The 121,896-nt window shown below is 38.0% G+C and overlaps 1 protein-coding gene across 4 annotated transcripts; it reads right to left on the bottom strand.

The window, feature by feature from the left end:
• Nucleotides 1–4,574: 4,574 nt before the first annotated feature.
• On the bottom strand, nt 4,575–79,417 carry ARHGAP29 (Rho GTPase activating protein 29). 4 transcript variants are annotated; one of them, XM_054475779.2, is made up of 23 exons: nt 79,197–79,417; nt 63,134–63,370; nt 51,549–51,683; nt 40,546–40,642; nt 40,124–40,196; nt 36,918–36,978; nt 36,350–36,487; nt 35,223–35,287; nt 34,394–34,504; nt 34,212–34,292; nt 33,838–34,026; nt 33,015–33,152; nt 21,594–21,751; nt 20,871–21,007; nt 20,492–20,596; nt 18,161–18,259; nt 17,015–17,154; nt 16,551–16,739; nt 15,831–15,968; nt 11,417–11,649; nt 9,551–9,878; nt 9,310–9,418; nt 4,575–6,716 (listed from the first exon to the last, which is right to left on the bottom strand). In XM_054475779.2, exons 2-23 carry the CDS (start codon nt 63,336–63,338, stop codon nt 5,836–5,838), a joined length of 3,810 nt encoding a protein of 1,269 aa, XP_054331754.1. In that variant the 5' UTR covers nt 63,339–63,370; nt 79,197–79,417; the 3' UTR covers nt 4,575–5,835. The 4 variants fall into 4 exon arrangements, with proteins under 4 accessions (XP_054331754.1, XP_054331782.1, XP_054331763.1 ...); XM_054475807.2 differs by having other exon boundaries at nt 36,930–36,978; XM_054475788.2 differs by lacking the exon at nt 79,197–79,417 and adding an exon at nt 69,153–69,374.
• Nucleotides 79,418–121,896: the final 42,479 nt, after the last annotated feature.

Here is a 121,896-nt window from a genome sequence, read left to right as displayed (position 1 = left end):
ACAAAAAAATCATTTAAAACTCTCATTGAATCTTAACCATGAGACTTATGTATCTATACTTGGAGATGGAGAATATGTAGACCTTGGTTCACCGTCCTAGTCTCCTGTGTTGAATCACAACACATTCTACTGATCTTTTTGGCAACTACTAGATGAACTCTTACAACTTTGATTAAAATAACTGATACAGAAAATTTTTGATTTTGCTGGCAGTAGATCTCAAAAAGCAAATTTCTGGTATAAAATGATCTACAGAGAATTTGGCAGATGGCAACTATTGTATGTCAGGTCTGTGTCTACAACTGTAAATAAGATCTTGCCATTCTTATAGTCAGGCCGTGTTACAGTCATCCTGATTTTTAATTTTTTTTTTTTTTTTTTTTGAGAGAGTCTCACTCTGTCACCCAGGCTGGAGTGCAGTGGCGTGATCACGGCTCACTGCAACCTCCGCCTCCCAAGTTCAAGCAATTCTCCTGCCTCAGCCTCCTGAGTAGCTGGGATTACAGGCATGCACCACTACGCCTGGCTAATTTTTGTATTTTTAATTGAGACGGGGTTTCACCATGTTGGTCAGGCTGGTCTCGAACTCCAGACCTCGTGATCCACTTGCCTTGGCCTCCCAAAGTGCTGGGATTACAGGCATAAACCACTACGCTCGGCCTGATTTTTAAATTTCAGTGCTGTATTCACTTATCAAGGAGCAATGCCTCATTGGTAACAGTCACTATTCATCTCGTTTCCAATTCTGTCGACACTATAAAAGGAAGACTTACGATATCCTGTAACGAATGGGCATGACCGCATCCAGAAATCTGAGACAGGTTTTCATATCATGTACAGCTTTTTCTTAATTGTTTAAAGCTGAACTCAATAAAACTTGTAACTCAGAAGCATAGTCAATTAGTCATTTAATCTATTTTCTGAACTGCATGCTTATTTTATGTATGCAGAGTAGACTGGTTGAGTGTGAGGACACTTAAAAATAGCATGATACAGTTATTGTAGGAAGTATTAATATTTAAAAATTGTGTTACAGCCAATACCAAAAAGTGAGAACCATAATTCAATATTTTCTATAAATTTCATAAATGTCTATGTTTAAACATTCCTGGTAAATATGTATAATCGTACATTTTTAAACTTTCTCTGATGAATTAAGTATTCAATAATTGCTCATTATCAAAAGGTTGTGAATTTCTCTCTCTTCCAGCCAGATGACAGGAGCCTAGGATTCCAATGGTGTGCTCAGGACTGACATCACTGGGGTCAAACATTCAGCTGCATGGTCCAGGCTCCAGGCTGGGGAGGATGTTAGGGACTGGTGTGGTCAGGACCAATGCTGCTATGACTGGGAATTTATTTGGCATATTTGGGACTAGGTGTGATGAGACAGCAGCTGGCCTTGTCAAGAGGTTGAGGGAGGGAGGAAGAATGAACAAATTATTTAGGATTATGGGAGTCAGGTTTCTATGAGAGAAGGAAGTTACAAAGATGGAAAGGGAGACTAGATTAACCCCAAAGGGTTGAATTGAAGGTGTCAATGTGAACTCAAAGTTTTCAATACGTATGTATATAAATACATATAGAAGTAGGTGACTATTCTTGAATGTGTGTAGACACACGTTTTTCTTTGAGCTGTTCACCAATAGGGCAGTGAGCCTTTCTCAGGTCTTCATTTCCATATACCATTCCCCATTTAAAGAAACTAGGGCTCCTTGGAAAAAAATGGCTAATTCTAGAGTTGGGGTAGGGAGTAGGAAAAAGTGTAAGATGAGCTCGTAAAAAAAATAAGAGGCGAAAAAGCAATGAGGCATCTCTAAGGAAAACAAGTCAGCTTGAAGAGACTCCCAAAAACCAAATCGGGGAAAATTTCAGCATGAAAATAAGTGACAGTAATACACTGTCACTGAATAAAGTAGGCATTCATGAGTCTGTATTGATTTAAGTGAATAAAGGAATAGAGAAGGAAGAGTTCCTCCTTACAGTAGTAGAATGCCAACCAAGGCAGAAGCCACGGACTCACCATTTGACAACCAAAATAGTAATTGGTTCAGTCAAGAATTGTCAATAGACTCAAACTAGCCCACGACAATTCGATGAGAAACAGTACATTTACAATCTTTAAGAATCTCTCCTCACAAAGTACTTCCTAATTATAATTTTACAATGGAGAAACCTGGTATATGCTATTTGAACCAAGTGACCAAAATTAATACCATCAGGTATAAGACAAATTGACATTGTGTGCATCCTGGCATGACACATTTGAGTATAGAGCATCACTTCTGTAGTATTGGACAAAAATGTCTGTCCTAAACCTTATGGGTCTTATCTAATGATAAACCAAAACTGAGGAAGTTTCTACAAACTGGCCAATCCTCCTCAAGTGTCAAGGTCAAAGACAAGTCTGAAAAGCTGTTCTGGACTGAATGAAACAAGAGATAGGACAACTAAATACACCATGTGGTCCTGGATTGGGATGCTGAAACACAGGAACATTACTGAGGCAATCAGAATCAGCAGATTGAATGTGGTCTATGGATTAGATATCATGATATCAATGTCAATCTCCTAAGTTTGACGGTTGTACTATGGTTATGTAGGAATGCCCTTGTCTTAATGAAATACACAGTAGATAGAGGTAATAATGGGATTACATTGAATCTACAAATGTAAATGAACATCTCTACATGACTGAGTCTTCTAATTCGTGTACATTACGGAGTGCTACATTTATTTAAGATCTCCTCAAATGCTTCCTGACATGGTCTAACATTTTCTCCATGAAGATCTTGTACATCTTTTGTTAGACTTATTCTTAGATACAGTATTTTGTATTTTTTAATGGTATTGAAGAGATCTTTCTAAAAACTTCCATTTCTGTTAGTTGCTGATATCCAGGAATACAACTGATTTAAATACTGATTGTGAATGTAGCCACTTTGCTAACTCCTAGATGTTAACTGAATAGTCTACATATATAATCATATCAACACATCACCATAATTTCCTGCCTGTAGGAAAGAAAAACCCACAGAATTCCACTGACTATAAGTTACTTAACAATATACAATGGTTGTCATTTAGAGAGATGTTTCCAGTTGTATAAACACTGTAAGTAACACAACGATAGCTGGGAATAGTGTAGCCATAGTACCATCTTTAAATCACCCAAATAACTGAGGTACAATTCTACCTGCTTATGAGTTCACTAGGCAACAAGTCTCAGGGATCATATAGTCTTTGTCTCTGTATCAAAACAAATATACTGCCTAAGGTACACTAAAAGTAATTTAACATACTGTACTCATAAATTCTAATTAAGCTCTCTGTAGGTAAAACATGGCTAGGGAAGTTATGATCAACCCTTCAGAAACAACTTCTTCTGAGTCGTTCGGACAATACGCATCGTCTTGGACAATACACCTCCCACGAGGCTTCCTGGTGTTCTGGCAGCACTAACAGGGCTCCCGCTGTTGCCCTTTCCTTTTGCTCACGTATCTTTCCATGTCGCAAAAAACAACTTCTGGATAAATGATTTCCACCCCATTATCAGATAGCACAACACAGTGCACACTGGGATACTCTAGAAATAGAAACCTCTTCTCAAGAGATACTTGCCTCAGGGCCCCAGGAAACTAGAAAGCATCTAGAGGCTTAAGGCTCTAAGCTGGACAAAGTGCCAGGGAGCCCTAAAGGCAGAAAGGACCCAAAAGTGAAATTCTCATTTTTGAGCTGTGAGGGAAAACAGGGAAATGAGTTTATTACACAATATAACCTTTGGGTGGGCTCCATATATTAAAAGAAAACTGAAGAAGTTTAAAAGTACATTTTCTAAGTTTTAGTATAGGATGATGATAATGTTCTGGAGATGAATAGGTGCTCATGGTTGCAAAACAATGTGAATATACTTAATGCCACTGAACTATATGCTTAAAAACGGTTCAAACAATATACTCAGAAATGGTAAATGTTATGTGTATTTTACCACAATAAAAATTTTTTAAAGTTGCATTTTCTATTGTTAAAAACTACCAGATATTATTTAGTAATCACAGTCATTAAGAGCACTAACCATCAAAATCTGACAGCCCTATGTTTGAGATTTGACTCCACCTGTTACACCTGTGGAACATTGAAGCAAGTCATTTAACTAAGCCTTAGTTTCCTTATCTGTAACACAGAAATAATAACATGCTTACCCACCCATTATAGGTTGCTGTGAACTTGAAATAAAATAATCTATGTAGCAACTTGGCAAAGTTCCTGGCACACAGAGAAGGCTCAATACACATGGGCTCTAATTTTCTTTTTAGGTATTCATAGCAATATGATTATTTTATATTTTGTACAATGAGGAGTAAAAACAAGGCTTCAGAAAAAAAAGGACTGGTTATTGCTCCCTAGACTTTTACGTCACATAGAACTATAAAACAGGTTTCCATAAAATTCATTCCACATTGTAGTCAACGGATGTATGATCCTAGATGTTGACTTCTAAGCCAATGGTTAATAACCTTAAACTCTCGTACTGTAATAGGCAACAATTGAAAAGAAGCCATGAGAACGTGAAATAATTTAACAAGTTGATATATATATATATTATCAAGTATAACACAGTCATACAAAAACATTTAGTAGAAATATAATTCACACATAAAAACAGCCTACTTATTTTTTGTCCCTTTTATATCCTATTTTAGACAAAATGATAAAACTCAGAAAATAACAGGAATGTACTAGTCCTAAAAACTGGACATTTTATAAATGAAACAGATCCGATCACCTATACCTTGTCTCAAATTCCAAATAATGAGGCTTACTGACCTGTACTCTCAGAATCAACTTAAATAAATTTTAGCTTGATTTGGATGGAATATATACTTTCAGTTGTTGATAATCCAGGTAGAACAAGTACATAAAATGATTCACAAGTCAAAACATTTCATACAAAAGGAATGGTTTTAACTCGGACAAATCAAGAGGAAATGCACTGAATTTAAAAACGTCTGAAACAGGCATTTTTTGGACCATTTATAAAATACTAAAAAGTTCAGAGCTGCTGAAAAACAAAAGTTTATATAAAATAAAGCCAAGGGGTGAAAAACTACCAAATGTATTAAAACCATCTAAAGCCAAATATAATATAACTGAATATATAATTTAGAAACAGGTTTAAGTGCATTTTCTTTGTACAATTGACTATCACATGTAAAAACTGGCAATTAATTAAAATGCAATTAAATACAGATTTGCAAGCCTTCCGGCCACTATGTAAACATTTGAAAATTAAGTGAATTGCCAATTGAAAAATAAGAGCTTACATATGTATCTTAAAAAAGCACAAATGGTAAAAGATGCACTATAAAATTGTGTGAAAAAACATATTCACACCAACAAAGATCTTTTTAGGCACTTGCATTCAGAAACATTCCTTTTATAAATAAGCACTTATAATAGTTTCACTCCAAAAAATAAACCTGATTTTCCCAAATTGCACCTATTAGTTGAGAACTATATCATATATTAGGGATGCATTCAAATGGACCATTTGGTGGGGAAAGTCAACTGAACTTTAAAAAATATGAATCCACTATCTTATTCACAACTTCAAAAATACAGAATTTAAAGATAATTCCAGTGAGGCACAAACGTGACCCTATCAAAACATTCTACCATTCAGTATTACCGACAGAGGATAATACAACAAAAGGCAAAACCCATGATTTGGCAGTCCTATACAAAAGGGGCCCTGTCAAAACATTCTTTCACAAAACAAGCACAATACCACAAAGTAACACAACAACAACAACAAAACCCTGAAATTTGACAACCCTACACAAACTGTGGAATTTCATCTTCGAGGTCTTCAAACTGTTGCATTCGTTTTAGCCTCGGTCTCTGACACGTTGGATTCACATCAGGCAAGCCAAGCTCCTCAGAGTCTTCTTTAGGTTGACCAGTTGCTTGCCCAGGACAAGCTGATGCTTTGTCTGGGTCTGGCATTGACTTCACCATGAGACTCTGGGGATCGTGAGCTGTGCCAGGAGGCACTGCTGCTGAGGGTGAAGCTGGCTTCTCCTCATTCCCCCTGATACTGATGGTGGGAGCATGTGGTTTATAAAATGTTGTCCAATGTTGAGGCTGCAGTGTTCTGGGTGCTCTGACAGGAGCGAGAGGGTAGGAATCCGAAGACCGTCTCTCACATGCCTCTCTCACTGACCTGACTGGCTCTGCATATGGCTTACTGGGTTGAGTGGCATTGACAGAATGGTCCCCACTAATCTGGAGGCTTGTTGTCACTCCTTTTTCCTGGAGTGCACTGGGCATGATCATTGTAGTCTTGGCAGTTAGGCTGTTTTGTTCATACTGTTTGTCCTGAATTTTCTGTAGAGTTTGCTGGTCAAAGCCATTAAATTTGGAACAAACAGTAGTAGCAGTGTCTTTTCTATTAACTCCTTCAAAGGCAGGATTCTTGCAAAACTTGTCTAAATTTACATTTCCCATATTTCTGCCATTTCTCTCATTAGGAGGACTTGCAAGAAGTAGTCTATCTACAGGCAAACTTACAGGTCTAATCTTGGTCCTTGGAGTATGCCTCTCCACATTGTTTGTTGACCTATCAGATTTCAGAGAAAGTGGCTTAGGGGTTTTACCATCTTCTGTCTTTTGGGATGCTGATTCAACCTCTTGGTCTAGAAGCAACTGTGCTTTGTCTGAAAATGAAAGAAATCTATTTAAGTTCGTGGCACATGGTTAATAAAGGAGTCTGAATGAGTCAGAGATGAACACTCTATCAAGACAATATGAGTCTTACATATTTTTTCCAAAATAATATTCTCAGTTATCTATATGGAGGAGTTAAACATCTGCACAGTATTAAAGGCGTATATTGAATTTAAAAGTTCAAATTTTTCACTCATTTAAATCAATATGAACAGCTACAAAATACAAAAAAAAAACACTTGCTGAGTAACTTCCTTTTAAGTGCTGTGCATGAACAAGTACTTTCTGGGTCAAAAGACTATCACAATTTCAATAGGCAGACATTGGAAAATTAACCTCAGAAAAGTGACACTAATTTACACACCAACCAGATATAAGTGTGCCCTGAATCCCAAGGATTTTGCCAACTCACTCAATCTGCTTTTCAGTTACACTCAACTCATGAGAGCATATCATATTAGATGCCTTAGATGCTCTCCATATCTGATCAACTAATAAAGCATAACGTTCATTCTGTCAAATGAAGGCTGAATGCTTTTAAGTTAAAAACTGCCATTTTCCCCATCTGCTCCCAGATTTTCTTTCTTCTATAGTCTGAACCCACAGTCCATGTTTTCTCACTTAGAAGCCTCAGTTCCTGCATCTATCCTAAAAAATTCCAATTCCAGGAATGTTCCAGCCCTCCATTCTCCTGCTTTTCTGTTCACTGCCGAAACACATCCACCAACTCCGTGCGTTGACACCATCTTGACTCTGAGCTACAGCCGGCCTCAAGCACAACATGCAATCCTTTCTCTGCCACCCAGTCCTTCACCCACATCTCTTAGGCAGTGGTTTGCAGACAGGTGCCCACCAGAGTCACTTTTTGGTCGTCGTCTCATCTGACCTTCTTCCACACCTGGGACTGCTGGCCTCTCTTCCCTGGGTTTCAAGGCTTTTGTTTTGTTTTGTTTTTGTTTTTGTTTATTGAGACAGAGTCTCACTCTGTCACCCAGGCTGGAGTGCAGTGGCATTATCTTGGCTCACTGCAACCTCTGCCTCCTGGGTTGAGGTGATTCTCTTGCCTCACTCTCCTGAGTAGCTGAGATTACAGATGCCTGCCACCATGCCCAGATAATTTTTGTATTTTTAATACAGACAGGGTTTCACCATGTTGGCCAGGCTGGTCCTGAACTCCTGGCTTCAAGATCCGCACACCTTGGACTCCCAAAGTGCCAGGAGTACAGGTGTGAGCCACCACACCTGGCCCAAGGCTCTTTTGATTTGCTTTCCCGGGTCCTCCACACATTTATAGAGCATTCTAAGGGAACTGGTTCCTTGCAGTTGGACTCTAAGCACCAACATATATTCTTAAATTTCTGAGGGAAAAACTTAGAGCATAATGGAGAAGAGCACAGACTCTGAAGCACAGTTGCCTGGGTCCTGGCTCAGCCCTGCCTGCCACTTCTGCACTGGGGTAGGCAATCTCACTGTCCTATGTGTCTTCATCTGTGAAATAAGACTCCTGTGTGTATCTATGTTGCTGTGTGATCTAAATGATCTACTAGGAAAAGCGCTTAAAATTATCTTGTATGTAATAAACACTGGGAAGTGACATTTATTATTATTACTGTTCCTAAGAGCTTCATGGGATAGTGAAAAAGGTTAGGTTTAGTAATCAGAACTGGGTTCAAATGTATTAACAACTTTTGGCATTACTTAGTCTCTTTCAGACGGTTAGTTATGGGTTGAATGAGAATAATGCTATTTACTTTATAGCACAGAACTATTATGAAGATCAAATAGAATCAAACAAATAAGCACAGTGCTTAGCACAGAACAGGCAGGTACCTGGTGAATGTTAGTTCCTTTCCTTTTTTTTTTTTTGAGATGGAGTTTCACTTGTCACCCTGGCTGGAGTGCAATGGCACATTCTCGGCTCACTGCAACCTCTGCCTCTCGGGTTCAAGTGATTCTCCTGCCTCAGCCTCCCGAGTAGCTGGGATTACAGGCGCCCACCACCACGCCTGGCTAATTTTTTGTACTTTTAGTAGACGGGGTTTCACCATGTTGGCCAAGCTGGTCTCAAACTCCTGACCTCAGGTGATCCGCCCGCCTTGGCCTCCCAAAGTGCTGGGATTACAGGCGTGAGCCACCATGCCCGGCCTTCCTTTCCTTTTTAGACCCTATGATCACTGATACTTGATTACACATTAAATTTAACATATATGGCTGCAATGTAAAAAACTGGAATATAGCTTATAACAATGTAGAAATGACAATACAAATGGAAGCTTTTCCACCAGCTTAACAACTAGCAATGACAGCAACTAATATTATAAAGAGAAAATAAGTGAACAAAATGACCGTAGTCAAGGAAATAAAAAAGACATACACATCTCTGTGTTTAATGGGTTAAATGTAGGCCACAGGTAAAAAGCATGTCAAAAAAAAAAGTAGGACTCTAAAGTTTTTGAATTTCAGGAGTATAGTTTGACTCCGTATGAGCAGTTAGTTCAATACACTGAACTGTGGAACTGGAAGCTGCTAACAAATATCACATTGCTCAACACATTTCTACCTTTTTTTTACATGGCTACTCACCACTGAGACATGCATCACATTTTTCTAACGCATTTTGCTTGCGTTCTGATTCCTCAAATGATGTAGCTCGTTCAAAAATTTTGCTTTCACTCTCTGAAGTATGGATATCCTGTTGATGCAAGATAATTTTTTTAAATGGAAGAAGTAAAACATAATCTCAAAATAAACAGTTCAAAGATCTTTAACTTATTAACATAAATATTACAAAGTTCTAATATAATTCCATAAAGGTCAAACTCACTTCCTTTGAAGAAAAAAATAGTGACTTCATGGAACGTTCAATGTCTCTTTCTTCTGGTGATAACAGAGGCTTTGGAAAACCGCCTTGATCAACCTGAGGTGAAACACCACCTATGCTACACATAACATCTTGTGGTTGTAGGGACCCATCAAAGATCTTCTGTGAATAAGTAATGAGGAACTCTACCAAGCGTGCTTGATTTGAATACTCTGCAAGGGAGGAGATGGTGATAGGAGCAGTTGTGGGCCTTGGCCTAATGAGACTTGGTCCAAATATCACCCCCAAGTTTTTGGAGTTCATCTTGTTTTCTTCTGCATGATCTACTACCCTGCAAAGTAGAACACAGAAAGTTGTATGAGATTTGCCTATTAGAGTTCCTTGACTGTAGTTTACTATGGAATAGAGAGGGTGGAGGGAAAACGAGCTGCACAAAAATACTAGGGGGAAAAAGTCTAGGAAAAGGTTATATTTATTTGATTAAAATATTGACCACATGCCAAATAGAGTTTCACAGTTTCACAGTATTGGAATAAATTTCAAGTAAGTAGAAGGAACTACTACAGTTTTACCAGCAGAAAGAAAAAATACCCCTAAAACTGCTCCCATCTCAGTATATGGTATATCCTCCCAAGTCCTTACACTGGGAACCTAAACATCATTGTCAGTTCTCTCACTACCCATCTCCAGTCTTCAAGTCTAGATGATTCTCCCTTCTGAAGATCTCAGTTTCAACACCATCCTCACTCCTCTGGCCTCACTTCAAGCTCTTACCACCTTTTATTTCTATGATTATTCAAGGAGATCTGAATTGTAATAAAGGCCTCCTCTCTAACCTAGTTTCCATATTGCTGCCAGAAATATCTAAAAGGCAAATCTGAGCCTGTTAAATTCCTAGCTCAAAATTCTTTACTGGGTACCAAAGGAAGATGGTCAGCGCACCTGCCAGGCATGCAAGACTTTATCAGGCCTCTACCTGGCTCAGTTTCTGCTACTGCTTGCTGTATTGCAGCCTAACCAATTCACTTATATTTCTCAGATGCACAATGCGCTCGTGTCTCCATGTCTGTGACTTTGTGCCTGGAATGCTCTTCTGTGTAATTTTTCCCACCAAGATACTACTTGGTTCTGTAAGTCTGACTCAAGGGCTATCTCCTCTGATTTATGCCTCCACCACACAATCTTCCTCTGCATGCTGTGCATAGCTGTTAGAACAATGATGCTGTACTCTGTTTGTCTGCAGATCTGTCCCCGCAGTTGATGAGACCAACAGATGGTTGAAACCCTGTTTTCATCCTTGTTTAGCCAGCCAGAGCCTGGCACACAGGAGGCATCTGAGGGAACTATGTTAGCTGCATGTACATATATCTTCAATGTCTCCCTTTCCCTTACACAGATTAGAAATGAAATGTTCATTTTAAAAGTAACATTGCAACAATATGAACACACTTAACACTTAAGAATGGCTAAGAAGTGCCAGGCGCAGTGGCTCACGCCTGTAATCTCAGCACTTTGTGAGGCTGAGGCGGGTGGATCATGAGGTCAGGAGTTCGAGACCAGTCTGGCCAATATGTTGAAAACATCTCTACTAAAAATACAAAAATTAGCTGGGCATGGTGGCGTGCACCTGTACCCCCAGCTACTCAGGAGGCTGAGGCAGAAGAATAGCTTGAACCCAGGAGGCGAGGTTGCAGTGAGCCGAGATAGTGCCACTGCACTCCAGCCTGGGTGACAGAGTGAGACTCTGTCTCAAAAAAAAGAAAGAATGGCTAAGAAAGTAAATTTTGTTATGTGGATTTTACCACAATGAAAAACAAAAAACAAATCAATTGCCCATTAATAAATGTTCTAGTTATATAAAATTCTTACCGCTTTAGATGTACTATAAGGAAATGAAGACTGTTAAAATTTGATGCTGGCAATTGTCTTAGAAGGTCTTTGCTTTTTATAAGAATTCGGTTTATTTCTATACACATATTTGGCCATTTTTTGTCTTCAAGACTATCCTTTTTTGTCTCTTGTTCTTCATTTACATGTTGGATCTCTTTTGCAAGGTCTATAAATTCCTTGTACAATCGAAATAAAATAAATGGTTCTGGGAGCTAAAGAAATAAAATTACATTGGGGTGAGCATTCTATTTTTTTCTGTTAATAATCAACTATTACTAACAGTTACAGAGTGATTTAGCAAGTCCCTTTACATTAAGAAGATTTAAAGTCAATCCACATTTAGTAATGTAAATGTTTGCTACAGATGTGGTCTATAAAGTAAACCTGGAATCATCATCATAAATTGCATCTGTATTAAAAACAACTTAACTGATAATCAGTAAAACTAAAGCTAAAGCTGCATGATGGAATTTTACAAGTCTGATATATATCCTATAGCAATTGCATTCACGACTCCCCCAAAGTTAGTATGATCTTCAACTCTTTTATTGAAATAAAACCCAGGATAATGCACAAAATAAGTAAAATTAGCTAAAAAGGTGAATAAACTGAATTTTCTTGATATGAGAGAAACAGCAAGAAGACACTGTCAACATTTTATTTATCTAATTTTTTAATACACCTTGAATTGCCACAAATAGGTCAAAAGAAAAAGTACCTTCTCAAACTAACAAAGGGCATGCCATTTTGATCTGCCCAGTGTCATAACGAATTTCAATGTTTCCACTTGCTCTGTGATGAAACACAGGGTACCTCTGACTACTACCTGATGTCCTATTTTATCTGTGGTGAGTCAGGAGGTAGGTGCCCCTTTCTCTGGTTTCCTCTGCTGATCCTAGAGAGGGGCAGCTTTGAGATCAATTTCTACCTACACCACTCTGGGATCTGAAGGAAGTCACTTAACCTCTTGGAGCTGCAGATTTCCTGCACAATAAATGAGTAGCATGAAGGCTACTCTCTAACATTGTTTTAAGAATGGAACATGGTTTCCCACATGAAAGTCTCGGTCACATAATATTCCTGAGACAGAATGAGAGCTGATAGTATTAGACCCTATTCATTTCCTCTCCTTGCCTGGCTAGAAGAGATAAAGGATGATTCATTATGAGATTTATAGTCATTCAAAGGTATTTGGCCTCCATTTTTCAGCTGAGAGTCCTGTAAAATGTGATTAAAGATATACCAGTAGTTTCCTGGGCTAACGTGGTAAATCCAACAATTATACCCAATTTCTTTTCCTGTAATCCCACTAAAATACAGTAAGCCCACAGGACTGCGAGAATAGGAGAGGAGACAAAAGCATTACTTCGTAAGCTGAAGAGTTGAAGAGCAAATGAACAAGTACTAACTTAGCAGCTCTGAGAAAGCTGAAATCTCAAACTGTGAACCAACATGACTGACAGAATCCTAAGGAGACTCAGGGACTGTCAGCACTAGGTCTTCTGATTCTCCTGGAGCATGGGCTATCTGACAAGGCTTAGATCTGTAGATCCCTGTTGCCACTTCACGCTTCTGAGCAGCCTCTTCCCGAGAAGTCTCAAGGTTTCTTCTCCGGACAGTATAAAACCGAGTCTCTGGATGGGCAATGTCAAACACAAAGGACAGATGGGCAACTATCTGAAAATGGGGATTTAGTGACTACACATGCTATTCTAAATGTAGAGATCCTGAGGCCTTCTTAGCCTGCTTGGCTCTTACAGGACTGGTACCACACTCTAGGCAAGGAAAGACCTTTCTCTGGAGTATCAGACTACCCCAAGAACAGAAACCTACAGAGATAGAGGCATCAAGTGTTTCCCAAACAGCCCACCTAGATCACCCTACAATAAAGCTCAAAGTCTTCGAAGACTTCAGGTGTTCAAGAGCTTCGAAAGAGATTCAGTTTTCAACTCTTTCATTTTAAGCAGACAATCATGGAGACAGAAATCAAAATGAGTAGAAAAAAAAAACACAACATAAAGGTCTAGGACTGTGCTATTAATATGGTGGCCACAAGCCACATGTGGCTACTGAGCACTGGAAATGTGGCTGGTCTAAACTGAGATGTACTTTAAATGAACAAAACATAGCAGATTTTAAAGACTCAGTAACAAAAAAAGGTAAAATTATTTCATTAATAATTTTAAAATACTGATTAAATGTTCAAATGATATTTTCAGTTTAAGTAAAATATTAAACTAATTTCACCTGTTTATATTTATTTATGTGGCTACTAGAAAATTTAATATTGTACATTTGGCTCACATTAGATTTCTATTGGACAAGGCTAGAGAATATGCCAAGAAAAGAATCCTTAAAAAAAAAACAACTATAAATATCCTCAGATACGGCAGTCATTAAGAAAGGAAGAAAGCTGCAAAAAGAACAAAAACTACAATTCTGGGAAATTGAAACATGATACCAGGAATGAAATAGTTAATAGCAAGGAAGAAAGATAAAGCTGAGGAAATCTCTTAGAAAGTGTTGTAAGAAAACAAAAAAAAAGAAATGAATGATAGAGAAAAGATAAGGGAACTAGAGAACCTGTCCAGGTTGTCAAGTATCCAAATAAGAGTTCCAGATGGAAAGCAAAGAGAAAATAAAGGGGAGGAAATGAGCAGCAAAATGGGAAGTTCCAAAAACTAAAGGACTAACCAGGATTGGCAGCGCTCATGGAGTGCCCTGAATAGTGGATAAAACATACCCACATCAAAACACATACTTATAAAATTTTAGGATAACGGGAAAAAAAGAAGATTCCACAAGCTTTCAGAGACAAAATCATAGGCCACATACAAGGAGTTAGAAATGAGAAGGATTTCAGGCTTCAAAGAGAACAAAAAAATACCTTTGAATTTCTGAAGAAAAATAATTTTCAGCCCAAAATATTAGAACCATACACACTATCAACACTATGACATTTCCATTCAAGAGGGTAGAATATAAAGACATTCATGGATAAATAAGGTTTTAAATATTTACTCCTATTCTACCTTGCTCAAGTATGGGCATGACCAAAACAGGAGAATAAAACAAAACAAAACAAAACAAAAAAAAAAAGGGAAGACATGACAGGCATTTCCTCATAAAAGAGGAGAAGGTGGAAAAGAGATATCCCAGGATGGCAGCTAGTTACCATATTTTTAAAAATCCAGTACAAAATTATAGCTAGATAAGGAGGAGTAAGTTTTGGTGTTTTATACCACTGTAAGATGACTGTAGTTAACAATAATATATTACATACTTTCAAATAACTAAAAGGAGGGTATTGAACGTTCCCAACACAAAGAAATGATGTTTGAGATGATGGATGGGCTAATTACCCTGATCTGATCATTATGCATTATATGTATCAAAACATCACTGTGTACTCTATAAATATGTACAATTATTATATGTCAGTTTAAAATATATATATATATTTTAAAAAGGATCCAGCTAGAAGCAACAGAACTGCAGAGATTGATATGTTGAGGACTATCATTGCTATTCTCTCTGACATTACCTCTTCATTTTCACCCGAGGACAGAATAGCAGCTAAGCTTGGCTCAGGTCTTTTTTTGTACTTGTCTCATGACAATGTGCTCATTAAGTTCTTGCAATCCCTCCATGAGCTGCTGCTTGATGCTACTAGAGCCATTTACTTCATCCCACCGAGTAGGTCTTTGGACCTACTCCTGCAAATTACAGGTTTAACAGTGAGAAAAAAAAAAAAGAGAGAGCAGTCTACTGCCTGACCATATTCCTGCTAGAATGTGCAGTACCCAGCTTATAGGACAGTCCTTCCAGATGTTCCAAATGTAGTACATTACGTGTTCCCAGGACACATTCATAATCTTGGCCACTAACCTATCACAATGGCTATTTTAAAATATCAATGAAGGCAAAGCCAGCCTATGATCCAGACACTGTTTTACTTACTTCATATAACTGTGTGGATACTGGGATTTCCTTACACAGCTAGATTTATGCTTTCAAGTCAATTTTCCAAAGCTTAACAATACATTGTTTAGGAATAAATAGCAAGTATTAAGAGAGGAGAGAGTTATGATTATTAAAGACCTCCTTGGTGGAGTTAGGGGGATGTCACTTGGAAGAGGAACATAGGGGTTTTTTATAAGGTACAGTAATATTCTATTTTCTTAAGGTGGGTGATGGGAGATGAATTTGTTTTTATTTTTCTTTAAACTGTACATGTATTTCATATACTCTTTGACCTATGCACTAATAATCAGCAAGATACCCATACAGTCTATGCCAATGAAAAAACGTGTAGCAAATGTTATCAGCAAAATACAAATCATATTTTTGCTGTTTTTAATTTAATGGTGGGTTTCAAGGGTAAAAATTTTACCTGCCGAAGGTATAATTTCAAGACGTCACAGATATCATGTGAACTAAATTCTGAAATGTCTACCAAGTGCATTCCATTTTCCAAAGCTTGACACAGTTTTTCAGTTTTTATTTTGTTTCCACACACACGATAAATTCCCTTCAATAGAAAAGAAAAAAATTTTGCAAAATTCTTCTTTAGTACAAATGGCTAAATGCAGATATCTACATATATTTGATTTTCAATCTTTTCACTCTATTTCAAATTTTATTATTATTTTAGAAAAAAACTATTCAAGGCCAAATGAGGTAACAATTCCTACAGAAATCTGAAAAAATTTAGTTATTAAAGATTGTTCATTGGCCAGGTGCCTGGGAGGTGGAGGCGGGAAGATCACCTGAGCCTAGAGTTCAAGACCAGCCTGGGCAACGTAAGGAGACCACATCTCCACAGAAAAAAAATTTTTTTTTTTAATTAGCCAGGCGTGGTAGCACGTGCCTGTGGTCCCAGCTACTCAGGAGGCTGAAGTGGGAGGGTTGCTTGAGCCTGGGAGGTCAAGGCTGCAGTGAGCAGTGATTATGCCACTGTACTCCAGCCTGGGCAACAGAGTGAGACCGTGTCTCAGAAACAAAAGAAAACAAAAAAAACCCCTGAGCATTATTTTCCTTTAAAGTCTCCTTTTCATTAGAATAGGTTACACAGGCATTTATGCTTTTTAAAATTTTAAGAGTTATAATATACCTGTAGACACAAAGCTCTATTTTCAATCTCTGAGGCACATATTTTGAGTATAAAAGGGATACCATCTGGTTCCTTTTTTGCAACTTGTGTGAATTCTGCTCCAAATAAATGTATTTTTCCTGTAAGTTTCTGATGACCACAAATAATGACTAAATTTTCCAAACACTTTCGATGACAAACAAGGAGACACTACAAGAAAATGATAGTTTGAAACTGGTTAACCTTAAAACTATTCACAACTGGGCAAACTGCAGGTGGAAGGTAACACAACAAAAATGAGTTTAAGAGGTATTACTTGCGCTATTTGAAATAGATTTAACAACAAAACAAAATATAAAATTATAGAAGGCATACTGTAGTACAATTTATTAAACATATATTTGCAAAAGATCCTAAAAAATAAAAACAAAAAAGTATAAAACAAAAAGCATAAAAGGGTCAACACAATTCCACAGAGATCTTACCTCTTCACATTCAACACCTTGGAACACTACAATGCCTTCACAATCCCTACATTTCGTGGGGGATCTCAATTTGCGAAACTTGTGTGTGAGAGCTGCCTTTGACATCAATGTTTTCTTAAATGTTCCAAGGGAGTTGGGTCCTTGCAAGAGAAATAGTTTATAAAAATTGTAAAATGATAGAAAAATTATACCATGTGATATCATATTTTGAATAATCTTTAAACCCTGTAATCATTCATATGTTATAAAAAGCTTTGAATCTCTAACATCAAAATAGGTGCTTAGCATCCAATTTATAGGTCTAATTTATAGATCTCTTAAAAGGCACATTTATCAAGCATTTTAGCTATGAGTAAAAATCGTCACCAAGTCACTGCTATGAATAATAACATGACATAACGTTTTCAGAATCAGCATATTTACACTGTTATTAATATGCTCTTTCATAGAGCTGGGAAGTGTGTTCATAGGTGGCATTAGAAAAAGCCCCTCTAAACAAAGAAAAATAGCTGTATGAGGTTAGATTGTGAGCATTATCTGCATTACAGATAAAGCTATTCTTAATTCACTATAAAATTATAGTTAATATTAGCTAGTTACATATTAATATTATACTGGAGGTCACATATTCCATTAATTTAGGAAATGATGCCAAACTAGGTATCTGTAGGCATTAAACACAAAACGAATTTATATGAATCTAATTCAAGTCGTTAAGGTAACTGATTTAACTTTATCCTTCAACATCCACAACTTCCTTGTCCTCAAGAAGTACACTTACTTAGTTTTCTTGCATTGTTTCTTTTGAAGGAGCTTTTTAGAATTTCTTAAGCACCACAACCCTTTTAACACTAAGTCACCGTATTAGGTTTATGAAAATGCACAATATCTAGCCTGTTATTTTAGCACCATGCCAATACATTTTACATCTAGTAGTTTTGCTGCCTATTCTTATATTTGTATTTGTAACATTTGATTAATACATTATCAACCCATACTTACACATAATTGTTGGGATATAGTTAAGTCATGGTGAATTTTTTTTGTTTAATACACAACAAAGTATTGATTCTTCAAAATTATACTATTTATCTAATATCATGCAGTGCTACTGATTGAGCTGGTTTAGTCAGGTAAATACAATACCAGTTTCTGAAGGGGAAGGTGGCTCTCTTTCATCTAGATCATCTGCAGAGGACATAGTTCCACTGGATGGTGTTCGTGGAAGTTTTCGATGAAAGTCTCCTAGAAGAAAATTGTGGATACAATTACCTGACCATTCATTGTAGAATCTTTGAAACAGGAAATGACAACACTTTTGAAATAACACATGTCATACTATTTTATTGGCTTCAATGTAAAAATTTGCTTCTATTCTCATACTCTGGGTAACAGGGAATTTTGATACTCATTCCTGGGAACAAAAAGAAATTTAACCACATCTGACTTTCCAAAACAAATTTAAAACTGAGGCTCATGTAGTCCAATAACACTTTACTGCCAACTTCTGATGGTAAGAATTAGAGACTGTAAACTCTGCAAGTATAGCTGATATTTTCCATTCATATCTAATACCTAATATGTGACCGAGTAGCTGGCACAACAGTAAAGTTGTCATTAAATGTTTGCTGAATTAAGTTATAAATGTATACAATTAAACCAAAAGCTTTCTACAATATACAAAAATCTTTGAATATAACAACCCAACAGTAACATCACATTTGTTACTGGCAAGACTGCCGACTGGGAACCAGTAACAACAGCCCAGTGATACTGGCAGGGAGCTGAGACCACAGGATACAAGCTATGTCAGCAAAGGACACTGCCATATGTATCAAAGCATGTTTGGAAGCAGCTCAACTGGGAATGAGTTTTACTTCCTCCCTCTGCGTAGGCCTATATCTAAGTGGAAGAATTCACCTTAACGTAAGGCCTTAAAAGTTTCAAATTCAGAGTTAGAAAAGCCTTTACAAATGATTTTAAAGAACATCCTCTTCACCAAAGGATTTTTCTTCACAATATGCTTAAAAGTAGCTATCTAGTTTTCACTTTGAATGTGCCCCCAATGACTGATAAATCACAAGGTTGTATTACTCCATTTTATAACTATTCTAATTGTAAAATGTATTTCTTATATTACTGAACAGAAATCTGCCTCCCTATAAATCCCAGCCTTGGTCATATTTTTCCCAAATGGAGGAAACAAGCACTCTAACTTTAATCCCTTTTCACTTCCAGTATTTGAGGACAGCTGACAGGTCTCCAATTTTCCTTTTACCCAGGCAAAGCATTCCCAGGTTTTCACCCATTTATCAGGTGATGTGGTTTCTAAAATTTTGCCTTTACCACATGAAGTCTTATGGGATCCTAAATAATTTGGGGCTTGCTCTAGATTGGGTCATAATTTCTGGAGCTACCTAGAACCAGTTTGTTGTTACAAAGCTAATTACAAATATTCAGCTCAATATTAGGCTCACACTACCAGAATGTTCCTTGAACAGTGCTAGTTCTAAAGAAGGCAGCAAAGTGGCAGGTGATAATCAGCCTACAAACCCACTACTGAGTGAAAACAGTTTCCTAAATTTAAATATAAGAGATTTATCTAAATGAGTAAAACTTCTGCAATATGTAAAAGAAGAAAAAGGCCTTGGAATCTGAGATGGCTTAAATCCTATCGTCTATTAAGATCCTAGAAGAAAGAAACGTTGCCAGAAAGAATGGGCCTGAAGCAGTCTTTGGTAGAGGTGTAAAGAAAGAATGTTGGATGTAAGAATCTCATGGGTTCAATTGCTACCTTCTTCTCCCGCTAGCTGTATAATCTAGGCAAGTTACTCTCTTAGAAGCCACTAAGGGAGAATTCAAATTGCTTACTCAATTTCTCTCTGGGGATCATGAGATAATCTATATTAAAGTATCTTAAAGCACATTTGTAAAAAATTAACAAGAATAAGTAATTGCAGGCACAGAAATAGCAAAATGACATTGTTTACTATAGCAATTAAGTACCAAACAATCCAAAAGATGATAGTTATATTCACAGAATATACAGCAGTGAAAATAAAGGTGGCTACCTACATTCACATAGATCTTAAAAAAAAATACATGAAGTCACAATAGCGTAATTCAATTTGTATAACATTCAGAAGAGAGCAAAACGTCAGATATAGGTACTAGAAACATTTAAAATAGCTAGGGAATGTTTTTAAAACATTTCAGGATAATGGTTTATTCTGGTGGCAGATAGGGCAATGTTACCAAGAAGGTGTACACAGGGGGCTTCTAATATACTGATAATCATCTATTTCTTAGGCTGGGTGGCAAATATATGAGGGGTTTTTAAAAACTATTTTTTAAACTGTACACTTTCCTCTCTATTATGTGTGAAAGTTCACTGTAAAAACAAGGTAGTTAAAAAATACCTAAAAAAGGACTGATCTTTCAATGCGTTTTCACTGCTAGACTTAAATATAGATGTACCTGGACTTATAGATTCTGAATCCAGAGATCTAGATTCGCTGCTCCCTCCAGTACTCTCAGAGTCACTAAACATCCCAAATGTCCATGATCTTATAAAGGAAGGACCTTTAATAAAAAGAATAAAGTCAAAACTTGGCTATAGGTGGATTTCATAAGGTAAAATACTGACATTCTATCAAGTGAGACAATTCAAATTTCTTTAACAATAACCAGTTATCAATGTTAAGACAGGCACCATGGTAACAACTGTGAATAAGACCTCATAAACTTACAATCTAAGGCCTGATTTTTAAATTCCAGAGCACCAATTAATTTAACAATCACATGTGAACAATCTTACCTTTTATAAATTAGCACTCTCTTTAGTATGGAAAACTACCTGTTATATCTGCACTGTTAGAGCATCTGTCCTCTTCAATTTTATTAGAACTGTCAGGAAGGCGTACAACATCCTCTAAAGAGTTGGCAGGTCCAAATCCTGAAGGTTGGGAACTATTTAAATGTTTATTTACATTTCTGAAACAACAACAATGACAAAAAACAAAACTCAACACTTCAAAGAATAACTAATAATCAGTCTATTTCATTCTATGTTTAGAAAAATCTATTAATTTAACAATCATAGAAGAATTCAACTAACTAAATATTAAAAACAAACCATACTACATGGTTCAGCTTCTTATAGGAGATGTAAATACTTTTTAATTATTTGTGCTTATTACAGTGAAAACATGGGAAGTGAAGAGCAAAAGTATAGTTAATTCATGTCATGGTTAAACTTTTCTAGCATGACCTCTGTGAAAAACATAGGTTAAATTTTGTGGACCTTCAAAACATGTATGGCCATCATATGCCATTCCCAAAGGATTTTTAAGTCTTAAATAAAGGAAGTCTGTGTCAAAATGGAAAGGCTTACTGTTAGTGAACTACATCTATTCTTTAAATATATCTACTTCGATACCATAAAATCATATTTAAAGAACTCAGAAAATTTTTAAGTTAATTTTGTCAGTTAGAAAAGACACCTCCTTGTACTAGATAGAAACTTAACAATTAAGTGTTTTATATTTTGAAATAATTTTGTCTGTAGATTAATTCTCACCCATCAACTTTTTCTTCTTCAGTTGAATTTGTGGCCTTGACAAATTCACTGTACTCTTGGCCTGGGTCATAGAGTTTGGCACTATCACAGAGAGACTGTAAACTGTCTGCAAGGGAAGCAGCCTGCAGATGCTGCATGTGGAAGAGGTTAACTGTTACCTATAGACACAGAGACAAAAGGCAGAGTAACTCATGGTATACAGAATGCTATACAAACATACATTTATTTCAATGACTGTACCAATAAAAATGCCATACAGTGAAGCATACAACACTGAATATCACTCTGAACATACTATGATGCCTGATTTTGCATAATGTCTAGATTAGGGAGAAAAGTAGTTTGAATCTAATATTTAGGAGAAATCATTTCCAGCAAAAGGGGCTTTTAGCCGAAAAATTCAACAGTAACTTCAAAAACTCCATGCCCCAACTGGTTCATAATTTTAGGAGATGGATATGTTTCTGAGGATCCTCATTTCTATATCCTGATGGTCTGATCACAACTGCCTAAACTCTTCAGAGAAAAACATGGGGAAAACACTTCCAATCAAAGAACTATTATTGAGACTGTTTTCACTTTTTCAATCCTATAAAAATAGAAATGCTTAACTACAGTACTCAGTTCTTATAATTAGATATTACCTTGAATCTATTCAAAATAACATTATTCCACTGAGTTTCACAAATGCCTAAATATATTATCACTATCATCACTTGTACTAACAACAATAGCAGCAGCTGACAAGTGTGTACAATATGCCTGACCAATTCTCAGAGTCTTATATGAATACACTAATTTGATGTTCACAAAAACCTAGGTTTTGGGTATATTACAGCAAACCGATGAGATACTGACCCTCATGGACCTTTACGTTCTCCTGAGGGTGGTATGCGAGAGAAGTAACAAATTACATAAATAAAATACTTTCTGGTACTGAAAAATGCTATGAATACTATATAAGAATGTCAAATTATGCAGTATGACCAGGTACGTGTTTGTGAAAGGGTATTTCCAACATGGTAAATTAGGGAAGGCCTCTCTGAGGAGGTAACATTTGAACTGCAGGCCGATGTAAGAAAAGCTTCATGGAGATCAATCCAAACGAAAGGAGGAGGTAGTGCAAATGTGAATGGGAAAGAGCTTGTCATGCTCAAGAAACAGATGAAAGGTCAATATGGTTGAAGTATATGGAAAGAGCTGGAGCTCTGGTTTAAGATAAAGCTAAAAAAAGAAGTAGTCATCTAAACTATGGCAAGGTGTCTGAATTTAAGTGCAACAGGAAGCTGGTGGAGCATTTTACACAAAGCTATAACACGATCTGATTTATTCTTTAAAATGACACTCTGGCTTCTTTGTGGGGAAGGTATTTAAGGGAAGCAATCTGAATAAATGCTAAATTTCGATTAGCTTAATGTTATTTCAAAGACTGCCATGTTTCCTCTTCATCTCTCTTGATATACCAGATGATAGGATAATTAGCCTCTAAGTCCTTTTCAGTGTAGACAGGCATTTCCCTAAGGATACTTGACTCTGCATAAATAGTATTTGAAAAGTACAGATAACAGAATAAATAGCTTATTTGTGCCCTAACTTCTTCAAGAAACAAAGAAAATTCAAACTGCATAAGGTACAGTTTAATTCTAGCAACTGGCTACGTTAGAGCATTCTCCAGCTGAAGGTAAACTGCTTACTCTCTTGATCCTAAAGGTAACTTGCACGCTAGGTGACCTTCATCAAATTATTTATAATTTATTTAAACCAGTGCATTGAAAAAGTTAATGTGCAAATGAATCACCTTGGGGATCTTGTCCAAATGTAGATTATGGTTCTAAGGATCTGTGTTGAAACCCAAGATTCTGCATTCCTCATAGGCTCTCAAAGTAATGGCAATATGACTGGTCCAAGGACCACATCTTGAGAAGGCTTTCTAAACTTTAGTTTTCTCATCAGTAAAATGGAGCTAAAAACTTGATAGGATTTTTGTGAGAATTAAATGAATTAATGTAGACCATGAGCTTAATACACTGGCAGGTACGTAGTCAATCTTAGCTATTATTAGCTATTGTTTGAGGTGAAGAGAATTCGTCAAAAGTAAATGGCTTAAATGACTTCTAAGGTAATTTCAAATCCTGGATTCTATAATTCTTTTAAATCCTTTCGTGATTCTTTAAGTAAATAATATATTAATTAATCAAAATTTGGAAAATAAATGAGATACAATTTTAAACACTCAAAAACATTTTAAGGAAGTTTTCTGGTTCAGATGCAGTAAGCTAACTCCCCCGTCTCCCACTGAATTCATCTAAAAATCTGAACAGAATGCACAAATCAAGACTCTGAAAAGTAAATGGAAATAAACTACAATTCAAGGTATGACCAATCCAGTGATAGGTCTACTCCTGCCCTCTTTTCCAGCCCATGCTCAGCTCCTACCCAATTCTTCAATTCCCAAAGTACAAACTGAGTGCAGACAGAAGGAGCTCCAAGAGAGGTCCTTTCTGGCCCAAGGAACAAAAGCAGGGAGGGGTGATAGGAGATGAAACTAAAACAGTAGAAGAAAACTCCCTGGTTTCTTTTGTATATTTATTTTCTCTCCTGCCCTAGACCCCAAGCAAGTCCAAATCCCTAAGACACAATCCTATGGGTGCAGCAATGATGGCAGTAGCAGCTGAAGAGATGCCAAAACTCTGATGGAAATCCTCGTTTATGACCAGATGAACTGTAGTCTAGAGTGAGAGGGGTCTGAAATTTCTGTTACTTTTTTCTCTTTATCCTCCCCACACTTGGCCCTGGAGAAGAGCAGAATAGGCAGACCTAAGCCCCCAGACAGAAGATTAGGAAGGGACTCACGCAGAAGCTGGAAAATGAACCTAACTGTATCAAATGGCTGCTAAAATTGAAAAAAAAAATTAATGTTCAATATAGGTTATAAACAGGACCCAGAGTCAATAAAGTAATAGTGAAAATATCTAGGATATCATTCAAAATTACTTGTCATACAAAGAACCAGGAAAATCTTAACAACTCGCAAGACAAAAGACAATAAAAAGGCACCAACACTGATACAGCTCAGATTTGGGATGATCAGATGAAAACTCTAAAACAACTATTACAAAGGTTTCAAAAAAGTAGAGCAAACAATCTTGAAACATGGAAAAACAGAAGAAGTCTCAGCAAAGAAACGTAAGATATAAAGAAACGAAAGGAAAATTTATTGCTGAAAAATAAAATATCCAGAACAAAAAATTTACTGGACGAACTGTATGGGAGAATGGGGATAACCAAAGGAAAAGAGACTGTGAACTTGAAGACAGATCAACAGAATACTATAAACAACCAAGAGGAAAAAGCTTTGGGGAAAAAACAGAGGACCTCCAGAACTGCGGAAGATTAACAAAAGCTCTAGTGTTTGAGTCACTGCATGTCAGAGAAAGAGGAAAAAGAATACTACAAAAAAAAAAATTGAAGAAACACTAGTTGAAAACTTCTCAAATTTTTCAAGAGTCAGACTTGTAGATTCAAGAAGTTCAACCAATCCAAAACACGAAAAACAGCAAAAACCAGGTCTAGATACGTCTTAAACAGATAAAATCCAAAGACAAAAAATATCCCACAAAAACAGCCAAAGAAAAACACACGCCACAATTGGGGAATGATAATTCAAATGATTACTGGTATCTCATGAGAAACTATGGATGCCATAAGGCAGCGGAACAATATTTTTAAAGCAGTGAAAGAACTGATTTCTGTATTTAAAATTCTATATCCAGTGAAGGTGTCCTTCAGAAATGAAGACGAAATAAAGACATTCTCATATGAAACACAACCAAGTGAATCCATTAGCAGCAGACCTGCTATAAAATAGTGGTAAAGGAAGTTCTGTAGACAAAGTGTTACCAGAGGAAAGATGGAACCACTAGAATGCAAGAAGAATGAATAGAAATAGTAAATAATAGACTACTTTTTTCCTCTTAACCTCTTTATAATATGTATGACTTTTAAAAGCAAAAATTATGAGAGTCTGGAGAGGTTTTCAACGTATATGGATGTAATTTACATATATCAAATACAACCCAGATTAGGTAAAGGAACTTCTACGGTGGTGATGCTTCTGTGTTCCACTTGAAGTGGTAAAAAACTAGTTCTAAGTAGACTGTAAAAAAATTAAGTGTATGTATAAATATGGATAAGTGTGCAACCATTTTTTTTAAACTTGGCTATTTATAGAATAATCTATTTTAGGCTGAATTGTCCTAGTACATGTTTTAATGCATCTAGCATTTTCATATAACTCTGGAAGCCACATTAAATGCTCGGCTTCTTCAACAGTTTTTCACAGTTCATTACTACATTTTCAGGTAACTAGTAATCTTAGAACTTCTATTTCTGTTCCATGAAAGAGATAATTTTTTTACCAGAATGCTTATTTTGTATCTTAATGACACAATATCCATTTTCATATATGACAGAATCCATATATGTACTACTACATCTGTATGTTCTTAGTCACATCAGGCTGCTACAACAAAAATACCATAGACAGAGTGACTTGACAGATTTATTTCTCACAATTGTAGAGATTGAGAGATCAAGATCAAGGCACTATCACATTCAGGGTCTGGTGTGGGCCTCAATTCCTGATGCGTAGACTGTTCTTTTCTCGCTGTGTCCTCACATGATAGAAGGGGAAGGGTCATGAGGGCTCCACCTAGTCACCTCCCAAAGGCCCCACCCTCCAAATATCATCACATCATCACACTGGGGATTAGGAACTCAACATGCTAATTTTGCAGGGGGTCATGAACAGTCCATAGCAACTCAGTTCAACCAAGTCTTAAACAGATAAAAACCAAAGATTCAACCAAGATTGTGAGGTTCTAATGATAATTTACAATGTTAAATGATCTCAAAAACCATTATGTCTTGATATATACTGCTTAACTGGTTGACTCTATATAACATAAACAATCAAACACATTTTTTCATTGGTCAAGCGATGTAGTTTTATATTTAGCTTCACTGAAAGTAAATGTAGACAAAAGTAAAAAGTAATAATAGAAGTCTACATGCAACCATTGTGGTTATCAAGGCAATGTAAGTTTCTAAATGATAATTAGAGGGAGATTTTCTCAGGTTATATAAAAAGATAAAAATTGAATTTCCTAACTGGAAGCTGGCCAGGAGTAGTTTGTAACTGCTATATTCTCTTGAAAAAGACACTGTAGTCATTAGAACAAGAGAAGGGAAGGGAAAGAGTTCTACCAAACAAAATCTCAGTTTTGGTTCATTTATTAAACTTCTTTCTCATTTTATAAGAACAAAGGTGAAAAAAACCATTCTGGTGATTGGACCCATGGGCCAGGCAACCCAATATTCAATTGACACTGAATCCAAGACACTGCAAGCAATATTCAATTTATGACAGTGGTGCCAGGGGAGGTGTTATGAGCATCCACACTATTTTTTCCTTCACAATGTTTTCTTCAGAAAACATTTAGAAATTAGGAATATAACTTGAGCTACTATAGCTTCTTAATAACACAGACATGTGCAACCAATTTTTTAAAAAAGGTATATGAAGATACATAATAAAAAACCCAGTAGACAAATTAAAATATATGTCTAGAAAATTATCAATTCATCCAAAAGAAGGCAGCAAAAGGGAAATAGATTAAGGAAAATATCATAAGGCATAAACAAAAAAGAAATAAAATGATAAAACTAAATCTGAACATATATTTACCTTAAATATAAACGGTCTAAACACTCCAGTTGTAAGATAGTGCCAAAATAGATTTAAAAAAAAAAAATCAAGATAGAAGTATATGCTCTCTATATGCTATATAAGAAACTCACTCTAAATATGATAAAATTAAAAGAATGATAAAAGATATGCTACACTCAAAATAATCAAAAGAAAACTGGAATAACATATCAATATTAAATAAAGTAGAATAAAAAGCAAGGGAATTTATCAGTACAAAAAGAGACACATTTCTAGGGATAAAAGGATCAATATACCAAGATCATATAATAATTGTTACTGTGTAAGCAATGGAGCTTCAAAATACATAAAACAAAAACTGACAGAACTAAAAACACACAATATGTTAGAGACTTCAAAACTCCTTTCTCAGTAACTGATAAAAGTAGCAAAAGGTAAATCATCAGGAATACAGAAGAAATAAATTACGTCTTAAAACAACAGGAACCAATTGATATTTATAAAACACTCCAGTCAACAACAGAACACACATACTTTTCAAGTGTACACATGGAAAATTCATCACTGATCTTTTCAAAGAAACAGCTTTTAGTTTCGATTTTTCCCTGTTTTTCTAATTTTACTGATTTCTTTTTATTGATTTCTGCTTGTTTATGACTCACATCCTGGGTCATAAAATAAACTACGTAACAAATTTAAGAGAAATGTAATCATAACCAGTATTTCTCCCACCATAATAGAATTAAACTAAAAATCAGTATCAGGAAGATATCCAGAAAATCCTCAAATACCTGGAAATTAAACAATAGACTTCTACATTATCCACAGATCAAAGATGAAGTCTCAAGGGAAATTAGAAGATATTTTGAACTGAATATAAATGAAAATACAAAATTCAAAATTTGTGGGCTATACATAAGCAATGCTTAGAGCGGAAAATTTAAAGAATTAAATGTATCAGAAAAGCACAGGGAGGTCTCAATAAACAACATAAGCTTGTGCTTTAAGAAACTTTTTTAAAAAAGCAAAAGAAGCCCAAAGAAAGTAGAAATAAAGAATAAAATGCAGAAATCAGTAAAACTAAGAAAAAGAAAAACTGATGAAACTAAATGCTATTTCTTTTTTAAACAGATAATAACACTTATAAACCTCTTGCCAGATTGACCAATGAGAGAGAAAGAGAAAAAAGATGCAAATTACCAGTATCGGGAATGAAAGAGAGGTTATTACTACAGCCCACTGAGACATTAAAAGGTAAGAGAATACTACAAGACACACTGTGCACATAAATTCAACAACCTAGATAGAAAGGACCAATTCCATGAAAGCCACAAGCTACCAAAAATCACCCAAGAAGAAATAACTAACTTGAATAGGTCTATATCAAAATACACTGAATATGTAGTAAAAAAAAAAAATCTTCCAAAAGAGAAAATCCCAAGCCTAGATACTTTCACCGGAGGAATGTTATCAAACTTTTAAAGAAGAAATAACACAAATTTGAAACAATCTTTTCCAGAAAACAAAATAGGAGGAAGCACTTCCCAATTCATTTTATGAAGCCAGAATCACCCTGACACTTTCAAAACCAGACAAAAACATTTTTTTTAGACATATCAATCTTTCACTGAGAGAAAAAGAAAAAATACTCAACAAAGTAGCAAATTGAATCCAGCAATATATAAAAGAAAACAATTCCTCATGACCAAGAGGGGCTTATTCCAGGGATGCAAAGCTAGGTCTACACTCATATATTAACGTAATCCACTATATTTACAGGCTGAAGACAAAACTACACGTATCAAATAATGCAGAAAAACATTAGATAAAATCTAACCTTTATTCATGATAAAACTCTCAGCAAACTAGAAAAAAGAAATTTCTTAACCAGATAAAAGGCATCTTCAAAGAACCTACAGCTATCACCATATTTTATGATGAAAGACTGAGTGCTTTTCCCCTAAGATGGACAATTAGGCCAGGATGTCTTCTCTCACCACACCTATTTAACAGTGTACTAGAAGCCATAGTTAGGACAATAAGAAAAAGAAATAATACAGATTGGAAAGGAAGATATAAAACTGTCCCGATTTGCAGGTAACATAATTTTCTATGTAGAGAATCCCAAAGGATCTACAAAAAGCTCCCAAAACAAGTAAATGAGTTTAGCAAGGCTGCAAAATATAAAACCAACACACAAAATATCAAGTATATTTCTAAATATTAACAAAACAGCAAGCCACGGTGGCTCACGCCTGTAATCCCAGCACTCTGTGGGGCCAAAGTGGGTGGATTCCTTGAGCCCAGGAATTCAACACCAGGTTGGGCAAACATGACAAAACCCAGTCTCCACAAAAAATACAAAAATTAGCTGGGCATGGTGGCATGCACGTGTAGTCTTAGCTACCTGGGAGGCTGAGCATTGCTTGAGCCCAGGAGGGTGAGGCTGCAGTGAGCTATGATCACACCACTGCACTCCAGCCTGAGTGACAGAGTAAAACCCTGTCTCAAAAAACAAAAACAAACAAAAAATCCCCTAAACCAATTAATGATGGGAATTTTAAATAAAGGAAATCTATACATATGCACTTATGTGTACATATAGACCATTCACAATAGCCCCCCCAAATAAACACATACATATATAGGATTAAATCTAACACAACTTATTAAAGGTATGTTGAAAACTACAAATTGCTGATTTTTTTTTTCTTAATCAAAGACCTAAGTAGTTGGAGAGACATAATATGTTCATGTGTTGGCAACTTTATATTGCTGAGATGCTACATATACAGTCAATGCTCCCCAGTCTGATCTAAAATTTAATATCAATTCCAACCAAAATGTTGGCAAGAGTTTTTTGGAGATATGGACAAGCTGATTCTAACATTTTTATGGAAGGTCACAGGACCTTAAATACTCAAACAATTCTATAAAAGAATAAAGCTGAAAGACCCACACTGTGCACCTGATTTTAAGACTTGCTGTAAAGCAAAAATAATCAAGACACTGGGGCTTTATAAAAAGGACAGCGAGAACCAAACACCGCATGTTCTCAATCATAGGTGGGAATTGAACAATGAGATCACTTGGACACAGGGCAGGGAACATCGGGGCCTGTCGTGGGGCTGGGCACTGGGGTAGGGATAGCATTAGGAGAAATACCTAATGTAAATGATGAGTTGATGGGTGCAGCAAACCAACATGGCACATGTATACATATGTAACAAACCTGCACGTTGTGCACATGTATCCTAGAACTTAAAGTTTTTTTTAAAAAAAGACAGCAAGTACTTCAGTGCAACAAAACAGAAAATACAGAAGTAGACACCTACAAATATGGTCAACTGATTTTTACCAAGATGCAGAGGCAATTTAATGGAAATGGCATAGTGTTTTCAACAAATGGTATCAAAACAAGTGGATATCTGCATTTACCATGTTTTTTATTTTCTCTATTTTATGCAGTTTTGACATCTTAAAAAGCATGCTGGCCAGTGAGAGACTGACTCTCCCTGGGCTAGCTAATTCCTCGAGATAGCCAAGGGCACAGCTAGGATCACAGCTTTCATGTGCAAAGCAACAAGTCTCAAGTCTATAGATCCAGCCACCTCCTTCTCTAACTCTTACACACAAAGCCAATTATTTCTCTGTCCTAAATCACCCCGGGGCCAGGTACCAAACAACTAGAGACCATCCCTATGCTCCAAAGTCCATGGAAATTCATACTAGCCAATCCTAAACAGTTTACCTTGCCTTTCCTGAGGAAACCCCAATAAAAACTCTACTCAGCTTTCTTTCATCCCTGCTTATGCTTGCCAAAACTGGTATTTCCCTTGTGGCCCTGTGTGGATTGACGTGTCCCCTTCTCTTGGGAAATTTAAATCCTAAGTTTTTCTTTCAATGGCACTGACCTCTCTGTGTCACTCCGATAAAGTAAAATCCTGTGGGTATAATTTTATTATAACATCCATATACTAAAAATGAACCTCAACCTGTACCTTAAATCTTACACAAAAATTAACCCCAAACGGATCATATATCTATATGTAAAACTATTGAAATTTTAGTAGAAATCACAGGATGAATCTTTACGATCTTGGGTTAGGTGAAGCACTCTTAGATATAACCAAAAGCATGACCCATAAAAGAAAAAACTGGTAAGTTGGATTCCAATAAAATTAAAACCTCTTGCTCCCCAAAAGACACTGCTAAAAGAATAAAAAGAGAAGCTCCAGAATGAGAGAAAATATACGCAAGCTCAACAATAAGAAAATAAACAACTCAATTTTTAAGATAGCTAAAACAGATTGTCAATAAGCCTTTGAAAAGATGCTCAATATTGTTAATCATTTTTAGAAACGCAAATTAAAACCACAATTAGATAACACACCTATTGGAACAGCTAACATTTAAAAACAATGACTGATACATGTCAAGGACACAGAACAACTAAAACTCTCATACACCGCTGGTTAGAATGAAAAATATTATAGCCACTCTGGAAAACAGTTTGGCAGTTTCTTATAAAGGTAACTATACATTTAGCACACCAGCCAGTAATCCCACTCCTGGTATTGACTTGAGAAACAAGAAAACTTATGTCCAACAAGAATGTATAAGAAAATATTCTGTAGCTCTACTCATAATCACCCCAAACTGGAAACACCACAAATGTCCAGCTAGTGAATGGATAAACACTGTAGTACAGTCATACAATGGAATTCTGCAATAAAAAGATACAAACTATTGATACATGCATAACACTGATGAATCTCAAAGGCATTATGCTGAGTAAAATAAACCAGTCAAAAGGTTATATACTGTATGATTTCATTTATATGACAATCTGGAGAAGACCAAACTAATAAGGCAGAGAACAGATCAGTACTTGCCAGGGGTTAGGAGTGGGCAGAGAGTTGGACTACAAAATAAGTAGCATGAAGGAATCATTTTTAAGTGATAGTATTGTTCTGAATCCTGATTGTGGTAGTACTTACACAAATTTGTAACTGTTAAAACTTGTGGACTATACACGAAAAGGTTTTCCATGTAATTAATTTTACGAAAAACATTTTAAAGAGTAAATAAAAATACTTCAGGACAGAATGCTTTGTCTCCAAACAAATAATTTGGTTCAATTTTAATATTTCATTTACTCCAATTCTGAAGAATATATCTCAGAGCACTGGCAGATGATGTCAGCAAAGCCAAGAAAACTGGTGGCTTAGAGGCAATTTTAAACTCTCAGACTTCAATTTTAACCAAACAAATCATCAATCCAGAGAACATGGGGAAAGGCAGATCAAAAGAAATTCAAACTGTATATCACTAAGAAAAACTGAAAATCAATCTGCAAACTCAACACATTTCATTAATCTCAGAATCTAAATCCCACAGGAATTGTATCAGGCATACCTTCCCCTTCTGCAGATACAGAGACTTCTCTTTCTTTCTTTTCCCTCCCTCCCTTCCTTCCTCCCTCCCTTCTCTCCTTCCTTCTCTCTCTCTTTCTTGATCACCCACTCTAGAGTGGGTAATCATAATCGTAGCTCACTATAACCTCAAACTTTTGGGCTCAAGTGATCCTCCCACCTCAGCCTCCCAAAGTGCTGGGATTACAGGTGTGAGCCACCATGCCTTGCCTGATGGTCTTTTCTTCTTGCCTTCAAAATATTGAAGAAATTACTTACAGCTTTAAGGGTAAGATCACACTGGAAAACAAGTGTCCGGAGTTGTGTTAAAATTTCTCTTTTGGTATTTTCTAGGTCATTTCTTCTTTCTTCAACATTTGTCACACAAACTTTGTAAAGTTCATTTGCTTCTTCTACCTTCACAAATATCACAGAAAAAAAAAATAACACTAGAATTTATATTTTAAACAAATATTTACTATAGTAAAGCTAAGCTGAAATAACTGAAAATTCTGAAATATTCTGTTTTCAAAATAATACTTCTAAAGTTAATCTGTTCTAGTCAGTGATTCAAAGGCACTTGATTTTAATGGACAGCCATTTATAATTAGTACATTGTCTATCAAATATTTGCTTCTATTTGAAATAGCATTTTATATTTATATTTACTATATTCCATATAATCTTACAGAATTTGTTTGTAAAATTACATTTCATCAATAATACAAAGCTTCTGCCTATCCTTGCTATCAGATGCCTGAATTAGTACACATATACACACACTTGCCTAAAAGGTGAACCTTCTTGTCAAGTAAAATATATATTAAACTACTGCCTTCTCTAAGATAGTCTTTCACAAACTCCAAAATTCAGGTCTCAGCATAGTGGTTCTCAAAATGTGGATCCTCACCAACAGCATCAGCACGACCTGAGAGCCTGTTAAAAAATGTTGACCTACTGAATGAGAAACTCTGGGGGATGGGCTTAGCCATGTTTTAACATGCCTTTCCAGGCAGTCTTGGTAGACGCAGAACTTTGACACCAAACTCCTGGCAGATTACTGCTAATTCAACTTGCAAATAAAAAAGAAAAAGATCGTTACTTTTTGGAGAGCCTCCTCTTCCAACCTTCGCTTTTTTTCTAGTTGCTTGTTGAGATTTTTTGCTAATCCGCCACTTGAAGACAGATGCTCCTCTTCTGCACGAAACATGGAAGACTTTGCTTTCTCATATTCATCTTGACGTTGCATGCATAATAATTTTGCCTTTTTGAGAGCATTCTCTGCTTCAAGCTACACCGAAAAGAGTATTAAACACAGAATATGAAAGAAATCCTACTGAACAAGCGTTTTTAGCATATTCTGCAAGATAATTAAGACAATATTTTAGAAAAATGAGAGCAAGGAAAGTCAGTATATACTGCAAATTATTTTAAATGTTCACAAATAGGTACATGAAACTCCATTTTAATACTAACCATTTTATTTTGCTCCTGTTTCCAAAGTTCTTTTATTTCTTTCCTTTGTTTTTCCATTTCATTTTTCCTCCCAAGTAGAGGCTGTGAAAGGTATTTAAAATGGAAAAAGAAAAAAGCAATTTTCTAATGGCATGCCATTGCTTAAAAATAAAAGTGCATTATACAAATAAATTAATCTTTACCTGCACAAATTTGTTAGCCTGGAGAGCTGCAATTGTTTGTTGTAAAAGGTGACTGCTCTCTATATCATTAAGAAGAGCATTAGTAAACAGAGACTGCAGTGGCATGAACTCCTAAAATTTAAAATTGAAAAGTAAATTTTACAATAGAAATGACACTAGAATTCCAAACACATCACTACCCTTCTTCAAAAAGGGAAAGTAAGTTTAGACCTTTGCCCCCAGAAAAATAACTAGCCATAAACATGACTATGAGAAAAATATAGAAGAAAATTAATTATAATTAATCATAAAACTGGTTAGCAAAAGTAGTAGCTATCAAGACAATCAGTATTTGTATAAAATTGTAAATTTCTGGCTGGGAATAGTGACTCATGCCTGTAATCCCAACACTCTGGGAGGCCAAGGTGGGCGGATTACTTGAGCTCAGGAGTTTGAGACCAGCCTAGTCAACATGGTGAAACCCCATCTCTACAAAAACATGCAAAAATTAGCCAGGGCATGGTGGGCACCTATAGTCCCAGGTCATCAGGAGGCTACAGTGGGAGGATCGCTTGAGCCTCGGGGGACAAAGGTTGCAGTGAGCTGAGATCACACCACTGCACTCCAGCCTGGGTTACAGAGTGAGACCCTGTCTTAAGGCAAAAAAAAAGTATATTTCCTAGATTTTTTCATAATGGACATCCATCTAAACTTAAAATAATTTTGTCAATAAAAAGATCAGCATTTAAGTGCTTTCCTATATTAACTGAAATAGTCTGATTTTGCAAATTATTGGGAGTTCATGAGTAGTTTCTTATTATAGAACCCCCGAAGTTCACAGAACACTTACCTGAATTCCAATGTTAGTTCTAGTTGCCTCTGCCAACTTGACCACATTTCTAGTGGACTCCAATTCTGAAAAGTTCAAAGAGGGTATCAGAAGATAAAATCAATTTATTTTCCCCCCTGTATACTCTAAAATTACTTGTAGTAATTCCACAATTAAGAAGTGATCACAAATACTAGTGTGTATCAAGATATAATACAGCAATACTTCTTTTTTTTTTTTTTTTTTAAAAAAAGAGACATGGTCTCACTATGTTGCCCAGGCTGGTCTCAAACTCCCAGGCTCAAGTGATCTTCCAGGATCAAGTGATCTTCCAACCTCAGCCTCAGGAATAGCTGGGATTACAGGCATAAGCCACCATGCACAGCTCTTAATGCAGCATTTCTTAATTGTTAGTGCTCATCAGAATCAACTGGGAAACTCTTTCAGAATATATTTGCCTCCATTTCACCTCTCTGAAGGATAGGACCTAGGCTTGTGTACTGACCCTCTACAAGACTATTCAGGTGATTCTGATTAGCATTCTCTATTGTAAGCAAATAATATAGCAGAGAGAGCATAGGCTTTGGGTAGATTCTATATTCTTCCAGTTATGCTACATGACTTTAAGCAAATCTGCTATATGACCTTAGGAAATCTCCTGTCTTGTCTCTCTCAGCTGTAATATAGGAAAAACAATTCTTGTCTTGCCTACTTCTCAGAGTTTTTGTAAGAAGTAAATAAGATAATGACTATGAAAACATTTTGACAACTGTAAAACACTGGGGAAATATTAGCTATTAAAATGTTTCTTCTCTGCTTCCATTGCCTTCTACTCATACATCTATTGTTGCTATTATCTCCTGACCATACTATCTGACTGCATTTCTTTTTACCCCCTAGAGTATGACTTCTTTGAAGGCAGAGACAGTATTCTATTTGTCTTTGTGTCCCTAGGTCTAGTAGTTGGTCCACAGTAAATATTCAATAATTCCATCTAGTGTAAGAAGAGTCTTTTCTGGATAATGGTTTTATTCATTATAATGAAACAGGTACTAATTTGGAATTCTATTACTCATAATCTGAAAAAAATGAGTTAGAAACAATTTAATTATTATTCTCTAAATCAGATGCTTTAAAAGGCAACTCACCCAAGTTAAGCTTTTTTTCAACCCATGAAACTATGTTCTTAGTATATTTTGACCAAGTTTTAGCATATGACAAAGCCAGCTCGATAGAGTCAGTGTTCTTTAACAGCACGTTGTCTAGTTCTAAAGGGGAAAAATTTCCTGAAAACAAAAATATCAAGGTAAGTATATGTTAAATGTGATCACATCATAACTCCAAACAAAGAAGCACTCAGATCCTAAGATACTAGTCAATAAAAACTAGTTTTTTAAAAAAATACAAATGACAAATTTACAATTAAAAGGCCAGAGTTTAAACTTAAAATGGTTTCAAACTATAACGTATTTTTATCTTAAAATATATTTATATTATTCATCAAGTTAAAAGCTTTACACAATTCTTGATCTCATATTATCTATATCTCATATTATGTATCTACTCTAGCAGGTTATTTCCCTTAAGCTTTATATGTAAAACTTTATATATCATTTTGCATTAAAAATGAATATACTAGGTTACTAAGCAAGAAGAGATTAATCCAGGACATTTATAGAAAGTAACTACAAGAAGTTTGTGAAAAGTTATAAATACCTTGAGCATTACCTTTTTCACTGGATGAGTCCACTGATTCCACAGAAACATTTTCAAACGACTTACAACATGGAAAAAGATAAATTTAAAATTAGAGAAGAACACAAATCTTTGCTTCAGAATTTTTTTGCCCCAATTTGTTACTCTGACATAATTCCTGCTAAAGAATTTCAAGTATTTAAAACTTAAAGGCCTTAGAAGTCTGTTTAAGTGCCAGAACACTTCATAAGAATTTCATAGCTTTTTACAACAGGAGTTCCCAAGATCCAAGAATGAACAATCTCACTGTTACTAACAGCATTAGTTAACATTAATGAATCCACTCAAAACTTTAAATTTTGCAGATAACAAAAATATTAGTCAAGAAGTTAGAGAAGCAATGCAAACATATTGCTATCTAAACAGAAGACATAGATCTGTCTCTTCCAGTCATCTTTTATCATTTTACTATATGATACGCCATGTCTCTGAATGTCTATTAGATAGATTAGCACAAAACTTTCTATGATGATGGAAGTGTTTTATATCTGTACTGTCCAATAAAGTAGCTAATAGCTCCATGTAGCTACTTGAACATTTAGTAAGTGGCTAGTGCGACTAGGAAGTGAATTTTTAATTTTATCTAACTATTATAATTAAATTTAAAGAACTACATGTGACTCGTGCTACTTTATTGCATTGTGCTGGAAAACATCATTTACCAAAATTTTGAGATCTTAAACAAATTTAATCGATTTAAGTTGGGCAATACAGGGTATACAGGGATTCAATGCAAAAATGATCGAGGAGACCTGGGTCTGAAGTCCAGCTCCATTATTACCTGTATGACACTGGGCTACATATTTTAAGTTCACTAACTTTGTAAGTCCTTCTGTAAAAGAAGGATAAGAACACTACTTTCAAGACTGTTTTAAGAATTAAGATGATGTACGCCTAGCGCAAGGCATGGTACATAGTAACCACCATTAAACATATTGCAACAGGCCAGGTGTGGTGGCTCATACCTGTAATCTCAGAACTTTGGGAGGCTGAGGCAGACGGATCACCTGAGGTCAGGAGCTCGAGGCCAGCCTGGCCAACATGGAGAAACCCCATCTCTACTAAAATACAAAAATTAGCCAGGTGTGGTAGCACATGTCTGTGATCCCGGCTACTTGGGAGGCTGCAGCACAAGAAGTGCTTGAAATCAGAAGATGGAGGCTGCAGTGAGCCGAGATCACACCACTGCACTCCAGCCCAGGTCTCACTCTGTCTCAAAATATATATATATATATTTAATATTATATATATAATATATAGTTGCAATATGTATATATTCAAATGAGGCAAATATATATATATACAGAGAGAGAGGGAGCAACTTTTATTTATTTATTTATTTATTTATTTATTTATTTATTTTTGAGACAGAGTCTCACTCTGTCACCCAGGCTGGAGTGCAGCACTACGATCTTGGCTCACTGCAATCTCCACCTTCTGAGTTCAAGTGATTCTCGTGCCTCAGCCTCCCAAGTAGCTGGGACTACAGGTGAATATCACCCTTCCTGGCTAATATTTGTATTTTTAGTAGAGACTGGGTTTCGCCACGTTGGCCAGGCTGGTCTCGAACTCCTGCCCTCAGGTGATCCACCCACTTCGCCCTGCCAAGGTACTGAGATTACAGGTATGAGCCACCATGCCCAGGCTGCAGCTATTATTTTTAAAGGGTATTTTTCAAAACTGTTGATCAAAGTAATTTTATTATTAGGATTATATATCATCACAGCTTTTTTATTCCAATCTCTAAAACAAATTAAAACCTTCAAAAAAAAGTACAAAAGAAAAAAGTATTTTTTCCTGTTAAGAATTAGTATAATATGTATGCACAATAGAGGTACAGAAACAGGAAATATGATTCACACCTAAAATTTAAATTGTTCAGTGTCTTGCCAAACAGATAAAATGTGTTATCTTCTGAAGTAGTAGCAACAGTTTGAAAAGATAAAATTCAGGAATAATCATGAATAATAGCAAAATATTTAAACATCTTACAACTTTTCATCATTCTCCTTCATTTGTCAATAGATGGCTTCAGTAACAGTCATAATTTTTGGTAATATTGTAATACATATAACAAATGCCTTCAACAGTCATTTTTATTTTATATAATTTTAAGAAGGACCTGAAGCTTTATAATAATATAATTTCCTGGCACATTTCCAAATATTTGATTTTTTTTTTGTTTTTGTTTCTTTGTTTTTTTTTAGAGACACAGTCGCACTGGCTAGAGAGGAATGACACAATCACAGCTCACTGCAGCCTTGAACTCCTGGGCTCAAGTGAATCCCCCCTCTCAGCTTCCCTTTCAAGTAGCTGGGACTACAGACTTGTGCCACCACATCTGGCTAATTTTTTGTAGGGACAGGGCCTCAATCATGTTAACCAGGCTGGTCCTGAACTCCTGTCCTCAAGTGATCCTCCCACCATGACCTCTTAAAGTGCTGGGACTATAGGTGTGTGCCACCACACCTGGCTAATTTGTTGTAGGAACAGGGTCTCAATCATGTTAACCAGGATGGTCTTGAACTCCTAGCTTCAAGTGATCCTCCCACCTTGGCCTCTTAATGTGCTGGGACTATAGGCATGAGTCACTATACCTGGTCCCAAATATCTGTTGAAATTCTTTTTGGATTTGATCATCCTTAACAGAAAACGATCAACATAGGTCCCTGATGCAGTTTTTTAATGTATTTTGTTTGCATTCAGCAAAAAAGTTTAGTCAATTAAAAACCTTACTACCATAAACTTTAAAGAAATATTATCCATACATTCCTCATATTCTGTTATTTCATAGCAATTTTTCTTTTTTTCTGGAGACAGAGTCTCACTCTGTCACCCAGGCTGGAGTGCAGTGGTGTGATCTCAGCTCACTGCAACCTCCACCTCCCGGATTCAAGCAATTCTCCTGCCTCAGCCTCCTGAGTAGCTGGGATTACAGGTGCCCACCACAATGCCCAGCTAATTTTTGTATTTTTAGTAGAGATGGGGTTTCACCATGTTGGCCAGGCCAGTCTCAAACTCCTGACCTCAGACAATCCGCCCACCTCGGCCTCCCAAAGTGCTGGGATTACAGGTATGAGCCACCACCCCCGGCCTAAGATTAGGCAATGGTTGAAACATGAGGTTAAAAACATTAAAGACTTTGCTTTCACACAAACTTAGCTTACCTTAGTTTCTCGAGAAACAGGCAGTCGCAATAATGAATCATTGCCTACATCTCCCATAAGGAAGTTTGTAAGGCTATCCAGGGAGGTTAAAAAAAGAAAGACAAATCATTACACTTCTTTGTGACAGGGTTTACATTCAACATGTTATCTAAAATAATTTTTTAAAAATAAGAACCTTAGAAATAAACCCCTAGGAAACTGTTCACATAAACCACAGTCACTTGCAAACGGATGTTGCTTCTAAATAGCTATAAAAATATCTTCGAACATAGTAATAAGGCCATACAGAAGGTAGTTTTTCCAAAGTTGTAACATTTAATACCATTTAATACTTCATTTCCCATGTATCTTACTGGATAATGCAACATACTCTCACTAAGACACCTAGGACTAGTTGCTTTAAATGACAGTTCTCTACTTACATATTTCCAAAGGTAAATGCCAAAGTTTCAATAGAAGAAAACACTTCCTGGAAGAGATCGTTTTTGTTTTCTTCATTAACTTCTGTGAAGTTCACAGCTGTAAGGAAAAGTTGGTTACAATAAGGAAAAACATACTTTAAACTAGATTTATACAGAATCATTTAATCCTTTAAAACTTCATCATTAGTTCAAGAAGCATTAGAAGATTCAGAAATTGAAAAGCCTAACATACAAAATGGACATGATGTTCAAATTCTTCATTATGAAATTCATATAAAAGAATCAGCTTGCATAAAAGCAGTTAGCATTCCAAACTGACTACTCCATGGATTACATAATTTGACACATCTAAAAACTGACTCAATGTGAAATCCATCAGAGCTGGAGTCATATAGTCCATGTTACACCACACCTCTCAATTATTAACAGTGTTCTGTGCTATTTTCTCTTCCTTACTGCTTTCTGGCATTGTAAAAAACAGCTAAACACACTGTAGCTCACTGAAGGCAATATGAGGTACATTTTTTAGTATGAATTACCAATAATTAAAGTCATAAATATATATATACATATACATATATTTGACACAGCATAAAACCTGTAACAAAGCACATCACATTAAAAAAAACACCCAGTGATTTGGAAAATTAAAATTCCTATTTACTTATAGCCTTATTTCTTATAACAGGCTCTTGGGCTCTGAGGTCCATGTTAATTGACATACAGCTAGCTGCCTTTTGTTTACAATAGAGATATTCTAACATTTTGCATTTTGTTAAAGCAAATTATGAAACAAAACTGAAAAAGATTTATTTTAACTTCTGTATACACTCTTGTTAAAAGCCCAAACATGGTTTACCAAGACAAAGTCTGAAAGTGGAATTGGTAATTTTTTTAAAGTAACTGGTGCTTCTTGGGCTGGGTATAAAGAGTAACTGGTTCCCTATATGACCCCTCCCTAATATTCTTACCAATAAAGGGAAGGAAGAGAAACCTTTTGAAGAAGTCATTCTCTACTTTAAAACAGAGTTGTCTTTAATCTCGGCTGCACATTAGAATTACCTGGGGAGTTTTATTAATAAAAACAAAGTCTGGGTCCCACTAATCAAAGATTCAGATTTCATAGGTATGTGGTGAAGAATATATTTTGTTGCAAGCTCTCTCATGTGATTCTAATATACAACGAGAGTTGGAAAGCAAGAACGCCTAGGTGGGAGTGAATTAAACTTCAAGCCTATAAATCCCATGAAATTGCAACCAAAATTTTATATGCATAAGCCTCTGTAGATTGGCAGGCGGGAGGCTAAGATCCATAACCTTCATCAGATTCTTCTAAATATCACTGATACAAACAAAAAGAAAAAGTTACCATTGCAAATATGGTTCTTAAATAATGGGCATTTAAAAAATATTCTCCGACTTCTGCTCTGACCAAGATGGAGAAACAGATTATACTTCTACCTGAAACAACTAAAAGACACTCGAATAAAATATAAGAAATAGGCTGGGTGTGGTGGCTCATGCCTGTAAACCTGGGGCTTTGGGAGGCCAAGGCAGGAGGATCACTTGTGGCCAAGAGTTCAAGACTGCAGTTAGTTATAATTGCACCACTGCACTCCAGCCTGACAGAGCAAAACTCTGTTTCTTATTTAAAAAAAAAAAGGATTTCTATACAAAGGACATTACCAGGGATAAAAAGAGTCATTTATAATTATGAAAGAGTCGATTCATCAAAAGGACATAACAGCCAGGCGCAGTGGCTCATGCCTGTAATCCCAGCACTTTGGGAGGCCGAGGTGGGCAGATTGTCTGAGCTCAGAAGTTCAAGACCAGCTTGGGCAACATGGCGAAACCCCATCTCTACTAAAAATACAAAAAATTAGCCAGGTAATGGTGACGCGTGCCTGTAATCCCAGCTACTGGGAAGGCTGAGGCATGAGAATCACTTGAACCCAGGAGGCAGAGGTTGCAGTAAGCTGAAATCATACCACTGTACTCCAGCCTGGGCGACAGAACAAGGCTCTGTCTCCAAAAAAAAAAAGGACATAACAATTCCATATATTTATGTACCTAATAAACAGAGCTTTAAAATACTGAAAAACTGCAAAAAACACATAAATTCACAGTTGTAACTGGTGATTTCAATAACCCTTCGCAATAACTGACAGAACACGTAGACGGAAAATAAGTAAGCATAGGGAAGATGAGAACAACACTATCTACCACCTTGACAAGACATTTATATGACACCCTACCTGACAAAGCAAAACACATGTTCTTTTCAAATGCACACTGAATATCGTTACCAAGATAGACTACATTATGGGCCATAAAACAAGTCTTGATGAGTTTAAAAGGATTCAAATGAGGCAAAATATTTTTGTGATAACATGAAATTAAATTAGAAACAACAGAAGGATCTCTGGAAAATCTCCAAATATTTAGAAACTAAATAACACACTTTTATTTTTTTATTTTTATTTTTTAATTTTATTATTATTATACTTTAAGTTTTAGGGTACATGTGTACAATGTGCAGGTTTGTTACATATGTATACAAGTGCCATGTTGGTGTGCTGCACCCATTAACTGTCATTTAGCATTAGGTATATCTCCTAATGCTATCCCTCCCACCTCCCCCCACCCCACAACAGTCCCTGGTGTGTGATGTTCCCCTTCCTGTGTCCATGTAAGTAACACACTTTTAAATAACCCAGGTGTCAAAGAAGAAAAAAGGAAATTAAAAAGTATTCTGACCCAGCACTTTGGGAGACCGAGGTGGGAGGATCACCTGAGGTCAGAAGTTTGAGACCAGCCTGGCCAACATGGCGAAACTCCGTCTCTACTAAAAGTACAAAAATTAGCTGGGGGTAGTGACGCACTCCTGTAATCAATCCCACCTACTCAGGAGGCTGAGGCAGGAGACTGCAGTGGGCTGAGATCACACCACTGCATACCAGCCTGGGTGACAGAGCGAGATTCCATCTCAAAAAATTAAAGAAAGGGATTTTGCAGAATAAAAATGAAAAAACAACATATCAAGATTTGTGAAAGGGGGGACCAAGAGATACAGGTAGAATGATGACAATTTCACAGGAGTATGATGCATATGTCAGAATTTTCAAATTGCACCATTGTTTATTATACAATCATACCTCGATAAAGCTGTTTATAAAAATACATTGTAAAGTAGACTTTAAATAGTAATTTATAATATAATACCATCAAAAATGTAAATCCTACTTGTATTTCCTAACTTTAAGCTGTTAAAAAATAGTTTATAACCCTATCCAAAATTGTATAATTATTCTTACTTTCTTGTATTTTTTTATCACACTAAACATGACTGGGAGATTAAAAAATAATAATTGTAACAACTGTTGAGTAGTGAAAAGAATAATTATTAAATCAATTCAACATTTGAACCATCTTATCTTCATCCCCACTTGAGCGAAGTTATAGCCATCTAATGAAAATTCCTATTCCTAATGCCTTTGCCTGACTTCAAAACAGCCCTATATTTCTAATATCTAATATAATTCTCTTTTTTGCTCCTGCTCAGTGTTTCAAACAAAAGTCTTTGGCTCCTTTCCAATAATAAATATACCTACTCTTTCCTACATTCTCCAAAACCCTATACCAACTTTACTTCTCCCTCACAGCTTCATTATCTCCTATTCAATTGACATTTTTTCTTATGGTACTAACATACTCAAATCTTTCCTATATGAAAAAAATGTTCATTTTACCATATTTCTCCTTAAAGCTACTATTCAATCCATTTATGGTTTCTTCACTACTGAACAGAATTCTATAAATAGGTCATGCCATGGCCTGCCTATATTGCCTTCCTTCCCAAGTTGACCTTAAATTCAAGATTTGGCTTTTCACCCACTTTAACGATTATCAGAGGCTGGAAAACTTCTTCTTTTCTTTTTTTTTTTGAGACAAGTCTCGCTCTGTCGCCCAGGCTGGAGTGCAGTGGTGCGATCTCGGCTCACTGCAAGCTCTGCCTCCCGGGTTCCCGCCATTCTCCTGCCTCAGCCTCCCGAGTAGCTGGGACTATAGGCGCCCACCACCACGCCCGGCCAATTTTTTTTGTATTTTTTAGTAGAGACGGGGTTTCACCGTGTTAGCCAGAATGGTCTTGATCTCCTGACCTTGTGATCTGCCCGCCTCGGCCTGCCAAAGTGCTAGGATTACAGGTGTAAGCCACCGCGCCTGGCCTGGAAAACTTTTTCTATAAAGGACCAGGTAGTAAATATTTTACACTTTTCAGGCCATACAGTCTGTTGTGACTACTCAATTCTGTTGAAAGGGGCCATAGATGATACATAAATGAATAAGACTGTGTTCCAATAAACCTTTATTTATAAAAACAGGCAGCTGGCCAGATTTGGCCCACCCGCCTGTGTGCCAACCCCTGGTAAAGAGATGGGTTCCGAAGTCAGTCTACCTAAGTTAAATCCTAACTCTCTCTCTTACAATGTTATATAACTTCACCCCTCTGTAACTCAGTTTCCTCATTTATAAAATGGGGATAATTACGTACTTCGAGAACTGTTGTGAAGATTAAATGAACTTAGAACAGAGCCTGTTACACAGAAGATGTTCAAAAATGTTAGCTATTATTATATAATAACACAAAACACTGTCAACAATAACCTATCAGTCAAAATTAGATGTCTTTTTTCTTCTAAGTCTTCAAGCTTCTAAACCTTTTTGCAAGTTTCAACAACACTACCACTTAATATGTATGTTGGACAAACTTCTCTCTATGCCTCAGTTTCCATATCTGCAAAATGAGAGGTGATATAACAGTAATATATACTGATAAAAGGCTTTGGAGTTTCAGCCCTGCATTCAAATCTGGTCTCTACTACTTTGTGTGTTAGTCTGGACACATTACCTAATTTCAATTTCCTCATAAGCAAAACAGCATATTATTGAGAGGAATGACTGAGAAAACAAATGTGAAGCACCCAGAGTACAGTGCTTGGATTCAGTAAACACAAGCTCTGTTCCTCTGTTCAATATCTATCTGTACACAGTCTGTACTTCATAGAGCTTTCTCCACTTAGCCTCTATAACTCTCATTTTGGCTTTCTTTAAATACACTATCCCTACAGAATCTCATCCACTTCCATACCTTTGAGGGAACAAATTCCTAAACTACATGTCTAGTTTTAACCTCCGAGCTCCAGATTCGCATTTCTAATAGGCTGATATATTTCTTCTCCTACTTTCCACCTATTTTCCATACAATCCTTAGCTCATTAGCTTCACTTTCAAAAATGCCTGTAAAATATTTTTTCTTCCTTTCCATCCCCATTGCCATTGATTTAATTCAAAAGCCCACGTTTTACCTCTAGTCTGAACTATTTAACAACCTAACTGGTGTCTCTGTCTCCACTCCATCCCCTCTATTAATAGTTCTTCAAAAGCTCATTAAAATGTTGCTTAAGGTTTAAATAATTGCCTCCCTTGGGTTCCCTACTAAATCACAATACCAAGTCCTAAGACACGTTTAGTATCTCTTCAAGAAATCACCTGAATAGCTTTCATTCATACAACCTATTAGAGCAGCAACTTTCAAATGTTTTTGACCACAACCTTGGGAAAAAACACATATTGCATCATGACTGAGTATTCTATACACACATAATAATAATCAGTTATATAACACCTATAAAATTTCTGACACATACGTAAGTTTTATATAATGAGTGTTGCTTCTGATTTTTCTATTCTCTTTCATTTTTTAAAAATGCTGGTCACAATCCACTTACTTGATGTCATGAGTCAGAGCCCACAGTTCAAAAACCATTCAATTAAAAGATGCAATGGAAGAAAAGCATGAAAAGGAAAAAAAAAATAGAAAAGAATAAAATACATAGGGAAAAAAACAAGCTACAAGACCTACCTAATGAAAACTTTCAGTTGCTTCTGAGGAACACAAAAAGACAACTTCAAGAAACAAAGTACATATTATATTCTTGGATAGAAATACTAAATATGTATATTTTCCTTAATTTAATCTATAAATTTAACTCAAATCGTCAAAAAAAAAAAAAAAACCAGTAGATATTTTTTAGAACCAAACAGCCAATTCAAAAATCTTCATGGAAAAAATAAAATTCTAAACAAGCTATCCCTACCAGATACTAAAATGCCACAAAAACTATAATAAAAACAGTGTGGCCTGGGCATACAACTAAACAAATCAATGGAACAGAATAAGGTCCATAAATAGATATATGTGAGAATGGAGTGTATTTATGATAAAGGTGACATCTCAAATTAGTGGCGAAAAGATGAATTACCTGATACATTTACTAGACACTTAGATACTTTACAATGTTTCTGAAGACTTAAATTCAACAAATGAAACCATGAAACATCAGAAGAAAAAACATTCAAGAATTCTATTATAATCTCAGAGCGGAGAAGCCTTTCCTAATACTCAAAAGCCAGAAACCATGAAAAAGACTGAAAAATGTTAATGCAAAAATAAAAGATAAAAAATGAAGTAAAAAAAATTTTCAACATTAATCAAAGACTAAAGGCTAATTTTACTTATACAGGGTTTCTACAAATCAATACTAAAAGAAGACCTAACAGCAAAAGAAAAACAGATAAAAGGTCAATTAACATAAAAGGATGTAAAAACGGTATTGAAACAAATGAAATGATATTCAACTGTACTCAAAATGAGGGAAATGCAAATCAAACCTAGACTGATACCACTTTTCACTATCACACTGGATAACAGAGCTTTGTAACCAGTTCTGTTGGCAAAGGTGCAGGAAATCAGCCTCTTCAGCACTGCTATCAGAAGGGCAGAACCTATACTGAAGGTATCTGGTAATATCAAAAAATATAAACACACATGCTTGCTGATTCAGCAATTATTCATCTAGGAATTTGCATGGCTATTTATTGAAGCACTGTTTGTAATAGGAAAAAAACTGGAAATGATCCAAACATCTATTAGTAGTTAACTGATGAAATAAATTATAGTACATCAATATAAGGGATTACCATACAGCTTTGAAGAAACAAATAATAACAAAAGAATGAGGAAACCCTTTATGTGCAGGTAACTCATGACAATGAGCAAGGGGCAGAACTCTAACATCTGTGCAAAAAGGAGGTTAAAAAAGAGAACACATCCGTGTATTTGCTTGTATATGTGTATCTCTGAAAAAACACACAAGAGACCAATAAAGGTTGTTGCTTATCTAGGTAAAGGAATGAGTGACTAATGGTCAAAAGCAACAAAGAAACTTCATCGTTCAATACCCGTTTATACCATTTGGCCTATTAATAAAATTAAGTTTTCAAAACAAATACAAGGCTTCTACAATCTTAGAGGCATAATTAAGACTTTTTTCTTTTTTTGTTTACCAATTTTTAAATATAGGGTAAAATGCAGAACATAAAAAACCTAAATTAAGGGTTATTTTCATTTATATTAGAAATAAGATTGACCAAAATAACTGAAAATAATGAAAACAAATAGTACATAATAAATTAGTGAGTTCTGAAGATACCTTTATCTCCTTTAAAAATAGGCTGTATCTCTTTTACCATATTGCAAATATTTTGTCAGACTGAATTTCCTGCTTGGAAACAGGAGAACACACAGGAAATACAAATCACTACTAGAATGAATGGGAAAAAAACTAAAGATTTTTCTTTTAAAGTTATTAAAAGGTAAACTCCACATTTAAAATAAAAAATATGGGTAAAGATTCCAATTTCTCACTTCTTATACAGAGGAAGCAGACACACTTCATGCATTCAAACCTGTGGTAATACAAATAAGATTACACATCCCTGATTCTAAAGTTATTCTGTATTTTTTTTCTATTGTTTGGTAGATTTGAAAAAATGCATTTCATACTTAAGGTCTCCAAAGTAAGTCATAAACCTAGGTCACTGCTGTTTTTTAAACATAGTCAGAGTTAAAATTAAATGATAGGGCCGGGCGCGGTGGCTCATGCCTGTAATCCCAGCACTCTGGAAGGCCGAGGCAGGCAGATCACTTGAGGTCAAGAGTTTGAGACTTGTCTGGCCAATATGGTAAAATCTCATCTCTACTAAAAATACAAAAATTAGCTGGGTGTGGTGGCACATACCTGTAATCCTAGCTACTCGGGAGGCGGAGGCAGGAGAATTGCTTGAACCCAGGAGGCTGAGGCTGCAGTGAGCCGAGATCATGCCACTGCACTCCAGCCTGTGTGACAGAGACACTGCCTCAAAAAAAAAACACTCAATGATGGACTAGGTGTGGTGGCTCATGCCTGTAATCCCAGCATTTTAGAGGCCAAGGTGGGAGGACTGCTTGAGGCCAGGAGTTCAGCATCAGCCTAGGCAACATAGCAAGACCCTGTCCCTATGAAAAATTTTAGAAATTTAAGAATCAGCTGGGAGACTGACAGCTCACATCTGTAGCTCCAGCTACTTGAGACGCTGAGGTCGGAGGATTGCTTGAGTTCAGGAGTTTAAGATTACAGTGAGCTATGAACATGCTACTGCACTGCAGCCTGGGCAACAGAGTGAGACCCCATCTTTTAAAAACAAACAAACAAAAAAACTGAAACCTTAAATAATATAAAGGATCTCCATATTCCAGACAGCTTTCTGTCCCAGAAACTTTTCCTTTCTGAAACAGCTACTACTGTACATTTATAGGTTTTAAAGCACTTAGACTGGCTGGCACTGAACAGATACTCAAAATGGTTTCTACTTACCTTCTGCCTTTCCAGGTTTTGAAAACTAAATTACCATTAAATGAAACCATTAATTAAGTTGATTTGACCTCAATTTTTCAAGTTGCTGAATATTTTTCAATTGGGGTATCAATGATATTTTTAAATGGCCTCAAAAGTGAGAGATGGGGCAGGGAAAGAGGTTTTATTATAAACCATATAAACTTAACACAAAGAAAACACAATATTTAAAGTGTTCTAGTCTCATAGAGTTCTACTGAAACAGAGGAAGTTTCCCAACAACAAAATAATCTTCCCCTTTTAAATGTCATCCAGCACAAAAGTAAAACAGTAACAATAATCCCAAGTATAAAGATAGTAATAGTGGAAAATAATATTCAGAAGATTGCTTTTCCTCAAAGACAAAAAGATCTTCAAGGTATCTGAGAGAGCACTCTCTTCAAGTTTGTTTCTGGAATGTGGACACCAACTATACACAGGCGCACTCCTTCCCCAGGACATCCTGACTGCACACAATAGCTACTGACAACAATTGAACTAGGTCGCTATTTCCAAGCATGGAAATTTTACTATCTATAGACACAAATTTCCCTATCTAACTAAAGTTAAATGGTACTTGTAAACAATCTATTTAGAAACAAATTTGGTTACTAAGCACATTTTTAAAAGTCAGGACAGAAGAAGCTATCCATGTTTCCCATTTAAAAATCATCTACATTTTTTTCAGTGTTTGAAATACAGAAAAAAGGAAACCACACAAACATGATAAATCTATGTCAAAAAGTGCTGGCAGGGGTGGTTTCCTTAAGTATATGAACTATATTTTGTAGACAAGGTTTTTATTTTCTTTTCCTGCTTCATCCCTTAACACATGCCCTTTAGCCTCTCCAAATATGATCCTGTTCACCAATCTCATCATGTTCTTCTCACCCAGAGTTCTTGTATCACAGCCCCATCCCCACCCAGCCCAGCCCAGTTAATGCCTACTTGACCTTTGCGACTCAGGACCGGCAATCCCTTTCCCCAAAGTTTCCTTTCCTCATTCAGCCTAGAGTGAGTTCCTCACTCTGTGCTCCCATGGTGCCTAGGCATACTTCTATCACAGAATTGCTCACAGGATTGCTGTTACCTTGTCTGTCTCTGATTGCTACATCACTGCTCCCTAAAGGTCACTTTCTGTAGGTTTATTACTTTGAATCCATTTACCTTATCGGTAGCATTTAACACTGATAATCACTTCTTAAAACCCTGCACTTTTAAAATTCCATGTCACCTCCTTACAGGTCCATCTCCCTACCTGTTGGGTGTTTCTCCAATTCCTCTGTATCTTCTCTCTGTCCCTGGGATCTCACATCAGTCCTCTACTTACTGTGCACACTCAGCTGATGTCATCCTTTTCCACTGCCTATACATCAACAATTCCCAAGTCCACATCTTCAACACCAAACTTCTCCATAACCACTAACATTCAATCTGTGTTGTTCTGTCAAACTGACATCCATTTCTTCTCATATAACAAATCGCATTCTACCACTACCACACCCCAGCTTCTGCTCATTTAAGCTTCAACCCTCATCTAGCCCCTTATTCCTAACCATCTCCTAATTTATTTCCCTGCCTCCTGTCTCATTTCTTCTCAAATACTCACTTTGCTCTCAATCCTTCTTTTATATGCTGCAACTCAGAATAATTCTCACAACTTTGAGTGGCAAGTCATTTCATCAGAGGATAATGGTCCAATTCTTCATGCTAAGTTTTAGCACATATATGCTACAGATACACACACACACACCCATACATATGTATGATAAACTTATTTTACAATTTTAATTTCATTTTCACATTTTAAAATAAGGTCCCAATTAAGCCTTCTTTTTCTCCATTTGATTCCCTCTTTTAAGTAGTCACTACAGATTACCACTCTCCAACATCAATTTGTCCTCACCTAACAAAGACTTCTTGTACACCAATCACCCTGAAAGAGCATGCACTCATTCATAAAAAACTCAAATTTTAAACATCAGTTGTGTGGTTAAAGTTAAGTCTTTTTAAAGTATCTGCTGTCAAATAAAGTTAGTTTATAAAAGGAAGAAAGCTTTAGGTGTGACTTAGTGGGAATATTTCAATATCAAAGTATATATAACTCCTTATTAACATACATCACACAAATGCAATGAGAGGAATTGGCTATATATTCACTATAGACCAAAATATATCACTTGGCTCCTTTTTGCCCACAGCAACCCACTTTTACTATATCTTCCTTACCTTTCACTTTTGCAGTGAGCATTTCTGCAGCATTTTGAAGATCAACAGAATTGAGGTTCTGATGCTTATTCATTATAGACTTTAAAACACAGAGCAGTTCCTCTAGACGTATATGAATAACTTCTCTAAAACAGTCTTTAAAAAGAAAAAAAAATTAATTTATTTCCAGAGCAAAGTTCCACAAATCTAAACTACAAAACGTCATCTGAAGCACATTTCAAGTAGAAGCATTGGTTACACAATTTTTGCCTACTATACATTCATTTCTATCTTCAATGTTGCAATTATATACAATTTAAAAAGCCTTCAGAAAATCCTTAGTCATTTTAATTCATTAAGGATTTCAAAGGCTCTCACAGTTATGGTCAATTTAAGTACTTCATTTTTCAGTTTTCTGAGTCTTAATATGTGCTCCAGACTTCCCTTGAGCCAACTTTATAAGGTAAGTTTTTCTTGCCTTATAGTTTTACTATCATATATATTTTTTAACATATCCAGTAACTCTTAGGCATATAAAGACCATCATTTAGCCTATACATTTTAAAAATTATGATATAATTTACCTATGATAAAATGTACAGAGCTTTAATGAGTTTTTGTGCTTTTTAGAAAAACTGAATTAGTTGTCAATGATGAAAAATTGAGGGATCATTACACATATTCTAGATTTTGCCTACTCCTGAAAAATCAAAATCTTTTACACTCAGGGCCACATTCCTCCTTGGCCACAGTAGCTGGAACAGAGCAGTGCTGCTCTCTTAGATAGATGAGCTTCTTCTCAGTGCTCATTGATTTTCTCCCAGCCTACTCCACTCATTTACATCATCCTAGGTCAGAGCGATGCAGTTTTATTACCCCTTAAATAAGATGACTATACAATTTATCATTCAAACCAAAATACTTTCACTAGTGGAAACGGGGATGCTACTCACAGTCATGCTAGCACAACAATCACATTCTAGGATCTTCATCCCAAGTAAATCAGAAAGTATAATCACCCTACCTTTAAAACCCCTGAAGTAATCCTCAAAAGTCTGACAAGACAACCACTTTAAGTACAGTACTCTTATATAATCTTCCTTTCTGTAAACTTACACAGCATTGGTGTTTAATAAGAGTTAATATCTATTAAGCACTTACTATGTGCTAGGCACTATTAAAAACAAAAGGATATTATTTCATTCAATGTGATACTGAATACTGTGATGGGTCATACTCATTCAGTATGACCCACGTATGTATATACACATATTTCTGTATGCAGTCATCTATATTATTTATATAAGTATATATTTTATACATATTTATATATTTTATACATATTTCTGTATGACTACGTATAGAAATATTTGTGTATATAAATATATATACATATGTACATATATACATACAAATGTATGTGCACATATGTATATATGTATATATAAATATATTCATGAAAATGTACACATATGTATGTCTATATAAATATCTATATGTAAAAATATACATACATATATATATATATTTCTTTGCTTTGTTAGTTGAGAGGGCCTAAAAGAAATGATACTCAGTAGCAACAAGCACACCTAGTATCCAGATCTTGGTTTCTAATACTATTCTCCAATGAAAGTAATCAGGTCTCCTTAGAGAAATAGCTGATTCTAGGACTGGGACAGAAATGTTCAAGATAAGTAACAAGCATCTTGTAATGCCAGAAAGGAAGGAAGAACTTTAAAAAAAAAAAAAACTAACTAAAAGAAACAACAAAAAACACCCCACAGTGAGGAGGGCATGTCAAAGGTGCACAGGAACCAACTGAAAGTTTCCAATGGCCAAAGCTGGAACGATGTGAGCAACAAATAAAGTAGTATTGGATTATAACTTAAAGTATATAACAAATGTCCATGAGTCCATACTGACATAAATGATTGAATACATTAGTAAACAGGGGAAAAGAAACAAATCTCTTGTGTAAAAGAACTGTAAAAAATGTGTGCAAATACTTTGCTCTCAAGAAGGTGAAACATAACTCTCTTACATATGACCTATGCAGGCTAACTTCTTCCAAAGAGTGTAGTATGGAAGGGAGGACAAAAAGAATAACTTGACAGTGGAGAAACTTGACAAACACTACTGAAGACAGGTGACCAAGGTCAACATCAACAGTGACAAATCATGTTCAAGGTAAATATCCTTGCTATAAAGTGATGAAAACAACACTTTACATCTGTAATCTTCCTCCCAATATCCCATAACCCCAGTCTAATGTGGAGAAAAACGTCAGGCAAATTGTAATCAAGTGCCATCCTACAGAATACCTAATCAGTATTCCTTAAAATAAAGATGAGGAAAGTTTGAGAAGCTTACAGCCAAGGAAGACCTAAGGAGAAAAAACTAAATGTAATACGATAGGATCCTGGAAGATAATAAAGAATATTAGAGGAAATCTATGGAAATGTGAATATAGACACTAGTTAATAATAATGCATCATTATTACTGGTTATCAAACACTAGCTCACTAACTGTAAGAGATGTAAGATATTAATACAGTGTATAGGACTATATGGGAACTTTGTATTATTATCTCAGTCTTTCTGTAAATCTAAAACTGTTCTAAAAAATAAAAGTCTATTTATAAAATGAAATACAAGTAGGTAGAAGATTTTAGGAATTTTATGTGCTGTTGAAATTTTCCCCATAAACATAATTTTTTTTTTTTTTTTGAGGTGGAGTCTTGCTCTGTCGCCCAGGCTGGAGTGCAATGGCGCAATCTCCGCTCACTGCAAGCTCCACCTCCTAGGTTCACGCCATTCTCCTGCCTCAGCCTCCTGAGTAGCTGGGACTACAGGCGCCCACCACCATGCCCAGCTAATTTTTTTTGTATTTTTAGTAGAGACGGGGTTTCACTGTGTTAGCCAGGATGGTGTCGATCTCCTGACCTCGTGATCCACCCGCCTCGGCCTCCCAAAGTGCTGGGATTACACCGGCGTGAGCCACCGCGCCCAGCCCATAAACATAATTTTAAAAGTTCATTTACAATTTTTGTAATTCTTAGGGAAAATGAATATGCAATTTAAATAACTGTCTTAATTTAATAAGTATCACTATTTTATCTTTTTTTTTTTTTTTTGAGACGGAGTCTCCCTCTGTCCCCGAGGCTGGTGTGCAATGGCGCAATCTCGGCTCACTGCAAACTCTACCTCCCAGGTTCACGCCATTCTCCTGCCTCAGCCTCCCAAGTAGCTGGGACTACAGGCGCCCGCCACCACGCCCAGCTAATTTTTTTGTATTTTTAGTAGAGACGGGGTTTCACTGTGTTAGCCAGGATGGTCTCGATCTCTTGACCTCGTGATCTACCCGCCTCAGCCTCCCAAAGTGCTGGGATTACAGGGGTGAGCCACCGCCCCCAGCCTATTTTATCTTTTTTATAACTGGTAATGTTAGTTTGGTAGGTTTACTTAATTGAGGCAATACAGTATAGTGGTTGAAAAGCATAGTCTCCGAAACCAGACTGCCTGACTTTGAATTCTAACTCCATGGCTGAGAAACCTTGGGTGAGTTACTTAGCCCCTCTGTGCCTCAGTTTCCTCACCTATAAAAAGAAGATAAGGTAGCTAGTTCACAGGGTTGTTGGGTTAAATGAATTAAAACACATAACGCACTTAGAACAGTGGCTGGAACACAGTAGGCCCTTCATAAATGTTTGCAGCTATTTTTAGTTGGTGCAAAAGTAATTAATTGCAGATTTGGCCACTAAAAAAACTATATATATATACATACATATATTTACATATATATGTATGTATATAGCCAAAACCTCAATTACTTTTGTACCAACATAATACTTTATGCACTAGTAGAAATAGGTTAATGATATAGGTTAGCTCTGAAATGAAATCTAGTAGCTATGAAATAAAGGAAACTTCTGGGAAAATAATATAATTTGAATAGGTGTAAAAACATTATAAAACCTTCCTTTTTTTTTCTTTTCTTTTTTTTTCTTTTTGAGTTGGAGTCTTGCTCTGTCGCCTGGGCTAGAATGCCACGGTGCAATCTCAGCTCAACGCAACCTCCGCCTCCCGGGTTCAAGCAATTCTTCTGCCTCAGCCTCCCAAGTAGCTGGGATTACAGGTGCTCGCCACCACACTCGGCTGATTTTTTTTGTATTTAGTAGAGACGAGGTTTCACTATGTTGGTCAGGCTGGTCTCGAACTCCTGACCTCAGGTGATACACCGGCCTTGGCCTCCCAAAGTGCTGGGATTACAGGCGTGAGCCACCGTGCCTGGCTTATAAAACCTTCCTGACGTGCTATTTTTTCCCCAGTTTTGTACAGCCAAATCTCTTATTTGGCACATACATAACTAAATAAAGCTGGTATATGCCAGTACTTCTGCTGACTTAACCAAAACCAAGGTGGAGTGATTATCGTCACAGAGAGTTACACTGCCCTCTCTTTGAAACCTAATAAATCTTAGTCTTAGAAAAGAAAGTTATTTCTATCCCCTATTCTAATGTTTTACAATAAAATCTTCAGGTATTAATATACTTAGGAAACATTAAATCTCAGGCCAAAAGAGCTTGATTTTCAGAGTGCCAACGACAACCATCAATATTCAAAATTAGTGTTGGGCAAAAACTACAAAATACTAATGGCCTCAATGCCTTCACAAACCAAAGTAATACTGTAGTCTTCTCAGAGTCAAGGAAATTAACATGCAGAAATCCATATATTTCTAAAATTATTAAATGCTTTTCAATTTTCTCAGTTTTAATTTCTAATAGATACAACCCACATAAAAACTCTTTGGGATCCTCAGTAATTTTTTTTAACAGTGTAAAAAGGTCCTGGGAGTCCCTGCTATAGTTTTTCTTCAGAATCACTATATCCAATCTGTCCCTGGATTTCAAGAAAAATAAAAAAAAATCACCGCAACTGCAAAACACTCCAATAACTGGTGGCAGCACAAATGGTCTACGAACTTGCAATTCCTTTTTTTCCTACAAGGTAGCCCTAATAAACAGATCTTGAAGTTGTCCCCAACTAACATACTAAAAAAATAGCATCAGAATTATTTTCGTAAGAAGTTTCAGAAGCTCCTTAAGTTACACTATAAAGAATTCCAATTCCTGAAATTAAATACATTGCTGAAGCCCACAAATCAACAGAAATGAACATGATGACTAAATAAAGAAAATGCTAATCACAAAGGTTCATAAACTTTCCTATATATTTGGGCAGAAGGGTAAACTACTAGGTCATGAGCATGTCCTAATAATATTTCAGTTGGAACTTCATAAATTAGCAAGCCCTCAACTAGCTGTGTCATAAATGGTTTAAAGAAAATTCCATTTTTACCAAAACTGAAGAAAGTTAAGTGGCTGCTTGATGCAGTAAAAAACAATAGATTTAGATAGAGAAACCTGGGTTCCAACCCTTGGTCAGCTACTTCCTTGAAATGAACACATAAAAAACTCTTAGCTTCTCTGATCTCAGATTCATCCTCAGTAAAAACACAACTGATAATACCTGTTTTACCTATCTTTTAAGGTTGTTGTGAGTATCAAATAAGTAGAAATAAAGCTACTTTATAGTCCTAATATACATAAATGGCAATTATTACTAGTAAATCTGTAAGCCATTCAAACTACCTTTGAAAACAGATTTGCCTCGCAATCATGTTCAATAACAAATGCATTTATAGCTAGATCCCACAATATTTTGACTAAGGAAGAAAAGACATTACATTTAAGTTTCAATTTCATTTGCTGTGTAAAATCTAAATTGGTGAATTATCTGAAAATGAAGCAGTCATTCAGGATATGTTTTATTAAAAATTTCTGTATCTCTCAAGTTATAGTACTTAATTTAGTCATATAACTAAATACAAGATAATTTTTAAATACCATGGTGGCCATATTGTAAATGTAATGAAATTTAATTTATACTACAAAGTTATTACAGATGTGAATATAATAAAATTCAACCAAAGTCTTAATACTAGTCACCTAGAATAGTAAAACTCCTGTATCCCAATGTTTGCTTGTTTATCTACTCACTCTGTAATACAGTAATCTGAATTTTAATTTATTGTTTCACCCATCTGAGCCATTTATTTTCTGCTTCATTCCACTTATCAAGTGAAGACAGATTAGCCAGCTCCACTTTTTGTTCTCATGCATTAACAAAATACCACGGTGTTTATATTGCCAACACTTCATGGAAATGCCTAAGTAAATAAATGAAAAAACCATGATGTTTGCTTTCATTAAAAAAAAACCCTGACAATAATTTGAAAATCAATCTTGTTAATTCAGCTTAACCTCTTTAGGGAAAGCAATGAAAATAAGGAGAAAAAATGTTTCAGAACTTATCACTAGGAAACTCCTGAGTTTTGTTGTAATGGCTTTTGAAGTTGCAGGATAAAAGTGAAGCCTGAGAAACAGCAACTTACTTTATTCAGCTACCAGGGATTATGAAAATAATAACAACTGACATTTGAAAATGCTTATTCTAAGAGCTTTACATATATAAATTCATTTAATCGTCACAAAAACTCCATTATCTCCTTTTAATAGACACAGAAACAAGTATAAAGGAAGAAGATAAATAATTTGCCCAGGGCTACAAACAACTAGCAAGTGGCAGAAAGAGGATTCCACCTCAGGTATCCTGGGTCTAGAATTTGTGCTCCTAATCACTATGATATATTGCCACATGGTTGAAGAAATTAAGCTTAATGACAAGTACTCTGCGATCTGCAATTTAACAGGCTTTAACTTCCAATGAATATGCTAGTTACTACTATAAACATTGTTAAATGATATAAACCATTCTAGGCAAATGCAGAAGAGGAATCTAATACACCGAGAACTGGTACAGGTGTAATAAATGAGCTACTTGTATTTCATACTTCGTTTCTCAAAGACTCATTTCATACCTTCTAGTCACTAAACAATAATCTATTAACATTCATATTAACTTCTAAGTGATATTCATTAGAAATAACTTCTAAAAAGATTTATTTCTAGGATAAGACAGAGCAGTACACATCTGAGGCTAGCAGCTTAATGTTTCTAATATTTCACAAAATTTCTGGCACACTGTAAAGTTAAGTAGGAGGCATCAATGGTAAAAGTAACAATGCAATTTGTCTGAAAAAGAAATTTACACATCCTCCTGTACATTCTCCCTGGGAAAAGAAATGAATTAATCCACAAGACAGGATTTCAATGAAGACTTTGCAAATTTATGCAGAACCTCTCATAACAGAACATATTATTTAATGGTATTAAACTTTTCATTTAATGAAAAGTTCAATAAAAACATTTTATTCAACCTAACTATTCAATGAAATTTGTTTTAGAAAGTTAACATACTACTTCTGACTACAGTCCTGTAAAAACAATTCATCAGAAGCTATCACTTATGAGGTCAGCATTATTTTCTTTATAAATAATATAAAGGTGATATACTCTTAAAATTAGAAAGCATCTTTTAAAAATAAGAGAACTTGACTAGTTCATCTGAAATTGGCCATACATTTTTATCTTCCTTTCCAGCCTATTTAAAAACCAAACCAAAAAAAAAAAAAAAAGAAAAAGAAAAACAAGGCACCATAGTCACAAACCAAAAAATCCATTTAAAAATAGTACTATATAATCAAAAAACTATAAGAAATTATTAGACTATTGATTTTCCCTCAAATATATTTTAAAATGGCAGTTAATATTTCCAAGCACTGAGTAGCAGTACAATTAGATATTCTATACTATTCTTTCTAGCCCAATTAAAAGGCCTTTACATTTTCCACATTCCCAGATTTTGAGCTTCCTTGAGTGATATTCCACATGAAAACGGGGAGGTATGTCACAATGGCAGACTTAAAAAATTATTATATAAACTTGAAAAGCACTTATGAATCTGTTATTTAGAATTCAGAACGCATTATTCCATGGGGAGGAAACCATAAACCTGAATTGGTACTTACACTGCACATATATTAATCTACAGTGTTATAATTAAACACAACATGCAAATGCATAACTGAGTGCTTTCAGCATTTTCATATAAGATAGAACATTTACCTTGTAATTACTCCTAATGTACCTTAATGACACTGGATAGAAATCTAAAACTTCAAATTCCACATCTGCTACTCGTATAAGACTACAAGGTAACCTCCTCCTGGAGGTTAAGTAGTGGAAAGAGAATTACCAAACTGTCACTTAACTTACCCCAGCAAGAATAGAATATTTTCAGTCCTCCAATCTTCCACATTAAGCTCTCTATTTTAATTTCTAAGTTTGAAAATTAGAGATAAACCATATATATATCTTAACCCTGCTGGGAGTACAGAGCTCTTTGGCAGACATTTATATTTTTTCTAATCAGTTCCTCAATGACAATTACAATATGAGCTTCATAGTCTCACTTGGGAAATTTTCATTAATTTGTTTTCATACAATTTGAAAACAAATACTTAGCTGTCTTCTTAGGAACAAACTGCCAACATTCAGAACAATGTATAATCTCCAACTCTAATCAGATTTTGAATCACAGATTCGTAAAACTGATAGCATCTAGCACAGTGCCTCATTCTTAACAAAAAATTAAATGAATTAAGCCATATTCCAAAGCTAGTCAGTAGAACTAGGCCTAGAACCTACATTCTGATTCTCTTTTCAGAGCTTTTGCTGCCATCCTTTACTACCAATTTAACCAAACCGTATAACCTGGCCATTATTTATCAGCAATAAGACGTTGATGAAATCACAAGTCACACATACATCTCATCTGTGAAACGGAGCTAAAGGTACCTGCCTTTGAGGGGCCTGGGTGATTAAGCTTGTTTGTATGACAAAGTACTCTGTAAAATGAAAAGCGCCATATACAATTATATATCATTTCTAACTACTTGGGGAAAGTAAAATGTGGCCATAAACCAATCACGAAGCTGTTTATCTAAGACTAGCCTCAACCTATGATTAAACATCTGCGGCAAAAGTGACTGCACATTAGTGCTTCAGTTAGTAATAAAGGTTTTAAGAGATAAAAGTTATTACAGAAAAAATGTATTCTGATTAAACCAAAAGATGATTTAATTGTACATCTACATTCTTTATTCTTAAGAGCTGCCTTTTTAGCTTAACAAACATGAATTAAAAGGTAATAAACAACGCCAAAAATATGGCATTTTCCTCTTAAGGAGACAATACACAAAATATTGGGAGGGCTACTGAGAAATTACTGACAAGGCTCTTCCACTCTAAAAGAAAAACAGTGAATGAAACGGCTCTTTGCTGTTTGGCCACAGTTTAACTTTGTGGTGATAACTACAGAAAACAAGTCCAGGGATATTTCTCAATACCCAGAGACAAAAAGCAGGGCTCATGACTATAGGGATACATGTAATAATACCATCTTAAATAGTTAGAGCATTTTAAACATTTTACCTTTCCTGAAGATTACATCTCATGAGATCTTTGTAATACTTTTATTAAGTAAATAAGGAGTAGTCTGATACTCTAAGAAGCTGAAAATCATCATCAAAATTAAAAACAAGCACAATATTATGTAGCATTTTCCTTATCTTTTATAATGAGGTCCATTTATGTTTATAAAACAAAAACGTTCCATCAACTCAAATTAACTAGTTTATTTCTAGATTTTGATAACGATATTTCAAAGACAAAAAATCAACCCAAAGGTAAATAATGAACATCCTCTGGCCATTGCATACTACTGAGTTGGTTATCAAAAAAAGTTTATCCATTTTGTAATTAATTTGCTGGCCATAAATTGCAAACTTTTTGATAACGTCCTTATGAATTTTTAAAATTAAATTTCAGTGAATGTATTTCCATACATATCCCTTTACCTCAGGGGGTAGTCTCTTTCTGTATCTTATTTTTTTCTTTTCTCACTTAGGGTCAACTTTCAGTCTTCATCCTTCAGTATTCTCTGAAGTGTCTGCTCACAATTTAAAACTCTTATAAAAATTTTTTTTGAAGATAAGTAGTCCAACTTGTTTTAAATTACTATCATTTTAAATCCATGACATAAGGATAATTATGTAAAATGAAGATTTTTAAGAGACATAAATCTTTTAAGGAAAGTAACTAAAAACAAATAGAAATCTTAACTAGAAATCTTAGTTATACTAATAAAAATGCATTTAAATTGATGCATTAAATAAAATCAGGTTTTACACCTTAAATCAAGGTAAATGACTTGTCAACTAATACATCATTTTAAATTTCACCTTAAAAATCAACCCAGTTAATGAACTGCATATCAAGAAGTATAAATTTTATTGTTTATAAATTTAAAAAATTAATCTAGTTAAGAACAAATTGTTATTACAAAGCTATGCTTCTTTAAATAAACGGCAAATTTATCATTTTGGTAAATTTACTACCATTATAATACTTAATGTAGTTAGGATATCTTTCCACAATAACTTTAGGTAACTTTACTGCCATTTAATCATCCACAATCAGACTTCAAAATCAAGCTATTAAAATGAATGGGAATATGAACAACTTTTCTAATATGTATACATTCTCAAAAGAATCACTTATGTGATTGTTGTTTTAAGGAAAACTCAAATACTAAAACTTTGAGGCTTCAATCCAGTCATTTTGGGCATTTCAACCTGAAAATAACAGATTAGAAATAAACTCTTAAATTTAGTACAAGCACAAGATACAATTTTAGTTTTTCAAAATGTCCATCAGAAAATAAGTATTTAACTTATATACATACATAGAAATATTTATTGAAATCTTACAAATTTCTATAAAGCCCCAAGAGGTCTCATATAAATAACACTGAGAATCTTCATTTTTATATCTAGACATACTATTATGAATATGGAAATGAAACTGCCATTTATCACAGAAGAATAGGAGCTGTTTTTGTAACTATTTATTATCCTTGCCATCAAATTTAGACCTAAGAGGCACTAAACATTGAAAGACAGGTACTAAGAACGAGTCAGAGATATACAATCTTTTACTTTAGAGGAACAGTCTCATGCTCCATTATCCATTTCTAACTAGACAGAGAATTCTGTGATTAGCCCGTAATTCAAGATGTTACAGATCGGCAAAACAGAATTAAGTCTGATTTTTGTTAAAACAAAACAAAACAAAACAAAAACTTAAATGCAGTCATTTTAGACACCAAAACTTCATCTAAAATGCGGAAAGGTGAATTTAGGTAACAGTGTCAACAATGTAAATTATAAACATTAGTCTGCTTATTTAAGACCAATCAATGCACTGTTACCATTAACAAAAAGGTTAAAATTCCAATGATCTCAAATTTTCCTACGTCAAATGGACCCAACCACAGGAATCAAAGATATTTTTCTTTTTTGTATTCTTATTCCCTCACACTGAAGTTTCTATTAGGTATTACACTATTATCTGATTATAAAATAGTTTATACTGTAACCATCAAAGATTTGGGGAGAAAAGCACTAAAATAACTAAAGCAGAATACCCTGTTCCTACCACTGTGTACGAACTTATCTGCTAGGCCAGCATTTAAAATTTTACAAACTATCCAGTAAGAATGCTAATAGAAAAGTGACAAACCTGAAAATATGGCTTCTTTCAAATATAGTAACATGTGGGAGAATTTCCTGATATCATTCACCAACTCCTTGATGTAATCCGGATCAAAAATAGAGTTGGAACTTAAGGACTTGAGCCCCATTTCAGAAGTTGTAACATCAGTAGAGAGTTGGCCTGATGCCCAAGCACGTTTTTTCTTTGTCTTTTTCTGTTTGTGAGCAATCATCCTTTCACGTAACAGTCAGAAAAACTGAAATCCTTAAGAGGGCAAGAAACAAAATAAAAACAAGCGGGGAGAGAGAAAGAAACACAAATACTAAATCAGCCAGGGAAATATTACACTAGATTTTCACAAACAGCCCACAGCCCACAGCCCACCTTGGTATCCTGTTTTTTAATTTTTAAAAGTCAATAATCAATCACTGTATTATTGATAACAGCAGTTTCCATTTATTAAATGCCAGTAATTCTGACAACTCTGACATGCAAACTACTGTTCTTTACATTTCACAAATGAGGAACCTCAGGTTTAGAGGTTAAAAATTTGCCTTAAGCTCTCAACTGATACTGAACTAGGACTTAAACCTGTATCTGCCTTGATGCCAAAATCCATGCTCTTAATAACTTCCTCTTGATTCCTAGGGCATAGAATTTTATTTAATTGTAAAAGTTGTTCTGAAACATCACTTAGTAGAAGGTCATATTCTTCTCCCATGACATCACCTTCAAAAATAAAGATGAGATATGGGCTTTGAAAAAAGAAATACCTGTTCTTAAAATCCTCCTCTGTCACTTACTGTATGATCTATTCATCTCTTTACTTCAGTATGCTCATTTATAAAATGGGAGTAACATCCTGACAACACCTATCTCAGGAGATTATTGTAGGGATTACATGACATGATGATACAGAAGTGTCGAGAACATAAAAGTTCAATTACAGTTAGTTTTTCCTAATAATGCATATACATACATATACACAGACACACACACACACGACACATCCTGGATTACCAAGTCTCATCAAGGATATTTCTTTGTTGAAAACAAGTTACAAGGGTGCCCACTAATCTGACATACTCTGACTGGTTAAATAAATAAATGTGTGATCATCAGAGCAATATTTTTGATAATCTCAGGATGGTAGTAAAAAGGTAATCTTTTGGTATTAGAAAAATTTAGATTTGAATCCTGGCTCTAATATTTTCTAGATATGTGACCAGTACAATTTATTTACAGGCTTCTGTGAGGATTAAAAGGGATCACAAAATTAGAAGACTTCATATGTTAAAACATCTAATACTGGCACATAGCTGGAACTCAAGAAAATCATAGTTATTTTCTTCTTCACCCTCATTTTGCCTTTCCAGAGTTAAAAGTTCTAATCTTGTTTGTATCTCTGGAAATCAAAAAGGAAATAACTGGAGGAATTAAATTAACTCACACTTTATTATTAACACTTTTTTTCAAGTATTTTGTCTTGAATATTTGGCTACATGGTAGATGACTAAGGACTTCTATAAAATTTACAATAGAAAGTTTTTTGGGTTTTTTTTTTTTTTTTTGGAGGGGGGAATGGTTGAGTCTGGGTCTCGCGCTGTCACCCAGGTTGGAGTACAGTGGTGTGATTATAGCTCACTGCAGCCTCAAACTCCTGGGCTCGGGCCATCCGCCCGCCCCAGCCACCCATGTAGCTGGGACTCCAGGGGCACAACACCACACCTACCTAGCTAAAAAAAAAATTTTTTTTTTTTTGTAGAGACACAGTTTCACAATGTTGCCCAGGTTGGTCTCAAACTCCTAGGCTCAAGTGATCCTCCTACCTCAGCCTACCTAAATGCTGGGATTACAAGCATGAGCCACCATGCCTGGCCCACTAGAAAGTTTTATGTAATATCCATTTCTAGTCATATGTAAGATATATTATTGTATCATTTACTCCTTCCTATATCTCACCCAACTCCATAGTTCATTTTTCTTTCTGATCTACAGGGTTCTCTAATCAACCCACTTCTCTCTACTGCTACCACACTAGTGAATTACCATCATTTCTTTTCTGAGCTACTGTACTACTTTCCTAATGATCTATCTGCATCCATTCTTGTCTCATCACAAATGTAGTGAGCGAACATTTCAAACATAAATCTCATAATGTCATTTCTCTACTGAAAACCCTTCCAAAGGATAAGTGAGAAGCTATCATGCTCTACAAAGCTCAACATGAGATCTGGCTCCTACCTACCTGTGCAATGTCATATGGAGACACACCTGCTGGCTCTCAACACTCCTGCCACACACACACCTCCTTCTCATTCTTCCAACAGTATTTGTTTACGATGACTCTCACCAGGAAATAATTTTACATAATGAGCTAGTATACATGTTAAGTATATTATGTTTGTGTGTGGCACGGCTTCTGGGTAAGGCTCCATGGGATGTATGTGAATTTTTAAAAATTCCATCCCATTTCATTTTTTAAAAAGCTGGGTGCAACTCACTAACTTGGTTTCATACACGTCATAGGTCATGACCCTACAGTTTGAAAAATACCAACTGTTCAGCTCAGGGTCCTGTCTATGTGTAATTCTATTTGCCTGGAATATTCCTTCTCCTTTGTTTACTCATCCTGATCTCAGCTCAAAGCTTACCTCCTCAAAGAAACGTTCCTGGACCATCCCCATCCCCCAGCAAAACCACTACCACCAAACCAGAGTAGAATCTCCTGTGAGATGTTCTATAGTATCCTCTACTTTTCATCGCTGCTCATACCACAGTTCAAACAGATCATGTCTTCCTAGCTAGAGTATAATCTCGTGGAAATCAAGACCATGTATGTCTGTTTGCTAACCATGTGTTCTCTGATCACAGCACAATGCTTGGCATATGAGGAATGAACTACTTAGAACTAACTGCAGATAGGCTTATAAACTTATAAAGTTTCAATTAATTTTTATAGAAACAAAAATAACTCTGGGTTGTTGCAATGTTTTGAAGTGAAAATACAAATTTTTTAAAAACTCTCTAAAATGGTATGTTTCAAAAAGAAAAGCATATGAAGCTGAGGGATGATTACATAAAACTGAAATCAAAGTTGGATTTCTATTATTGCTCCTCCTGATTATTAAACTGGGGGCCACACTTTCTAATTTTTAAAGTTTGTTTATTCACTGCCCTTTTGTCAATCTCAAATTATTTCTGAGAATCTAACTTCTACATTTAAACTAGTTTCAAACCTATCTAACATTAATCCTTCTATGTGTACATCATTTCTAAAATGAATCTAGGGCAATTTTTGAGCATTATTATTATATCTAAGTCTTCCTTCCCATCAACAAAAACAAAACAAAAATTCAAAGTGTCTTGTTTGGGCAGCTCTTTTACAAATCACTAACCAAAATGCCTATTAGCCTAAGAAAACATCACTCTTGTAGTTTACTTAATAAAGTCATTCTGTTTAGTTATGACAGCTTTTAAACTTAGTAAATTAGAGAACTGGTCACTGTCACTGGTAAAGATGGTTACAAAAATTAAAGACATTAAAACAATTTACCTATTTTAGCAGAAATAATTTACTTTAAGTAACTACATGTAAAATAGTAACCCAAACTTTTAAAGTGTTTCAAAACTGCTGGAACATTTTTAGACAAGACTTAAAAAATCTGCAAAAAACAAACACAGCAACAACAACATCAAACACATGGCAAGGAGAAGAGGAACTCTTCTCCTCTTATAAAAAAGGATTATACCCTACCTCTAGCCAGCATTATAATGATTAATGTGCTGATTTTGTTATATATTACTACTTTTCATATTCCAGAGTAAAAAAGGAAACATTACAATTGAAAAAACGTTTAAAATAACAAACTTAACCCAAGCTTTCATAAATGAACTATGATAAGAGAAGCTGGGACAATATACACTTTCCAAGATCATATACACTACTTTCTCATGTGCTAAAATGAATATTCTCTTGTTGGCAGTAACATAAAACGTAGTTACTAACAGACTGCAACTGGCAACTTAATCAGGTAATGATGCATGCAAAGTACTTAGCAGAGTGCCTGGTTCATCATAAAGATGAACGATAAAGAAAAGTCATTATTACTAGCAGTGCTTTATTGTGGGAAATTGTTTTTGAACAAGATGTGGCTTCACTACAATGCATTAGTGGATTGTGAGCAAGAAATACAGGACTGGAGACAATTGCAGAAACTTAACTGACTCTGTGGAAACCTACTAAAAAGCTTCCAAGTGAAATTTGAACTGTGCAAATAGACTTGTGCAAAATATTTGTGACACACTAATTCTGGTGCATCTCTTTCAACTTCAAACCAACAATATTAAAAACATGTATTATCCACTTCTCAAAGAATTCTCTAGCAAGTAGAAAATTACCGTGCAAAACCACTTTCATTGTATGTTGTAAATCTAAGTATTGTGTGCATTAGAAATGTAGACACAAACTTCCTATCCCCCACGACTTCAGGAGCCTGTGTCAATCAAATGTCCGCTGCCCCACGCATACCCCCTGCCAAATGCACATTACGGCAGTAGTTTCATTTTAGGCTCTCTAATTGAAGTGTAAAACTGCCCCCAAACATCTATACTTACTATTTCCCATTTTACCATTTCTTCTTGAGGAAAAATTGCCAGATATTTCAGAAATCTGCTATTTCAGCACAATTTCAGATTTGGCAAGAATCTACTTTAAGATGCTAAAAAGATTAGATGAGCTCATCCTGAAACGATGATTAAATCTTTATGGTTTCAAAAAGCACTCTCCACAAAAACAGAATAGGGACATGTGAGAAAGAGTTTTATCAAAACTATGCAAACAATTTTTAAAGGAAGGCATGCAATACACATGCACTTCATTTCTGTACAGTTTGAACCTAGCACGCTTTAAAAAGAGGAAGCTGCCCAGCATCCCACGCCTCCAGAATGTCTAGCATTCCTGGCAGGCAGTACTCTCTTTTGACCAGCCAAAACTACCCTTTGCCAAAGAGCAAGTTCCTCATCCAAGAATTTAAATAAAGAGGGAAGAATGGAGCAACCAAAATGGACAGCCGACGTTGGTAACGACGGACAAAAGATAAACTATAGACAAGAGATACAGTCACAAAGACAGATGGAGAGAAGGGAAGGAGAGCTCAGCTTCTGCCATTAGCAGGTAATATCCTGCCCTCCGAAAACATTTGGGGCCAATACCCTCTGAGAAACAGTTTTAAAAAGATCAACATAGAGAGAGACAAGAGGCTCGTCAGTCACGAGGGCTCCACCTTGAAACGTCCAACTCCAGCTTACCCGTCCAAAAAAAATTTTCTTTAATTAAAACTCAAACCCCAAAACACGTCCACAATTGAACTGGGACAAACCTCTGAGACTGAGGAAAACTCTCAACGAAACCCAAAAGACACAGACCAGGAGAAAATGCACCACGGAAATCCTAAAATATCTCAGGAATGAGAGCCCAACTGGAGTGAGGGCTGCAGTCAGGGCAGGTGGGAGCGGGAATCCAGGCAAGAACACAGACCCATAGTGGTCAGGAGCACGGATTCGGGAGCAAAAGCGCCTGGGTTTAGGTCCTCACGCTGCCAACCACTAGTCTGTGTGCTTGGGAAGGTTTTTAACCTCGGTTTCCCCGTGTGAACCGAGTCGAACAATCATAGAGTGTTCTGAACATTAAAAGAGTTAAAATGTGCAAAGTCTTCAGAACAGCAGGCGGACCCGTTGTACGCGCTGTGTTCTAACTTTAATTATGATCGTCACCGTCTGCTCCCGGCCACCGCTGGCGTCCTCCCCAGCTCCTCCGCGCCTCCCTCGCCGGGCGCGCCCCTAGCCCCGGCCGGACTCTTCCCGAGGACTTCCAGTCCTGGCTCGAGGGCACCCGTCCCCAGCGCAGCCTGCCACCGCTTCCACTCGGGGCCGCCCCGCGGGCCTCCCAGACCCTGGACGTCAATTCGCGGGCGCTCGCGCGGGCGACCCCAGCCCGGAGCCACGACCGCCGCGGCCGGAGCGAGCGCCACCTCCTCACACTCACCTCGGCGCTCCATATCGCGTCCCGGACGCGGACGCCCGCCCCACACCTACGGCCGCCGCCACCGCCGAGGGCTGAAGCTCGCTGCCCCCATCCCCCACGGCCTGCGGACGCCCGGCCAAGCCGCAGCCGCAGCCGCAGCCACAGCCACAGACACCACCACCACTACAGCCGCCACCGCCCCTGCAGCTACCGCCACGGCCTCGCAGCCCGCCCGCCCCCTGGAGCCCAGCCCGCCCCCTGGAGCCCAGCCCATTGGCCCGCGCTCCCGGGGGCGGGGCCGGCGACCGCGGCAGGTCCGGACCACAACTAGTTCGCGCGCAGAACGCGACCGTCAGCTGCGCGCGGCCGGACGCTGTCCCAGCATCACGGGCTGCGTCGGCCCCCCTTTTGGCTTGCAGGGGACAGGCAGAGCGACTCAGAGAAAAGTCACCTGAGGACTAGATGCGGCTAATGGCCAGATGAGCAGCTACATTTCTTATGAGACACTTCTGTGGATGGCCGTTTTCCTCCCTCTTCCAGGGGTTAGGGCCTGGGGAAGGGCGCCACACGTCTGAATGAAGAATGAACTACCTCAAAACCAGCCATCTACTCTGCCCCTCTGCCCTCTATAGAGGGTAATAGTTTCCACTTAGGCCTATTTTTTTTTTTTTTTTTTTTTTGGAGACGGAGTCTCGCTATGTCGCCCAGACAAGTCCAATGGCGTGATCTCGGCTCACTGCAACCTCCGCCTCCCGGGCTCAATTGATTCTCCCACCTCAGCCACCTGAGTAGCTGCTATTATAGGCACCCACTACCACGCCCAGCTAATTTTTGTATTTTTAGTAGAGGCAGGGTTTCGCTATGTTGGCCAAGCTGGTCTCGAATTCCCGACCTCCCGACCTCAGGTGATCCACCCGCCTCAGCCTCCCAAAGTACTGGGATTACAAGCATGAGCCACTGTGTCCGGTTCTTTCTTTCTTAGCTCCACTTTCAAACTCACTTCATAATGAGAAGAAAAAAAAAAGTCTGAGAAAGATGGAATAATTATAGCAAGCAGGGCTAGAAAGCACGTAGCCCCTATATCACACTACTCGCTGGAACAAGCGATGGCACTTACCTCAGTGCTGGAACATTCAGAAAGAACTCATAGAGAAACAGGAAAAAACACAGGGAGGGAGACTGTGGGTAGTGCTGGGGTCTGAGAGAAAAAAGTCCACACAGGGGAGAAACAGAAAAAGACACCGGAGAATGTGCTGAGGAAAAGTGGAAAGAAAATGAGATGCAGACACAGGAAAAGGGAGGAAAACCAAGGAAGGCAGAAATAAGTGAAGACAAAAAGAGAAAATAAGGAAGAAAAATAAAAGGAGAGACTACCCACTTAACAAACAGAAAAGGAAGTGAGCATGACAGAACCAAAAGTAGGGTAGTGGGGCAAGAGAAAAACTCATTGACAAAGAAAGAGAAGAGGGACATCTTACATAGACATATCTTTGAACCCTTACAGGAAAAACAATGCTAAGAAAATACAACAAATTTGGCTCCTCAGGTGCTACTTAGAAAAGATAAATAAGAAAATTCAGCTCCTTGGTTACTTTGGCACCATAATGGATTTTTTGGACTCAACTTACACAGATTTTCCCCTCAAACCCCCAAAATAATAGTACCAAGGTCCTGCCACAAATACTCAGGAAACCTCAAAAACCAAAATTCCTTCTAATCGTGCTGAAAAAGAAAAATGCACCAAGGACTCTCACCATGGAAACCAATGATGCCTGAACTGAAGCAAACTAATAAGAGGAGACAAAGGAGTCCCCAGGCCAAGAGGAGGCTGAACAGTGCAACTACGATTTAATCATAAGTAAGGTTTTTGGAAGGAAATTTTTGAGGAAGTCCCTCAACCTCAAACACCCTCTTAAGTCTATTTTAAAATATATTATTTTGCACTTATACACCATTTCCCTTAATAAAGAGGACTGTGTTGCTGACTAAAATGGAACTGGAAGCATCACTGACAAAATCATGAATAAGTTCCTGATGGAGAGAGAGGGTGTACGGATGGAGGTGGGGGTGTGACAAAGAGAAAGGAGCTCACAAGGAGGAGAGAAAAGCAGGGAAAGAGAGACAAAGGGAAGTGTGAGAAGGAAAGAGAGACAACTATAAAGGAGAAAGAAAGACAAGAGGGAAAGAAGAAAGAAATATGCAGAGACAAGGGGAAGCAGAGAAAGAAAATGAGATGGAGAGAGATAAGGAAGATAAAAGAGACAAACAGAGGTGATAGAGACTACCCACTGATAGGGAAAAGAAAGAGGGTCATTTCTCACATGCAAACAGTTCTGGGGGAAATGAAGCCAATTAGGCTCTGAGGTTGTTACCTTAAAAATATAAATATAAGAATCCAAGGCTCCTTGATTACCTGCTTCCACAATTATTTTTCAGACTTAATTTAAAAAATTTTTTCCATTAGTCCTCAAACCTAACAGTACTAATATGACAAGCAGTACTGAAGACACCTAAAAAACAAAGACTCCTTCAAACCCCACTGGAGAATGATGCACCATGGACACTCACCCACTGATGACTCAAAACTGAAGGACATCAGTGGGGGATGAAGAAAGAATTCTGAAGGCCAAGGAGAGTGGGGTTGGACAACTCTCAGGGAGCTCAAGGAAGTAAAGTCTGTCCCTCATAGCTGCTCTGGGTTATTCTCAACACCCCCTAAACCAGAACTACCTCTAAACCATCCCCAAACAGCCAACTACTGTGCATAGGATCTGACACAGAGTCACAATAGTTGGCTATTTGGGAATCGAGGAATGTTACTTAGATGGTTAAATAAACTATAAGTAAGGTTGTCTAAGAGAAATTTTGAGAAGTCTCTCAATCTCAATCCTCCTCTTAAACCTTTAAAAAAATACATTATCTGCCATCCTTCATCCAGAGAATGATGACATTTGGAAATATTTGCAAAAATGGTAGCTTACTTTTAATTTAAAAGGGTTATTTTATTAATCTCCCCTGACTTGATTTTGTTTGAAGTAATTTATCACACAAATACACTTTAAATATGAAAAGCACATTAATAGATGCAATAATACCTTTCTGCAAGTCCGAAATTCTTGGTCTATAATAAAATTGTAGTGTTCAGAAAAAAAGAGTAAAACCATCAGTATATCTACTATAGCAGTCCAATATCTTAAGTTTTTCAACAAGTTGCAGAAAAACATTTCTGGAAGCAACATATAATTTTTTAAAATACTTGTGTTTTTACCATTTATATTACTATTGCTTCTAGTATTTTTTCCTTCTCAAACAGAAATTCACATCTTCTATGATACTGTGCAAGTCAGCCATTCGGTGCAGCCTTAACTTTTATATTCCCCAAATCTTCCTCATGTGTTCTCTTCAAAATGTTTGTGGTACCAGACTGCACAGATTAGTATTCTTTCTATCTGCAGTGATGACATTACCAGTACTGTTAAGTTTACTTCATCTTCCTGAAGACAATTCTGTAGTTTAGGTAGCCTACTTTTCATAGCAGAACATGGGTCTAAAAACATTTGACAATATCTGGAGACATTTTTGGTTGTCATAACTGGGGAGGGGGATTCTACTGACATCTAGTGGGCAGAAGCCAGAGATACTGCTAAACTTCCTACATGCATAGGACTGCCCTCATCCCCAACAAAGAATTATCCAGCCCAAAAGGTCAATAGTGGCAAGGTGAAACACCCTGTTCTATATCCAACTACCACTTTATAAAAAACTATAAGACCTAGGAACATGTTAAATTATGCCACAGTATATACCCAGAAAAATCTGGACTGTGGGCCATTTTATAGGCTAAACATGATTTCTTCAACAAATAAACTGCAGGAAAAAAGATGGAAAGAAAAATCTCTAGATTATCCTTAAAAGATATATCAAATGCAGCCAGGCGCGGTGGCTCACGCCTGTAATCCCAGCATTTGGAAGGCCGAGGCGGGCGGATCACCCGAGGTCAAGAGTTTGAGACCAGCCTGGCTAATATGGTGAAACCCCATTTCTACTAAAAATACAAAAAATTAGCCGGGCGTGGTGGTGTGCACATGTAATCCCAGCTACTTGGGAGGCTAAGGCAGTAGAATCGCTTGAACCCAGGAGGTGGAGGTTGCAGTGAGCCAAGATCACACCACTGCACTCCAGCTTGGGCAACAAGAGCAAAACTCCGTCTCAAAAAATAATAATTATATATATATATAAAATCAAATGGAGGAATAAATAAAAAGACATACTCTTCCACTGTAGTAAACAACTAGAAAAATGGACAAAATATATATTGTTTTCAGACACTGAACTACACACAGCACTGGGCTCAGGGCTGTCATCTCTGAGAGATGGGATCATAAACAAATGAGGTGAGCCCCACAATTACCCCAACTTTCTGCCTAAAGTCACATTCTTGACCATGGCACCCTTGACAACTTGAAGAGACAGAGATCATAATTCCAGGAGATTGGAGTCGCCAGAATCTGTAGGACAGAGTAACAGAGACTAAGGATGTAGAAAAAGAAAGAGCTCCAGAAATTTGCATAGGGAATTTCTTAATTATCTTGCTGAACACCAAGATGCACATGTATACAGCAAAACACAACAAGGACTGGCAAAGAACTTCCAGAAAGCTATAGATGGACAATTCCCAGGTTTCCCACAGGGCTGGAAGAACTCCACATTTTCATCAGCCAGAGTAGAGAGACCTACTGAACACCCCAGGGAGACCCCAGGGCATGCCTCATAGTACATCTAACCTAGCTTTAGAGAAAACTATACTCTAGCCACACCCCAACAAAGCTTCAAAACAGGCACATTTTATAATTTTTTTAAAAGCTGATGTTTAAAACAAAGTAGTAACAATATGTTGTGGCATTTATAACATATACAGAAGCAAAATCTATGACAATAGCATAAACGAGGAGGAAATGAAAGTATACAGTAAGGTTCTTACATTATAGGTAAAGTAGTGTAATACTGTTTCAACGTATACTGTAAGTTAAAAATACATACTAAAATCTCCAGAGATAAAGTTAATTAAGCCAATAGTGGGCATAAATAGAATTTCAAAAAATCAAAAAAAAAAAAAAAAAAAAAGGCAGGACAAGAAGAAAAAGGAAACAACAAATGGAACAAATAAAAAAACAAACAGCAAAGTAACAGACTTAAACCCAATCATACCAATAATTACATTAAATATAAATAATCTAAACAGCCCAATAAAAAGGCAGAGATTCTCAGAGTGAGTAAAAAAGTAAGACCCAACTATATTTTTCCTATTAAAACACAGACTTGAAATATAATGACATAGATATATGGAAAGTAAAACAACAGAAAAAGACACACCATGCAAATATTAATCATAAGAAAGCCAAAGAAGCTCTATAATATAGGTATCAAAGAATTTTACCAAGGATAAAAAGCAACATTTCACAATGATAAGTGAGTCATTTCATCATAATGACAACAATCCTGAAGGTATCTGTACCTAAAAATAGAGGTCCAGAGTATGAGAAAAAAACTGAGAGAAATGTATGGAAAAAATAGACAAATCCCCAATGACAGTTAAGATTTCAGCATTCTTCTCTCAGTAATTGATAGAATAACAGAAAATCATTAAGGATCATTAAGGACATAGAATACTTGAACAGCACTATCAATCAACTTGACCTGATAGACATTTACAGAAAATTCCACCAAAAAACAGCAGAATATGCATTCGTTTCAAATGTATATGGAATATTCATAAGATAGTCCATATATGGGATAAAAAGAAGTCCCAATGAACTTAAGGGGACCGAAATCACACAGTGTATGTCCTCTAATCAAAACAAAATTAAATTTGAAACTAATAACAGAAAGATAGCCAGGAAATCCCCAAATATTTGTAAATTATAAAATATAACTTTAAAATAACCAATGGGTCAAATTTCCACAAGGGAAATTTTAATATATTTTGAACTGAATGAAAATGAAAACCCATTTCAAAATGTGGAGATTACAAAGTAAAAGTCATGGTTAGATAAATACACAGTTTTAGATGCTTTATTGTAAAAGAGAAGGGTCTAAAGTCAATGATCTAAGCTTCCACTTTAAGAAGCTAGAAAACAAAGAGCAAATTATACCCAAAGTAAGCAGAAGGAAGTAAATAATGATAAGAACAGAAATCAATGATTTAGAGAACAGACAACAGAAAAAAATCAATGTAACCAAAAGCTGGTTCTTTGAAAAGATCAATTAAATTGATAAGTATCTAGCTAGACTGATCAAGAAATAGAGAAAACACATATCACTAATATGAATGGAAGAAACGACATCAGTACAGACTCTACAGACAAAAGGATAAAAGGATACAAGAGAATGTTACGAAAAACTTTGCCAATAAACTTAACAACTCAGATGAAATGGAAAAATTCTTTGAAAGACACAGATTACTAACCCTGACACAAGAAACAGAAAATGCGAATAGCACTACATGTATTAAATAACTGAATTCATTATTTAAAATTTCCCACAAAGAAAACTACATCTACATGAGCTTCACTGATAAAATTCACTGAACCAGATAAAATAATCCTATACAAACTCTTGGAAAATAGAGGAGACAAGAACACTTCCCAACTCATTCTATGAGGCCAGCATTACCCTGATACCAAAACCAGACAAAGACATTACCAAAAAAAAAAACAAACAAAAATACACACACAAAACAAATTTCTTAACACAGTATTAGCAAGTCAAATCCAACAATATATAAAAAGGATAATACATAATGCCCAAGAAGGGTCTGTCCAAGGAATGCAAGCTTAGTTTAACATTCACTAGAAAAAAACCATGTGATCATCTCAAAAGATGCAGAAAAAGCATCTGACAAAATTCCATGGCCATTCATGATTAAAACAGTCAACAGCGTAGGAATAGAAGATAATTTCTTCAATCTGATAAAAGGCATCTACAAAAAAACCTACAGGTTTTTTCCTTAAGATCAGGATTAATATTGTTACTGAGGGTCTTAGCCAGTACAGTAAGACAAGAGAAAGAAATAAAATGCATTCACATTTAAAAAGAAAGAAGTAAAATACTCAGAGATGATGTGTTTGTGTACCTAAAAAAAAATCTTAAGAAGCCTATAAGTTAGCTACTACATCTAATAAATGAATATAGCAAGGTCACAGAATACAAAGTTAATACACTATAATCAATTTTATTTCTATACACTAACAACAAACAATTGAAAAAAAATTTAAAACTTCTGCTCTTTGAGAGACAGTGTTGAAATAAAATGCAAGCCACAAATTGGGAGAAAATATCTGACAAAGGATTTGTAACCAAATATATCAGGAACTCTTACAATTCAATAAAAAAACAATCAAATAAAATAATGAGTAATGAAGTGAACATACACTGCACAAAAGAAGATACACAACTGGGCAATAAGCACATGAAATATTGCTCAATACCATTAGTATCAGGGAAATGCAAATTTCAACTTCTATGAGATACCACTGAATAGTCACAAGAAATTTTAATTTCTGCTAGACTGAAACACTAAGTGTTGGTGAGGATGTAGGGCAACTGTAACTGTAATACATGCTTCTATATACAAGGTATACAATCACTTTGTGAAACAGCCTGGCAGTTTCTTACACAGGAAACGTACATTTAACATACAACCCAGTAATTCTCCTTTTGTATGCATCCAAAAGAAATGAAACCATATATTCACCCCTAAACTTGTATACAAATGCAAGTTTTTTCATGATAGTCAAAAACAAAACAACCCAAACTCCATCAACAGATAAACAAACTGTGGTACAGCCTTACGATGGAATACTATTTAACATTAAATATCCATGACATAGGAAAAAATCATAGATGAATCTCAAAAGCATTAAGCTAAATGAAAGAAGCCAGGCACACACACATTGTATACCTTTGGTATGATTCCATTTACATAAAATTCTAGAGAATATGAACCTAATCCTAAATGACGAAAGAATTTCAGCGGTTGCCTAGGAATGCAGTGGTGGTGTAGGTGTGGGGGAAGTTGCAAGAAGCCTTTCATTTCCTCCACTAAAAATAAAGCATCCCTCTACTTTCCCATAGGACATTCAACATACTTGGGAAACTCATGATATTATACCTTGGGCCCCATCAATACTGTCTATTGCTACCGAAGATGCAAAGGTTCTACAGGACTGTCTACCACAAAACGGGATCAGACTAAATTTTCTTAGTGAATGCTGAATGAATAAGTGATACGAGAATGAAAATTCTTTAGGGTGACTTCTGGGCATGAACTTTGTTCAATGTGGTTATACTAACCCCCGGGACCAAGAGCAGTGACTATAAAAGCCCATGTTCCTAGGCCAAGAGCCTTTACATGTGAGGAAGTGAAGGTGCTTACAACTGAGGTAGATATTCTATTTTAAGGAGGTGAGAGGAGCAGTAATGATCAACCACTATACATTCTTAGGCAGCGCTTTTCTACATCTCAGCCAAAGTTCTATTTCCTGCCAAATTGGGGAATGAAACATTTTCTACTCAGGCTTATTCTATTTTCTTCAAGTTCACTCTTAAACTCTTCTCAGAATCATCAGACAAGAACTGTATACATACTGTAAAGCTTATGAAGCTTAAGCATCAGGGTTGCTCACTTACACGGTTCCTGTAACAAGGAGGCATTTTGAAATAAGCATTTCTGGCAAACTGCGTAAAGAAATCACTACAGAAAGGGACCTAATCTCCAAGACTCCCATAATTTTGTTGTGATTCACTCATTCTGAATATTCACTTTCATATCTAATTTTGAAGTATTTTTCTTGAAAGGGGAATCTCCTCTCCCAAACTGAATGAGGACGAAGCGAAGCTAATTCCCAAAGATTAATAAAGAAAAAGGTAAATGTAGAACAAAAAGCTACTTAGAACTTTCATAAAACATCTCCTAACATGCCCCTTCCCCCCGCCAACCCCTCCATCCCCCGCCCAAAAAAGATCCATCTTTAGAAAACAGAGGATGTCAAAGATCCAAAAAACACAATGTGGAACGCCACCCTTGGTCTTTAAAGAGGGGTGGTGGTGAAAAGGTGAGATAAACTCGGACATATCTGAGGGGCTGAAAGACAAGGGAGGAACTTCCTTGGCTGCTCTGTTTAAACCAAGGCAAGATCCTCCCTGGGAACACCAGGTTTCTATCACAGACCGGGTCCTGGGACACCTAGTGAAACAAACGCACAGGGGTCCGCTCTCTAGGTGGTAGCTGCAATCTCCCAGCTTGTCCCTTCCTATTTTGCAGAGCACACGACTTGCCCTAGAGCCATGGCTGGGAAAAGGTGGAAGGGCGAGACCGGGCAGTAATGAGTGGGGAGAGAGAAGGGGAGGAGTGGGGAGAGAGAAGGGGAGGAGTAGGGAGGGAGGGAACGACAGAGACGCTCCAGGAGGGGCACACGGTGAGAATGCGCAAGACGGTGTTTCACAACCTTAGATCTCCCTCCCCCAAAGTAATAAATAGCCAGGGTCTAGGTGAGGTGAAGTGCAATAAGTAAAAGTAAATATGGAACATGAGATGTCTGTTTTACTTAGCCTTTGCATGTGTCAGACTGAAATTTCAGAAAACGTCACCGAACTTCCAAAAAGCAGTCCCAGTGAGAAAGACAGACTTGAGACCCAGTGAAGAAAACCAATGGGGTAAGGGTAAAGGAGCCCCTGAATTCCGCAGTGAGGCGATGAGGGCTGGTGGCTAGCAAAGGGAGCGGGGCTGAGACACACTCGGGAGGTCCTGTAAGGGGAGGAAAGTCCACCCGGCCAGCTTCTCCCCGGCTGCCCGCCGGCGTCACACAACTCGGAGCGCGCACCCGGGGTCCGCGGCGTACCCCCAGCGCCCGCCCGCGTCCTCTCGCTCATCCGCGCCTGCCTCGCCGGGAGCGCCCCTAGCCCCGGCCGGACCCTGGACGGCAACTCGCCGGCGCCAGCGCGGGAGACCCCAGCCCGGAGCCACCACCGCCGCGGCCGAAGCGAGCGCCACCTCCTCACACTCACCACGGCGCTCCATCCCGCGTCCCGGACGCGGACGGCCGCCCCACACTTACGGCCGCCGCCACCGCCGAGGGCTGGAGCTCGCCGCCCCCATCCCCCACGGCCCGCAGACGCCCGGCCAAGCGGCAGCCGCCGCCACAAACACCACTACCACCACTACTACCACCACCGCAGCGGCCGCCGCCCTCGCAGCTACCGCCACGGCTGCGCCGGCCGCCTGCCCCGCCCCTTGGAGCCCAGCCCATTGGCCTGGCCCGGGCTCCCGGGGGGCGGGGTCGGCGACCGCGGCAGGTGGGGGCGGCTGCTCGCTCGCGCGCAGAACGCGGCGGTCAGCTGCGCCTGGCCTGAAGTTGCCCCAACATCGCGGGCCGCGTCCGCCGCCGTTTTGACTTGCAGCAGGGCAGGCGGAGCGACTTAGAGGAAAAGTGACTTTTTGTACCCTCCTGCAGGGAGCAGGTTCTCTGTCCTTGTTTAATTAGACATTTCTCAGGTGGACACTTTGAATTCCTTCCAGTCAAGACTCAGGTGTTCAACTTGTTTTGTCGGCCGTCTTCCTCCACCCTCCTTCTCCCATTCAAAACAAAAGTACATTTTGTGCTTGACTTTAAAACTCCCCCCACTCTTTTCTGTCTTCAACTGATTGTCACTTTCAGCAAACTAAATAAATTACTCAAAACATCAGCTATTATACAGTCCCCGACACATGGAAGTGCTCAGTAGATGCTAGTTGATTGCATGTCCCCTAACCACGCTACCTGCTTCTTACCATTAAGTGCTCCTTGAGTCATGGGACTGATCAACACGGTGGGGGAAGCCGCAACCAAAATAAAACATTTATCTAGATGTTGGATCACACATCATATCATGTTTGGAGGAAAACAAAACACTGCATTTATATATAATATATATTAGTAACACTTACCAACTCTACTAAGAATACCTTTCCTGTCACCTGTGCTGACACATAAGCACTCCATGAATATTAGCTGATTAATGGGTAAAATTATGGAAAGGGAATTTGGAAAAATCACTTAATGGCATCTTCCCTTTAAATATTTTTCAAAAAGATTAAATATCTGTCATATTCTTCACCCTTGTTCGTTAGGAGAAATATATTTGAAAACATTCTCAAAGGAAGATGGTAGTTTTTTGTTTTGTTTTGTTTTAGAGAGAGACAGGGCCTTGCTCTGTGCTCAGGCTGAAGTGCAGTGGCACAGTCATAGCTCACTGAAGCCTCGAACTCCTGGACTGAAGGAATACTCCCATCTCAGCCTCCTGAGTAGCTGGGACTACAGGCTTGTGTTCACCACACCCAGCTATGTTGTTTATTTTTATGTTTTGTAGAGATGGAGTCTTCGCCATGTTGCCCAGGCTGGTCTCAAACTCCTGGCCTCAAGGGATCCTCCTGCCTCATCCTCCCAAAGTGCTGGGATTAGAGGCATGAGCTACCACACCTGGGTCATTTTTATAAGTAAATATGATTATTAACTGAGAAAGAGTGAATGTCAAACATCTGCTATGTGGGACAAATGGCTGTGTTGGGCAAAGAAACTAAAAAATAAAGGGCAATATCTCCACCAAATCCTCTAACACTGACTCAGCATGTGCCCTGAATCATCCTTATAAGCCAACTAGGTTTTTTACCTATAAATGTTTCTTCATTAAAGTGGCTCATGATCATGGTTTTGGAGGACGAGGACTAACAGACACACAAACAAGAAATCAAAGGCATAACTGGATAGTGCATTAATAATGAAGCATGTATGACAGATGATGTGGTATTGTTATTTTATAATTACAGTATATATTAACACATATCCACTCTGCTTATTGAAATATTTTTCATTCCTCCCATGACAGAGAATCCTACCTCTGCTCTGAAGCCTTTCTGTTCGCTCCAGTGAAAATTAGTCATCCACTGGGCACGGTGGCTCACGCCTGCAATCCCAGCACTTTGGGAGGCCGAGGTGGGTGGATCACTTGAGGTCGGGAGTTCGAGACCAGCCTAACCAGCATGGAGAAACCCCATCTCTAGTAAAAACACAAAAAATTAGCCAGGCTTGGTGGTGCATGCCTGTAGTCCCAGCTCTTGGGAGGCGGAGGCAAGAGAATCGCTTGAACCCGGGAGGCAGAGGTTGTGGTGAGCTGAGATTGTGCCATTGCACTCCAGCCTGGGCAACAAGAGTGAAACTCTATCTCAAAAAAAAAAAAAAAAGAAAATTAGTCATCCTATTTGACATTATATTGTACATAGGTTACTATTCTTGTGGCACTTATGGTTTTGGTGCCATGGTTTTTGGCAGTGTTTATGCTAATTAGATTGAAAGTTCCACAGTACTACATTAGTTAGGTCTGTATCTAATACAGAATGGGCCCCCACTAAGAATTTTCTGGAGGGATGTTGAGGGCATGATCGGTAGGTCCAGAAGTAAAAATTCTTCCAGTGTGATTTTTTTTTTTTTTTAAATCACAAACTGCACTCAACTTGGTTGTATCTAGTAGAACCAAATATGATGGTCACAAAAACCTCGTGTCTAAAGCAAAGCCTATCCCAGATATCCTGTTCCCTGAGGTGAAGGGACTGATCACAAGTGTGCATCTTCCATGTCGGTGGTGGAGGTGGGAGCCCAGCCCCACAGGGGAGCAGAGTGGACAGGTGCTCTTCCCCTCTGCCACACTTCAACAGCAGTCTATTTAGGAGGGACCCACATTGTCCATCATGTCTATTGTATTTTTATTGATTCCACAAATATTTACTGAATACCTCTAATGTGCCAGACATTGTTCTGAGCACAGGGGATATATCAGGGAATTTTAAGTCCACTCTCAGATTCTCCTCAACCATGATGAATAATGCCTGGCAGAGGGGAAGAAATAATGGAAGCCTGCACGGGTGACCCCAAGGCAGGCAGCCCTTGGACTCCCTGGACTGCGGCTGTCCTTGACCTCACTGCTGGGGCATGTAAAAGGAACGACTCAGAGCCTGACAGGCCACAGTGAGTACAAAGCCTCCAGATTCCAAGGTGGACAAAACTCACCAAGCAGGTTATTAATCTTGATTCCATGATGGGTGTAATTGAGAAACAAGGAATCAATTCAGACCTCATGCCGGAAATGAATGTGAAAGACGTTACCAACATCCAAGAATTCTGTGCTGTCATAAGGACAGGAAACTAAGATTGACAAAAATAAAGAAATATTTGAATATATAGATAAAGATATCATACTCATGTTATGTCCAGATTAAGTTACATTTCGAACTCCAATTTTTAATGTGTTTTAAACTTTCTTATAAGACTTTGATGATATCAACCTCTGTGCTTGAGCCATCACATACCATAACCCTACCTGATGCCTTAGTAACATGTATAAGGTAATTCCCCTAATAATTAATGGTCAGTGCCAAAAATAATATTAGCCTTAAAAATGCAATTACTGATACTACTGTGAATAAAAAGATTGTGGTGGTAGTAATAATAACTAGACATTTATACTTTACTCCGTGCTAGTAAACTATAAATGGCTAGTTATTGTGCTGGTGATACACTTTTAATTATACTTTACATTTCATAAATTATTCAGTCCTCGCAATAACCTATGAAGTGCCATTATCATAGCCATTTTTTTTTTTTTTTGAGATGAAGTGTCGCTGTCACCCAGGCTGGAGTGCAGTGGCGCGATCTTGGCTTACTGCAAGCTCTACCTCCCGGGTTCACGCCATTCTCCTGCCTCAGCCTCCAGAGTAGCTGGGACTACACGTGCCCGCCACCACGCCCGGCTAATTTATTGTATTTTTAGTAGAGGCGGGGTTTCACCGTGTTAGCCAGGATGGTCTCGGCCTCCCAAAGTGCTGGGATTACAGACGTGAGCCACTGTGCCTGGCCTATCATACCCATTTTATAAATGAAAAGCTGAGACACAGAAGAAGTTCAATGAAGAATTTCTGCTGGACTTTATAGAAATTGACGTTAACATGAAGTTAAGTTTGACCATACTGCTCTTAGAAAAAGATATTAGGAAATGACTCCTCTTATTCTATCTCTGTGTCTGTGTCCTTCTCGCTCTTCCCCAGGTTCCCCAAAGTCCCTCTTGCCTCAGGACTTTTGCCTTTGCTGTTTCCTCTGCCTGGAATTGGCTTTTCCCATACATCTACGTGACTTGTTCCTTGCTCCCTTTTCCTTGCTCCTTTCTGGTCTCTCCTCAAATGGTCCAGATTATTGACATGTTCCTTGACTCCTCCATGAAAACAGCATCCCCCTTTTTGATACTCCCTTTCTTCCTTACTCTGCTTTAATTTTTGCACTTATCCCTCTACTGACCTGATATAGATTTATTGGTTTATTTACAGATTTTTTAAATGTCCCCTTACTAGTATGGGTATGTTAAGTTCTATGAAAGAAGGGACTCTGCCTGCTTTGTTCACCACTGTGTTTCCAGCCCCTGGAAAAGTATTTGGAATTCATCAACAAATGAAAGATTTAAAGAAAATAACAATACATATACCCAAACATTAGAGTTATCTTTTGAAAAGATTAATTTGTTAACATTTTGAGAGTCTTAATCAGATAAGAGAACTATATTACTTTGTTTGAGAATGATTTTACTTTAGCTGCTTGTAACCAATATACTAACATATGACAAGTTTCATGACTTCACCAAATCTTTATCTGAAAGAGCCATAAGTAACTCAAGAATCTTACATTATAAAGTTCTACTTATAGCTTGGTTCCCTTTCTTGGGTTTCTGGGCTCTGCTAGTTTAGAGGCCTTAGTAACTTAAGGAAGAATGCTTCTTCCAAGGAACACAATTTTATCATAGAAGTAAAAGTGAAGCCTCTGGTCATTTGCCTCTGCTGCTTTCAACAGGCAAATAAAGGATAGTTACAGTGTTGGCTGGAGTGTTTGTCCAAGATCACATTGTGCTGTAGAGGCAGGAGAAGTAGTCCAGGGAGTCCTCAGGCAAACCTGCTGACATTCAGGGGCAGGTTAGTAGATAACAGCAGCCTGACCCTGCCCATGCTACCAAGGGTATACTTACATCAGTAATAAAAGTTGGGATCATGCCAAACAACCTAAACAACCCAATCAGCCAAAGTTTTAGAGTAAGGGAAAGGGAACAAATCCCCATGGCCTCGTAAGTATTCTAATAAAAGTTCTCTAATGAAAAAAAAAAAAAAGAATCTTAAATTATTTCCTTCCTTCTTTAAAGTAGAGGGGTAAACATTTTCTGCGATTGTTTTTTTCTTTCATTGATTCACCAAATGCTGACTAGATAAGAAAGCAAATACTGCTCCCCTTAACCTGTGTATTCTTTGATCCTCACAAAATACCTATAAGATAACAAAATGAGATCTGTTTTTCTGATAAAATTTCATAATTTTCAGAATCAAAGGGATCTTAGAGATTATTTACTTCATTCTCCTTTTTTTTTTTTTTTTTTTTTTTTTTAGATGGAGTCTCAGTCTGTTGCCCAGGCTGGAGTGCAGTGGCGTGATCTCAGCTCACTGCAATCTCTGCCTCCTGGGTTCAAACAATTCTCCTGCCTCAGCCTCCTGAGTAGCTGGGACTACAGGTGCATGCCACCACACCTGGCTAATTTTTTGTATGTTTAGTAGAAACAGGGTTTCACTGTGTTAGCCAGGATGGTCTTGATCTCCTGAGCTTGTGATCTGCCCATCTCGGCCCCCCAAAGTGCTGGGATTACAGGTGTGAGCCACTGTGCCCGATCCATTCTCTTTTATTTTATAAGGAAATCCCAGCCCAGCTTTCCCAGGGCTTACAGTTAGTCATTGGCCTCACTAGACTGGAACCAAGACCAGGGCCCTTTCTACACTAATGTTTTAAAATCTCTGTAAATCTATGAAATTAAATGAGAGCACTTGCCTCAATCATTCTTAGTTTAATGAGTAAATATTTGAGCTATACTAACATGTTTAAATATGAAATTTGTTCTACAAATTTACTCCTATTATTTTGGAAGTCTGACTTATTGTTACTAAAAATTAATGGCCCTAAACAATGGATGGCTTAACATAGAACCAGTGAGGAGCTTGGGTTGCTCTTGAAGTAGAAAGTTGTCCGCAGGCATCTGGAATACACACACACGCACGCACGCACATGCAGACATTAAGGCTTTTCTCTAAGGGAGAAGGCTGGCTAGCTTTAGGAAGGAGTAGAGCCCAATGGAAACATTACTAATCTTTCTTTATCTACCCACTGAGCAAGTACTACTGAACTCTCTGAGAAACAATGCTACCACTAGTGACTTAGTGACTTCAGTGAGTGTTTATCTTTCTAACTACATATTTATATAGGGGTGGCTGCCTGTGGCATGCTTGCCAGAGAATTGAGAAGTGACTGCTTGTAAAAGTTGGAAAATATTTGGTTTAGAAACCTGTTTTTAAATTCACTCAAGATAAGATTACATTTTATAGCATTAGAAGAATTATTATCATCCAACCATTTAGATACCCAGATTTAAATGATTTTATTCTGAAATTATCTCAATAGCTGACAACATGTGTCTTAAATTAGAAGGCAAATACAAGATAAAGTAGTACTATGAGTTAATAATTCTATAATATTGGTATCTAGAAATGTCTATAGATGCTTTTACTTCAAAGACCTTCAAAAATATTGATTGTCACTGATGGATTGACATCCTTTACCTTATTCTTCTTGATGACATATTTAGTTTAGGATACTCATGAATGCAATTAAATTTTGTCTGGGAGCTACATGGTACTAGAATATATGAGGTCACAGACATAACCATATATCCTACTAGCCAAAAAACTGATGAAATACCTGTTACATAACATCACTGAAACCATCAGCTTAGTAGATTCAGGGTGGAGAACAGATAGAATGGCAAACAAGGTATGAAGACCGTAAGTTGCCTTGCTTAGGAGTTAGCCTGAATTGGCTACAAGGTGAGAAATACTTTAGATCTCCTCTGTGAGTCCATGAAGGCAATACTGCTTGGCAATCTGACTTCTAGTAACTTCCTCCTGGGTAATGACTAAGAACCAAGAGGAGGCGAAAAAGAGCTCCATTCAGGAAAAATGACTAAAAGGTAAAACAAGCCTACTAAAAAACCAGAATCTAAGGAAATGAGTAGACCAGTAGGCAAGTGGTCTTATCCAGACCTTGGAGTTGCTTAGTGAGTCAAAAAATAGACGCATAGGATGTGTGTCAAGGGACAGTGGATTCCAGAAGGACCCTGTGAAGATGTTTCACAGAGAGCTGGCATTTTAATTTACACAGATTTTCTTGAACACCAACAAGTCAGTGAAATGGAGCTGCCAGATGCCAATAACAATGTTGTATTCATGAATCAGTATTTGAAGTGCTATAAAAACTGAAGGTGGTTTTTGGTAGTGGGGACAGGACTTTGGGGAAGAGGAAAAGACAAAGGACATAAAGATCACAGCTTAGGGAAAATTTCTTGAGAACAAAGTAGACTACTGATTTATCTAACAATGTGTTATAGGTTGAACTGTGTTTGCCACCCCCATGCCACCAAATTCATATGTTAAAGTCCTAACACCCAGTACCTCAGAATTTGACTATATTGGACATAGGGGCTTCAAATGGGATACTTCAATTAAAATGAGATCATTAGTGTATGCAGCCCCTAGCCAATGACTAGTGTCTTTACAAGAAGAGGTGATTAGGACGCCAGCACACACAGAGGGAAGACCATATGAAGACAGGGAGAGATGGCCATCTATCTACAAGTTGAGAGAGTCCTCAGAAGAAACCAACCACGCTGACACCTTGATGTAAGACTTCTAGCCTCTGGAACTGTAAGAAAATGAATTTCTGTTGTTTAATCCTCTCAGTCTGCAGTACTGTGTTATGGCAGTCCTAGCAGAGTAACACATAAGGCAACACCATTTAAATTACAGGAATTAAATAATAACAGCACTGATGGGTTCTAGTTGGATCCAAGACCATCCTCTTCCCTTCCCTGTAGAAATGTTAGTCCAACTGTGGCTGAAAATTGCCATTATCCAACTTGTTAAGTGGGGCATTTCTTTCTAATATTCACAAGTCACAATGAGTCAATATCACTCCTACTCTGGGGTGTGGCCCAGGATAAGGCATCACATCCATTTTAATACTGTCATTAAAATGAGAAGGCAGGATGTTTACAAGCCTAGTGTTCTGTAAGTAAAGAATTTTCAGTGGGAGGAGATTGATTCGTTTCTGCTCAGAGTTGAAGGGATGCCCTGGTCTCTTCATTTGTATCTAAGAGAGGAAGAGTTAGTGTGGCAGTTTTAGGGATACTGTTGCTGCCATTGCAATTGGTACTGGTGGTTAGTTAATAATACTAATTCCATCACCGTGCTTGGTTTATAATATGAGCTCAATAAGCATTAGCTTACTTTTCTATTCTTTTTTGTTTCTATAGCATTTCACAGTATACAAAGCTCTGCTGCACACATTAACTCAGTCTTCAAAACACGTCTGTGAAATGTGAATTATTGTTATCATCCTTATTCAGCTACTAAGAAACCTGTATCTCAAGGAAGGTGAACTATTTATTCAAAATTACACTACAAGTTAATAGAAGAGACTGAACTCAAAGCAACGTCACCTGTCTCCTCAAGCAGGACTCTCTCCAATACACCCACCAGCTCTAGGTAGTTAGTTCTATTCCTCTCTGTAAGTTTTAAATAATCCATTTTAATCAAGGAATGGCATTTTCTGTATTCATCAAATATTCTTGATAATGAAGAGCTTTGATATTTATTACACAGATTGTATCTATCCTACAAATATTACATGAATAAACACTTTGCACATACAAATGGGCAGAGAAGGAAAATGCCCCCAGAACCCCTTCATAAGTTACCTCCCTTCTACTGAACTTGGGTCAGAATTTCTTAAGAATAATTGCTTAGAAGATACTTTCTCTTACATAAATACAGAGTTCCAATTTAACCAAAACCGGAAACAGATTTAACAGTACTAATCTTTTTTTTTTTTTTTTTGAGACGGGGTCTCGCTCTGTCTCCCAGGCTGGAGTGCAGAGGCGCGATTCTCGGCTTACTGCAAGCTCCGCCTCCCAGGTTCATGCCATTCTCCTGCCTCAGCCTCCCGAGTAGCTGGGACTACAGGCGCCTGCCACCACGCCAGGCTAATTTATTGTATTTTTAGTAGAGACAGGGTTTCACCGTGTTAGCCAGGATGGTCTCGATATCCTGACCTCGTGATCTGCCCCCCTTGGCCTCTCAAAGTGCTGGGATTACAGGCGTGAGCCACTGCGCCCGGCCAACAGTACTAATCTTTATATATTCTATGGTTTACTTTTTATTTTACTTTGTGTATGTTTGTGTGTGGGATAGGGAAGTAACATTGCTCCTATAGGAATATACTTTTCAGGTTTTTAATGCTAGACTTAGAAGCAAACTTTTTAAAACATAATTCATTCATTGGATGGAGGCTGTTTGAAAATTAAGAATTTTCAAAGAATTGATTTATGATCCTCTCAAACCAATCCTTTTATGATTCAGAAGACACTTCAAGAATCTTGGCTGGGCCGGGCATGGTGGCTCACACCTGTAATCCCAGCACTTTGGGAGGCTAAGGCAGGCAAATCACGAGGTCAGGAGATGGAGATTATCCTGGCCAACATGGTGAAACCCCGTCCCTACTAAAAATGCAAAAATTAGCTGGGCGTGGTGGTGTGCGCCTGTAGTCTCAGCTACCCGGGGAGGCTGAGGCAGGAGAATCACTTGAACCCTGGAGGCGGAGGTTGCAGTGAGCCGAGATCACGCCATTGCACTCCAGCCTGGCAACAGAGTGAGACTTTGTCTCAAAAAACAAAAAAAAAAGAATCTTGGCTGGGCGCAGTAGCTCATGCCTGTAATCTCAGCACTTTGGGAGGCTAAAATGGGAGGACTGCTTGAACCCAGGATTTTGAGACCAGCCTGGGCAACATAGGGAGACCCTGTCTCTACAAAAGTAAAAAAAAAAATTAGCTGAGCATAGTGGCACATGCCTGTGGTCCCAGCTATTTGGGAAGCTGAAGTAGGAGGATTGTTTGGCTTGGGAGGTCAAGCTTGCAGTGAGCCCTTATTGTTCCACTGCACTCCAACCTGGGTGACAGAGGGAGATCCTGTCTCAAGAAGAAGAAAAAGGAGAAGGAGAAGAAAAGCTTGCAATGTATCTATGACACATGTGACATTATCCCAATGATATATGCCCTATAACAGCAGCAAGGACTAGTTAATAGGCACTGGATGATGACAGAGTGTTGCCAACATTGTATAGGTAGTCTGTGCCCTGTTGGAAATCTTATAAGAACCCCTGAGAGCACCTGAATGAAGTCCAGCATATGGACTGATTTGATAACTCACTCCATACCTTTTCCTTCTTAGAGAAGGAAGATGATGATAGAAGAAGCCCCGATCAGGGATGTTGGATTCTGGTGTTGGAGGAGCAAGTATTAGGTATGACATGACAAAGTATTAAAATAGAAGCTGAAAACTCAAAACCCTAGACAAACAGAGAGACAAGACCTCCTGCAGGAAATATCCATTCCTACTTAGCTCCAGACCACTGGGATCATGGGTAACATGACTGTTCCTAATTTGCCCTGGACAGTTTCAGTTAACACTAATTGTTCAGGTAAAATTATTAATAGACCCTCCTCTCACTCTCAAAAGTGTGCCAATTTGTACATTACAGTAAATGTGCCCTCTAGTTATAGGAGAACTTATGCTCAGTATTGCCTGGTCTCTCAATTTTTTAAGCCAGAAATTTGGATTTTTATAGAACATCTCTGAATTTTTTAATGTGGGCAATAAATTCCAAATTTTTAAAATTGTCCAGGCCAAATAAAAATCATGAGAGGTGGAATCTGGCCTGAGAGCTGCCAGTCTGTCTCCTGTAAGTTAGAAACTCTAGCTGATACTACAGTGTTCTTTGCCTTCCCTCTTTGGAGACCTTGGCTCTCATGGGCTGTTGAGAGAGGTCTTAGGGGGCTCCCACATGGGAAAGCCTTCTGCTTTAGGCAGTTCCAGTGGTAATCAGGGAAGGGTCCAGGAGACAACAGGCCTGATAGATGCAGTTTAGGCCAGTTGTTTGAGGCCTTAGTAATGATTATAGCTAGCGCTTCCCATGTAGTAAGGTCTTACATAGATTATCTTATTTACTCTTCACAATCACCTATAAGGAAGACATTATGATCTCCATTGCTTTAATGAGGAAACTGAGACTTAAACAGATTAATTAGTTGAACAAGGTCACCCAGCTAGTAAGTGGCAAAACCAGGGATCTGAACTCATGTCAGACTTGACTCAAAAAACCCACATCTTTATCCTCTGTGTCTGCTGCTTCCCACTGTAGAGAGATCAAGTTTTTCTTTCCCTTGTGGTGTTTTTCATTTGGGTGAGTCATTTTTGAGCTCTTGTCACCATGGAAAATCATAAAGTATTGACTCTGAGTCTGCAAGAAGATATTTTCTTGCTTTCATTCAGGTATGTAGAACACAGGCCAAGTGGTTCAGCCCAAATCTCTAGAACGGGGCGGGGGAGGGGGGGGCAGGCAGTGGGGTTTAGGGCCAAATTCCCAAGGAGTCATAAGCAGTGTTCTTTTACTAGGTGTCTGTCCCTTTTGCCTAGATTCCTTGGAACTCTGCCAGTGATGGGCAGCTGGTCAAAGATTTGAGGTTTCACAATTCCAGTCATCTCTGTGACCTGTATCCATTTTAGAAATACAAGTAATGAATATACCTCATCCAACAGAGACTAGGAAAAGCATAGAATTTTTGTTGTAGTATTAATTTGACCAAAGATTGGACACGTTATAGTGGATCAAAAATGTCCCCATAAAATGCATGTCTTTCCAGAACTTTAGGATGTGAGCTTGTTTGGAAATAGGGTCTTTGCAGATGTAATTAGTTTAAATGAGGTCATGGTGGATTAGGGTGGGACTTAATCCAGTGACTGTTGTCCGTACAAGAAGAGAAAACAGAGACACAAGGGGAAGATAGCTGTATAAAGGAAGAGGTAGAAATTGGAGCAATGTACCTGTAAGCCGAGGAACACCAAGGATTGCCGGCAACCATCAGAAGCTAGGAAGAAGCAAGGAAGGATTCATCTCTAGGGACTGCCTTGCCTCCAGAACTGTGAGAGAATCCATTTCTGTTGTTTTAAGTGATGCAAGTTTGTGGTAGTTTGTTAAAGGAGCCACAGGAAACTAATACACATGATAAAGAAAAAAATTTAAATACTAAAATGCCCTTTCAAGATGGAACAGAAATCTGTGTTGAAAGTTTAAATTTCAAAGCTCCCAAGTCAAAAGTTCAGAAAGCATTTTCTGACTCACTGTTGGCCGAAGAATGAACTTTTCAGAGGAAAAGTGTCCTCCCTGCATAATGCAAAAGTCTCTATGGAGTTTCTGTAGAGGACCAGAGGCATTCCGTGTGTTGATTCAAAATGGCTTAGTTCTGATCTAATCTTGAGCAAGACTTGCTTGTGTTTAGGAAGTCCATCTACCAATGTCTACCACAATTTGCCATGTCATCACAAGCCTAAAATCTGTTATGCCTGGGGCGAGCCATGGACATTCAAGTGTGCATTATATGGTAGCCTTTTCCCATTCTCTGCCATGTTTGCCCTGTCTATCTGAGGGGCTTCTGGCTCAGTTTCCCTTTTGAGACTATGATTCTGACAACCAAACCAGCTTTCATTTCTCTAAAAACAGATCCGTTCCTTACTCTTACCCCCGGAGGGTCCCTGCCTCAAATCTGATGGACTCTCTGCATTGCAGAGGTATTTCTTACACTTTCAGTTTTGGAATGCCCATAGCAACTCTGAAGAAAGCTGGTCACAAGCTCCTATATCCCATCCTCAGTTGATTCAATCAAATTTGGGTGTCTGGTCCAAGAGCAGCTCATCTGTAGGCCTGTCAGTGTTCTATGGAGTAATCTGGCAAGGAAGCTTTACTTAATGAAGGAAAGAATAATCAATAGCACTAATAGGACCTTCTGTCTTGGAGAGTTTAAATAGAATGCTCTGTGGGGGTATGGGGGAGTTGCTGTTGGTAGTAGGTAGAGAGATTGGAAAGACACACAGAGAAAGAAACCATGTGATAGCAGGCGCCATTAGTGAGCGGAGGCCATGAGACAAAGAAAAATGAAGGAAGTTGGCTGGTAGTGGCAGGAATAGTCAAACAGAGACAAAAACAGCTGCATCATCATAAAAGTGGCAGAGCATTAAGGCAGCTGATGCTCATGTCTGAGGGCCCACAGGATAACTCAAACTGCATTGTGTTCTAAAGCAGCTTCTGTCTTGTAAATTATGTTCTGGTCTCTGTGAGGCATAGCTGTGCAGCTGTTGAGGGTTTCCTGACTTCCTTACATCCTCCTGTGTATCCCTGCAATGCCACCTTCCTAATTCTGCACCTCCATTAACTAAGGTAAATGTGTCTCTGTTCTTGAAACATTAAAAAACCAGGCCATGAAACCACCATCTCTGCTACCGAATTCCATCAGATTGGACTTCTTGGAAACTATCCAGAGATTCTGAATGTACAATCTCCTCTTAGACATCAACACTTGGAAAGTTCCTTACTATTGCTTGGCCAGACCTTCTTACCTCAGCTCTGTTGCTTCCCCTTTTCCAGTTTGCCTGCTGCAGAAGCTCAGACATGCTTTATAAATCAAGGCACATAGGTTATTATAACACTGATCTCATTTAATGCAATTTCATCTCCATAATTGAACATAATGAAGTAATAAACACTTATTTGTGTTTACTATCACAAGTTTAGGTCTCATTTGGCTTCACTGTATTATGCGTGCAGGTCAAGTATAGCTACATCTCAACAAAATTAAGACGATTTTGTAGTTTAGAAGTAAGGTTAAGATTTGGGGTCTTGAAATGATCTTATGCCTAGAAAACTCCATAGTCTTGACCTGAAAGCTCCTTAAGCTGATAAATAATTTCAGCAGTCTCAGGATACAAAATCAACATACAAAAATTACTAGCATTTCTATTCGCCAACAACAGTCAAGCTGAGAACCAAATCAGGAATGCAATTCCATTCACAATTGCCACAAAAAATAATAAAATACCTAAGAATACAGCTAACAAAGGAGGTGAAAGGTCTCTACAAGGAGAACTACAAAACGCTGCTCAAAGAAATCAGAGATGACACAAACAAATGGAAAAACATCTCATGCTCATGGATAAGAAGAATCAAAATCATTAAAAAGGCCATATTGCCTAAAGCAATTTATAGATACAATGCTATTCTTATCAAACTACTGATAATGTTCTTCACAACTAGAAAAAACTATTTTAAACTTCATATGGAACCATAAAAAGAGCCTGAATAAGCAAGGCAATCCTAAGCAAAAAGAAGAATGCTGGAGGCATCACACTAGCCAACTTCAAACTATACTACAGGGCTGCAGAAACCAAAACAGCATGGAACTGTTACAAAAACAGACACATAGACCAATGGAACAAACAGATTTCTGAGAATAAAGGCCACACACTTACAATCATCTGATCTTTGACAAAGCAATCTGACAAAAACAAGCAATGAGGAAAGGACTCCCTAGTAAATAAATGGTTCTGGGATAACTGGCTAGCCATATGCAGAAGATTGAAACTGGACGCCTTCCTTATACCATATACAAAAAACAACTAAGGATGGATTAAAGACTTAAATGTAAAACTCAAAACTATGAAAACCCTGGAAGACAACATAGGCAATACCATTCTAGATATAGCAGAAGGAAAAGATTTCATGATGAAGATGACAAAAGCTATTGCAACAAAAGCAAAACTTGACAAATGGAAATTAAACTAAAGAGCTTCTATACAGCAAAATAAACTATCAATAGAGTAAACAGAACCTACAGAATGGAAGAAAATGTTTGCAAACTATGCATCTGACAAAGGTCTGATATCCAGCATCTATAAGGAACTTAAGCAAATTTACAACAAAAAAACCAACAACCCACTTAAAAAGTGGGCAAAGAACATGAACAGACATTTCAGAAAAAGATATACATGCAGCCTATAAGTATATGAAAAAAAGCTTAACATCACTGATCACTAGAGAAATGCAAATCAAAACCGCAATGAGATACCATCTCACACCAGTCAGAATGGCTATTACTAAAAAGTCAGAAAAAATGACAGCTGCTGGCAAGGTTGCGGAGAAAAAGAAACATTTGTACATTGTTGGTGGGAGTGTAAATTAGTTCAGCCATTGTGGAAGACAATTTCTGTAAGATCTAAAAACAGAACTACCATTCAACCCAGCAATTCCATTACTGGGTATACACCCAAAGGAATATAAATCATTCTACCATAAAGATACATGCACACATATGTTCATGTGCAGCACTAGTCACAATAGCAAAGACATGGAATCAACCTAAATGCCCATCAACGGTAATCTGGATAAAGAAAATGTGGTACATATACACCAAGAATACTATGCAGCCATAAAAAAGAACAAGATCATGTCCTTTGCAGGAACATGGATGGAGCTGAAGGCCATTATCCTTAGCAAAGTAACATAGGAACAGAAAATCAAATCCTGCATGTTCTCACTTATAAGTGGGAGCTAAATGATGAGAACACATGGACACATAGAGGAAAACAACAGACACAGGGGCCTATTGGAGGGTGGAGGTTGAGAGGAGGGAGAAGATCAGGAAAAATAAATAGGTAGTAGACCTGTTTATAATGGGTGACGAAATAATCTGTAAAACAAACCCCTGTGACACAAATTTACCTATATAACAAACCTGCACATGTACTGAACTTAAAAGTAGAAAAAAATAATAATAATAAAGGTTTGGGGTCTTGTGCATCTGGTTTTCATCTGCAATCAGAAAATGCAGTGCTCTAACAATGTTAGACATCATGCAGACCATGTACTCATGCATAATTATGAAATATCACATGAGGAGGCAGAGCCCTTCAGTGTAATGAATTCCATTCCCTTCCCTATTTCCCCTTGGGTTTTACATAATATGTTTATGTTTTCTGCTTATAATAATACAAGATTCATTTTAGAAAATTGGTTAGAATTCTAAAATAATATATAATATCACTGTCCGTGATAGTGACTATTAATACCTCAGTATTTTTCCTTTTAGTCAATGTTTTCTCCTGTGTGGATATATGTAAATTTTTCACAAAATTGAAATTATTCCATATGTGCCACTATGTACTTTGGTTTGTTCTGTCATTTTTCACTTAGCTTTTATAATATAAACATTTTTCCATGCCATTCAAGAGCATGATTTAACGTGGCCACATAATAGTTCATTTTCTAGAAGTTCCTTACTTTAGCCAGTTAAAAGTTCTCTACTATTGAGTGCTTGTATTGTTCCCAATGTTCTTTGGGTATAAGTAACACAGTGGTGAGCATCCTTGTAATAAAACCGAGCTTGCATCAATCCTATTTCCCTAGTTGAGATCCCTAGAAGTGTAAGTTTTGGGTCAAAGGCTGGGTATATTTTTATAACTTTTCGTACGTAATGCCAAATTGATCTCCAGAAAGAACAAACTTATTCACAATCTTGGCAGTAGCATAATGGCAGTAGCTGTAGTGAGATAGCGGTAGAATGGCCATCTGACTATGGCAGACCTTGATTTCTTTCTTCCATGATTTAGCACAATTCTCATTGAGCCTCAGGAGTTCTTTGGTTCCTCTCTGAGTCTTTCTGCATTAGATTCTGTGTTAATTCTCATCTCATCTCCATTGTTCATGGTTGGTGCTCAACCATCCAAAGCCTGCACCTTCCGTCCCAAGACTGAGAAGACTCCATTTGGGAAGAACATCAACAGCCCTCCCCTACTAGTCAGCAGGGGTCTGGAAATGGTCTTTGGCTCACAGGCTGAAACCTAAGACACAGATGCTTTGGTGTGTTTGGGCAGTGGTTCTCCCTAATGCCCCTGGATGCCCATCTGTGGCTGCCTTCCACTTGCTTCTTTTGGGCTCTTGAGTTCACTCAGGGGAGTCCCATCCTGTGTTCTACCATCAAGCTGATATCTGCTTTCTCTGCATCATCTCGGCCTGCCTTATTACCTGGGGCTGGGTCACCTGGTTATCTCATGCTCTTCTCCACCTTCTACTAGATAGACTTCCCTGGATGATTTAGCTTTGCATGTCACAATCCTCCATCTCACCCCATCCCCGGTCTTTGCCAAGGCCACTGAGGCCATTCCCTTATGCTGATCTCCTGTATTAGTTGTTGCTTTGACTTTGACACCTGTGAAATGGGGCTATATTTTCTATGCATTTGTTTAATCTTGGTCTCTTATTGCCACCCCTTCCTTTGGGTTGCCACTTCTGCCCTAGCTTTGCCCCTGACTCTGGTGACTCCCCTTCACTTTGGCTCAAGGCTTTACTATTCCCAGCATGCCCTGGCCCGTATGTTACAAGCCCAGTGAGAAACTGATACTTCAAGACTTTGCTTCAGAATATGAAAGGAGTGTATTAATTATGCATAGAAGGGCCATGGCAGTTTGCCAGCTGCATCTTAACGAACTCTATTCCACTCCCCGGACATCCCAGCCCTTCCCTACTTCTGTTAGGTCCTTCCTGACTCATTTTGTTGGAGCTCCATCTCTGGCTTCAGCATCTTGACTTGCCTTCTGACCTCTGGCCCACCATATGATATCTCAGTGCCCAGTTTGGCTCCCTTTCTGCCTTGGCATTGCTGACCGGGTCTGGCTTCCCTGTGAGCTGAATCTATAAGCTGCCCTGGCAGGCATGACCTCACATTCCTGATGGGCCTGCTTCCTCCTTGGCTCTGGCCCTGCTCCAGAAGCTATGTGGATAGGATATTTTAACCCCTCCAATTTCAGTTTTCTCCTGAGAACATGGGGCCTCATATGTGAGTATAGGCAGACCAGTCTCAGACCGTCCTTTTTCCAGCAAATCCTTTCCAGGGACATGCCTTGGGAAGGAAAGTGGATAATAGGGGCAGTCACTCAGAACTGAAAAAACTCAAATAAACCAGCAATTATTGCCTGGAATGCCCTGATCATCCCTCTATAGCGTATTCTTACCCAGTTCTATGTTAACAATTTTGAAAAGCTACCAAGGTGCTTTTATCTAACAGTTGCGGGGGTCTCCCACCTTGCTACTGCTTCTGCTCCCCAGACTCCAGTGACTTTTTCCTTAGACCTATTGCTGAATGTCTGAATCACCCTGCTTCAAGGGTGGGGGTGACTGGTCACCTTAGTGGGTTCTACAAGGTGAGAGGCTGTGGGGGCTATTTCACCAGAGGGAATGGGGGAGCACCAAAATCAAAAGAGTGAGGAGATGTTTCTTGGTTCATGGGAGCCAAAGTCCAAAAATCCTTGAGCGTCTGGTGCCCCTCCACTCTAGCAGCTGCTATAGTGGCATAGAACTTGGCATAGAACAAGCATGTGGATGCAGAGAGACTGGGAAGAAACATTGCTTTTGTTTCTGGCCTATTTTATGAGCCAGCAGGGCAAGGCACATGGTGGTGTTCTTTCTGGTCAAGCTGCATTTGATTAAAGGAAACCAAAACCTACTTAGGGTTCAGGAGATTGGAATAAGAGGAAGAACTGGCCTTTCTACAGCAATGCTAGCAGGAAAATAGAAAATGACAGGCAAATGGACTGGCACGTCCAGAGCAGTGAGTCAGCCAGGCTCAAAAACCAGGCATGGAATGAACGCTGGTCGCTGTCATTCTGCTCCTTCTATGGCATGCTTATTCCTTGGATTCCTCCTGATTACAAAAAGACTAGGAACTCCTGGGGCCCGTGCTAGTCCAGAAACTCCTCTCAGCAAATCAATATTCTCTCACCTCCAAATTATGTTGGGGAGTTATCAGAGCTTTGAATGGAGTTCTGAGTCTCTCTTCCTGATAGGGACTAATTTTTTCTGAATAGTGTGCTCACTGTGCTAACTGAAAAGCTAACTCCTTCCCTCTTCCATCCCTTCTCTCCTTCCCCCTTCATGAACTGAGCCCCTTCATACTATGGCCTTTGCTTCTTTTCACCTGCATTATGGTGGGGCTCAGGGTGTAGAACACAGAGAGGCTGGGAGAACCAACTCATTCGCATAACTCTGGTTCTAAAGAAAACCATTCAGGTGGAGTACCTGTTAATCCATCCTTATTAAATTCATGGTAACTTACCTCTTAGTATTCATAGCCTCTCTAGCACTGAAGTTTTCCATCCTAAGTGCCTCGAATCAAACTTTCTGATTGCCTTCACGTTCCAGAGACACATACACAAATCAACTATTTGCGAAAACCAATCATTATCTCCTAAAGGAGGCACACCCATTGACATTCTTAAAGCTTTACAACTTTGAACATCTTACATGTGAGGAAACCAAGGCTCAATGAGGCGAAGTGACTTACTTGCCCAAGGTCACATGAGTTAATGGTAGAGCCAGGACAAGAAGTCAGATCTGCTCTCAATCCAGGGATCTTTCTATTATGCTATCATGCCTTCCTCAGGATTTTGCTCATCTTTGGCTTATGCAACACTGTATCTTAAGTTGAAATTACTCCCATAGCTTAGAAATAGGACAGTTGCCTCATTCGCATTTTCTTTCTGCCTTTCTACAAAGGAGTCTCAAAATACTATGGACTGTTAAAATAGAAAACTGGGACCTTATGGGGCCATCTTAGCTCCTCAACAGGTGTGTTAGTAATCCCAAATTCTTGAAAGTCATTGCTGGTGTGTTCTCAATTAAGATGTGGTCTACAGTTTTGGTTTCCAAAGGCTACAGTGTCACAAGTCTTGCATATGGATTGTGGCCATGAATATCCTTGAGTGACCTATGTTAAATACTGGGATCAGGTAAAAGTGCAATGTGACTGTCAAATCCTATTTTCATTTTTCTTTCTGTCACTCAGTTTTCTCATTCATAAAACGAGTATTATTTGAGATCACTGTATGAAATAATCCAGGAAAAAGGCTTAACACTGAGCATATCTAATAGTCAGTGCCTCCCAAATAATAGTTGTGAGTGAAAATTTAACTCACCTATGTTTAATCTTCCATTGTATACATGAATGTAACAATAAAACATTGTGGAAAGGTAGAATAACATAAATAATTAAATAGTGGGCTCCAGTACCAAACAAATCTGGAATCATATCCTGACCTGGCCACTTGCTAACTGTGTGATCATGGGTAAATTACATAACTTTTCCAAGACTCAGTTTTCTCACTCATAAAATGAGTATTACTTGAGATCACCATATGAAATAATCCAGGAAAAAGGCTTAACACTGAGCATATCTAAGAGCCAATGCCTCCCAAATAATAGTTGCATTATTGCATTTCTTTGAACTACCCCAGTCTTCACTATATAATAAGAGTTGGATGCTCAAGCTGCTAGATGAAATAACTACATTTTTTTTGGCATATTGGTGGTGCTAATATTTTTTCTGTTACTTTTTCCCCTTTCTGTAGCTCTCTTCATTATTTTTACATGGTAAACAAAAACTTCTTCTGATAAAGAAAAAAACTAGTAAATTTCATTATAGTTCTGTTAATACATTTATTTTTAAAATTAAGTGTGCCTGTTTTAATTCAGATATTCATTTTGAATATAGCCCTTGAAACTCAGTTTAATTTAAATATTTGTATTATATGGCGAGACCGATAGACAATATTCAATACATTGTTTTCAAAGATACCCGCTTTACTAAGTCCCTTCTCTTCTTTAAGTTTTTGTTCAAATCTTACTTTCTTAACAAAGCTTAATCTGATCATCTTATTCCACAAGCTTCTACCTTCTCCTACACCTACCACTCCCCAGTTCCAGGAACTTTCACCCTCCCCTACTCCTGCCACATCCCCCCAGCACACATACACATTGGCATCCCTGACCCCACTTTATTCTGCTCAATTTTTTTTTCCACAGCACTTACCACTGTCTAATATACTGCATAATTTTTATTGTTTATTGTATGTTTCCACATGGGTAAGGGTTTTTGTCTCTCTCTGTTTCTCTTCATTAATACTTTCAAGTGACTAGAATAGTGCCAGGGACATAGTAAGAGTTCAGTAAGTACAATAAGTATTGGTTGAATGTTTGTTGAATGAACACACTGGCATATTTATTAAACTAGATCTTCTTAAATTATCAAATGACTATCTTCTTCTTCTTCTTTTTAGAAACAGGGTCTTGCTCTGTCATCCAGGCTGATCATAGCTCACTGTAACCTTGAACTTCTGGGCTCAAGAAGACATATCTATATATATATATATATACACACATATGATATATGTAGAGAGAGACAAATCCCTGAGCCATTAACTTCTATTTGTCTTCCTGCTAAGCCTAACTAAACTTTAGTAATGACTATTTGTGTATGTATGCATATATATACACACATGTATACATATATAATATGCATAGAAAGGCACATCCATATACATATGTAAGAAGGTTATATTTTTTAATGGTGCAATAACTTTTAAATCTCTCAAACAGTATAGTATTTTTTCCTCTTTTCTATCTTGAGGGAATGTTTATTTCTAAAGAAATAGCTATTTCATCACATATCCCACAGAGTAATGAGTGCCCTAGGATTTCTCTGTTTTTACCTAAATTAAACTTGTTAGTTGCTGCTTAGCCCTGACTGGATTCATTTGATTGATTGATTTGTGAGCATTCATGTAATTAACTTATTCACGTCCCATTATTTGTCAGGCATTGTGCTAGGTTCTGCTTATATATGATGAAAGGACAAAGTTCCTTCCTTTAAAGAATCTAATCTAGGGGAAGTAACAGACAAGTTTAAACTGTGATTATAATGCAGTGTAAGTGCCTCATTATAGCTGACAACAGGATGCTGAAGGAACACAAGCAGTTAGAAGATACTGATAGTCTGTAAGTAATCTAGACCACCGCCAAGTTCACCCTGAGACAGTCAGGTTTTCAGGATAGGACCATTCATTTTGTCTGCTCTGAGATGGTAATTGCTTGTGGTCAGAAACAGAGGGAGCAAAATATATCATTATTATTATTACTATTAATATATTTGTAATAACAATGATGGTAAAGAAAAGGCAGTTTACAGAATAAGAAATTCAGTCTTACTCATAATTGAAGTAATGCAAATTAAAATAATACTGCAATAGATTCATTCAATCATTGAGCACCTACTGTGTGCCAGGCATTGTTGAAAGTGCTGGGGGTATAGTAGGGACTAAAGCTGACGAAATCATGGTTCTCAAAGAGCTTGTATTCTAGTTGGGGAGACATAAAGTCAACAAATGAATAAATAATAGGTAAGTGCATGAGCTTATAATTAGAGTCCTGGTTGAAGCTCCATTTACTGGGGGGTCCACTGGGCCCGTGAATCCAGATAGAGGTCATTTTCATAGTCCCCAGTTATAAAATTGAGATCAACATACATGAAAATTGGAGAAAGTCAATGGGATGGACAACAATATTACAGTTTTGCTCCAGGCTATATTAACTATCCTAATTATTTGTCATAAAATATTCTGAAAAAGAGAGCTGCACAATACTGACTTCCCTCAAAACACTATGACATTGATAACTTCATGCTGATCAGGCAAAAAAACAAGAGGTGGTTAGCATGCTGGAGACCTTGGTCAGATACATACACTCTAGAATGTGGAAAATAAACTCTATCAAGATTCAGGCATCTGCCACTTCAACAAAGTTTTTGGGGTCCAGTGGTCATAGGTGTCCTGGGATTGCCTCCAAAACAAGAGATATAGCACTACATCTTACCTTCTCTACTCATTAGGAAGCACAGAGTCTGATGAGCCTTTTGGGTTCTGGAAGTAACACATTTCACACCTAGGAATATTGCACCACCCATATACCAGTGTCATAGAAGGCTGCCAGCTTTTACTGGGGTCCAGAGAGGAAAAAAATGCTCTGCAACAGGTCCAATATAAGCAGCCGTACTGCTTGGGCCATAACTTCTGGCAGAGCTATAATGGTGGACATGTTGGTGCTGGGAAAGTGGAGCTGATGGTAAGTCCCAGGAAGAGAATCACAATGAAGGTCCCTGAAGTTGCAGAGCATTGCTATGCCATCTGCAGTGAAACATTATGCACTTTTTGAGAAATAGCTCTTGATGTGTGTAACTGTGCCCTGGCAGACATGGAATGTGTGACCATAGGATACCAGGTACCCAGAACTACCCATTATGAGTTGGGTTATTTTGGTGCTGCCATATCATACAGTCAGACATTCCCAGCAATAGTCCATTAAAAGATGAAACTGGTACATCCAGTATCCAGCCCAAGCAGCACCAGAGGGCCAAGTAAACTTCATGAGCAGGCGGCCCAGGACCTCATGACCACAGCTACACCAGCACCTCTCCCTCAGTTGGCACCTATGCCATGCAGGGATCCCTACATGATCAGCTTAAACAGAAGGAAAATGCCTAAGCTTAGGTTATAAACAGATGAGCTTGGCATGTGGGAGCAAGTAAAAAATGAACAGCAGCTTCTTTACTGCTACCATCAGAGATGAACTTGAAAGACAACAAAGAAAGTAAATTTTCCCAATGGGCAGAGCTGCCAAGCAGTGTACTTGAATACCCACTTTGTGAAGACAGAGAATGGCCCAAAATGGGAATATATATTAGTCATCTATTGCTGCATTACAAATTACTTTAAAATGTAGGGGGTTGAAATAACACATAACTCACTGTTCCTGTGGGTTAGAAATCCAGGTGTGGCTTGGCTGGTTCCCCCAGCTCAGGGGCTTTCACGAGGCTGCAACCAAGATGTTGGCTGAGCTGGAGCCATCTCCAGGCTCAACTGAGGGAGAAGATCTGCAACCAAGCTCTCTCATGTGATTGTTAATGGGATTCAGTGTCTCACATGATGTTAGACTGAGTGACTTGGTTCCTTGCTGTCTGTTGGCCAGAGGCCTCCTTCAATTGCTTACCACATGGGTCTCTATAGGATAGCTTGCTATATGGCAGCTGGTTTCTATGACAGTAAGCAAGTAAGAGAATAAGAGAAGATAAGCAAGATGGAACCAAAGCCATTTTGTAACTAATCTCAGAAGTGATGTTCCATTACCTTTGCTTTGTTCTATTTGTTAGAAGTAAGTCACTAGGTCCAGTCCATACTCAAGGGTAGGGGATTACATAAGGACACCAATACTAGTAAGAGAAGATTTTTTTTTTCATTATTTGATAGACACATTTATTTTCTATTTTTCATTTTTGTTTCTCCACATAAGAGAAGATTATTAGGAGCCAGATTAGAAACTGTCTACCACAAAACACATTCCTGGGCAATGACCAGTAGCAGCGGCCCATTAAAACATTGAATGGCCTACTGAACATGCAGCTCAAGTGCCAATTTGGTGGCAATATCCTACAGATGGAGTGCCATCCTTCAGGACACAGGACCTCTTCATGAGACTGTATCCCCTCTATGAAGAATACAAAAGGTGGAACAGGAGTATTCTCACTCACCATTACTCTGAATGACTCATTCTGGTAATTTTGGACTCTTCAGGATTCGAAGTTCTGGTCCCCAAAGGAAGTACTCTCTTACTTCCTTTGAAGTAAGGGGACAGAGCAAAGACTTCCACTGAAGTACAAGGTACAGCTTCTACCTGCACACTTTGGAACCTTTGTGTCCAGAGGCAAGTAGGCAAGAAGTGCCCCTATCTTGGCAGGAGTAATTAATCCTGATCAGCAAGAGAAATGGAGCTGCTTTTAGACAATGGGGGCAGGGATGAGCCCAGATTATCCACTTGGGGACCTCTTGATAATCCCTCACTCAATTTTAAGTGTGAAAGGTCACAGACAGCAGTCCTGGTGTAGGAAGTCTATGAACACCAAGAGCTCAGATTCCTCAGAGAAGAGGGTTAGGGTTAACCACCAGGAGAGCCACCAATGCCTGTTGAAGTAAAGGTTGAGGGTAAGAGAGACTTAGCCTGGAGAGTAGAGGAAGGAGAGGGTGAGTGTCACTTTGGCTCTAAGACTAACTGTGGAGATGGGACTATAGCTTGTCCCACTAACCTACTTTTTCTAAGATTCTCTTCAGGAAGACAGGACTATGGGAACCATGGTGGAGCTGCTCCTTGAACTTGTATGGAGAAGGGGATCTGTGAGGTGAAGGCTAGACTGTGGTGACCATGAAAGTGTATTGCTCAAATCTCCCTTCTGGAGAACCGGCTGCAAGGAGGTAGGCAGCCAACAGCCTCCAGCTGCTGCGTCTTTGAATACATCCAAGCATTCACCTCAAGGTCACAGTCTACCTAGGCTGGTCCAAGCCAATGATTGAAATGGGAAGTACTACAGCTGGGTAATTTATGCCTAACATGACACTCCTCTGATGAATAATCTCAGCTCTGGAGCTCTCCACTGGCCTGGATGAGACTTGTGGCAAGTTGCATTGCAGTCTGAGTTTCCTTCTTCACAATTCTCCTTCCCCTTCTCTCCTTCCACGGAGGTCAGACCTGCATCACAGTCTGAAGGCTCTTCCCACCTACACCTGCTCCTTACCCCTGTATCTTTCGTGGGCTTTGTCCCCAGTAGATCTCATGCGTGTCTAATTCCTTTTTGGCGACTGCTTCTTGGAGGACACAAAATGACCCAGAGCAGAGGGACCTTATTTCTTGGAGTCGAAGATACAATTCCAGAAAAAAAATCTTCGATGTAGATAGATTCTAACTCAACATATAAATGTCCCAATTATACAAATCCAGACTGCAGTGTAACTTTTGGAGAATAGATTTATACATTAACAAACACCGTAAATTCTTGTTGCTATGGTCAGTTGGACACTGTGACCAAGCAGGTAACTCCTCAGATGGATAGATGAGTACTTAAAGGAGTGAAAGTAGGAGTTGCCTCCTGCTGTCAACTCCTGTAAGACAGAGTCTTGATCAATGCCAAGACTTTGGAAATCCTGAATACTGAAGGGAAAACTGTAACTCCATTTAAGCTCCATGATCAGAATAAGAAATAAGTAAACAAAATATCAAATGAGTCAGAATGCTGTCTTCCTTTGCACGAGCTACTCTGCAGTACTCTGCAGGACGTTTTTCTGATTCAAGGGCTTAAGCAATTTATTTTAACAAAAGTGGTCAGTAAGCTTTCCAGCAATCAAAGTTGAAAGTTAAGTAAAAGATACCCTTGGAAATTCTTGGCTTGGTGTCTTATTTATCACTCAGAACTTTCTTGATACAAAAAACCATTTGATATTTTCAGTGTTTCCTCCCACACTACTCCACTCTCTGCATTTTTCAAAGAAATTTAATAGAACTGCTGTGGCTTTTGGTTTCAGAGGCAATTGAAATAATATGTAAGATAGTTACACAATTAGGGGATAAATGTATAAGAAGTCAAGCCGTACTTCCACCTATTATGACTGAAGCTTGTGCAAAACAAACATCTCATATCACAGCATGTTTATTAAACATCTAAAAGATATTGCCTTGGATTTTTTTTATAGAATTAGAGAAGTTTTTAGTCTTTTTTTTCTAAGAAACTGAATAGTTTAGTCACCAAAACCTGATTGAACCCTAAGTCTTTCAAATGTCAGTGCCTCCATTAAGGCTAGGGAATGCTCTGGCTTTATTTTGATTAAAAATTTAAAGAGCAGATGAGAAGTAGCATTTAAAAAAAAGACAAGAAAGAATGTAGGAAAATTTTTTAAAGTTATAAAAATAACAGTTAATAGTTACTGAACACCTAGTATGGGCAGGTTTATAGAGATTATCCCATTTATTCCAAAAAAGAACCCTGTAAGACAGGGTGTCATTATTATCCCCACTATCCAAATAAGAAAACCAAGATTTAGAGACGCTAAGCAATGTGCCCAACATGTCACACAGTCAGTTCCACATGATTCTAGGGCAGGAGTTGGCAAACCCTTCTGTAAAGAACCAGATGTAATATTTTCAGCTGTGCAGGCCTTACAGTCTCTGGGTCTTCATTGCAACTACCAAGTCTGTTGTCATATCATGAAAGCAGCTATCAATGATAACATAAATGAACAAGCATGACTGTTCCAGTAAGACTTAATTTACAAAAACAGGCCAGCTAGATTTGGTTAGTGGGCCTAATCACTGTGAATGTTTCTTGTTCTTAGGTGGGACCGTGTTTTAAATTGCAAAGCACATAAGTTTCTTTCAAAGTCAGTGTATTTTAAATCCTACAGAGAAATTCTGAGTTGAATCTAACTAAGCTACAAAACTTATTCATTCAGCAAATACCAGTTGAGTGCTTATTGCTGGTATGTTGGCAATATGGTAGTCACAGAAAACTTAATGGAGTCTAATGTGGGAAAAAAGACAAGTAAATAGAGAGTTATTGTTTCCATACACTGTGATAAATGCTATATTATGGGGCAGGGATTGGGATACCAAGAAAACATAGCAAAAGGGCAACAAACCTGGCCTGGGCAATTAGGAGGCCTCTGGCAGTACAGGCCAATGGTCCTTTGCCAACTCTCTGCTCCCACCACCCAGCTCCACTCTCCAGGAGCAAAGGTTAAACAACAACAGCTGGAGCATGGCTTCAGCTTGCTGTCCAGTCTCCATGGGCTTCAAGCTCATGCCCTTTACAGTCTCATGAACCAGGGCCTGCCAATGTCACCTGGAGATCTGTTCAAAGAAATCACCAGTTCGTTTTTAAGGGTCTTGTTTTCTCTAGCTTTGCCTTGAATCCTGACCCTCTCTAAGAGGCCATAGTGCTCAAACTCAGTTGTCATCTACTCACCCAAAGAGCAGCATGTAGAGCAAGTGGGTAAGCCTGAATTAACCTACCAGGGGTTCTGAAATCTGGCTGTCTATGAGCTACTTACTTGAATAGCATTCTAGAACTCTGAGCCTAGCAATTTAGAAAGTACTTGTTAAGTGGATGAGAATCCAACTTTTAAACAAGCTCCACAAGTGTGTCTGGTGTGCATGAACCATGTTTGGAAACTGCTGGCCGGGAGGATTTCTAAAGATGCATTTAGCCTTTCCAGCCAACTGTTTATTGCCATGGCTACATTTGCAAACATCTTACTAAGAAGGAAGGGAAAATTGGAATGGTTTTAGGGATGTTTACTATGACTTTTACCTTCCCATCACTACCATGTAAAGACAATGGTTTGTTTGATAGGCTGATGTGTGGGAGTCAACTTTGTTGCTCCAATATGTTGAAGAATGGTCAGGAGTTCCTCTTTGTTAGGTAACAGAACAAAAATGTGAATCTTGGATGGATGATGCCTGTGTGCTCAATTCAGGCATGCTTTACACAGTAAAAGAGCAGTAGCTGTGTATAAATTGAGCCTAGCAAAACACAGGAGAATTCTTCATGCCTTCAGGTTCAGGACAGGTGCTGGTTGGCAGTCTTCTTAGCCCCAGCGTTGGTTTAAACGAGTGTCCAGTAGGGACACTGAGTTCCAGTTGGCAAATGTTATAAGTAAAGGAAGGAAAAGAGTTAAAAAAAAAAAAAAAAGGAACGTATGAACATATAACAGAGTGTGTTAGAAAGCAACAAGGAAGAAAAGATATGTTGGAGTGGTAGAAAGTTTCCTATTTCCTGATTATGCTTTAAAAATTAGATCAGTTTTTGGGTTTGGGGTTTTTTGTTACTCCAAAGACCTAGAATTCTCAGCTTCTATCACAAATCAGTGCATTTGGGTAGAAACAGAGCTACAAGATTAGCAGAAGTGTTTTCAACCTTAAAAGAAAAAAGTTTTGGGGCCGGGATTGGTGGCTCATGCCTGTAATCGTAACACTTTGGGAGGCTGATGTGGGCAGATTACTTGAGGCCAGGAGTTCGAGACCAGCCTAGCCAACATGGAAAACCCATCTCTACTAAAAAATAGAAAAATTTGCTGGGCATGGTGGGGCACGCCTGTAATCTCAGCTACTCGAGAAGATGAGACATGAGAATCATTTGAACCTGGGAGGCAGAGGTTGCAGTGAGCTGAGATCACACCTCTCCACTCCAACCTGAGTGACCGAGCAAGACTCTGTCTCAAAAAAAAAAAAGTTTTGGAAGCTATGTGGATATTAAGTTATTGCTGAACTTCAGAGCATAGGATAGGGGAGCATCTTGTTAGACTGCAGAGATATTAATAAGATGGTCTGATGGGGCACTCTCAGAGATATCAAAGGATATTAAGCTATCATTGTTCATATATAGAGCTGGTTTTTAGATTTCTTTTTTTTAAGATAGAAGCATTAGAAAGTCCTGAGTCTCAAGCTGGGCATGGTGGTTCGCACCTGTAATCACCTGCCTGTAATCAAAGCACTTTGGGAGGCTGAGGCAGGCGGATCACTTTAGCCCAGGAGTTTGAGACCAGACTGGGCAACATGGCAAAATCCTGTCTCTACAAAAAATACAAAAATTAGCTGGGCATGGTGGCGTGTGTCTGTAGTCCCAGCTACTCAGGAGGCTGAGGTGGGAAGATCACCTGAGCCCAGGAGTTTGAGGCTACAGTGAGCTATGATTGTGCCACTGCACTCCAGCCTGGGTGACAGAGAGAGACTCTGTCTCAAAAAAAAAAAAAAAAAAAAAAAAAATACTGTGTCCCAATTCTCCATTCACTGTAGTTCCTATTACTAGCATATTGGAAAAAAGTTCTCATCCTGTATGTTCCTTAATTTCTTTTTTATAAAATGTTGTCACCTGGCTCCTGGGCACTGCAAAGGGCCAGCTTACTTTACCTAACAAATATGACTTAAGCGTCTTCGCGCTATCCAGCCTGTGGGTGTAACTCCCCATAGCTGTGACCCCGAAATTGTTACTGAGGCCTTTATGAATACAGCAAAGGAAAACAGGCCTGCTTCTAACCAGTTGCGACACAGCAGGAACTTTCCCAAATAGCACATTGGCTGTGGAGCAGAGTGCACTTTTTCATCTTACTTTGGAATGGATTTTTATCCTAACATTGAATATGGATTCTCTAAAATGCTGGGAATTCAAATGGACTTTAAATAAAATAGTGTTACCATTCTCAGAAGATCTTGTTCCTAGGAAATTGGAAAGCAGGCCAACTTCTCATTCTTAAAGATGAGTTAAATATGCAGAGGGAGGGAGTAATGTCACAAAGAAACGGAAAGGCAGATTTGTCATGGATTTGGACGATCAACATTTGGCTGTACTGAATGAGACAGTTCAGACCTTATTTTCCCTCAGATCATGCTCCCTTCCACATTACTGCTCAAGGTAAAAGCAAATGCCTACTTTTACCATTTTAAATATATTATAAAAAGTATAATGTAAGGAGTATTTTAAATATATTATGAAAATTATTTTTTGAAAGTACCAATTATTTTATAGGTGGATCAGATTCATCATTAGTATGGAAGAGAAAAAAAAAATAGAGGATTATACTACCCAAGTCTGACTGGGAAGGAGGAGGACCATTCTATTTTAGCACATGAAGAAGTTAATATTTTAGTTTTCCTCTTTCCTTTTCTCTGCAATTCCCTCCTCCTTCTCCATCAAGGTAAATTTTCCATGATGGGATTGGCCTGACACAGTGATGGCAGGAAGAAAGGAAGAAGAATAGGCTAGTGTTTTGCTTTGCCCTAAGTCTAAGATCTTTATTGGAGAGAGGCAGGTTGGTGACAGATAGTCTCCATCAATTGCTGATGGGTTCTCCAAGGTATAGCTACTGAAGGGAAAACAATTCAAACCCTCAGAAGCAAAGGGGCTAAGTAGTTTTTGAAAAATAGACACATCTCAGTAGCTTTGGATTATCTACACATTTTGTCGGTATATTGGCCAGTTAATAAAACCTTTCAAGTAGGCCGGATGCAGCGGCTCATGCCTGTAATTCCAGAGCTTTGGGAGGCTAAGATTGGAGAAGTGCTTGAGGCCAGGAGTTTGAGACCAGCCTGGGCAACATAGCAAAACCCTATCTCTACAAAAATAAAAATTTTAAAAAGCTAAGTGTGGTGGCACACAGCTGTAGTCCTAGCTACCCAGGACGCTGAGGCAGAGAGATAATTTCAGCCCAGGAGTTGGCGATTATAGTGGGCTATGATCATGGCGCTCCATTCCAACCTAGGCAACAGAACAAGACCCTGTCTCTAAAAAAAATAATAATTATTATTAAATTTTAATTTTAACTTTAAGAAACTCTTTCAAGGAATATTTCTGCATACTGATAACATACCCAATTCTAATTCTACTACTTGCACAAAGCCATCAGACTGTTTGAGATTCATGAAATGAGATTCACGTAAACATGTGTTTTATGGAGAAGGAAAGAATAACCCAGAGATACTCAGTGATTTTACCAAGGTTACACAGTTAGTAGCTGGCAAATCAAAGGCTAAAATCCACACCTGGTGCACGTGTATGCAGGTGTGTTTCTCACCACATCTAGGGAAGAAATGTCTTGAGAGACATTCTGAAACTCATTAAAAAATTAACTTAATGGAGGTTGAAGTTGAGGATGTCTTAATTAGTTATTAAATTTATTAAACCAAAGTCTCTGCTGAGGTCCCTCAGGATACATTCACATTAAAATATTTCAAGCCATATAAAATCCTGCTTTAATTACTAAGTATGCATGCCAGCCTGGAAAGATGGGTTTTGGATCAACCCAACTGTCAATAAATACAAGCAAATGCTTAACAGCTCCAAGCATTAGGGCTTCTCCCCTGGTATAACTCCTGTTCCTCCTTTGGTTTAGAGAAATGCACAAATATGATTTCAGTGATCATTAGGAAAAGTACTAACATCTGATGCATAGGAGAATAACCTGGTATTGATCAATTTACCCTTGTGAGGAATCAAAGTAGTGACTAACAACTTGTTATTAATCTGGCTAACATTCATCTATAGGTGTCAGACGACAGTGTCTTACTTTCTAGCTTCTTTGATCCTTTTGGCTAGGTTCACTATAATTCTTCTCCCGGTTTCCTTTGGTCCATTAACATGGTGGTTCCCAACAAGCAGCTGTGAAGATCCTCCAGATGGTTAATCTCCAGCAGCATTAGTATTTCTGTGCAGTTAGTGGACAGCTGCTTATAGTATAAAGCAATGCTTTACTTGCTGTGCAATTCCATGCCCCTTTGTCTATGCTAGACCCTCTGCCTGGAATGCCCTGCCTCTCTTCTCTGAGTTCCCTGACAAGTTTCTACTTTCAAGAGCAGATTTAAATGTCATCTCCTCTATGAGGTTTCTTCCTGACTCCCAAGAGGTGGCACTAATTTCTCCTTCCAGTATGTTCCATTGCATTTAACACACAATTTCTGTTACAGTACTTTTCAGATCATATCAAAATCACTAATTTAACTTTCTGCCTTTGTAAGTAGAATGGAGCTCCATGAAGAAGTGACTGCATCTTTTCTTCTACGGCTAAAAGTGGCCTGAGTAGGCCTTTAGCCCATGTTGGTTGAATGCATACTGATGCTTCATTGTTCTGTGACTCACTGAATAAGTATACTCATAGACTCTCTTTTCTGGCCTAAATTTCTGTGTTTATCCTTGGGCCGCACCTCTACACCCATTCCCACTCCAGTGCCCTGAGTAACCCCTTTAGGGGTTTGACTTGGGCTTTCACTATACCTTGAGTCTTTCCCTCAAAGTCTTTCTATTCATTCTGTTGGGACTTTGATGAGCATTGCTCTTTTGGGCCAAGGGTTTCCCTAATCTGGTTCCAACTTTTTTTACAGCATCTTCCTGAAACAGCCTCCCTTCCTGCTAGTGCCCACAAGTTGTTTGTTCTTTTAGTTTTTATTTCCCCAACTCCAGAGCAAAATATTTCTATACTTGTTGTTTCCTGTGATAAAATATATATAACATAATATTTATCATTTAACCACTTATAAGTGTACAATTCAGGGAAATTAAATTTCTTTACTTCTTAATGGTGAATTGCGTGAGTCTACCACACTCATGATGGCTAGCTTATATGGCCTGTGGGAGAGATTAACAAGAGGACACAAGTGAGATCCCTGGAAGCCTCCAACCTTTCCATCTTCCTCTCCAGGTTCCTTAACAGTTCACTCACTTTTCAATTCAAGGGACTTTTGCTGTGGAAGGTTACCTGCCAAAGGCTGTGCCAGGTTGGGTGGGAGACACAATGCTGCAGACCATCTTCCTGTCCTCCAAGAGCTCCTCTTCAGCTGGAGAAGAAAGCCAGACCAAAAAACTAATTATCAAACAAAATGCAACAAAAATAAATTAAAAATTTAAAAATCTACCAGAATGCACAAGTACTAAGAGATGGAAGGAGGAGGAAAAATTAGGTCTAACTAGAAGAGATGGACAGATGAATAGAATTTCTAAAGGAGGAGAAGAGAGATCCTGGCAGAACATAGTAAAGAACAGTACCACATGTAGTTAAGTGTGCAATAATTTATTGAATGAATAAATGAAATGCATGGCTGTATAAATGAATACATGGATGAGAGCCAAATTGTAGCAAAGGGCAGGAACAGTGAGTGCACAAGGGAAATTTGATGTCTGATGTGTAATAGCTGGCTGTGGTCAGGATTTATGGTGGAATGGCCAGAGCTTATCCTGGTTCTTTTCTGCAAATTACAACTCAAGTCTCAAACTATTACATGGTCCACATAACTAAGAGGATAGGAAGGAGTTGTCAAATGACCTCACAAATGGAAAAATGGTGGGATAAGCAGAGAAGACTGACATCCTCCCTTCCATTCTCCTGTGCCATCTCTGCCATCAATCCTGAATTTCTAGGAGTCACTTCCCAATGATGAATATCACTTCCAGTGACACAGAACCATTTCGACCCTTTCAAGAGCTAATTATGTCTCCACGAGTGACAACTGTGTTCTGATTATTAGATACAGAAATGGTCATAATGTTGCTCTTTGAGACACAAAAAACAGTGGAATATTTGCATCTTAAGGTATATTGGTATATACATGCACCTTAGTATCACACACACTCCTATAGACACATACATGTATTCACACATATGCATTTGTAAAATATTCACGTTGATACATGTATACACACATTTAAACTCCCTTTCTAAAAGAAAGATTCATAATTTTCTAAGATTACACTAAGTCTCTGTGTTTGCCAAACATGACAGCATGATAGGGAAGGAATTAAGGCCCTTGTGCTATCATATCTCGCTGGGCATGCACAAGGCAGGAGGTGCGCTAGAGGCTGCTCTTGCTGGGAACAGCCCAGCACGTAAAGTTAACCTTGAGATCCACACCGTCAGTGCGATGAGTTACAGGCATTCATGGCAGAGCATCACAGAAACTCAGGAACATATCAAAGCATTCGTCACTCTGGTGGCAGGAAATAAGCTGAAAGAATTTAGAGAATTGCAATCACACATAATAGCGTTATCACTGGTGACTAGAATTTGAATTATGTGCACACAGACTTGTCCCCCTGTAGGTACTGCTCACAAGCACTTAAGGAAAAGGGGGTTCTGGATAAAATCAATTGGAGACCAGTTACACGAAGTTGGGCAAATGCTATAAACAGTAGGACAGAGTGCAGCCAGGGTGGGTGAAATTCAATTCTGAGTAATAAGTGCAGTTTTGGCAGCATTGCTGGGGAATATTTTTTTTCCCTTGGGGATGTGAGAGTTTAGTACTGTCATTATGATGGGCATGCAATCACTGAGACTCCTGCATGGGACATTCTTTGTTTGCACTCCTCAGCATCTACCACGGCATGCTGTAGGTGTGAGGGGAACTATATAGGTTGAGCCCTTTTACCAAGGACGGAGATCAAGGCAGCCACAGCTGGAAATTCTCTCCATATTCCTTGAAGTTGGCAGACAATCAGAATCACCATAAAAAATGTATGTTTAAAAAATCTATGTTTTTTAAAAACATAGATTCCTGGGCCCTATCACCCAGAATCTGATCTTATAAACCTTGTCTTTTTTAAAAAAAAGTTCCATGGTGGTTCTGTAATCCAATAGGCTTGGGGACCACGGGTTTCAAGTGATAGTGCTTTATTTATTTATTTAGTTAGTTAGTTTTGAGACGAATTCTCCTTCTGTCACCCAGGCCAGAGTGCAGTGGTGCAATCTGGCTTACTGCAACCTCCTGGGCTCAAGTGATCCTCCCACCTCAGCCTCCCAGGCAGCTAGGACTAAAGGTGCATGTCACCAAGCCCAGTTAATTTTTGTATTTTTTGTAGACAGAGGGTTTTGCCATGTTGTCCAACCCTCCTGGCCTCAAGCGATCCTCCCATCTAGGCCTCCGAAAGTGCTGGGATTACAGGCATGAGCCACTGCACGTGGTCAAAGTGTATTTTTGCCAATGAGTAGTAAAAATGGAAGAGAAGTAAAAAAGGAGGGAATGAGATTTGAGAGCCCCATAGTATCTGTCAGGGCCTCTAACTCTCTTCTCTTCTGCCTAGAGGTCCACGGCCCTGAGGTTTTCTTCTGGATGATGAGAGGGGAAGCCTGGCAGCTTAGAGAGCTATGGACTGCTTCATACTGCAGAAGAAGAACCAAGAATGGGCCACGCCTAAGCTGATTAAGATGATTCCCCTCTCTATGTGGTTTGTCTCCAGGCAAAAATGAGGACTTTAGATCTGAGTGAATCTAAATAACTCAAGTCTAGTTCAAATTAGTGTTTCTCCCTCTATGAGTAAGGAAGGATGTCTTTCCCTCCTATCCCTCCTACTCTCTCTTGAGAGTCTTGGCCCTAGTATTTAGAGTTTTATAGATAAATACCAAGTTATAAAGTTTAGCAAAGACACAGACCAACAGTCAGCAACCTTTTTTTAACCTTAAGGAAAAAAAATACATAAAAGCATTATTCTAAACTGCCAATGCCAACTCTGTAAGATTTTTTATTGAGTATATTTTAATGAGATTATAAACAGGGAGGCTCTCTGTTTTTGTAGCAAGTAGCCAGCCATTAGTTTGAATGGCCACCTGGGTACCATTGCTTTCTATCTTCTAAACACTGCGCCATCATTAAGGATATTCTGCATAAGATGACATTGCTGAGGGATAACCTGGTTACCATGCACACATGGCTCACAGGGCTGCTGAGTGGTTTAGAGAAGTCTTGGAAGGTGCTACCCTTGTGACTCCCAAGCACTACTCCTGTCCCTGACTTCAAGTGAGGTATATAATAGATTTCAAAGACTTATTTTAAAATGCCCCCAATTCAATAATTATTTTTTAAAAAATCATATTTGATAACTCAAATGGTTACCAAATATTTAAAAGAACTAGAATCGATTACCTCATGGAATGAATGCATATAGAATTTCTTTTAGTCATTCTAGGGAGAGTAATGAAAAAGCAGTCAATTATTATTGCACTCAGTTTTCAGTGGATGAATCTGGAAGCAATATTACCAGGATCTGTGTAACTCTATATGTTAAATCATACCATCATGCTCTTTGCTCTTGCATAATTTAGCAGAAAATGGTATGAAGTTTAACAAGCAAACAAGGTGCATTTAAAAATAAATATTGCTAAAATGTAGCTATAAACTTAGAAAATCAGTGGATACTATCAAATGATAGCATAAAGTCCCAATCCCATTTCCAAACATCCTTATCAGTACCTAGAAATTTTCTGGATGGAGAATAGAGCTAGTTTCTAGTGATGCAATAAAGTGTGAAAAATGGTCTTGTACTCAGTTGCTTACTTGTTTGAAAAACAGATCTTGAACATGAAAAAAATGAACAATAAATCACAGAATTTTCACCCAATCTATTTCTTCACAGGTTACGTTGATTCTGGCAAAAAGTTGAAAGGCAGAAATGGGAAAAAAAAAAACATCAAGCCAGGGCTGGAAACACAATTCAGACAGTTTAAGTGGGTTTTCAGAGAAAAAATTCAAAGGAAGGGAGAACTAATTTACTTTACTGTTAAGTGTTTAGAGAGCTTTACTTATAGTAATTTCTGATGCTGAATATCAGAGTTTTTAAACTTTTAAATAGAATTTAAATAGAAATAGCTATAATTTCCTGACAGATTACAATGTGCCAAACACTTTACATACGTTATTTTGCATCCTTACCTCAGTCTTCATTGCAGAGATTATTGTTATCATTTTACAAATGATAAAATGGGGACTTGAACAGGTTAGATCACATAGTGTAGTAGATTATATTACTGTTCACCCGATTTGCCCCTCTTTGTGTGAATCCAGGCATGGTCATAGCACTGACTTTGGCCAACGAAATGTGAGCAGAAACGATGTGTGTTACTTCTGGACAGAAGTTTTAAGAGCCAATGCATGGTTGGCTATGCCTTCTGCCTGCTGGGAAATCAGCAATGTTCCAGATGGAGGCAGCTTGGGTCCTGGAGTGAATACTGTGTGGAGTAAAGCCGCATTCGGCCTGTGACAGACATAAAGCACGAATGAGAAACAAAACTAGGATGTGGTAAGCCACTGATACTTCGAGATTGTTTGTTTCTATAACAAAATCTAGCCAATCCTGTCTGGTACACACAGTTTAAGTGACAAAACCTGAGTTTCTTTGATTTCTAAGCCTTGGCCACAGAAGAAAGGTAGTGGCATAGAGTAGGCGCTCCATAAACATTTGTTGAAAGAAGGAATGTATGGTTGTTGCCCAGCATTGAACACAATACTTCAGATGTGATCCAATCCACATAAGAGTCATTAGGAGTACAAACACTCTTTTTACACTGAACATCTGTTAATGAAGGCTTAGAGTGCATTAGCTTTTTTGTCAACTATACTTATTTCTTTAACAAAAAAATTATTGTCTACCTAACATGTACAAGGCACAGAGTGAGGTGTCATGGCTGATACAAAAACAAAACATAAAAATGATTGTCTTCCAGCTGTTCATAATTTCATGAGTGAGAGTCGCACATTCACAACCAGCTATGTCACAAGACAATGAATAGAGTTGGACAGTGTGTTTTGTTGACTGTAGATTGAGTATGGAACGAGGCAGTCATGAGTTTCAGTCATTCATCCACAAATACACATTGAGAATCAACAATGAGTTGAGTGCTATGTTCACTCCTGCAGATACAGGTTAAAAAAAAAATACAGTCCCAGTCTCAAAGGTCTCACAAGCTAGTGTGAGAGACAGATTATTTAATAGGGAATTATAATAGAGCATGATAAGAGCTGTAATAAAGTTAAGCTCAGGAAGCTATGGATATAAGGAGGAAGAATATCAGCCTGGAAGGGTCAATGAAGGCATTCTGGAGGAAGTGAGTCATAAGTTGATGCCTAAAAGATGAATGAGTGTTTGCACATGGAGAAGGAGAGGGAATGTACTGATGTAGAGAAAAAGAAGTACATTCGCCTGTAATCCCAGCATTTTGGGAGGCCAAGGTGGGTGGATCATGAGGTCAGGAGATGGAGACCATCCTGGCCAACACGGTGAAACCCAGTCTCTACTAAAACTACAAAAATTAGCTGGGCGTGGTGGCGTGTGCCTGTAATCTCAGCTACTTGGGAGGCTGAGGCAGGAGAATCACTTGAACCCGGGAGGCGGAGGTTGCAGTGAGCCAAGATTGCACCACTACACTCCAGCCCAACAACAGAGCAAGACTCTGTCTCAAAAAACAAAACAAAACAAAACAACAACAACAAAAAAACTACATTCAAGCCCCAGTGAGCAGTTAGTGGAAAGGCGAGGACACAGAGACAAAATACTTTGAAAGCACATGACTTGTTCTAGGAGACAGCAAGTAATACACTGTCTTAGTCAGCATGGGCTTCCCTAATAAAATATTATGGACTGAGTAGCTTAGAACAGAAATTTACTTCTTCACAGTTATGAGGACTGGAAGTCTTACATTAGAGTGCCAGCATGGTCAGTGTCTGTTGAGGGTTCTCTTCCTGGCTTGCAGATGGCTGCCTTCTTGCTGTGTCCTCACATGGCAGGGAAAGATTTCTTCCTCTTTTTATAAGGCCACCAATACTATCAGCCTCACTCTTATGACCTCATTTAACTGTAATTATGGCCTAAAAATACAGTCACATTAGGAGTTCAGGGCTTCAACATATGAATTTGGGAAAGGCACAAATATTCAACCCATAACATATACTATGGATTGAAAATAAGAAAAAATTTAGTCTGCGCATGGTGGCTCATGCCTGTAATCCCAGCACTTTGGGAGGCCAAGGCAGGAGGATCACTTGAGACCAGGAGTTCAAGACCAGCCTGGGAAACATGGTGAAACCCTATCTCTACAAAAAATACAAAAATTAGCTAGGTGAGGCGATGCACATCTGTAGTCCCAGCTACTCGAGAGGCTGAAGTGGGAGGATCACCTGAGACTGGAAGGTTGAAGCTGCAGTGAGTTGAGATTATGGCACTGCACTCCAGCCTGGGTGACAGAGTGAGACCCTGTCTCAAAAATAAATAAATTTTAAAAGTGAGGTCAGAAGAAACAGAGAGGATGAATATATTTCAGAAAAATTAAGAAGGAAATAGAATAAACAAGGTCTTTGATGATCAAATGAATTGGTACGTTAGGAGTCAAAGATGATCTCAGAAAGTTGGGTTCCAGTGACTGGGAAAGTGGAATATGATGTGGTAAATGTGGAAAAACTCAAACTGCATTTTCCTCTGCTCTCACACAACAATCACAATCACTGGGTGTCCTCCAATTCAATTCCAACACTATCAACCTGGAGATAGCATTACGACACTATCAACCTGGAGGTAGCATTAGATCCCACAGGTTAAGGGCTCAGTCCCCAGGCTATCCTGCCACACCCACCAGACAACAGTCACAAGTCCAGGCCTCTGGAACTTCTGATTGACTGGCTCAAGTTGAGGTTTCCACTACCCTCTTTGAGTTTGATTAATTTGCTGGAGTGGCTCCCAGAACTCGAGTAAACACTTTGGTTTACTGGTTTATTACAAAGGATATTACAAAGAATGCTGATATGGTTTGGCTCTGTGGCCCCACCCAAATCTCATCTGGAATTGTAATCCCCACATATTGAGGGAGGGAGATGATTGGATCACGGGGGCGGTTTCCCCCATTGTGTTCTCATGATAGTGAGTAACTTCTCAGAGATCTGATGGTTTTATAAGGCAGTTTTCCCTGCTCTTGCTAGCTCTGTCTTTCTTGCCACCATATGAAGAAGTTCTTTGCTTCCTCTTTCCCTTCCACCATGATTGTAAGTTTTCTGAGGCTTCCTCAGCCATTTGGAACTGTGAGTCAATTAAACTTCTTTTACTATTATTATTATTGTAATACTTTAAATTCTAGGATACATGTGCACAACTTGCAGTTTTGTTACATAGGCATACATGTGCCATGTTGGTTTGCTGCACCCATTAACTCGTCATTTACATTAGGTATTTCTGCTAATGCTATCCTCCCCCAGCTCCCCACCTCACAACAGGCCCTGGTGTGTGATGTTCCCCACCCCGTGTCCATGTGTTCTCATTGTTCAACTAGCACTTATGCGTGAGAACATGCGATGTTTGGTTTTCTGTCCTTGTGATAGTTTGCTGAGAATGATGGTTCCCAGCTTCATCCATGTCCCTGCAAAGGACATGAACTCATCCTTTTTTATGGCTGCATAGTATTCCATGGTGTATATATGCCACATTTTCTTTATCCAGTCTATTATTGATGGACATTTGGGTTGGGTCCAAGTCTTTGCTATTGTGAATAGGCCCGCAATATACATATGTGTACATGTGCCTTTATAGTAGCAAGATTTATACCCCTTTGGGTATATACCCAGTAATGGGATTGCTGGGTCAAATGGTGTTTCTAGTTCTAGATCCTTGATCCACACTGTCTTCCACAATGGTTGAACTAATTTACACTCCCACCAACAGCGTAAAAGCATTTCTATTTCTCCACATCCTCTCCTGCATCTGTTGTTTCCTGACTTTTTAATGATCGCCTTTCTAACTGGTGTGAGATAGTATCTCATTGTGGTTTTGATTTGCGTTTCTCTGATGACCAGTGATGATGAGCATGTTTTCGTATGTATGTTGGCTGCATAAATGTCTTTTTTTGAGAAGTGTCTGTTCATATCTTTTGCCCACTTTTTGATGGGGTTGTTTGTTTTTTTCTTGTAAATTTGTTTAAGTTATTTGTAGATTCTGGACATTAGCCCTTTGTCAGATGGGTAGATTGCAAAAATTTTCTCCCATTCTGTAAGTTGCCTGTTCACTCTGATGATGGTTTCTTTTGCTGTGCAGAAGCTCTTTAGTTTAATTAGATCCCATTTGTCTATTTTGGCTTTTGTTGCCATTGCTTTTGGTATTTTAGTCATGAAGTCTGCCCATGCCTATGGCCTGAATGATATTGCCTAGGTTTCCTTCTAGGGTTTTTATGGTTTTAGGTATTAAATTTAAGTCTTTAATCCATCTTGAGTTAATTTTTGTATAAGGTGTAAGGAAGGGATCCAGTTTCAGCTTTCTACATATGGCTAGCCAGTTTTCCCAGTACCATTTATTAAATAGGGAATCCTTTCCCCATTGTTTGTTTTTCTCAGGTTTGTCAAAGATTAGATAGTTTTAGATGTGTGGTGTTATTTCTGAGGCCTCTGTTCTGTTCTGTTCTGAGGTCTATATCTCTGTTTTGGTACCAGTACCATGCTGTTTTGGTTACTGTAGACTTGTAGTATAGTTTGAAGTCAGATAGCGTGATGCCTCCAGCTTTGTTCTTTTTGCTTAGGATTGTCTTGGCTATGTGGGCTCTTTTTTGTTTCCATATGAAATTTTAAGTAGTTTTTCCAATTATGTGAAGAAAGACAGTGGCAGCTTGATGGGGATGGCATTGAATCTATAAATTAACTTGGGCAGTATGGCCATTTTCACGATATTGATTCTTCCTATCCATGAGTATGGAATGTTCTTCCATTTGTTTGTGTCCTCTTTCATTTTGTTGAGCAGTGGTTTGTAGTTCTCCTTGAGGAGTTCCTTCACATCCCTTGTAAGTTAGATTCCTAGGTATTTTATTCTCTTTGTAGTAATTGTGAATGGGAGTTCACTCATGATTTGGCTCTCTGTTTGTCTGTTATTGGTGTGTAAGAATGCTTGTGATTTTTGCATTGATGTTCATCAGGGATATTGGTCTAAAATTCTCTTTTTTCGTTGTGTCTCTGCCAGGGTTTGGTATCAGGATGATGCTAGCCTCATAAAATGAGTTAGGGAGGATTCCCTCTTTTTCTATTGATTGGAATAGTTTCAGAAGGAATGGTACCAGCTCCTCTTTGTACCTCTGGTAGAATTCGGCTACGAATCTGTCTGGTCCTGGATTTTTTTTGATTGGTAGGCTATTAATTATTGCCTCAATTTCAGAACCTGTTATTGGTCTATTCAGGGGTTTATAGTATTCTCTGATGGTAGTTTGTATTTTCTGTGGGATCAGTGGTGATATCCCCTTTATCATTTTTTATTGCGTCTATTTTATTCTTTTCTCTTTTCTTCTTTATTAGTCTTGCTAGTGGTCTATCTATTTTGTTGATCTTTTCAGAAAACCAGCTCCTGGATTCATTGATTTTTTGAAGAGTTTTTTTGTGTCTGTGTCTCCTTCAGTCCTGCTATGATCTTTGTTATTTCTTGTCTTCTGTTATCTTTTGAATTTGTTTGCTCTTGTTTTTCTAGTTCTTTTAACTGTGATGTTAGGGCATCAATTTTAGATCTTTCCTGCTTTCTCTTGCGGGCATTTAGTGCTATAAATTTCCCTCTACACACTGCTTTAAATGTGTCCCAGAGATTCTGGTACATTGTGTCTTTGTTCTTATTGGTTTCAAAGAACAACTTTATTTCTGCCTTCATTTCGTCACTTACCCAGTAGTCATTCAGGAGCAGGTTGTTCAGT

This window comes from Pongo pygmaeus, chromosome 1 (assembly GCF_028885625.2).
Source record: "Pongo pygmaeus isolate AG05252 chromosome 1, NHGRI_mPonPyg2-v2.0_pri, whole genome shotgun sequence".
In the NCBI taxonomy this organism is placed as follows: Eukaryota; Metazoa; Chordata; class Mammalia; order Primates; family Hominidae; genus Pongo; species Pongo pygmaeus.
This window is presented reverse-complemented; position numbering and strand designations above follow the sequence as displayed.

What these genes read in the sequence shown, in the direction of transcription:
- ARHGAP29 (XM_054475779.2), bottom strand. Translation starts at nt 63,338, where the DNA reads ATGATTGCTCACAAACAGAAAAAGACAAAGAAAAAACGTGCTTGGGCA. An exon ending in AGGCTAACAAATTTGTGCAG is followed by an intron (nt 34,293 to 34,393) that starts GTAAAGATTAAT and finishes TACCTTTCACAG; the next exon opens with CCTCTACTTGGGAGGAAAAA. An exon ending in ATGTGATGCATGTCTCAGTG is followed by an intron (nt 6,717 to 9,309) that starts GTGAGTAGCCAT and finishes TTTCATTTTCAG; the next exon opens with ACAAAGCACAGTTGCTTCTA.